This window comes from Phacochoerus africanus, chromosome 11 (assembly GCF_016906955.1).
Source record: "Phacochoerus africanus isolate WHEZ1 chromosome 11, ROS_Pafr_v1, whole genome shotgun sequence".
Lineage (NCBI taxonomy): Eukaryota > Metazoa > Chordata > Mammalia > Artiodactyla > Suidae > Phacochoerus > Phacochoerus africanus.
The window spans coordinates 32717522-32861700 of NC_062554.1; the positions used below are offsets into that span (position 1 = coordinate 32717522).

Below are 144179 nucleotides of genomic sequence, written 5' to 3' on the forward strand. Positions count from 1 at the left end.
TTCATCCACCTCTCTAGAGCCTGTCCATCCTTCAAATCCAGACTCTAATGCCACCTTTTCCGTGAAGTCTTTTGTCAGTTCCCCACTTTTCTAGCTGAATTGAGATAATTTCTCACCTCTAAATTTGTGTAGCATCTCAGTTTTCAAAAATAGCTGTACATTAGAATTGTTTGGGGAATTTTTAGAAGATTCCAGTGCTCCATCTCTAGAGTTTCTAATTAACTAGGTGTAGGACGTAGCATGGAAAGTAGTATCTCAAAAGTATAGCCTGTTACGACACTCTCATTTGATCCTTATCAGGTTCAAACTTTTGTTGGAGTTATAGGTAATTGGTACATATAGCCTAATTTACTTTACCAGGATATAACCAGCAGTAAAGATTGTGTCATAGTCATTATAGTTCTGTGTATTTCTATATTCATGGAATTTACACAAATATGTCTTTTAAAATAGTTGTTCATTTTGGGCCTGGAGAAAATTCTTCAAATGATGTAGTCATGATGAATACACCTGTGGTTAAAGCTGCCTTGGAAATGGGCTTCAGTAGAAGCCTGATAAAGCGGACAATTCAGAGTAAAATCCTAACAACTGGAGAGAATTATAAAACAGTTAATGATATTGTGTCAGCACTTCTTAATGCTGAAGATGAAAAAAGAGAAGAAGAGAATGAAAGACAAACTGAAGAAACAGCCTCAGGTACTTGGGAATGGTGGTCACCTGCATTCTTTCTCAGTGGGGCTCATAGGACTGTCTCAGACGATGCAGGAGAGTGCCATCCCCATCTAGCCACTGACTGCTGTTGGCAGCCACCAGTTGTTTCCAAATTTCACATCCCCTTTTCCACCGTGGGCAGTGTATTACCCTAGTTGAGAACCACTGACTATAATTTTTTTCTGAATGTTTAGTTTCCAAGAAGATCCTTGATTTATGTTCATCAGAAGATTTTAGCATAACTTCTTTCTTTAGTGATATTGCATTTCTTCCTCAAATATAGCAGATATAAACTATTTTGAAAAAGCAAGATTTTAAAGTTGGGTTCATGTGTTAAGTTCCTTCAAATCATATTCTTAAAATGGTATTTGACTGTAATCCTTGCTTGGTGATACTTATACAAAAAAATAGAACCCAGGATGAAATCCCAGGGTTCGATGAGAAGCACCAAACCCAAAGATAGTAGAGAGCTGATTTTGGTGTTCATCCAGATTGTGTTAAGCCTCAGAGTCCCAAACAGGTCTTTTGGAACAGGTCCTTCAACAAATAAGAATTGAGAATGAGCACCTGTGCCAAACACTCGTGGTGCTTACTTTCAAGGAGCTTATAGACTAGCTCTGGATACTAGTATGCCAAAGTTAGGTTAAAAAGCCAGCAGAGGAGTTCCTGCTGTGGTGCAGCAGGTTAAGGATCTGGTGTTGTCTTTGTGGTGACTGGAGTTTGGTCCCCAGCCCAGTGCAGTGGATTAAGGATCTGGCATTGCCACAGGTGTGGCATAGGTCACAGCTGCAACTCGGATTTGATCCCTGGCCCCAGAACTTCCATATGTTGTGGGTGTGTCTGAAAAAAGGAAAAAAAAAAAAAAAGCCACCAGGGGTGAAGGTTGCACATATAATATAAATTGGAGTATTGAGTTGGAAGAGACCTTTTCTGTTTAAGCTTGTAAGTAATGATAAAAATAGTAGGAGAACCTTATTGTGTGGCCATGTAGCAAAATGTTTAAAGTTTGATTTCTGTTTGAGATAGATTTGTGTTTAGATCCTGGCTCTGTCAGCAGGTTGGCAATATATTTAATCAGACCTCAGTTTTCTTATCTGTAAAGTGGGAGTGATAATAGTACAAGTTGCATGGGGTGGCTATAAAATTAAATGAGGTGTTACAAATAAAGCAGTTTAGTCCAGTGCCTAGCACATCAAAAAAATTTTTTAGGTGGATTGATTTAGGAAGTGGGAGGGTCTTTGTGACAGAAAGGGTCTGAAGAGAGTGAAAAGATTTAAGATTTATTAACCAGTAATAAGACACAGGTTAAATGAAATCTCTGTTCATAATCTAGTCACTATAGTTATATGGACTTACTTGTACTTTGTAAGGTTCAGAGAATAGTCTCAAATTACTGATTTGAAATTATTTCTTCGTAAGAGAAAAAGTCAAATAAGGAACAGGGAGGAAGAGTTTAGGGTGCTGATAAGAGAAGATCACTGATATCTAGACTAGAATGGGAAGTTAGCAAAGCCAGGAGGCAGCTCTTGTGTTAGTAGAGTGGGGATAATGTGGAGATACTACCTCAGGTGAAGGATAGATTTGTTAGTAGTGAGGGAGTTAAAAGTAGAAGGATCTAACTTGTGGTCACAGAAGGGAATTTCATAATTCTGAGATGACTAGAGCATTTCACTTCCAGAGAAAAGTAAAAGAGGAAGGAAAACAGTCTTTTTGTTTTAAAACAACTCTTCAATAGACTTTTTTATTTCTCATTAAAATTGTACAGAAAGCAGGCAATAAATATGATTGGGACATCAGAAGGAGGAACTTTTTGAAAACTACGTCAGAAATTCATGCCCATATTCCATAAATGTAGAATATTTAACTATAGATTTTGTGTGACTGGAGGTTAAAGGAGGAAACATTACTTAAAAAAAAGATGAGTGCTTGCTTCTGCCGCACATATACTAAAATTGGAACGATACAGAGAAGATTAGCATGGCTCCTGCGCAAGGATAACATGCAAATTCATGAAGTGTTCCATATTTTTACTTATATCTGGAATCTAATGTATGGCACAAATGAACCTTTCCACAGAAAAGAAAATCATGGACTTGGAGAATAGACTTGTGGTTGCCAAGGGGGAGGGAGTGGGACGGATTGGGAGCTTGGGGTTAATAGATGCAGATGATTGCCTTTGGAATGGATAAGCAATGAGATCGTGCTCTGTGGCACTGGGAACTATGTCTAGTCACTTATGATGGAGCATGATAATGTGAGAAAACAATATATACATGTATGTGTAACTGGGTCACCTTGCTGTACAGTGGAAAATTGACAGAACACTGTAAACCAGCTATAATGGAAAAAAAAATCATTGTATATAAAATAAAAAAAAAAGATTAGGCTTGATTCACATGCAGTTTTTGTTTTTGGGTTTTTTTCGGCTGCGGCATGTGTAAGTTACCAGGCCAGGGATAGAACCTGCGCCGCAGCAGTGACAATGCCAGATCCTTATCTTCTACCAGGGAACTCCTATGCAGGTTTTTTTGCTATAAACCTAGACATTTATATGTCTTAGATATTGTGTTAAATACTTCACATGTGTTAAACTCATTTAGCCCTTGTAACCCAGTTTACAGGTGAGGAATCTGAGGTGGGCGGAGGCACATAGTAAGTGGCTAAGCCAGCTTGGAGATACAGTTCTGTCATCACTCTTTAACACTGCTTACTGCTTCTTAAACATGGAGTTGAAAATACTAATCTAGGAGTCCTGGTTCTACAACTGATTCTTTATGTGACCTTGAACAAGCCACTCATTCTCTCCTGAGTCTTTCTCCCTATCTGAAAATTAGAAGCAGTCATAGCTGTCTTGTTTAATTGGTAAGATCTTTTTATCAAATGAGGTAATTTATATGAAAATGCTTATAAAAAAGTAAAGTGATATAATGCAAGGAGAAGTCAGTATTAATTCCATGGTGGCAAGGTTGGCAAATTTATACTGTTCTCTAAAATATTCTGCTTACTTTCTATAGAGTAAAACAGTGTTCTAAGACAAGAATCTAAAAAGTGACAAAAACAACCCATGCGTGTACTATGTAATATGTATCTTAACTAAATCTTCTGAACGTTTTTCAAGTGACAGACATTAGATTGCAGACAAATAATTTTGTCTTTCTTTTTCGAGCTATTAGTGTCTGAATTGTTCACAGGATTGTTGTTGGTAACTATATGTATGTAATTGGAATGGTTTATAATCTAATGGATTTTTTCTTTTTTTCTTTTTTTTAAACATGAAGATGATTTGTCGTTAATTCGGAGGAATAGAATGGCGCTCTTTCAGCAGTTGACATGCGTGCTTCCTATCCTGGATAGCCTTTTAAAGGCCAGTGTGATTAATAAACAGGAACATGATATTATTAAACAGAAAACACAGATACCTTTACAAGCAAGAGAACTGATTGATACCATTTTAGTTAAAGGAAATAGTGCTGCCAACATCTTCAAAAACTGTCTTAAAGAAATTAACTCTACGTTATATAAGAACTTATTTGGTGAGTTTGTTGGTAAAGTTATTTTAGAAATTCTTGGAATTATGTTCATCTTTGTATTTGGCAAACAAAATTAATCAAGCTAGTTTATACATTTAACTTGTTCTAAAAAGTTTAAGTCTTTTATTGCCCAAGTAGAATGGCTAAATAATTTCTGATGGTATATAGCTGGAATCTATGTTCAGTATATAGTAGGTGGAAAAAAATAGGTTATAGATGAAGCAGTCTTATATTTTGTAGAGTGATGCCTTTAAAACAAATTTTTTTTAATTAAGGTGTAGTTGATTTACAATATTATATTAGTTTCAGATGTACAGTGCAGTGATTCAGAATTTTTACACATTATACTCCACCTCTAGTTATAAAATATTGGCTGTATTCCTGTGCTGTACAATATATCCTTGTAGCTTGTTTATTTTATTCACAGTAGTTTGAATCTCTTAATCTCCTGCCTCCGCACTGGTAACCAGTAATTGGTTCTCTATGTTTGTTTCTTTTTTTTTTGTCTTTTTGCCTTTTCTAGGGCTGCTCCCACGGCATATGGAGATTCCCAGGCTAGGGGTCCAGTCGGAGCCATACCCACCGGCCTGCGCCAGAGCCATGGCAGTGCGGGATCCGAGAGTGTCTGCAACCTACAATACACCACAGCTCATAGCAATGCCGGATCGTTAACCCACTGAGCAAGGGCAGGGATCGAACCCTCAACCTCATGGTCTCTAGTTGGATTCGTCAGCCACTGCGCCAGGATGGGAACTCCTATGTTTGTTTCTTTTTTGTTATATTCACGTAGCTGGTGTTATTTTTTAGATTCCACATGTAAGTGATAACAGTATATGTCCTTCTCTTTCTGACTTATTTCACTAAGCACAATACCCTCCAGGTCCAGCCATGATGTTGCACATGGTAAGATTTCATTTTTTTTTTATGGCTGAGTTGTTAGAGTGATGCTTTTTTTTTGTATTTTTTCTTTCCTCAGTGGAAAAGAATATGAAGTATATTCCAACAGAAGATGTTTCAGGTAAAAACAAAATCAAGACTTAACACCAATATGAAATATTACCCTTTTATTATTTTTTAATAGGAGGTAAAGTACAAACTTCATCTCACTAAAATTTTTGTTGTTGCTAGGTTTGTCACTGGAAGAACAACTGAGAAGGTTGCAGGAAGAAAGAACTTGTAAAGTGTGTATGGACAAAGAAGTTTCTATTGTATTCATTCCTTGTGGTCATCTGGTAGTATGCCAGGAATGTGCCCCTTCTCTAAGAAAATGTCCTATCTGCAGGGGTATAATTAAGGGTACTGTTCGTACATTTCTCTCATAAGAGAAAAACAGGCTGTATATTAGTCTATATATAAAAGTCTTTAAAATGTTATAACATTTGAATCTATCTGAAATAAAAATAATTATTGGTTGTTTAATTAGTAATATTTGTATTCTCTTGTGTTTTTTCTCTGGTACTAGTAATCTTGTTTTCAAAACAGTATCATACATAATATTTAATCTTAATCTCTGTTTATGTGAAAGGAAGATTTATGTTTGAGCTATATTAGTGTACATGTATGGACACAGAAGTTAAAGGAGTAGTCTTAATGCTCTTAGGTACCATTTTAGGAGTGGCTGGATTTGGTATCTTTCTGAAAGCCTTGAGTCCTACTCTTGAGTGTAGTTGACAGGAACTGGAAGCCAGGAACTCTGGAGTTTATCACAGTTAATAGTGCCAAGTTCTCATTGGTGTTTTTTCATTTGTGTTGTAAAATACGGGTTTTTCTCTTATGGTAAAAAAGCTTTTCCCTAATGTGGGAAAGAAACATCTTTATATAGGTCTTTAAAAAAATTTCAATCATCACATTTTTTCTTTTAATTTAAAGAATAATTTCCATAAGCTTCATAGGGTTATAAGGATGATAATGTACATGAGCATAGTACTTGTCACATTGTAATCACAGATGCTAGCTATTAAATAAAAAATTGTATTCATGGAACAAATTACCAAGAAGTATTTTTTAACAGTAATGGGATTTATGAGAATTTCCTTTAGATGACAATATCAGTCTAGTTGCTTTGTATAATATTGGTATTATTTGAATTAAAAATCCATATCAGAAATTCTAAACAAATAAAATTAGATAAATCTGGAGTTCCATTGTGACATAGGGAGTTAAGGATCTGGCATTGTCACTGCTGTGGCTTGGGTTGCTGCCATGGCATAGGTTCAATCCCTGGCCTGAGAATTTCTGCATGTTGGGGGCATGGCCAAAAAGAAAAAATAATATGTAAATCTTCATTGAGATTAAAAAAATAGTGTAATTGTTTTGTTACATAGACAGTGGGATGAGGAGGTAGAATATAGGCAGTGATAAGTATCTTTTTGGGTTCAGTCATATTTGACCTTTCCCAGATCTAGGTCTATGGCAGATTTCTGAGACCAGCCTTGGAAAGGAGGTGTAATATTAAAAGCTCTCAAATTTTCTTCTTATCCCAAACTCCTTTTTTTTTTCTTTTTTTGCCTTTTCTAGGGCCGCTCCCACGGCATATGGAGGCTCCCAGGCTAGGGGTTGAATCGGAGCTGTAGCCACCGGCCTACGCCAGAGCCACAGCAACGCAGGATCCGAGCCGCGTCTGTGACCTACACCACAGCTCACAGCAACGCCGGATCCTCAACCCACTGAGCAAGGGCAGGGATCGAACCCGCAACCTCATGGTTCCTAGTCGGATTCGTTAACCACTGTGCCACGACGGGAACTCCTCCAAGCTCCTTTTAAATAGAGTATATATAGGATGAGGGAAAATTTCTCTATCCTTTTTTTCCCCCAGACTGCATAGGTGTTCTTTAATGATGGTTAAATAGAAATAGGCAGGAGTTTGATAGCAAATAGTGTCTACAGGGCCCTGGCATGCACCCCAAGGGCCACGGGGATAGGTCCTATCCTAGCCTGGCCACAGCATGGACCCCTTTCTTCTGTGCCTCATGGGACACTCACCACTTTTGCCTTGAGCCTGAGTTCCCAGAAAGCCCAAGTCCCCTGCTGGGCTGAGAGCTGCCCTGAAGGCCCAATGAAGCTTTTGTGGGCCCAGGCCTGGTGCTGTAAGTCTGAGGCTTTGCTCTGGGTAAGGAGCTGCAGCAAGTTTTCCATGATGCAGGAGTTCCTGACTGGTGGGAATGCACGTGGCAAAGCCAGGAGCAGGTGTGCCTGTGAGAGGCCCCACCAGCCAGACCATTGCCTTTGTTTACATCCTGATGTACTGATGCATTTATGTAAGTACAAATGCATACATCTAGGTGCAAGACCTTGTGAGAAAGTTTCTCTGTGCCATTATAGAAGGAATGTGAAGAGGGAATTAAATCATTTCCAAAATTTTTCTTTAATAAAACCTCTAAATTGAAGATCCACCCTGTGCCAGGTACAGTGCTACTTGATTCTTCTAACAAAAAAGAGTTTTCTGGTGGCTTAGTAGGTTAAGGATCCAGTGTTGTCACTGCTGTGGTTGGGTTGCTACTGTGACATAGATTCCATCGCTGGCCCAGGAATTTATATGTATTGCAGTCATGTCCCCCCACCCCCAGAAAAAAGCTTCAGAAGAAACGTCTTCCAATGTAGTTGGATTTTAGATTTCTAGCTACCAGAATTTTGAAAAAGATTCTGTTGTTCAAGCCACCCAATCTTGGTGTTTTGTTATGGCAGCCCTAGCAAACTAACACAAGGTGCTAAATAACTTTAAAGCACCCTGTAGGCCTGCAAACCCAGTATTTGCCCCATCTGGAAACCTTGGACACAGACCTAAGAAAAAGCCCAGAGTCAGTGATAGAGACATTAGTGGTTTATTGGATAGGGGGATCTTACATGTCAAAAGCAAGGTCCTAGAGTGACACCACCATATGTGTCAGAAGGTGGGTAGGACGAGGCAGTCTTTGCTATGGGAAGTGGGAGGAGGTTAACAATTACAGGGGGAATTCTTTTTTGGGGGTCTGTGCCCAAAGCATGCAGAAGTTCCTGGCCAGCGATCACACCCATGACACAGCTGCAGTGACAATGCCAGATCCTTAACCCACTGTGCCACAAGGGAACTCCTATAGGGGAACTGAAGTCAGCTTGGCTCTTTGATTACTGGAGATACCAGCAAAGGAGCACTGTTCCTCATAGCCCCTTTTGTAAGCTTAGTGGAGGTGTTCTGATTTAAAGTTATAACAGTCATTACCTGGAGCCTGGGGCAAGAGTGTAAGAAAGTCAGGTGAGTAGGGTGTAGGTGAACCAGGCACTGGTAAAGCAGGGGATGTACAGAGAGCAGAAGAGCAATGGTCTTTTTTTTTTTTTTTTTAATCAAAATCAGTTCATTTACAATTTTGTGTTAATTTTCTGCTTAAAGTGATTCATTTATACATAAATATATATAAATCCATTTTATATTCTTTTCCATTGTGGTTTATCACAGGATACAGAATATAGTTCTCTGTGCTATACAGTAGGACCTTGTTGTTTATCCATTCTATAGATAATAGTTTGTGTCTGCTGACCCCAAATTCCCACAACATCCCTCCCCTCCCCCTTAGCAACCACAAGTCAGTTCTCTGTGAGTCTGTTTCTGTTTTGTAGATAAGTTCATTTGTGTCATATTTTAACTCAATGAATTTTATTATAGTTGTACAACCATCATTATTACAACGCAATTTTACATTTCCATCCTCAACCCCTAGCCCATCCCTCCCCATCAACCTGTCTCCTCTGGTAACCTTAAGTTTTTCAAAGTCTGTGAGTCAGTTACTGTTCGGCAAATAAGTTCTTTGTATCCTTTTTTTAGATTCCACATATGAGTGATAGCCTATGACGTTTATGTATTACTGTCTAACTTCACTTACATGATAATTTCTAGGTACATCTATGTTGCTGCAAATGCCATTATTTCGTTTCTTTTTATGGCTGAGTAGTATTTCATTGTGTATATGTAGCACATCTTCTTTATTCATGCCTCTATCGATGGACATTTAGGTTGCTTCCATGTCTTGGCTATTGTATATAATGATGCAGTGAACATTGGGGTACTTGTATCTTTTCGAGTCATGGTTTTCTCTGGATAGAAGCCCAGGGAGTGGGATTGCTGGATCAAATGGTAATTCTCTTTTTAGTTTTTTAAGGAATCTCCATACTGTATTCCACAGTGATTGCACCAGTTTACATTCCCACCAAGAATGTAAGAGGTTCCCTTTTCTCCACACCCTCTCCAGCTTTTATTGTTTGTAGACTTTTTGATGATGTCCGTTCTGGCTGGTGTAAGGTGGTACCTTATAGTAGTTTTGATTTGTATTTCTCTAATACTGAGTGATGTTGAACATCTTTGCATGTGTTTTATGGCCATCTGTAGGTTTTTGGAGAATTGTCTGTTTAGATCTTCTGCCATTTTTTTTTATGAGGTTTTTTGGTATTGAGCTGCAGGAGATGTTCATATATTTTGTCAGTCCCTTCATTTGCAAATATTTTCTCCCTTTCTGTGGGTTGTCTTTTCATTTTGTTTAGGGTTTCCTTTGCTGTGCAAAAAGTTTTAAGTTTAATTAGGTCACATTTGTTTATTTTTGTTTTTATTTTCATTACTCTAGGAGGTGAATCTGACAGGATATTACTGTTGTTTATGTCAGAGAATGTTCAGCCTACGTTTTCCTCTAAGATTTTTATAGTATATGGTCTTATATTTAGGTCCTTTATCCATTTTAAGTTTATTTTTGTATATTGTGTTATTTTTGTATATTGTGTTATTGTGTTCTAATTTCATTCTTTTACATGCGGCTGTCCAGTTTTTCCAGCACCACTTACTGAAGAGACTGTCTTTTTTCCATTGTGTATTCTTGCCTCCTTTGTCATAGATTAGTTGACCATAGCTACGTGGGTTTAATTCTGGGCTTTCTATCCTGTTTCACTGATCTATATTTCTGTTTTTGTGCCAGTACCATACTGTTTTGATAACTGTAGCTTCGTAGTATAGTCTGAAGCCAGGGAGCCTGGTTCCTCCAGCTCCATTTTTCTTTCTCAGAATGGCTTTGCTATTTTGGGTCTTTTGTGCCTCTAAACTTTAAAATATTTTGTTCTATTTCAGTAAAGAATGTCTTTGGTAATTTGATAGAGATTGCATTGATCTGTAGATTGCCTTGGATAGTATGGTAATTTTGACAATATTGATTCTTCCAATCCAAGAGCATGGTATGCCTTTCCATCTGTTTGTGTCATCTTTGATTTCTTTCTTCAGCATCATAATAGTTTTCAGAGTACAGGTCTTTTGTCTATTTAGGTGGGTTTATTCCTAGGTATTTTATTCTTTTTGATGTGATGGTAAATGGGATTGTTTCCCTAATTTATCTTTATGATCTTTTATTGTTAGTATGTAGGAATGCATTTGAAATTTCAGCATATTAATTTTGTATCCTGCAATTTTACCAAATTCATTGATGAGCTCTAACAGTTTTCTGGTAGCATCTTTAGGATAGTCTAGGTATAGTATCATGTTATCTGCAAATAGTGATAGTTTTACTTCTTCCTTTCCAATTGTATTCCTTTTATTATTTTTTTTTTCTCTGACTGCCATGGCTAGGACTTCCAAAACTATGTTGAATAGTAGTGGCAAGAGAAGATATCCTTGTCTTATTCCTGATCTTAGCAGGACTTCTTTTAGCTTTTCACCATTGAGAATGATGTTAGCTGTGGGTTTGTCATATATGGCCTTAGTTATGTTGAAGTAGGTTCCCTGTATGCCCACTTTCTGGAGAATTTTTATCAGAAGTGCGTGTTGGATTTTGTCAAAAGCTTTTTCTGAATCTGTTGAGAGGATCATATGGTTTTCTTTTCTTTTCTTTTTTCTTCCTAGGCCTGCACCCATGGCATATGGAGGTTCCCAGGATAGGGGTCCAATTGGAGCTGCAGCCACCAGCTTACACCACAGCCACAGCAACGCAGGATCTAAGCTGTGTCTGCGACCTACACCACAGCTCATGACAATGCCAGATCCTTAACCCACTGAGTGAGGCCAGGGATCGAACCTACAACCCCATGGTTCCTAGTTAGATTCGTTTCTGCTGTGCCACAATGGGAACTCTTGATCATATGGTTTTTATTCTTTAGTTTGTTAATGTGGTGTACCACACTGGTTGATATATGGATATTGAAAAATCCTTGCATCCCTGGAATAAATCCCACTTGATCATGGCGTACAACCCTTTGAATGCATTGTTGGATTGGGTTTGCTAGTATTTTGTTGAGGATTTTTGCATATATGTTCACTGGTGATATTGGCCTGTAATTTTCTTTTTCTGTGGTATCTTTGGTTTTGGTATCAGGGTGATGGTGGCCTCATAGAGTGAGTTTGGGAGTGTTCCTTCCTCTGCAATTTTTTGAAGTCATTTCAGAAGGATAATGGTTAATAACTCTTCTCTAAATTTTTGATAGAATTTGTCTGTGAAGCCATCTGGGCCTGGACTTTTATTTATTGGAAATTTTTAAATCACAGCTTCAATTTCAGCACTTGTGATTGGTCCATTCATCTTTTCTACTTCGTCTTGGTTTAGTCTTGTTAGATTGTACTTTTCTAAGAATTTGTCCATTTCTTCTAGGTTGTCCATTTTATTGGCATATAGTTGCATGTAGTAGTCTCTTATGATCTTTTGTATTTCCCTGATGTCTGTTGTAACTTCTTTTTCATGTCTAATTTTATTGATTTGAGTCCTCTTTTTTCTTGATGAGTCTGGCTAAGGGTTATCAATTTTGTTGATCTTTTCAAAGAACCAGCTTTTAGTTTCATTGATCTTTTCTATGGTTTTCGTTTCTATTTCCTTTATCTCTGTTCTGATCTTTATAATTTCTTTCCTTCTACTCACTTTGGGTTTTGTCTGTTCTTTCTCTTGTTGTTGATGTAAATGTAGGTTGTTTGAGATTTTTCTTGTTTCCTGAGATAGGCTTGTATTGCTATAAAATTCTTAGAACAGCTTTTGCTGCATCACATAGGCTTTGGATTGTTGTGTCTTTGTTTTCATTTGCTTCTAGGTGTTAATTTCCTCTTCGATTTCTTCAGTGATCCATTGGTTGTTTAGTAGCATGTTGTTTAGTCTCCAAGTGTTTTTTTTTTGTAGTTTTTTTTCCTTTTTGTTGACTTCTAGTCTTATAGTGTTGTGGTCAGAAAAGATGCTTGATTTGATTTCAGTTTTCTTAAATTTACTGAGGCTTGGTTTGTGGCCCAGAATGTGATCACTCCTAGAGAATGTTCCATGCACACTTCAGAAAAATATGTATTCTGCTCCTTTTGGCTGGAATATTCTATAATATCTGTTAAGTCCATCTAGTCTAATGCAGCATTTAAGGCCTGTGTTTCCTTGTCAATTTTTTGGATGATCTGTCCATTGCTATAAGTATGGTGTTAAAACCCTCTGCTATTACTGTGTCAATTTCCCCTTTTAAGGTTGTTAGCAGTTGCCTTATGTGTTGAGATGATCCTCTGTGGATTGCATATATATTTACAGTTGTTATATTTTCTTCTTGGATTGATCCTTTGATCATTATGTAATGTCCTTCTTTGTCTCTTATAATATTCTTCTTTTTTTTTTTTGGTCTTTTTTGCCATTTCTTGGGCCACTCCTGCGGCATATGGAGGTTCGAGGGCTAGGGGTCGAATCGGAGCTGTAGCTGCCAGCCTACGCCAGAGCCACAGCAATGCAGGATCCGAGCCACGTCTGCGGCCTACACCACAGCTCACGGCAACGCCAGAACCCTGACCCACTGAGCAAGGGCAGGGATTGAACCCACAACCTCATGGTTCCTAGTCGGATTCGTTAACCACTGTGCCATGATGGGAACTCCTCTTATAATATTCTTTATTTGAAGGTCTCTTTTGTTTGCTATGAGTATTGCTACTCCAGCTTTCTTTTGATTACCATTTGCATGGAATATTTTCTTCCATCCTCTCACTTTCAATTTTATGTGTCTCTAGAGGTGAAGTGGGTGTCTTGAAGACAGCATATTTTGGGTCTTGTTTTTGTATCCATTCAGCCATGTCTTTTGTTTGGAGCATTTAGTCCATTTACATTTAAAGTGATTATTGATATGTATGTTCTTATTGATGTTTTATTAATTGTTTTGGATTTGTTTTTCTTGGTCTTTTTTCTTCTTCTCTATTCTTTTATCTTTTGGTTTGATGACTATCTTTAGTGTTGTGTTGTTGCTTTTCTTATTTGTATCTATTGTAGATTTTTGGTTTGTAATTATCATGAAATTTTGATATAGGAGTCTATATATAATCACGCACACACAAGTTTGTTTTAAGTTGTAGGTCTCTTAATTGCAAGTGCATCTCCAGTATCCTGTGTGTAGATGATTTCCTACCTTTACTATATGCATGCCTTTACTGGTGAGCCTTCTCATTTATAATATTTTTGTTACTAGTTGTAGCCTTTTCTTTTCCACCTAGAGAAGTTCCTTCAGTATTTGTTGTAAAGCTTGATTAATGGTGCTGAATTCTCTTAGCTTTTGCTTTTATGTAAAGCTTTTGATTTCTCCTTCAAATCTGAATGACAGCCTTTCTAGGTAGAGTAATCTTGGTTGGAGGTTTTTCCTTTCATCACTTTAAGTATATTGTCCCACTCTCTCTGGCCTGCAGAGTTTCTGCTGAAAAATCAGTTGATAACCTTATCAAGGTTCGCTTGTATGTTATTTGTTTCTTTTCTCTAGCTGCTTTCAGCATTTTCTCTTTGTCTTTAATTTTGGTCAGTTTGATTAATATGTGTCTCAGGGTATTCCTCTTTGGGTTTATTTTATATGGTAACTAGTGCTTCTTGGATCTGAGGGATTCCTTTCCCATGTTAGGGAAGTTTTCGGCTATTATCTCTTCAAATACTTTTTCTGGCTCTTTCTCTCTTCTCCTTCTCGCACCTCTGTGATATGGTGCATTTAACATTGTTCCAGAGTTCTCTTAGGCTGTAATTTCCTTTTAGTCTTTTTTCTCTTTTCTGTTCAGCATCAGCGATTTCCACTAATCTGTCTTCCACCTCACTTGTTCATTCTTCTGCCTCCTGACTTCTGCTGTTGATTCCTTCTAGTGAATTATAATTTCAGTTATTGTATTTTGCATCTCTGCTTGCTTAATCCTTAAATCTTCTATTTCTTTGCTTAGTGTTTCTTGTAATTTATCAATCTTTGCCTCCAGTTTATTTCCAAGATCTTGAATCATCTTTACTATCATTAGTCTAATTTTTTTCATGGAGGTTGTTAATCTCCAGATCACTTAGCTATTTTTTTTTTCTTGTTCTTTCATCTGTGTCATATTTGTCTGCTTTTTCCTTTTGCATAGATTTTTGTTGTGGTCTCCTTTTTGTAGACAATAGTGTTTTAGCCTCTCTTGCTTCTGATGTCAGTCCTTCATTGTGGCTAAAGTTGGTACAGGGGTTCGCTGCAGGCTTCCTGTGGGCGAGACTGGTGCCTGCCAACTGGTAGGTGTTGCTGATTCTTATCCTTCTGGTGGGTGTGGTCTTGTCTCTCATGTGATTAGAGACAGCTGCATGCCTGGGGGTTCTTTAGGCAGCATGATTGCCAATGGGTGGGGCTGTGTTCTCACTTGGTTTGTGATTTGGCCTGGGGTTTCTCAGCCCTTATGGGTGCGGCCAGGTTTTTCCAAAATGGCTACTTTTAGAGGAATTCACTCTGATGACTGTTGCCGAGAACTTTGCCTCCAGTGTCCTCCTCCCACAGTGAGCCACAGTCACCCCATATTTTCACAGGAGATCCTCTAAGAACTGCAAGCATGTCTGACCCAGATTTCTATGGAATCTCTGCTTTGCCCTGGGACCCAGTACACATGAAAGCCAGTGTGTGCCTTTCAAGAGTGGAATATCCATTTCCCCCAGTCCTGTGGAGCTCCTGCACAAAGGCCATGCTGGTGCTCAATACCCAATGCTCCAGGGCCTCCTCCTACCAAAGCCAGATCCCCAGGGGTGGGAACCTGACATGGGGCTCAGAACTTTCTCTCCCATGGGTAAGCCTCTGCAATGTAGTTACTTTCCAATCTGTGAGCCACCCACCCGGTGGGTATACAATGTGTAATTGCCCCTCCTGTCTTGATGTGGCCTCCTTTGTCTTCCAGAGTAGGATATCTTTTTTTTTTTTTTTCCTTTTTAAGGCCGTACCTGCAGCATATGGAAGTTCCCAGGCTAGGGGTCGAATCAGAGCTCTAGCTGCCAGCCTATACCACAGCCACAGCAACACAGGATCCAAAGCATGTTTGCGACCTGCACCACAGCTCATGGCTAAGCAAGGCCAGGCATCAAACCTGAATTCTTATGGGTAGTAGTCAGGTTTGTTACCCCTGAGCTATGACAGGAACTCGAATAGGATATCTTTTTTGGTGGTTTCCAGTCTATTTTGTTGAAGGTTGTTCAGCAGTTGGTTGTAATTTTGTTGCTTTTATGAGAGAAGGTAACCTTCAGTCCTTCTACTGCACCATCTTAATCCCATCTCCTGTGTGTTATATTTTAGATTCCACATATAAGTGATACCATAAGATATTTGACTTCACTTAGCATGATAATCTCTAGCTCCATCCATATTGCTTCAAATGGCATTATTTCATTCTTTTTTATGGCTGAGTAGTATTTCATCGTGTATATGTACCACTTTATCCATCTGTTTTTCGGTGGACTTTTAGGTTGTTTCCATGTCTTGGTTATTGTGATTAGTGCTGCTGTGAACACAGTGTTGCATGTATCTTTCTGAATTACAGTTTTGTCTGAGTACATGCCCAGGAGTGGTATTCCTGGATCATATGACATCTCTACTTTTAGTTTTTCGAGGTACCTCCATACTGTTCTCCATCGTGGCTGCACCAACTTACATTCCCACCAACAGTGTAGGAAGGTTCCCATTTCTCCATACCCTCTCCAGCATTTGTTATGTGTAGAAACTTTGTCTTTTTCTAGGGCCACACCCAAGGCAGATGCAGGTACCTAGGCTAGGGGTCTAATCGGAGCTGTAGTCGCTGGCCTACGCCGGAGCCACATCAACACCAGATCTGAGCCATGTCTGCAATCCACACCACAGCTCACGGCAATGCTGGATCCTCAACCCACTGAACAATTGTGTCCTTTTTTTAGATTCCACATGTAAGTAATAACATATGATGTTGCTGTCAAAATTATCATGCTAAGTGAAGTTAGTGAGACACCAACATCATAACTGTTTCTGCATCTAATCTTTTCTAAGAAGTTGTTTTGATTAAAAGATATGGTGAAAATTCAGCTTCAGAGTATGTATTTGGAAAAGGAATTTTTCAGATAATTATGGATATTCTTTTTGTGTGTTTTTTTTTTTTTTGCTTTTTAGGGCCACTCCTGTGGCATATGGAGGTTCCCAGGCTAGAGGCTGAATCAGCTATAGCTGCTGGCCTACACCACAGCCACAGCAATGCAGGATCCAAGCCACATCTGCAATCTACACCACAGCTTATGGTAACGCTGGATCCTTAACCCACTGAGTGAGGCCAGGGATCAAACCCGCAACCTCATGGTTACTAGTGGGATTTGTTTCCTCTGTGCCACAATGGGAACTCCATGGATATTCTTTTTTGATGCCACACCTAAAACTGGTAGTTTCTTAAAAGTATTTGGCAGTTCCTGTTGTGGTACAGCGGAAACGAATCTGACTAGTATCCATGAGGATGTGGTTTTGATTCCTGGCATCACTCAGTGGGTTGGGGATCTGGCTTTGCTGTGAGTTGTGTGTAGGTCACACATGCAGTTTGGATCCCGTGTTGCTATGGTGCTGGCCGGCAGCTGATGCTCTAATTCGACCCCCTAGCCTGGGAATTTCCATCTGATGTGAGTGCGGCCCTAAAAAAAAAACAAAACAAAACGGTATTTGAAGTGTGGAATCTAAAATCCTATTAATGATGTTAAAAATTTTTCAAATGTTAATTACATTTAATTTAAAATATATTAATTTGTACACTTTACATTTGAGAGCAATTTTAGGTTCACAGCAAAATTAAGCAGAGAGGACACAGGCTTCCCATACTCTCTCGGTCCTTACACATACATGCACAATCTCCCTCACTAATCAACGTCCCTCACCAGAAGAGTGCATTTGTTACAACTAATGAGCCTACACTGACACATCATTCTCTCTCGAATAATGCTAATAGTTTATGTTAGAGTTCGCTCTTAGTGTATATTCCATGGGTCTGGACAGATGTATGACATATCCAGCACTGTAACATGCAGATGTTTCACTTCCTTAAAATCCCCTGTGCTCCATCTATTCATCCCTCCCTCTCAGCTTATCCCTGGCAACAACTAATCTTTTTAATGTTCAGTGATCTTTTTGTTTCTCCTTAGATAAGATCCACTGGTGAATCTTGCACTTTGAATGGATCTTTTACCCTCATGTAATCTTGTACCATCATGCACTGGTCATTTGGAAAATATTTATTGAGTTATGTAGATCTCCTAAATGTTGACCCATTTCATTATGCATTATTCAAATCACATTCGTTTTTCTCACCAATACCACCAGTATCAGGGCAAGGTTAAGTATTGGGAAGTTCTCAAGCTCAGAGTGGTATATACAAATTTTCTAAAATTTTAATTTTTGCTTACAAGCTTTATTTATTTTTGTCTTTTCTAGGGCTGCACTCACGGCATATGGAGGTTAATGGGAGCTAGGAGTCTAATCGGAGCTGTAGTTGCCGGCCTACACCAGAGCCACAGCAATGTGGGATCCAAGCCGTGTCTGCGATCTATCCCATAGCTCACGGCGATGCTGGATCCTTAACCCACTGAGCGAGGCTAGGGATTGAACCCACAACCTCTTGGTTCCTAGTTGGATTCATTTCCACTGCACCACAATGGGAACTCCAAGCTTTATTTTTAACATTTAGCTACAAGCACTATAAATTGTGTTCTCAGCCTCACTTCAGGAAAATGACTGCCAGATACACATCTGTCAGTTTTGTTTTTCAGTCATTTTTTTAAATAACAGTGCTATTCCATGAACTTCAACCACACCAGTGCTTTTCCTTGAGGCATTTATTATACTTTCTATGTAGTATAAGTATTAAAATGCTGTTTACAGAAGAGTCAGATTAACAAAAATGATTTTCCTGCTTCATCATAAGTATTCTTACATGCCCGTGGCATTTTTACTGAGTATGTGGCAGTAATGGACATAGCAGCTGCTACCTCGATCATGCTAAGGTCAACAGTTGTACCCTAATTGTACCATCAGTGGAAATGGCAAATCACATCTTAGTATTATTTTTTAATTTCCAGAGCCCCCAAAGGATCTCAGGAGCCCTAAAGAGATCCATGGGCCTCTAGTGTATGGTAACCATGAAGTCTTACTCTCTACAAACTGAAATCCAAGAAAGAACTTAGGGAGATCACGTAGTCCCCTCTTGAGATTTCCTCTGGTATAGGAGCTCTCTTTGCTCCTGCTCCTTCCTTTGTGGTGCTTTTGGGGGAGAGAGGAACTTGGGTATGTCTAGCAGCCTGTCTCCTCACTGAGGCACTTGAGTATGCCTCAGTCTCCTCTTTCCTCTTTTTTTCTCTTGGGAGCCAGCCAGACTTCCTGCAGAATGTATTTCTGGTCTTCTGTGATTTTGGCATCACAGGGGCCTGGTTTTGCTTTTCAGTATTTTCGGTGACTGAGTAGTAAAGCTTCATTTTAGAATTCAGTATTGGAAACTCTACACCTAAGTGTTGTCCTCAAATCCTTTATCAGTAGTAAGGGTGTCATTTTAATCTCTATGTGATCATTTCTTTCATCCTTTATTGGTTCTGAACTCAGGTAAAAGAGGTGTTGATTATTGGGATCCACAAACCCACAACAGATTGTACTGCCTGGATGGTCTGTTAGGGGATAGATTAACTTAGCAGAAACAGAAAAACCATGATAATAATTGATGATTATGCCAGGTCCTGTTATATTGCTGATATAATGGTTTCCAGACAGGTTTTAACCAGTGAATCCTTAGCGCTTTTAATCCTTAGCAGCTCTGGAGATAAAAGGTAGTGGTTAATTATCTTGTGATTATAAGGGACTGTGTATTGTGGTATTGTGAAAAGGGCTCAGAATTTCAAATCCAAAGGCCTTGCCTCTAAGCTCAGTTCTCCCATTTAATGAAAGGCTTTTGGCAAGCCCTTTGTAACTCTTTGATCCTCGGCTTTTCTTTGAGTCAATTTCTGCCTTCCTTATCCCTCACAAGGTTATAGTGAGGTCTAATGGACTGAACGTAAGAACCTCTGTGGGGTTTTTTTTGTTCACAGTGTCATTGTTCTCATCTCCAAGTAGCAAATATCTTTTCTCATGTGTGACCTGGATAAACTGAGTCACAGCCTTGTGTTCACTGTTTTTAATTTTGTTTTTTCAAGGTAGTGTAAAACTTGTGGAGTTTCTTTGTGGCACAGTGGGTTAAGGATCCAGCATTGTCCTGCAATGGTTGAGTTGCTGCTCTAATGCAGGTTCAGTCCCTGACCTGGGAACTTTTATATGCCTCAGGCGCAGCCTTAAAAAAAATGGGGTGAAGCTTGAGTATATACTTGTAACAGATCCACAGTACATGAAGAAAAATGTTTTAAGTCCTCCTTAATTTCTCCCCACTCTACTTTCAATGTCCCCCAGGGCTAATTACCATTAACTTTGTTATGTTTTTAATGTGTGTGGTTGTGTATACATACATGTGCATACATAATATGAATGTTCTTTAGGTTACTTTTTCACTCATATGCCTTGATGATCTTATCTTTATCATATCAGTAGGTAAATACCTCCTTTTTTTAAAAAGGAAAATAGAAATCATAATCTTGGTTTCAAAGTTACAAGGAAACTAAAGATTCTTCTCTGTCCTAATTGGGTACATGTAGTCTCTACATTATTTCAGATGATTACATGTTTCCGCCTGAATTCACTGTGTCTTGAGGAAATTTATCCATTTTGAAGCTATTGTGATTGCTAAAGGAATTCACTGAACAGCATAATTTGGAATAATTGGGGTATTATTTGACAGATGTCAAAGGTGAAAAAGCATTTGGGCAGGTATGGAAATTGGTGATAGGTTGGGTATGTGCAAAGGCATAGGAGGTGCAAAAGAATAAGATAGAGGAGGATACTGAGGGTCTGAGATAGACTTTCATCAAAAGTAGGGGAGTTCCCTGGTGGCCTAGTGGTTAAGGACTTGGCATTATCATTGTTATGGCTTAGGTTACTGCTGTGGCTTGGGTTCAGTCCATGGCCCAGGAACCTTCTGCATGCCTCAGGCAAAGCTAGAAAAAAAAAAAAGTTGCTGTAAGAGAGGTTCAGATAAAGTGCTATGGGAATTTTTAAAAAGAATTTTAACTAAATTAGTAATCAGTTGGGTATTGATCAAATAGGATTTGAGTATATACAGAGTTGGACAATGTATTGGGAAGTATTTTCTAGGCAGAGGGAAAAATATAAAGAAAAACAGAAATGTATGAAGTACTTGTTGGAAAAAGTGAATGGGTCAATGAAAGTAAATAATGGGAAACAAAGTTGGAAAGGTAAGATGGGAACTAGGTTTAAGAGGACTAGTTAATGGACTTTGCTATTCAGACCTATTTTCTAATTAAAATTTTTTTTTTTCTTTTTAGGGCCGCACCCCTGGCATATGGAAGCTCCTACGCTAGGGGTCAAATCTGTAGCTGCCAGCCTACACCACAGCCACAGCAATGTGGGATCTGAGCCGCATCTGTGAACTACACCACAGCTGACGACAACGCTGGATCCCAGACCCACTGAACAAGGCCAGGGATCAAACCCACATCCTCATGGATACTGGTTGGATTTGTTTCCACTGCACCACAACGGGGAAATCCTAGACCTCATTTTAAAGGTAAAGAAAAGCTACTGGTTTTTTGTTTTTAATTTTTTTAGATTGAAGTATAGTTAATTTACAATGTTGTGTTTCTGCAGTACAGCAAAGTGGTTCAGATACACACATTCCTTTTAAAATCACATTCTTTCCCATTGTGGTTTATCATAGTACACTGAATACAGCTCTCTGTACTGTACAATAGCACCTTATTGATCATCCCCTTCATGTAAGTTAGCTTCCAACTGCTAACCTGAACTTTTCACTCCATCCCTCCCCAACCTCCTCCCCCCGTAACAACCACAAATTCGTTCTCTATGTGAGTCTGAAAAAGCTATTGTTTTTTAAGCAGAGGTATTATGATTGTAGCTATTAAAAGAATAATGTAGTGGTGGAATTGAATTTCTATATAAAAGGAGTTTGGCAAAGCTAGTTGGCTGGGCTTGAAGTTAAATTCATAAAGCACCATCAATAATATTTAAAAAAACATCATTTGTGCCAAAAAAGGAGAAGGGAGTGCAGATTATACAGATGACTAAAGTCAAGAGAGAATCAGAGTTCTCTTGTGGTGCAGTGGGTTAAGGATTGGGCGTTGTCACTGCAGCAGCTTGGGTTACTGCTGTGGCATGGGTTTGAACCCTAGCTCAAGAACTTTGAAGCTGTGGGTGAGGCCCCCACCCCCAAAAAAGCCAAAAGAAGATCTTGTCCTCTTTAAGCAGACAGTCCCCATACCCTCTTCCCTGTTGCCCCTAGAAAATAATTTACTTTTTTGCCTGAGTTTATCTATTTTGAATACTTCGTATAAATGGACTGCAACATTATGTAATTTTTGTGTCTGGCTTCTTTCACCTTGGCATGTTTTTGAGGTTCATCACACTGGAGCATGTATCAGTAGCTTATTCCTTTTTATGGATGAGTAATATTCCATTGAATGTACATGCCATTTTATTTATCCACTTACCCATCTGTGGACTTGGGTAGTTTTCTACATTTTGGTTATTGTGATTAGTGCTGCTATGAACATTCCTCTACATTTGTTTGAGTACCTGGTTTTCAGTTCTTTTGGGTACACACCTAGGCATGGATTTAAAATTTACTTAGGAACTGCCAGACTGTTTTTAGCAGCAGCTGCACCATTCATTTTACATTCTCATCAGCAGTACACAAGGAATCCCATTTCTCCACATTCCCTGCAATACTTAGTACTTTTTCTTTTTTCTTGTTTTTTATAGATGTGCTAGTGGATGTGAAATTGTTTCTCATTATGGTTTTCATTTGCATTTCCCTAACTGCTAATGACACTGAGCATCTTGTGCTTTTTATATCTCTGGAGAAATGTCTGTTCAAACTCTTTGTCCACTTTTCAATTGGGTTTCTTGTCTCGATGAGTTGGGGCAGTTCTTTATATATGCTGTGTATATATGACCCTTTTTAGAAATATGATTGCAGATATTTTCTTGCATTCTACAGGTTATCTTTTCACTTGTATGTCAATTATATCTTTTATATAAGCTATATGGCAGTATTAATAGTGATTCTGGTTATCATGCTGTATATTACATCCCCAGTATATATTTATAATTTGACATTTGTACATTTTAATCAATTTTATCCAATTGACCCCTCTCCCTACACTCCACTTTTGGTAACCACAAGTCTTTCTGAGCTTGGGTTTTTGTTTTTTAGATTCCACATGTAAGTGAGATTTACATTATTTTTCTTTCTCTGTCCTCTTATTTCACTTGGCATAATGCCCTCAAAGTCCATTTATGCTGTTGCAAATGGCAGGATTTCCTTTTACATGGATGAATAATATTCCTGTGTGTTTGTCTACACACCACAACTGCCTTATCTATCCACCCACTGATGGTCACTTAGGCTGTTTCAATGTCTTAGCTACTGTAAATAATGCTAGTGAACATGCGGGTGCAGGTATCTCATCAACATAGTGTTTTCCCCCCTTTGGACAATTCCCAGAAGTGAAACTGCTAGGGCATATGGTAGTTCTACTTTTAATTTTTGGAGGAACATCCATAAGGCTTTCCACAGTGGTTGTACCAGTTTACAATCCCACCAACAGTGCACAATGGTTCTTTTTTCTCCACATCCTCATCTAGCACCTGTTATAGCTTTTTTTTTTTTTTTATGATTGCCATTCTAACAGATGTGAGCTAATATTTCATTGTAGTTTTGACTTGCATTTTCCTAGTAATAAGTCAGGTTGAACAACTTTCCATATGTCTGCCATTTGTATATCTTTGGGAAAATATATTCTTTCCCTCATAAAAAAATTTTTGTCTTTCTCCTGACTTATTTCACTTAGTATGAAAATCTCTAGTTGCATCCATGTTGCTGCAAATGCCATTATTTCATTCTTTTTGTGGCTTTATAATATTCCATTTTATATATGTGCCACATCTTCTGCATCCATTTATCTGTTGATGGACACGGAGGTTGTTTCCATGTCTTGGCTATTGTGAATAGTGCTGCTCTGAACATACGGGTGCATGTATCTTTTTGAACTATAGTTGTGTTTGGACATATACCTAGGAGTAGGACTGCTGGATCATGTGGTATCACTTATATGTGGAATCTAAAATATAGCACAAATGAATCTATCTGCAAAACAACAGACTCATGAACGTAGAGAACAGACTTGTGTGGCTACCAAGGGGGAGGGGGGAGAGAGTGGGATGTACTGGGAGTTTGGGGTTAGTAGATGCAAACTATTAAGAATGGATAAGCAGAAGTTCCCATTGTGGCTCAGTGGCTAACAAAACTGACATCCATGAGGATGTGAGTTTGATCCCTGGCCTTGCTCAGTGGATTAAGGATATGGTGTTGCCGTGAGCTGTGGTATAGGTTGCAGACATGGCTCAGATCCTTCATTGCTGTGGCTATGGGGTAGGCTGATGGCTACAGCTCGTTTGACCCCTAGCTTGTACATGCTGCTGGGGCAGCCCTAAAAGTCTTAAAAAAAAAAAAACAAAAAAAACCCCCCCAAAAAACCCCACGGAGTTCCCGTCATGGCGCAGTGGTTAACAAATCCGACTGGGAACCATGAGGTTGCAGGTTCTATCTCTAGCCTTGCTCAGTGGGTTAACGATCCGGCGTTGCCATGAGCTATGGTGTAGGTCGCAGATGTGGCTTGGATCCCACATTGCTGTGGCTCTGGTGTAGGCTGGTGGCTACAGCTCCGATTCAACCCCTAGCCTGGGAGCCTCCATATGCTGCGGGAGAGGCCCAAGAAATGGCAAAAAAGACAAAACAAAACAAAAAAAAACAAAAAAAAAGAATGGATAAGCAATGAGGCCCTACTGTATAGCACTGGGAACTATGTCCAGTCTCTTGGAAATGACCATGATGGAAAATATAAGAAAGGGAATATATATATATATAAAAATATGGGAAACCTCAATAAAAATATGGGAATATTTATTCCCAATAAAAATATGGGAAAAAAATTTTTTGCTGTTGCATTTCTTTATACATTTTGGATATTAACTCCTTATTAGATATATGGTTTGTAAATATTTTTACCCTTTCCATAGGTTGTCTTTTCATTTTATTGATCATTTTTTTTTTTCTTTTTATGGACAGACACCCACAGCATATGTAAGTTCCCATGCTAGGGGCTGAATCAGAGCTACAGCTGCCAGCCACAGCCACAGCCACACAGGATCTAAGCTGTGTCTGCAACCTACACCACAGCTCATGGCAATGCCAGATCCTTAATCCACAGAGTGGGGCCAGGGATTGAACCCATGTCCTCATGGATTCTAGTTGGGTTCATTACTGCTGCACCACAATGGCAACTCCTTATTGATCATTTCTTTCATTGTTCAGCTTTTTAGTTTGATGAAATCCCACTTGTTTACTTTTTGTTGCTTGTGTTTGAAGTGTCACATCCAAAAAATCATTGCCGAGACCTATGTCAAGGCACTTTTTTCCTTTGTTTTCTCCTAGGTGTTTTATGGTTTCAGGTCTTAGATTTAAGTCTTTAATCCATTTGAGTTAATTTTGTGAGGAGTGTGTTTAATTTCATTCTTTTACATGTGAATATTCAAATTTCCTAGCACCATTTATTGAAGAGACTATCTTTCTCCATTGAGAATTCTTGGCTCCCCTGTCAAGTATTACTTGACCATATTAAATGGGTTTACCTGTAGGCTCTGGCTTCTGCTGCATTAGTCAATGTGTCTGTTTTTATGCCAGTACCATACTGCCCTGACTACTACAGCTTTATAATATAGCTTGAAACCTGCTTTTTCTTAGGATTGTACTGGATCTTTGGGGGGTCTTTGTTGATCCATCTAAATTTTTGGATTTTTTTTTCTATTTCTATAAAAAAATGCCCTTTAGGAATTCCCTGGTGGATGAGGGATCTGGCATTGTCACTACTGTGGCACGGGCTCAATCTCTGGCCTCAGAACTTTCTCATGCCACAGCTGGAGACAAAAAACAAAAGTGCCATTTGCATCTTGGGGGATTGTGTTGTAAGGATTCCATTTAATCCACTGCTAGATGGCTTTTGATAGTATTGATATTTTAACAATACTCTTCCAATCCAGGAACACAGGATACATTTGCATTTATTTGTGTCATCTTTGCTTTCATCAGTGCTCTATAGTTTCTTCATGTAATTCATTATTGTATAGGAATGTTTTTGAATGTTAGTTTTGTATCCTGCAACTTTACTGAATTTGTATAAAAATAGATCTTTAAGTTTTTTGGTAGAACCTTTAGGCTTTTCTAGTACATAAAACCATCTCATCTGCAAATAGGGACAAATTTATTTCTTCCTGTCCAATTCTGATACCTTTTCTTTTTCTTGTTTGATTGCTCCGGCTAGGACTTCCAGTGCTATGTCAAACAGGAGAGTCTTGTTCTTGATCTTAAGAGGATAAGCTTTCAACCTTTCACTAATGAGTATGATGTTAATTGTGGGCTTGTCATACATGGCTTTTATTTATTTGGCTGTGCCTTGAGCCTGAGCAGCTGCTAGATCTTAACCTGCTGTGCAACAAGAGAACTCCCATGTATGGCTTTTATTATACTGAGGTAGGTTCCTTCTATACCTATTATGTTTGAGTTCTTATCATGAATGGATATTGAATTTTCTCAATGTGTTTTCTGTTTCACCGTGTATTTTTTCCAATACATTCTATTAATGTATTACACTGACTTATTTGCATATTTTAAACCATCCTTGCATCCTGGAGATAGAAATCCCAATCGATAATGGTGAATGATCTTTTTGCGTTGTTCAATTTGGTTTGCTAGTATTCTACTGGAATTTTTGCATCTATACTCACCAGGGTCTATAGTTTTCTGGTAGTGTCCTTTTCTGGCTTTGGTATTAGAGCAATGCTAGCCTCAAAAAATGAGTTTGGGAGTGTTCCTTCCTTTTCAATTTTTTAGAAGATTTTGAGGATTAAGTCTTCTTTCCCTGTTGTGTAAAATTCTTCAGTGAAGCCAACCTGGTCTTTTTGATGTAGGAAATTTTTGATTATTGATTCACTCTCCTTAGTAATAATTGGCCTGTGTAGATTTTCTATTTCTTCCAAATTCAGTTTGGCAGGTTCAATGTTTCTAATAATTTTTCCATTTCAGTGGTGGGCCTGGGTATGACTCAGCTTTCCTGGGTGGGGGTGGGGCAGGCTCCAGGGCAGCTAAGTCTTTTTGTTTGAGGACCCAAATCAAATCAGGCAGATATGTACCCCACCAGATTACCTGGTTAGACTATGCTACCAACTTTATTCTGCAGATGAGCAAAGCTGCTGGTTGGGACTACCTCACTTGGGTGCTACAGGCTAAGACTGGGTCTGACACATTCTGAGTGCTGGTTATGGCAAACCCTTCCCCCGTTCTCTGTCACAGTTGGATTCCTGGTGGTTAAGACCAAAGATTTCCCTGCAATTCCCAATGGGTAAGAGTGGGGTGGGGCTTCAAAAAAGTGACCCACAATGCTGGAAGAACTGGATGTTCACTCTGGACTCTCTTTTCTATATGTGGTAACTAGAGGCTCAGAGGAGACCTCCTGTCATGGTGTTGGTTGCACTGGCCTGGGGTCCATGCAGTCACTCCTCTTACCTTTTTAATGTGGTTTCTCTTGATCTGTGTGGAGCAAGGGGGTGTTTCAGGCTCACTCCTGTGTTCTAGGATTCTCTCAGTGGTGTCTTGTGCATGAACAGTTGTTAGCTGTTCTTCTTGTAAGGGGGAGGGAAGTCAGTAATGATCTTGGTGACGACACTCTCTACAAGTCTTGCCTCGACACTGCTGAGGGGTGCCAGCAGCTGCAGCTCCAACTTGACTCCTAGTCTGGGAACTTCCATATGTTGTAGGTGTGGCCCTAAAAAGACCAAAAAAAAAAAAAAAAAGAACAACTTGTATGTTTAACAAGTTTCCAGGTGATGCTCCTGCTGCTGCTGGTCCAGACAAACATTAAATGTCAGCTAAAGCCCCAACAATCTGCCTTTTTACTTTGGGCTTTTTCTATTCTGTTAATTTCTCCTGAGTTTGAGAAAATGAAGCAAAACCACACAAAACTCTAAAAGAACAAATTTATATTCTAAAAATAGATCTCAGTAACAATGAAATTCCCAAAGTTGGTCATTATATTAAAAAGAAAAACAAAGTAACAGGAATTTGCTTTACATTATTTTTTCTGAAAAATACAAAACTATCACTGTAATATACTGCCAACCCTCATTTATCTGTATTTGAATAATCCATTCTATGGATTATCCAAGGATATTCTAAAATCATAGACTGAATTCTGCCTAATACTTAGATGTATATTTGGACTGCATTTATCTTCAAGTAAAACCATTCTCAAAAAAGGCAAATAAAACTGAATATTTGCTGAAATAAACATAATGAGGAAGATAAATTTATGCTTAGGAAATGTGTTCCAAAGTGAAATACTGGTTTGTATCATTTCCCTCAATTTTTTCAGATAACAGAAAAAAAAAAACCCCCCTCCCCAAAACTCAACCGATTGCATTGAAGTACTGATATTAGAAAGTAACAAATTATACAACTTATACACAGAAAAAAGACAACTAACCCTAACTCTAACCCTAACCCTAACTAGATAACTAAATCACTTCAAACCTAAAGCACAGGAAACTTTAAAGGCAAATAATGATATTTAGTACTACAAAAAGTGGTTTTTATATCTTCAAAGTGCTAAAGAAAAAAGTATTCAAGAAAATTTCAGGTCTGTCTACAAAGTTCTGACTTGAAGTACTGGAAAATTAAGAATACAGAAGATAAGTTTAAAAGGCCCCCAATAGTATAAAACCTGTCTTAGAAATGAAGCAATGGTTAAAAGACCAGTTAGTCCTAAGTTAGTAACATACAACTTACCTATCAGCCCACATTTCTTTTTACACTAATGTAATTTAATTTTTATCCATATTCATCACATCATTTGATCATAATGCATAGTGAGTAGAAATGATCCTTTTATATCAGAATTCTCGATTCTTGGCAAACCAAAAGCTGATCACAAAAGTTACATTAAATTCCTATTAAATACAGGTACATATTAAGTAGGACTTCTTAGCTCATTTTTGGACTGTCAGAAATTGGTGTGATTTACTTTGACCATCTAAGATAGAAGAAATAATATTTTAGTACATAGTATAACTAAATACCTCTTTTGTCAAAACTTGACCCTGAGTTCTGAGTGCTGGAATATAAACTGTAAAACTGAAAACACTCCAAAATACACTGGATGGTATTGATGTCCCTACAGTACTGTGCTTTTCCTGTCCATTAACATAATACATCTCATCAGCAAAGGAGGAAGAGGAGTGGTCTAGGAGACTGAAGTAAGGAAGCAGGACGTTTCCTGTCTTAAAAATGCCTCTTAAAACTCTGAAGGAATTTATTCCAACTACAGTGGTATTTTAACATAAAAATGCCATCTCCCCAATCTTTTGAGTAATATCAACCATGCACTTTCAAAAATGCTCATCTTGTAGGTTCAGGAGCCTAAAGTGGGGTGGTCCCACAGTCCCTGGCTTAATAAACACAGCAGTCATCCATCATTCTGACTGAAAAGAGTTCTAATGCTTTGGATGGATATCATCTGAGATTTTTTTTTTTTTAAAGTTAGGTGTGTTTACATTATTTAATTTCTAAATATTGAGAGCAGTCCTACGTCTGTTAAAATATTCACTAAATATAAAATCAATAGCTGAATATGAAATAAAGCAACTTCCAGTGCTGACAATATTCTCACAGTAGCAAATAATCTTTTTAATACTAACAACTAAGTCTTTAAAATATTCTCATGTTAAACATTGCATTTTACTGAAATTATAGAGGGAAAAAAAGGTAATTACATCAATAGCCATTGAAAGCTCAAAAGAAGTTAGTGAAAATACACGCTCGCCAATGGCTAACAAGGATAAACCCAGGTATTGTTTCTAGTTCTATATTTTGGTGGGAGAGGGTATGAATTTTATTTCTAAACCAAATAACTAAGCTTTAAACATATGAATTATCGATGCCTTCTGTAGAGACACTTAAACTAAAATTATACTTACGGCTTGGTTTATTCATATTGGTTTGTTCATATAATTTCTGCTACGTGACATTGGTAATTAGGATACATTCAGCTCTTAATCGCACTGAGGTTCTTTGTGTGAGCAGAAAGGACATCAAAAGCGTTTGGACAAGCTCCTTATTTGTGTGACCAGATGGCATCATGCCCTTCAGTGATAATGTCTTCCAATTACCGGCCCTAGGCAACCAATGCCACAGAAAATGGACAGGACTTGTCTTATTATGTTTTCCAAAAATGAATATTATAGCTATTGAATTAACTGGTATGCTCTATATGTTCATTAAAAAACCCAAACCAAACCCTTTTTACCTTTAGTAATCACAAGGAATCTTTACATACTTATATAATACATTGTACATTATATGCATGGCCTGTTTAGCTATTTTCAAGAAGAGAATGGTGTTTTAAAATTAACTGATAGGGCTGCATCAATCTTTCTTCTTTCTTTTGGTCCTTAGAGTCCCTTAAATGATGGCATCATGTTCGTCACTGTAATAAATGAAAAGTTAAAATTACTTTGTTTTGTATTTGTTTCAAACCACTTATATGTTCACATTTTAAAGTAAGTAATGAGTAATTCAAGCTTCAGAATCAAAACAGTCATTTCTTTGTGTAAAGTTTCCAAAGTAAAAGGTATACTGTAGTGGTTAAGGATTCAAACAGTGTGTTCAGGTTGTGAAATGAACCTGCACTCAAAGCTCTGCAGTGGCGGTGTGACTTTTCACCAATTAGCTATAAACAACCCTCTTCAAAAAAGAAAACAACCATCATTTCTTGATGATCTTCTATGTGCCAGATATCATGCTGCAGAATATGTCCATAACTCATTTAATCATTACTATAGCCCCAAGCAGAGAGGGTTCTTTATATATATATATATATGTATGTATGTATCATTTTATTTATTTAACCACTCCCATTTTTCAGAATATCAGAAGCTAAGCAAGCATGTGAACTCCCATCTTGACCACTATACACTGTGCTGTATCATTTACATAAACATGGGCAGGTACCCTGCCAGTCAATAATAAAGTCAGACTCAAGATTAAGTCTGTCTGCCCCAAACCCCATCTCTTTACCACTTCTCTCCACTGTCTCTCCATGAAGCTCTAAGAAACACAGGAACTAACCTTTAACCAGTTTTGTAATCGGTGTTACTATCTAATATGTGAAAACCAGAAATGCTCAGTATTACTACATACAGAAGGTCTCAAGTTTCCTTAATGGGACAAATATTAACTTCTTTCTTATGGAATGTCATTATTTATAATGTCATAGGACATTAAAATGCACTTTTTAAAAAATGCAGCACCAAGAAAAACATGGCCAATTAAACTACAACACAATGCTTTTTCACCCTATAGACTGTAAGATATACCCATTTCAGAGGTATTAAAATGTGAAAAGATACAAAAACAAAAATGTGCACTTGAGACCCAACGAAATATGGTGTTTTCATATTTACTAGTTTCTATATCAATAAGAGTCATATTAGAGTCACACTGCCTTACATACTGATTAGTTTCCTTACAGTTATGGGGCTTCTGGACTCTGACGTCCTCCACAGGGCATGCTGCATGTGGAGCATGTGCTCATGTGTATGTAAGGAAAACATTATAGTCCATAAAGCTAAAATTACATGCTTTGTAGTCAAGGCACTTTAAAATGAAAATAGCACATTTAAATTTAATTCCTTCAATATTTTATAGCCTCAACTATATCAATAAATACTGATATTATAAAAAAGGAATGGCATTAAATTTACCATAATCAAAATGTGCATTCTGTTTAATTGGTGAAATTTACCAAGAAAACAGATGATAAATATTTCTAGAAACAAATGGTGGTTTTAAAAAAATATCTCAAATTGTAAAGCATTTTTAAAGCTAACTCTAGTCAGTTTCCTTCATGTATTTTTTTCTTTTATGGGCTGATCTAAAAAAAGACAATATTTCTGAATATACTTTTAATCTGGTACCACCTTGATATTTTTTTAAAGTAAGTTTGATATGATGAATACTGTATGTGGAGGGTAACTTTTAAAGTTTGGTTTTCTTAGTTCAATAAAAAAATTTGAGAAATTTTTCACACTATATTCTCCTAGAAATTCACAATGCACATCAATATATATAAGGCTTACAGAATTCTTAGAGTAATGTAACCTGTTCTATTTCACTTTGCTCAATTAGTATTTCCCAAATGTTTCTGACATGGAAACTGTATGGGACACAGTAGGTATATGATAATCTAAACAGAACATATTTTGGAAAATGGTCCTCGATGCTGTGGTATTTTATACATATGCATTAACAATCAAAAGAATAAATTCAGGAGTTCCCGTTGTGGCTTGGTGGTAAAAACCCAACTAGATTCCATGAGGATGCGAGTTCAATCCCTGGCCTTGCTCAGTGGATTAAGGATCCACTGTTGCTGTGAAGTCTACATCACAGATGTGGCTTGGATCTGGAGTGGCAGTGGCTGTGGTGCAGGGCAGCAGTTACAGACAGCTTCAACTGAACCCTTAGCCTGGGAACTTCCATATACCACACTTGAGGCCATAAAAAGAAAAAAAAAAAAAAGAGAATAAATTCACTTTCATACATATAAGCAAAAGGACTTGTTGGAGTAACAGAAATTGGGAGATAATACCTCCAAAAAACATTAGATGTATAGAATTAAAGGAAGGGTGGACATGGTTTGTTGATTGGCACTTGTTGATAAAGCTTATCACAAAAAGACAGTTTTACTACAAATAAACTGTAACATATATTACTTGTACTAACAACTCATTTGATATTGTAAACAAGGGAAAATGAGGCTGTCAGAAGAATGTCTAATTTCTTTGTCACAGAAAGTAAAATTCATGCTTTTATTGAAGATGTTATTTTAGTGTGTCTTGTTTTTGTCAGTATAGACTACTGACAAACTACTGACTACTACTACTGACTACTGACTAGGTCAGTAGCCTCATAAGACCTGATATAGTACTTCTTGCAATCCGAGGTATAAACAAGTAAGAAGGACTGGCTAAACTTAGGTCTCTAGTAAATACAACAACAACAAAAAATGCATGGCACTAATAAAATGCAAATACTTTTATAGGTATATATATCCATGTTCATTTGCAAATAATTATAATCACAAGCTTATACATAAATAATTTTATTTTGGGCATAGAGGATTAATGGGAATATAACTCATAAATCTGAATTATTAATCCCTGAGATGAATGCTGGCTCTACTCTGATGTTTTGTTATGATAGTTAAATAAAGAAATACAGAACTAACAATAATTTTAAAAAGTCCTGGCCAAGGAAAACTTACATGGTTCTATACCGAATGCCTCTTCTTGAATAATACATTTTGCAGCCAATGTAAAGAAAAGATAAAACTCCCAGTGTTAATACAATACCACCAACAAAGCTGCCAGTATCAAATTTTGATCCTTTATTTTCCTTAGAATTAATAGTTGCTGTGACTAGAACAAAAGAAAAAATATGTTTTAGTGGTTTTTAAATACATTGTAATAAGCTAAAACATTGTGAATTTCTGTATAGGAACACTGAATTGGGGGTCAGGAGAATGCAAGCACAGAATGTTGCCTGATTTTGTGTCTAGTGATTGCCTGGCTCTAGTCTTCTTCACTTGATCCAACATAGCCCTTAAAGAAACCCCCAGTGCCTGCAACCCCAAGATCTTAAGGTGAGACTGGACTTGGCAGTCTATTAGAACGTCAGAGACAGCAAGATTTGGGGAATTTTTCTTAGAAATCCTCTAAGTAAAACATGTCTGGATAATAGCTGTAACTTTAAAACTGGATGCAACTTGAGTAGATGTTTCTAGCTGAAATTCCTTCTTTTAAATAAATTATGAGTTTTAACCATTTTAATTTTATCAAGAGCCCGAGACATTAAAGCTGATTTTAATACATAAATTGTAGTAATAAAATAAACTATATGGAGTAGAAATACATAAAAATGCAAAAGAAACCATAAAATCTGCCATTTGTTCTACTAAATGTAATCATAAACTTTTAAACAGAACTTCAACTTTGAATAACTTAAAAGAAAATCTTAAGGTTTCTAAATTCATTAGTTTCACAGGCATTACATTTTAAACAAATGCAAAAAAGGAGTGCTGAGACTAATGCTACATATAGGATTATATATAATACCATTAAAAAGCATCTTTATAACACAAGTGAATTAAAACCAAAGTTCACCATGACTTAGGTTTAGAAATCATGTAGCTTGAGCCTGGCTAATTCCTTTTCAGAATGAAGTACTAAGAGTTAAAGGAAGGTAAGTTTTCAAACCAGGTAAAATAAAATTCCCCATTAGGATAAATTATTTATTCACAGATGGATCTTATGCAATCATTATTTGGCATCATTAAGTTGGAAATAATTTTTTTTTTCTTTTTGCCTTTTCTAGGGCCACACCTGCGGCATATGGAGGTTCCCAGGCTAGGGGTTGAATTGGAGCTATAGCTGCCGACCTACGCCAGAGCCACAGCAACGCGGGATCCAAGCCATGTCTGCAACCTACACCACAGCTCACAGCAACACCGGATCCATAACCCACTGAGCAAGGCCAGGGATCAAACCTGCAACCTCATGGTTCCCAGTCGGATTCGTTAACCACTGAGCCATTGACGGGATCTCCCGGAAATAATTTTTTAAAGGAATAAGTCAGTTACTACATCAACTGACTCTTCCTGATCTCTACATCTAATTTATTTAGGAAATAAGAAACAACTGTCTATATTTTTGCAAAATGGAATATGTAAATGGGGTATTTTACAACTATTTTCAGCACAGGAAAAACAGGTCCATTTTTATACATACTTGTTACTGATGGAGAAACAGATGTCACCGAACTATTGTGGGTTGTGTTCATTGTGGATGTTGACATCTGGGATATATTCTGTGAAACACTTGTTATTTTGGGTGTAGACCTTATGGTGGTGGAAGTCATATTTGTTGAGACCTCTGGTGTCATTTTAGTTGTTGCTATGGGTTTCAAGGTGGCGGCTGTTGCATTCTTGGAGACTGAGGAAACAGGAGTTGTTGATGGTTTTGCTGTGGTTTTCAAAGTGGGAGTTGTTGATTTCTTTGAAGAAACTGGAGTTGTTGACGATTTTGCTATGGGTTGCGAGGTGGTAGTTGTCACCTTTGAGACTGGGGGAACTTGAGTTGCTGATAGTTTCACAGTGAAGTTAGAAGATTCATTTGTACGGCCTAAAGGCACCTGCAGGGCTGCAAGAAAATCAAGAAACATTAAAGCTGGAGCTATGCCTTATAGAATTAAGATCCCACTTTACTGACTTTCATGGTCACACTTCAAAAATATGGTCTAACAGGGAGTTCCCATTGGGGAGCAGGGGAAACAAATCCAACTGGTATCCACAGAGATGTGGGTTCAATCCCTGGTCTTGCTTAGTGGGTCAGGGATCTGGTGTTACGGTTAGCTACAGTGTAGGTCAAAGGTATAGCTCGGATCCTGTGTTGCTGTGGCTCTGGTGTAGGCCGGCGGCTGCAGCTCCAATTCAACCCCTAGCCTGGTAACTTCCATATATTGCAGATGCGGCCCTAAAAAGCAAAAAGCAAAAAAAAAGAAAAAAAAAGGAAAGGTCTAACAAACACAATCAGAATCAAAGATAGTCTATTAACACTTTGTATGAGATAGCAATAAGCCATAAAATGTCTCAAACTAGAAAAGGAACCAACCATGGATTTACATAAAGTTAGAAATTTTTGTGAACATATGGGAAAAACAAAACAACCAACAACACAGAAGACTTGAGCTCCTTCAATACAGGGTTGGTGTCTTAACCATCATCCCACACTTCATCTCACAAATAGTAGCTGAATATATGATTAAACTACTGGATTTTTCTAAAGTCTCTGCCATGTTCTTTCAAAAAGCATTGAGCATGAATGAGACAGTCTTTTTTTAAATGTTCCTTTTTTTCTTTTTTATTAAAGTATAGCTGACTTACAATGTTGTGCCAGAGACATGGTTTTTAAGGGTAAAACCAGCTTCCCGCAGTACATTAAGAAGAGAAAGAATGTTGTCAATGTGGCTAGTTGGAAATCTCATACTGATGATAATAATTTTCTGTCATTGGAGAGATATTTATAAAATTATTTCTGAAAACCTTAAAAACCTAAAATTAGTTTTGTAAGGGAAAATCAGTGGTGTTAATTTAAAATAACTGGAAATAAACATGCCCTAATACCAAAAAACATTATCTATATATAATATCCTGTGACCAAAAGCAAATCTTTCTGTCTTAATAATATTCTTTCATACTCTATCTTCATTGTAACACTGCAACTTACCTGATGTTTATGACTAAAAGACATTTTAGTTATTATAATTTATTTTTATCATTATTTTTGGCCATGCCTGAGGCATGCAGAAGTTTCAGGGCCAAGGATCAAACCCATGCCACAGCAGTGACAACCCTAATCCTTAACCTGCAGAGCCATGTGACAACTCCTGTTATTACAATTTAGTATATACTGTCTAGAGAATGAAAAATGCTTCTTTGTCCTAATTTATGATGTAGTTTATTTTTGAATTTGTTTCTTAGTCTCAAAGTTTATTTGCAGGTTTAGTGGTTTCTTATGTTGCCTATCTACTCCCATTTTATACTCTCTATGGCCAAGTTCTAAAGTGGAGAGAAGGAACCACCGGGCTTGCCTTCTCCTTTCCCCCAGTGCCGGCAGCACAGGGCCTTCTTTGCTGCTGTCACATCCCCAAAGCGATCACTGTGTGTATTATCATCCTGTCTTCCACAAGTAATTTGGACTTACTATTCAAAGAATTCAAACATTTATTTTCAATTTTACAGGCTCGTTTTAATAGTGTTGCTTATCTGCTTTTCCTGCATTCCTATCACATTTTCTGAACTTTGGTTCTCTATTGTGTGATCTTTTCCTGTGAGTATTATCTGATTTTAAAAAGAAGGCGAAAGGAATTAATAGTTTTGTATTACAGAGACTAATAAATTATTCAAGTAGATGATACAAACGCTATGAACTTTAAACTTATCTTTTATTATTCAATTCTGAATGCTCTCTAGAGATATAAGTAATACACTACAACACTGAAATAATCACCTTTTATTTTACACTGGTGAATGAATGCTATTGTAATGAAATTAATACAGCAAAGAACCATCATTTATATCCTTTCTTTAGAACAGAATGATCTTTGCAGACTAAAACAATGAATGAACACAATGCTGCTTTTGGGTTACATACACACACACACAGCCTACTCCCTTCTCTCTGCCATAGTAAGATATTTAGAGGTACTGTACCATGAGTCACACTGCCAAAAAACAGACTTGTAACAGGTTAATTCATCACTAAGAAAACCGAAATGTGTTAAAGAAACCACTAAGCAGCTATATTTTCTCTACAAACTGGCAAAACAGGCAAATAAGATTTAAAGTGTGCTTTGGAGTTCCCATATGGCACAGTGGGTTAAGGATCCAGCATAGTCACTGCAGTGGCTGAGGTCACTGCTGTGGCACAGGTTTTGAGCTCTGACCAGGGAACTTCTCTACATGCTGGGGGCACAACCAAAAAAAATAAATAAATGAAGTGTATTTCAGGATTTTCTTTTTCTTGGTCTTTTAAGGGCTACACCCGTAGCTTATGGAAGTTCCTAGGCTAGGGGTCAAATCAGAGCTGTAGCCACCGACCTACACCACAGCCACAGCAACATGGGATCCTTAACCCACTGATCGAGGCCAGGGATTGAACCCACATCCTCGTGGATACCAGTCGGGTTCATTACTGCTGAGGCATGACAGGAACTCTCTGATTTACAATGTTTAAATGAGTTGACTGCAATGCAAGGAGGCTCCTTCAAGGTTAGAACTCACATCCAGTAACCCAATCCCCGGGTCTGTAATATAAGTAAATGGTTATTTGTGCTCCTCTGCAACTGAGACCATCCCAGCATGGCTGGGTGCCTTCCTTCCGCCTTAACTGTTCAGCTCCTGACCAGTGCCCTCCAGGGCATGGCACAGTGAGCACCTGCAGAGAGGTCAGCAGAAGACCATCCATGCAGGACGTGGCAAGGGTTAGGTCCTATCGGACTTTGCCATGTTAGCCGTTTGGTCTTTCCCAGCCTCTGAGAAGCAGACGCTATAAAGGTGTGGAGGGTGGATGACACAAGTGAAGGGGGTCAAAAGGTACAAATTTTTAGTTATAAAATCACTAAGTCATGAGGATGTAACGCACAGCACTTGGTGACTATAATTAATAATAGTCTACTATATTTTTGAAAGCTGTTAAAAGAATGGACCTGAAAAGTTCTCATCACAAAAAAAGAAATTTTAACTAAATGATAGATAGATGGTATCTATTTAGATACATTATTCTATATTATGATAGACGTTACTTACTGTGGTGATCATTTTGTAATACATACACAAGTATCAAATCATTATGTTATAGACTTGAAACTGATGTTTTATGTCTATTACATCTCAATTTTTAAAAGTACACAAAAAAATAAAATCAAAACGAAGTAAGTTATATAAAGGCCCAAAGAGGGTATGTTACTGGAGAGTGTCAAGCGTGCCATGTGTCCATGCCCACCTCTGCCCCTGGAGGAAAGGGGGAGACCGCTAGCTCTCACCTCAAACCAAGCTGGCAAGGCTTCAGGCGGTCACCTGAAGAGCAGAACCAGTATCTCCTGGACTTGATGGGACAAAGACTGGGATTTGACTCAAGTATGAGGTGACTCTAAGGGCGAGATGCTGCCTGTCAGCAGAGTTTAAAAGGCTGTGCTGGGAGGAGACACTTCTTTCCACTGACAGTAAAGGTACTGGTTTCCCATGAACCACATCAGGCCCCGTGGAATGCAGCCAGCGTGTGGCTGCCTTCAGAGCCTCCCCAAAGAGCTCTGCAGAGAGGGGTGATGATAACCAGCAGAGAGGGGAACGTCAAAAACTAGGGGCTGAGGGTGTGAAGCACGAGGGTCAGCTGGAGGGGAGGCCCCAGTGCATCAAGGGAGCTGCAGGGAGAGGCCCCAGCTGCAGCATCTCCTTGGAATCCACCATAGAAAATCACACCTGCCACCCAGGAGGCACCAGCTGGCTTCTACTCTTGAGCGCCTTTAGGCCTGATCCTTTAGGGTCCAAACCAGCAGAAGTGGGGGAGAGAAAGGCAGAGCAAGAAAGGAAGCCAACAATATCAAGTTTCCCACTGTAGCCCTCCAAGCCTGAAGCAGGCAATATGTTTTCAGATCTACCTCCTAGAGTAATGAAAATAAAAATAAATGGAACCTAATTAAACTTAAAAGCTTTTGCACAGTAAAGGAAACCATAAGTAAAATGGAAAGACAACCTACAGAATGGGAGAAAACATTTAGAAATGAAGTGACTGACAAGGGATTAATCTCCAAAATATACACATGCAGCTCAATAATCAAAAAAATAAACAACCAATCAAAAAATGGGAAGAAGACCTCAACAGACATTTCTCCAAAGAAGACATACAGATGGCCAAAAAATACATGAAAAGTTACTCAACATTAATTACTAGAGAAATGAAAATCAAAACTACAATGAGGTATCACTTCACACAAGTCAGAATGGCCATCATCAAAACATCTAAGAACATCTCCAATGCTGGAGAGGGTGTAGGGAAAAGGTAACCTTCCTACACTGCTTAGGGAATGTAAATTGGTACAACCACTATGGAAAACAGTACAGATTCCTCAAAAAACTACAAACAGTAAATTCCTGTGTGTTGCAGCAAGCTAAGAATTGCTTGTTGCCATAACTGCAGCATGGGTTCAATCCCTGGCCCAGGAACTTTCACATGCTTCCAGTGCAGCCAAACAGAACAAAACACCCCTAAAAATAGAGCTAAAACCTAAAAATAGAGCTACTATATAATACAGCAATCCCACTCCAGGGCATATATCCAGAGAAAACCATAATTCAAAAAAAAAAATGCACCTTTATGTTCATTGTGGCACTATTTAAATAGCTAAGACATGGAAGCAACCTGAATGTATATGAACAGAGAAATGGATAAAGAAGATGTGGTACGGACAATGGAATATTACTCAGCCATGAAAAAGAATGAAACAATGCCATTTGTAGCAAAATGGAGAGACTTTGAGATTATCATACTAAGTGAAGTAAGTCAGAGAAAAACACCATATGATAGCACTTACAGGTGGAATCGAAAAAAAAATGATACAAATGAACTTATTTACAGAACACAAACAGATTCAGACTTCAAAAAAACTTACAGTTACAAAGGGGACAGGTAGGGAGTAGGGACAGACTGGGTGTTAGGGATTGGCATGGGCACACTACTGTATATGGAATGACTGGTCAATGGGGATCTGATGTATAGCATAGGGAATGCTACTCAATATTCTGTGATAACCTATATGGGAGAAGAATCTGGAAAAGAATGGATATGTGTGTGTATGTATATATATATATAACTGAATCACTTTGTTGTACAGCAGAAATTATCACAACACTGTAATCAATTCTACTTCAATGAAACTTTAAAAAATGGGGAAAAAAACCAAACCAAAAAAATGATGCTCCAGGCTTTCTTCTGTTAACACCGGCTGGCCACCTTCTTGTTACCATAAGACCAGGGACACTACTATCAAGCAGCTTGTTTTTTCTACTACCAAGTAAAAGTACTCATGCTCTTCAAAGTCTGGATTTATTCCAACTGTTTTTGTATGACTATACTTTGCTTTGTATGACTATAACCTATGACTATAACAAAGTATAGACTATACTTTGTATGACTATAACCTTGCGTCCAAAAATATCTAAGTGCTATTTTTTCCTTTATAAACCTAAATATATCAAAGTTAAGGGTGACAATTTGTTTTCTTTGAGGTATCAGATACACACTTAAACCAGAGTAGAAAATTCACATTCACTTTAAAAAAAAAAAAATCTCAGTTATTTTAAAATATGATAGTAGTAGCTTTTCATTTTCTATGATAGTTGTCAAAAATACACAGCTGTTTAAGACATAGACCACATATTTCTGGTGCCACAGAGTTATTTTGAGGGTTCTAATGATTCTAATGAGCAAATTACTAGTCTTCTGTGTGTGTCTTGGAATATTTTTAAACACTGAGAATCTTTCCTATAGAGAAACTTAAATAGCAGTGTAATCCCAGAAATATTCAATATTAAGAAAGCAAAGGGGCCTTTCCTCATTATACAAAGTCAGCAGATTCATTACAAAAATTCTCCTGAATCCAGGAAGATGGGATTAAGATGGTGGAATAGAAGGACTGGAGCTCAACTTCTCTCCTAAAAACAAAGTTTCAACCAAATGCTGAACAATCTTCAACCAAATAGACTGGAAACTTTCAAAAAGATATCCTACTCCAGAAGACAAAGAGGAAGCCACATCAAGAGGCAGGAGGGGTGATTATAAGCAACCCCATACCTCCTGGGTGGGAAGCTCCACAGACTGGAAAGTAATTGTATCACAGGGACTCACTTACAGAAGTGAGAGTTCTGAGCCCCACCTCAAGTCCCCATGCCTGGGGATCTGTCACTGGGAGAAAGAGCCTCCGGAGCATCTGGCATTGAAGGCCAGTGGGGCTTGTGCGTAGGAGCTCCACGGGACTGGGGGAAATGGAGACTCCATTCTTAAAAGGTGCACACAGACTTTCATGTGCACTGGGTCCCAGGGCAAAGGAAAGTCTCCATAAGAATCTGGGGCAGACCTGACTGCAGTTCTTGGGGGATCTCCTGGGAAAACAGGGGGTTATTGTGGCTTGTTGTGGGGGAAGGGCATTGGAAGCAAAGCTCTTGGGAATATTCATCAGCATGCATTTCTCTGGAGGTGGCCATTTTGGGGAAAATCTGGCCCCACCCATCAGTAAACAGGCTGCCTAAAGACCGCCCCCCAGGCACACAGCCACTTCTAATCTCACCCAGAGACAAAGCCCTACCCACCAGAGGGATAGGAATCAACTCCACCTACCAGTGGGCAGGCACCAGTCCCTCTCATCAGGAAGCCTACAGCAAGCCCCTGTACCAACTTCAGCCACAAGGTGGGCAGACACCAGAAGTAAGAAGTAAGAAAGGTGATAAAACTATTATCTGTGAAAAGGTCACCACACCAAAAACCTATAAAAATGAAAAGACAGAGAACTATAACTCAGATGAGGGAGAAAGAAAAAAAAACCCAGAAAAACAGCTAAGTAATCAGGAGATTCTCAGCCCCTAGGAAGAAGACTTTAGACTGTTGATGCTGAAGATGATGCAAGGCATTGGAAATAAACTGGAGGCAAAGATGGATAACTTACAGGAAACACTGAGCAAAGAGATACAAGATATAAAACTTAAACAAGAAGAGATGCAAAATACAACAACTGAAATAAGAAATTAATTAGAAGCAGCGAAGAGCAGAACACAGGAGGCAGAAGAACGAATAAGCAAGGTGGAGGACAGATCAGTGGAAATCGAGGATGTGGAACAGAAAAGAGAAAAAAAATATTGATAAGAAATGAAGAGAGTCTAAGAGAACTCTGCGGCAATGTTAAATGCACCAACATCTGTATTGTAGGGGTACCAGAAGGAGAAGAGAGAAAGGGACAGAAAAAATATTTGAAGAGATAATAGCCAAAAACTTCTCTAACATGGGAAAGGAACCACTCACTCAAATCCAGGAAGCACAATGGGTGCCATATAAAATAAAGCCAAGGAAGAACACCCTGAGACATGCATTAATCAAACTAGCTAAGATTAAATTACAAACAGAGAAAATATTGAAAGTAGCTAGGGAAAAGAAACAAACAACATACAAGGGAGCTCCCATAAGGTCATTAGCAGATTTTTCAGCAGAAACTCTGCAGGACAGAAGGGAGTGGCATGATATACTTAATGTGATGAAAGAAAAAAAACCTCCAACCAAGATTACTTTACCCAGCAAGGCTCTCATTCAGATTTGAAGGAGAAATCAAAAGCTTTACAGATAAGCAAAACCTAAGAGAATTCAACAACAATAAACCAACTTTACAACAAATACTAAAGGAACTTCTCTAAGCAGAAAAGAAAAGGCTGCAACCAGAAACAAAAATACCACAAATGACAAGGCTCACCAGTAAAGGGATATATACAGTAAAGATATGAAATCATCCATGCACAATTATGCCACCAAAATCATAAATTGTGAAGAGGGTACAAATGCAGGACACTGAAGATGCACTTGCAATTAAGAGACCAAGAACTTAAAACAATTTTGTAAATATACAGACTCTTACATCAAAACTTCAGAGTAACTGGCAAACCAAAAATCTACAACTGACACACAAATAAGAAAAATCAACTCAAATACAACATTAAAGACAGTCTTCAAACCATAAGAGGAGAGAACAAGAGAAGACAGGAGAAAAAAGAGCAACAAAAACAAATCCAAAGCAATTAATAAAATGGCAATAAGAACATACATATCAATAATTACCTTAAATGTTAATTGACTAAACGCCCCAACCAAAAGACATAGACCGGCTGAATGGCTACAAAAACAAGACCCATAAATATGCTGTCTTCAAGAGACCCACTTCACTTCTAGGGACACATAAAAATTGAAAGTGAGAGGAAGGAAGAAAATATTCCATGCAAATGGTAATCAAAAGAAAGCTGGAGTAGCAATATTCATATCAGACAAAACAGATCTTAAAATGAAGAATATTTTAAGAGACAAGGAAGGTCACTACATAATTTTCAAAGGATCAGTCCGAGAAGAAGATATCACAATTTTAAATATCTACACACCCAACACAGGATCACCACAATATATAAGGCAACTGCTAACAACCTTAGAAGGACAAATCAACAATAACACAATAATAGTGGGGGACTTAAACACCCCACTTACAGCAATGGACAGATCATCCAGACAAAATCAAAAAGGAAACACAGGCCCTGAATGAAGCATTAGACCAAATGGACTTAATAGGTATTTATAGGACAGTCCATCCAAAAGCAACAGGATACACGTTCTTCTCAAGTGCACATGGAACATTCTCTAAGATTGATCACATCCTGGGCTACAAATCCAACCTTGATAACTTTAAGAAAATTGAAATCATATCAAGCATCTTTTCTGGCTACAAAGCTGTATGAACAGAAATCAACAAGAAAAAATCGGCAAAAAACACAAACACGTGGAGACTAAACAACATGCTACTAAACTACCAATGGATCACTGAAGAAATCAGAGGAAATTAAGAAACACCTAGCAGCAAATGACAACAAAACCTATGGGATGCAGTAAAAGCTATTCTAAGAGGAAAGTTTACAGCAATACAAGCCTACCTCAGGAAACAAGAAAAAGCTCAAATAAACAAGCTAACTTTACATCTAAAGCAGCTAGAGAGAGAAGAATAGACAAGACCTAAAATTAGTAGGCGGAGAGAAATCATAAAGATCAGAGCAGAAATCAAGGAAATAGAAACAAAGAAAACCATAGAAAAGATCAATGAAACGAAAAGTTGGTTCTTTGAAAAGATCAACAAAATTGATATATCTTTAGCCAGACTTATCAAGAAAAAAAGTGAGAGGACTCAAATCAATAAAATCAGAAATGAAAAGAGAAGTAACAACAGACATCACAGAAATACAAAGGATCATAAGAGACTACTATATGCAACTATATGCCAATAAAATGGAAAACCTAGAAGAAATGGACAAATTCTTAGAAAAGTACAATCTTCCAAGACTAAACCAAGATGAAATAGAAAAGATGAACAGACCCATCACAAGAACTGAAATTGAAACTGTGATTAAAAAACTTCCAACAAACGAAAGTCCAGGACCAGATGGCTTCACAGACAAATTCTATCAAACATTTAGAGAAGAGCTAACTCCGATGCTTCTGAAACTACTCCAAAAAACTGCAGAGGAAGACTCACTCCCAAACTCATTCTAGGAGGCCACCAGCACCCTGATACCAAAACCAGACAAAGATACCACAAAAAAAGAAAACTACAGGCCAATTTCACTGATGAACATAGATGCAAAAATCCTCAACAAAACACTAGCAAACCCAATCCAATAATGCATTAAAAGGATTGTATATCATGATCAAGTGGGATTTATCCCAGGGATGCAAGGATTCCTTAATACCTGCAAATCATCAGTGTGATACAACACATTAACAAACTGAAGAATAAAAACGATATGATGCTCTCAATAGATGCAGAAAAAGCCTTTGACAAAATCCAACACCCATTTCTGATAAAAACCCTTCAGAAAGTGGGCATAGAGGGAAACTACGTCAACATAATAAAGGCCATATATGACAAACCCACAGCTAACATCATTCTCAATGGTGAAAAGCTGAAAGAATTCCCACTGAGATCAGAAATAAGACAAGGATGTTCACTCTCACCACTACTATTCAACATAGTTTTGGAAATTCTAGCCACAGCAATCAGAGAAGTAAAAGAAATAAAAGGAATCCAAGTGGAAAGGAAGAAGTAAAACTATCACTATTTGCAGATGACATGATGCCATACCTAGAGAACCCTAAAGACTCTACCAGAAAACTGTTAGAGCTCATCCATGAATTTGGCAAAGTCGCAGGATACAAAATTAATACACATAAATCAACTGCATTTCTATATACTAACAATGAAAGATCAGAAAGAGAAATTAGGGAGGCAATCCCATTTACCATCACACCCAAAAGAATAAAATACTTAGGAGTAAACCTACCTAAAGAGACAAAAGACCTGTACTCTGAAAACTATAAGATGCTGATGAAAGAAAACAAAGATGACACAAATGGATGGAAAGACATACCATGCTCTTGGATTGGATGAGTCAGTATTATCAAAATGACTATCATACCCAAGGCAATCTAAAGATTCAATGCTTTCCCTATCAAATCACCAAGGACATTTTCACAGAACTCAAAATGTTTTAAAGTTTGTTTGGAGGCACAAAAGACCCAGAACAGCCAAAGATATCCTGAAGAAAAAAAAAATGGAGCTGGAGGAATCAGGCTCCCTGACTTCAGAATATACTACAAAGCTACAGTCATCAAAACCGTATGGTGCTGGCACGAAGACAGAAATATAGATCAGTGGAACAGGATAGAAAGCCCAGAATTAAACCCACGCACCTACAGTCAACTAATCTATGACAAAGGAGGCAAGAATACACAGTGGAGAAAAGACAGCCTGTTCAATAAGTGGTGCTGGGATAACTGGACAGCCACATGTAAAATAATGAAATTAGAATGCTTCCTGACACCATACACAAAAATAAACTCAAAATGGATTAAACACCTAGACATAAGACCAGACACCATAAAACTCTTAGAGGAAAACATAGACCAAACACTCTCTCACATAAAGCAACATCTTCTCAGATCCACCCCTTAAGAGTAATGACAGAAAATAAATAAATAAACAAATGGGACCTAATTAAACTTAAAAGTTTCTGCACAGCAAAGGAAACCCTAAACTAAACAAAAAGACAACCCACAGAATGGGAGAAAATCTTTGCAAGTGAATCAACTGACAAGGGATTAATCTCCAAAATTTATAAATACCTGCTACCACTCAATACCAAAAAACCAAACAACCCAATCAAAAAATGGTCAGAAGATCTAAACAGACAATTCTCCAAAGAAGACATACAGATGGCCAAAAAACACATGAGAAGATGTTCAACATCACTCATTATCAGAGAAATGCAAATCAAAACCACTTTAGATCTTCTGGTGTAAACAGACAATTCTCCAAAGAAGACATGCAGATGGCCAAAAAACACATGAAAAGATGTTCAACATCACTCATTATCAGAGAAATGCAAATCAAAACCACTTTAGATCTTCTGGTGTAAACAGACAATTCTCCAAAGAAGACATGCAGATGGCCAAAAAACACATGAAAAGATGTTCAACATCACTTATTATCAGAGAAATGCAAATCAAAACCACTTTACAACAGTCAGAATGGCCATCATCAAAAAGTCTACAAATAATAAGTGCTGGAGAGGATGTGGAAAAAAAGGAACTCTACTACACTGTTGATGGGATTGTAAATTGGTGCAACCACTGTGGAAAACAGTACAGAGATTCCTCAGAAAACTGAAAATAGAACTACCATTTGATCTAGCAATCCCACTCCTGGGCATCTACCCAGAGAAAACCATGACTCGCAGACACATGTACTCCAATGTTCACTGCAGCACTATTTGCAATAGCCAAGACATGGAAACAACCTAAATGTCCATTGACAGAGGAGTGGATCAACAAGATGTGGTACATATACACAGTGGAATATTAGCCATTAAAAGGAACAAAATAACGGCATTTTTCGCAACATGGATGGACCTAGAAATAGAGAAGCCAGTCAATGAGACACCAAAATCAAATGCTATCACTTATATGTGGATTCTAAAAAAAAGGACAGAATGAACTTCTTTGCAGAACAGATACAGACTCACAGACTTTGATAAACTTATAGTTTCCAAATGAGATGGACTGGGGGGTGGGGGGATATACTGAGGGTTTGGGATGAACATGCTTTCAAATTTGATTGTGATGATTGCTGTACACCTATAAACATAATAATATTAAGTAATTAGGAAAAAAAATTCTCCTGAATCCAAACTACCTGAGGACCAAAAATCCACAGAACTGAAAAATCTAGATTAAAAAATAGATAAGGGAAAATTGGACTTTTAAAAAATGTTATCAGGAGTTCCTGTCATGGTGCAGTGGAAATGAATCCCACTAGGGACTGTAAGGTTGCAGGTTCAATCCCTGGCCTCACTCAGTGGGTTAAGGATCTGGCGTTGCCATGAGCTGTGGTGTAGGTCGCAGACACGGCTCAGATCTGGTGTTGCTGTGGCTCTTGCGTAGGCTGGCAGCTGTAGCTCTGATTCAACCCCTAGCCTGGGAACCTCCGTATGCCATGAGTACCGCCCTTAAAAAAAAAAAAAAAAAAAAAAGACAAAAGACAAAATAAATAAAATTTCAAAAAGGAAAAATTGTATAATGTAAACAAAGTAAAAATAAAAACGATTTTTTTTTTTTTTTTGCTATGCCACAGCGTGTAGAAGCTCCCAGGCCACAGCAGTGACTTGAAACACAGTGGTGACCACACTGGATCCTTAACTGCTAGGCTACCAGGAAACTCCTGAGGATGTTTGAAGTTATAGTATATCTGTAATAAATTTTGTTTCTGCATTTTGTTATACTATCATCACTCTACCTAAATTTTTTAATATAAACAGGATATTTGTTTACTCTGGCAAGAGGTAATAGAGGCATTTTTAGTCAAAGCAATTAATCTTCCTTAAGGACAGTGAGAACCAACAAATGAGACACAGTCCAGGTTTGTTTAAGGAAACTGGATCTGAAGGGCAATCCTGGGCATTCCCAGGGCTGGATGCAAAGCAGCTGAGCACTGAGTATCAGGAAAGCAGCATGGCTTTTCAAGGTAGTCAGAACCCTCTAGCCAAGGCTGAGTTGACAGGGGCTGTGTAGATAACATCCAGGCTTTTTTAGAGACTACCCTAGGTCTTGCTCACTCTATTCAGGTACCCCAGACCCAGCCCACAGTTTGTAACCCTGACTAATTAAAAAAAGAGGCAAGAATCACCATCACAAGGGCATCAGGCAAAATTATATTTGTCTTCCTCTGTTCCTGCTCAAAACCTTCCTAGCCTCTCATCCTGGCAACCCTCACTCTCCTGGAACAGAATTCACTGTCTGCTATTCTTCCCAGACACCATCTAGTCCCAGCCTGGCTCTTCACTGGCCAAACACCAGCCATGCTCCCTTCTCCCAGCATCACTTAGTATCTACTCAGGGCCAAGAACTAAGGAGGCTCTGAACACAGGAAAGATGCAATCTTTCCCAGGTATCTCCTTTATTTTTTACTTTATTATTTATCACCTTATTTTTTCATTTGATCTGGACTCTTTCTAAAATCTTTTTTATTATAGTTGATTTATAATGTTCTGTCAATTTCTGCTGTATAGCAAAGTGACCCAGTTTTATACAAACACACACACACACACACACACACTCTCTCTCATATAGCTTTCATTATGTTCCATCGCAAGTGATCGGAATTTTATCTGGACTCTTAATTGCATCATCTTATTTTACCTTTTGAATGGAATCAGCTGGTTATTAACTGCAAGAACTACATCTCGTATTTTCACTGTCCTCTACAAAAGAGGCACTGTTTTGGGAGAAAGTGATCCCCTCTAGCAAACTGTGAGGAGGGAGGGCCAATGCATATCTCTTCACCATGGCGACAGGGCTCTGTCTCCTCTGTGGCCTAATCTTCTGTCACTCTCTCTGTCCCATCAGATCTACTCAGCTCCCCATGCAGTTGTTTCTTTGTTTCTGTGGTTTTGTTATATTACTTCCTCTGCCTGGAATGCTTCCCATCCATTTAAATTCTATTACTCTTCATGGCCCAGCCTAGAAATCCCACTGAAGTTATAGTAAATGGACTAAACAGGCTATGTACAAAAACTATTCACTGGATAAAAAAAACCAAAAACCAAAAACTGTGAACTGTTTATATGTGATCTATCTTAAATTTAAGATTCAGAAAAGCTGAAACATACTGAAAGTGAAAGCATAAAAAAAATCATACTACAGAATTACTAATCAAAAAAAGGGTGATGAGTGGTTCTGGTTCACCATGGTGTACGAACATTCTAAACTCACCTTCTCCCATAGACACATTGCATCTACAGACAAGTACAGAACAATTTCCTATGGGGGAAAAAAACACCCCAAACTGGCTGAGCGACTCCTACACATTGGGCAAGCAAGAAAAAAAACCCAACACTGAAGCAGGTAAAAAAGGCTGAAACAATCTTGCCATAAACCCTCCCTCATCACCCCCTCTGCTGTGACCCACAATCAGAAGGGAACTAAAACCCATGGCTTCTCCCTAAGGAGTGAAGGGTTGCAACCCCATATCGGGCACCCCAACTTTTAAGACCTGTATCTGAGAGACGAACCCCCAGGCACCCAGCTTTGATAACCAATGGGGCCATATCCAAAGATCCCCGAGTCTATAGCCAAGTGAGAAATGGCTCTTAAAGGGCTCATCTTCAGATATATCCACCCCAAGGACCAGCTCAGAGACAGTCAACTGAGAGGCATACAGACTTTACGTGAAGTGTTGGTACTTAATATACATCTAAGAGCCTACTGGGGTACCCTCCTGAGAAAAAAAAGGCTGGTGGGCATCATTCCAGCTCACTAATATCCCTTGGTGCCCTGACTTTTGAGGCTGATCCCAAGGGACACCTTTAGGACGCCTGGCTCTGATGGCTAGCAGGGTATATGCTCACAGGTTCCTGAGGACTGTAACCAACAGAGAAAGAGCTCTCAACCAGCTACCACCCCCAGGCAACAGACCCAGGAGCTCAGTCTCTCTGTGAAAGAGGCCTATTAGCTTATCTTCACAGCTAGGCCTGAGAGGCAGGCTTCTAATTAACCACACATCTAAGGGCTGAGTGGAATGCTTTGCACAGACCTAGGGGGTGGGTGCTATCTTCATGCTCTCCCTCTGCCTCACTTCAGAGCACCAGTTGTCCTGGAGTGGACTTGGACATGTGTCTGGTGCCCTGTTTCTTGTGGCTGCTGTACAGGGAATGCCCCTTGATTGCCTGGCTCTGGAGGCCGGGCAGGGGGAGAGAGGGGGCTGTGTTCCTGGGTCCCATGGGACTATAATAAATGCAAAGATGGTTCTTGGCTGGTGGCCACCCCCGGAGAACTGTGCATACAGCAGACAGAAACACACCCCCAGTCTTTCTGAGAGAGAGGCCTATTTGCTTGTCCAGGGGCTCTGGCCTGAGAGGCAGGCTTCAGGTTTGGCACACTTCTAGAGGCCCACAGAGGTGCACTTAGGGAATGGAGGCTGGGAGGTGTCACCTTTGCACTCTCCCTTTGCCTCACTCCAGGGGTCTGGGATCTTATGTAAAGGAACTTGTACATTTTCCTGAAACCCCAATTTTTGTGACTGCTGCCCAGGGGACACCTCAAGATCACCTAGCTCTAGCTGCCAGTGGGACTTATGATTGTGGTCCCAAACACACTTTGAGAGCTGCTACCTAAGAGTTTGGCTTCCAATCAGACTGAGCCTAGGTACTAACTGAGATATCCTCTTCCACACTGACGGTCTTGTCACACCCTCAACTATGAGCATTCATTAAAAATAAAAGACTATTTAACAATCAAAAAGCTTAGAAAGACAACTGAGAGCCAGAGCAGGATTGAACAATAAAGTTCATCTCCTACGTGGGCCCACTCCTTAAGGACTGGGAGAGATGGTTGTTTTATCTAACCCATAGAAATCAACAAAGAGAGTCAAGAAAAATGAAGAAACAGGAGTATGTTCCAAAGGAAAGTTCATGAGCAAAAAAATATTTAAATGTGTAACTAGGTCACTTTGCTGTACAGCAGAAACTGACAGAGCAATGTAAATCAACTATAATAGAAACAATGAAAAAAACCTCAGAAAAACACTTTAATGAAACAAATGTAAGTAATTTACCAGATAAAGAGTTCAAAGTAACAGTCATAAAGAAGCTCACCAAACTTGGGAGAAGAATGAATGAACACAGTGAGAACCTCAACAAAGAGAAAATATAAGAAAATACCAAACAGAAGTTGCAGAGCTAAAAAATACAATAACTGAACTGAAAAATACACTAAAAGGGTTCAACAGCAGACTAGATAAAACAAGCAGGAGAATCAGTGAACTCAAGCACAGTACAGTGCAACTCTTCCCAAAGCAGAAAAAAGAAAAAAAAAAAGAATTAAAGTGAAGATTCCTTAAGGGACATCAAGCAGACCAACACTTGCATTATAGGCATCCCTGAAAAAGAAGAGAGAAAGGGGCAGAAAATTTAGTGCAAGAAATAATGGCTGAAAACTTCCTCAACCTGGCGGAAGGACAGACATCCAGATCCAGGAAACCCAGAGAATTCCAAATAAGCTGAATCCAGAGAGACTCATATAATTAACACATTATAATTAACGTGTCAAAAGATAAAGACAAGGAGAAAATCTTAAAAGCAGCAAGAAAAAACAACCTGTTATATACAAAATAATCTCCGTAAGACTAACAGATTTTTTTTTTTTTAGCAGAAATTTTGAGGGCCAAAAGGGAGTGGTACAATATATTCAAAGTGCTCAGAGGAAAAGCTGCCAACACTCTACTTGGCAAAGTTGTCATTTGGAATTGACAAAGAGATAAAGAATTTTCCAGAAAAGCAAAAGCTAAATGAGTCCATCACTATACTGGCCTTATGAGAAAACACAAAAAGGTGCTAATCAGTAACAAAGAAACACATGAAATAATAAATATCACTGGTAAAGGTAAAATTCAGAATAATGTAAGGTTGGTAGATTAATCACTTGTAGAACTAGAGTGGAAATTAAAACACAAAAGTAATAAAAACAACTATAATTATGATAATTAGTTGAAGAATACACAAGATAAAAGGATATAAATGTGACATCAAAAAACAAAATGTGGGGGTGGGGAGAGAGCAAAACTGTAGAGTTTTAGAACAGGTCAAATTTGTTACCAACTTAACGTAGACTGCTATAAGTTGTTTTAGCAGGCTTCATGGTTACCACAAAGAAAAACACCTTTAGTAAATACATGAAAGATAAAGGAACCTAAGCATACCACTAAAGCATGTCAGCAAATTAAAAATACAGGGAACAGAGGTACTACAAAACAGCCAGAAGTTAACAAAATGGAAATAAGTCCATACCTGTCAACAATTGCTCTAAATGTAAATGGACCAAAAATTCCAATTGAAACACAAACAGTGGATGAATGGGAGAAAAAAAACCCACATCTATATGCTGCTCCCAAGAGACTCACTTCAGGTAAAAGGACACACAGAGACTGAAAGAGAGAGGATAGGGGAAGATATTCCCTGCAACTGGAAATAAAAAGAAAGCTGGGAGAGGTTGTACTTATATCAGACAAAATAAACTTAAAAAAAAAAAAAAGATTGTAATAAGAGACAAAGAAGGCACTACATGATGATAAAGAGCTCAACTATATAAGAAATATATTTATAAGTATTTATGCACCTAATATAGGAGCACCTAAATATATGAAGCAAATATTAACAAACCTAAATGGAGAAACAGCAATACAGTAACATCATCCAGAAAATTAATAAGGAAACGGTGGCCTTAAATGACATGCCAGAACATAGAGAATTAGTAGATATATACAGAACATTCCATCCAAAAAGCAACAGAATGCACATTCTTTTCAAGTGCACATGGAACATTCTCCAGCATAGATCATATGTTAGGCCAGAAAATAAGCCTTAAAGTTAAGAGCACTAAAATCATATCAAGCACCATTTGCCACCACAATGATAGGAAACTAGAAATCAAATACAAGAAGAAAACAGAAAAATACAAAAATATGTAAAGATTAAAAATGCTACTGAACAACCAATGAGTCAAAGAAGAAATCAAAGAGAAAATATAAAAAATACCTTAAGATGAATGAAAATGGAAATACAGCATACCAAAACTTATGGGATGCAGCAAAAGTAGTTCTAACAGGGAAGTGCATGGCTACAAATGCCCACCTCAAGAAACAAGAAAAATCTTATAAACAACTTTACCCCTAAAGAAACTAGAAAAAGAACAAATGAAACTCGAAGTTAGTTGAAAAAATAAAACAAAGATCAGAGTTGAAAAATGAAATAGAGGCTAAAAAGACAAGTGTCCTTTGATGAGTGAATGGATAAAGATGTGATACACACATAGCCATACACACACACACTACAGAATATTGCTCAGTCATTAAAAAACGAAGGAAACCTTGCCATTTGTAACAACAGGGATGGACTCTGAGGGCATTTTATTAAGTGAAGTAAGCCAGAGAAGGATAAATACTCTACGATGTCACTTATATGTGAAATCAAAAGGAAAAACTGAACTCAGAGACACAAATAATAGATTGGTAGTAATAGATGTGGAGACGTGGGGGCAGGGGGTGATGGGTGAAAAGAATGAAGGAGGCAAGAGGTACAAACTTCAAGTTATAAAACAAGTAAGTCAGGGGGATGTAATGCACAACCTGTTGACTACAGCTAGTAATACAATATTTCATAAAGTTACTCAATAAATCTTAAAAGTTCTTATTATAAGAAAGAAAAATTTGTAACTAGGTGTGGGGTTGGATGTTAACTAGGTTTATTGTGATCACTTTGCCAATATACAATTACCGAATCATTATGCTGTATACCTGAAACTAATATAAAGTTTACATCAATTAGATCTCAATAAGTAAAAGGAATGCATTTTGCTTATTTTAAAATTATGTTTTATACAGCATGTTTGTGTAATCAATTAAAACAGATTTCATATTCCTCCTCCCTCCAATTTTGGAGTTTTAAAACATGCTCAAAAGCTCAAGATTATAAGGTAATTCAGTAAAGTTCTTTCTTATTTATTTTTGGAGGTTTCCTATAAGTTTAAATCAGGAAAATGCTACAAATGAGGCCAGAAATTAGTTGTGATAAATTAAAGGAATAAATAATATCTGCCATGAATAAAAAGAAAAAAATCCCAGAGATAGGATACTAATAACACAAGTCAGATCATGACCATAAATCCTGGCACACAGCTATGCTCATTCACTCACATACTGTCTGTACCTGCTGTGGTGCATGGACAGAACTGAGTATAGTTGCAATAGAGACCATATGGCCCCCAAAGCCATAGATACTTACCATCTGGCCCTTCACAGAAAAATTTCACTGATTTCTGATATAGTGGGTTTGTTTAATAAAGTGTTAATAGTTTGTTTGGAGTTCCTGCTGTGGCTCAGTGGTTAACAAATCCAACTAGGAACCATGAGGTTGCAGGTTCGATCCCTGGCCTTGCTCAGTGGGTTAAGGATCTGGCACTGCTGTTAGCTGTGGTGTAGGCTGCAGGCGCAGCTCGGATCCCGTGTTGCTGTGGCTGTGGTGTAGGCCAGCGGCTACAGCTCCGATTGGATCCCTAGCCTGGGAACCTCCATATGCCGTGGGAGCAGCCCAAGAAATGGCAAAAAGACAAAATAAATAAATAAATAAAGTGTTAATAGTTTGTAAAGGCTCCTGTGAGAATCAAATGCCTAGGAATTATCAAATACCTAGGAATTATAGGTCTTCCCTAATCAAGAATGTGTGGTTTCACACCATTATTGAAATAACTATACCCTAGGTAATGACTAACTATATCCTGTCACCTTGGCCATAAGCCTTCTTCTTGAAACATACAGCTTAGAGCACATGTAAGTATATATGGCTTACAGCAGTGTAACTCCTTGGTATTCCTTTCAGGATAAACTAGCTGCAAAATGTATTTCTAGGCCTCTCAATGGGGAGACCACACTGTAGAACGTGGTTCTCAGTCCCAGCTGCAGAGAGTCACCTTGGTCAGGGGCCACCCCCATATTCTTATCTAATTGCTGTGAGGTGGGGTCTAGGTGACTATAATGTGCAGCTAGCATTGAGAACATTACTGAATAGGGCTATTAGTTACAGTAAATCAATTTATAAGTTGGGAGGTATCTACCAGAAGTGATTACTTTGGTTTTAAAACCATTTATGTGTGTGGCTATTTGCTCTGACAGAACCAGTTATACTAGGACTACTCTCAGAAAATGATGACAAAATGATGCCTTCTGTCTAAAAGAGAGCGCTCACCCATTTATTCTAACGGGAAACATGCATTCAATTCCTCCCAGAGATTACAAAATTATGAAGAAATAATTTAAACAGAAGTGGTCAAAATAAGGATGGGACAAGAGACATATATGCCTATTTAACTCAATTGCAAATTACTGTCTAAATCATAAAGAAATCTCAGCCAACTCTGGCTCTTGCATTAGTACTAAGACATAGGTTTGTTTGTTTTTTAAACTGCCTCTCAGGCAGTTTAGCCCATGACATCATTCCTAACCAGAGGTAAAGGATAAATAATCTACTTTAAGGTCAACTGATTAGTAACCTTAAGTACATCTGCAAAATTCCTTTTGCCAGGAAGATAATCATCATAGGAATGATTCTCATATTCACAGGTGAGAAAATTAGACAAATGGTGAGGGTCATTAAGGGGTCATCTTAGAATTCCACCTACCACAGAGTTTTGGGTAAAGTTGACCTTGCCCTCCAAATCTGGGAAAACTAAATTATTAGCTGTCAAATGGGAGAAATTGTCAGCAAACTTTCATTAAATTTAAAGGTTCAAATTCAGGCAAATAGGTTTGATTCCCAACCATAGGCTGGCTAAAATTCTCCAATGTGGTATATCAATCAACTGTACTTCAATTAAAAAAACAAAAAAATAAAGTTTTCCTATGTGAATTTTTTTTGTTTGTTTTTGTTTTTTTTTTTTTTTTAGGGCCACACCTGGGGCATCTGTAAATTCCCAGGCTAGGGGTCAATTCAGAGCTGCAGCTGCCAGCCTATGCCACAGCCACAGCAATGTGGGATACGAGCCCAGTCTGCGACCCATACCACAGCTCAGAGCAATGCCAGATCCTAACCCACTGAGCAAGGCCAGGGATCAAATCCACATCCTCATAGAGTGAGGCCAAGGATGGATTCCTCATCTTCGTGGATACTAGCTGGGTTCGTTACCGCTGAGCCATGGCAGGAACTCCCTTCTCCTATGTGAATTTATTGAACATACTTTTTTTGAGGGGAGTAGTTTCAAAAACTTTCCAGGAGCCTTTCAATTTAATAAGAGCTATGTTTTCTCATGTCCTGAATAAATACTTATTAGCTACCAAGAGCGAACTGTCAAACCAGGGTTAATTATATCCCTTGTGTACCTAACAGAGAATTAACCCAATGCTGTGAGGCAAGTGAGCTTCCTTCTCAAGACTCCAGGAAAGAAATTTTAAATGGTTCCCTAGCGACAAATTACCAAGAGAATTAAATGACTGGTTTAGGCATAAATTTATTAATCTAAAAAGATAATTCAATATTATCTATTTATGAACAGAAATTATTGGTACAGATTAGAAGCATCTGGTAATAAAGACTGAGGGATAGTTTTGCCTGCATTTCTACCTGGGAGGTAGTATTATCAATCCTACCCATTGGCTCTTTAACACTTCCTACTCTGCTTGGAATGGCTTTTCTGGATTAAGTAGAAAATGAACTATGTTCATCCCTGTTTTAAACCAGGGAACAGTAATGCTGGAAATACACTTTAAGTGACTTTAAGACTTCATTTTTCATTCCAGTTACATTTTAAAACTAAATTTCTTTCTGTAGAAACTTATGAAAATATTGGAATAGAAAATTTATATAGAAATATGCACATATATACATATTATATGTGCACTATATACAAATACACATTCTGTCTTAGAAACTGTAATGGATATTTTCTGTTTGTTCCTCTAGATCCCCCCCTACCCTTGTCCCACCAGCTCTCTGTCCTGAGAAGTGACAGAGGCTCCCTTGCTCCCCTAAGGTTCTGGTTTGGGTAAGCCAAAGGGAAAGCATCCTTTGTTGATGCTTTTTATACTCTTGTGATTATGTCAATGCCCCAATATTAACCTTAAACATGTTGCTGGCTAAGGATAAGAAAACAGATTTTAGGGAGAAAAAAATAACAACATAAACATTCTCAGAATTACTCTGAGCATTTAATAAACCTCAGCTGGGAATGTACCAAATACTCTTGATATTCCATGTTCTATAATCCTACATACAGGAAATACTACCAGCCTGTCTCCATTGTAAAACACACAAAAAACAATAATAGCAACTTCTTATACTCTGAAATACCATTTCATTGTCCCAGTAGGGCTATAGTGTATGAGAAAGTATGTCTGAAATATTTTGAAAGAGTATTATTAGAGCTATACTGCAACCTCCAAAGATTATGCAGGTGGTACTGTCGCTCAGTTACAGAAGATTTATGGTCTGAACATGGAGAATAAGCATGTGTAATGTGCAGCTGCCACATAAGAATTTGGTCATTAACAAGCTCAAAGCACCACAACAAAGAGATATTCAGTCAGCAAAAAGCAGTCTGCTCAAATGTCAGCAAAAAGAAATCCCTAGAGATGACAACTGCACAGTTTAGCATCCTCTATTAAATAATTTTAACTCATTGTATGTATGAAAGCATTAGAAAATCTAATATTTAATACTGAACAATATTTTCTTAGAAAAAAACTTTGCAATTACTAAAAACACGTATCTGCTTAAATGCTAGACATGGTATGACTTGTAATACTCCACTTACATCATCTGAAAATCAATAAGGAGAGAGTGGCCTTAAAATAATGAACACCTGCTTTACGTCAAAAACTGGACCTGGTGCTTTCCAAGTTTTTAATTTTTAAAGCTTTTCATGGGATCTGTATAATAACACTGAGAAGTAGGTTTGCTCCCTGAAATTTACAGATAAGAATACTGTGACTTAGAAGGTTAAATAAATGCCCCAAACTGCTATCAGACACAGTGGTCAGCGGTCCATCACACAGGTCTTGGACTGATCTGAGCCTGATGATCTTTTCACTGGTTTGCTCACTGTCTCCTGATGAAAATCCACCTGAATTCTGGAGCCTACTGAGTTTACTTCAGGCATTAATTTTACCATTGACTATCTGCACTGCACTCAAAACACCACCAATAAACAAACAAATATACTTAATAACAATAGTTGAAGGTAAAATAAGAACTGAGAATTTAAAAATCAAGAGCCTCTCATAATTCTCATTAAGTTAATACTGCAGATGTACAAAGATACAAAGGAGTTTCCTGGTGGTACAGCAGATTAAGGATCTGATGTTGTTAGTGCAGCAGCTTGGGTCACTGCTGTGGCACAGAATCAACCCCTGGCCCAGGAACTTCCACATGCTGAGGGCAGCTCCTCCCCGCCCCCCACCCCACCCCCGCAAAGGTACAAAGCGTAACACAAACACCTATGTTCTTATCATTCTGATTAGAAAACTGCCAATTAAGAAACCCCACAGAAGTGTGCCCTCCCCTAACTGAAGTCCCTTCAAAGTAACCATTGTCCTGAATTTATCATAGATTTCTTTATATACTATCTCTAAGCCATACAGTACTATTTTTTTCACTTTTATTTTTATTTTTTTGGCTGTACCTGCAGCATATGGAAATTCCCAGGCCAAGTATTGAATCCCAGCCACAACTGCCACCTAAGCATAGCTGTGGCAATGCTGGATCCTTCACCCACTGCACCAGATCAGGGATTGAACCCACACCACTGCACAGACAACACTGGATCTTTAACCCACTGCACCACAGCGGGAACCCCTCACATTTAAATTTCTTACAACTAGCATCATGCTATAGATATTTGTTCTTTTTTTTTTTTTGTCTTTTTGTCTTTTCTAGGGCTACACCTGCGGCATGTGGAGGTTCCCAGGCTAGGGGTTGAATTGGAGCTGTTGCCACCAGCCTATGCCACAGCCACAGCAACGCCAGATCCGAGCTGAATCTGCGACCTACACCACAGCTCACAGCAACAGTGGATCCTTAGCCTACTGAGTGAGGCCAGGGAACAAACCTGTAACCTCATCGTTCCTAGTTGGATTCGTTAACCACTGAGCCACGATGAGAATTCCTATCCTTGTTTTTTTATACTCAACATTACATAAATAAATTTTACTCATGTTGCTACCCATATCCCTAATTCACACATTTCTCAGTATTAACCTTTTCTTAATTTCTAAGAATATTTTGAAATATTTTCTGTTTCTACAAGTCTGATTACATAAAATGACTAACTCCAATATCTTTCTGAACCATCTACCCAGAACACAGCTGAAAGGCAAATATATCTATATACACTCTGGCTCTTTACTTATAAGGGGTCCATCCCCTTCCACCTGCTCTTAGAACCCAACAACTACCGACTCAACAATTTCACTTTCAGGAACCTAGCTAAAACGCTAGTGTTAAGCTGGTAAAGATATATATATATATATATATTCATTGCAGAATACATATATACACCTTTATATATATTGTAGAAGAGTAACAGTATCTACCAATGGGGGCGTCGTTAAGGAAATTATGGTACATCCATATTGCAGAACACAAAAATGGAGATGAATGAGAAAGCTATATATACTGTGATGGTTAATGTCTACAAATTCTTTAATATGCCTCCCTTCAAAAGGCGAAGCCTAATTTCACTTCCCTTATATGGAGACCTAACTTAGAAACTTGCTTCTAGCAAAGAATATGGCAGAAGTGATGCTGTGTAACTCCTGAGGATAGGTTGTCAATAGGATAGCTTCTACTTGGCTCTCTCTAGGATCTACTGAATCTTTAAGATTGCTCACTCCTGGGGAGCCTTCTACCATGTTGTGAAGATACTCAAGCAACCTCGTGGGGAGAGGAACTGAGACCTCCTGCCAATAGCCTATCTTTTGAGTTAGTTCAACTCTGAAGTGAAGCCTTCAGCCCCACCCAAACCTGCAACCTCAAATCCAACTCCAGCTAAGCACCCAGCAGTACTGAACTCCTAACCCACAGGAACTGAGGTAATAAATACAGTCAGACAAGTTCCCTGGTGGCCTAGTGGTTAAGGATTCAGCATTGTCACTGATTAGGGTTAGGTTCAGGTTCAATCCCTGGCCTAGGAACTTCCATAGGCCTTGGGTGCAGCCAAAAAAACAAAAACAAACCCCCACAAATATATATTTGAGGAATTCCCACTGTGGTACAGTGGGTTAAGAATCTGAATGCAGTGACTTGAGCCACTGCAGAGGTGTGGGTTCAATCTCCAGCCTGGCACAGTAGGTTAAAGACCCAACATTGTCACATGCATAGGTCACAGGTGTGGCTCAGATTCAATCCCCGGCCCAGGAACTTCCATATGCTGTGGGTGCAGCCATAAAATATATGTGTGTTTGTGTATGTGTGTGTGTGTGTGTGTGTGTGTATATATATATATATGTAGTGAAACCACTAAGTTCTAGGGCTCTATTATATAGCAATAACCAATAACATACTAACATAAAAATAAAAAGCTCAATAGTTGGGTCAAAAAAGCAAGCTGCAGAACATTATGTATGAGCCTATTTTGTACAGTCACACCAGTAAACAGTGATTATTTCTAGGAGTAATTGGACAGGCAGGGAGGGACCAGGTCCTTTGTTGATTTTACATGCTTTTGCATTGCTTGAAAGATTAAGTGCATGCATCATTTCTTAAAATGTTTAAGAACCTATAAAGATTCTTAAAATTTAGAAAATAAATTTGAAATTTTAAACCAACTGAGATTAAAAAAAGTTCCTCTCACCCCTTGTTAAGAGAACAAAATTTTAGGCATGCTGCTAACAAGTTCTATTATGTGGTTTCCTAGTTGACTGCTGATTAAAAGCAGCAAATTGAGGGAAGAGTGGGATATCAGAGGGAGGCATAATGTCAAGACAAAGGCATGACAGTTGAGTCTGTTAGAAAAAAAGGAGAAGCTAAAATAAGCCATCTGAAGCCACTCAAGTGTAGGAACAAAGACCCCTCTGTGTCTGAGGATGTAACTGTTTCAAAAGACTATGATTATAAAAACAATATTTATAAAGCAGTGAAGAGTTTATGAAGTATTCCCTATCCTGAATTTTATTTTTTATCCCACAGTAAACCTTGAGCCATAAAGAAGTATTTTTACTGCCATTTTACAGATTTGGAAACAAAGCCAGGGAGTGCATGGAGTCAAGGCACAGCGACCATGAATTCTACACCAAGTTTGAACTTGATTATACAGATAATGGTATTTATCTGATACTGAAGAGGGAGGCCGTCAAGCTGGTAGATGTGAGACCCCAAGTCACTATAGCCAGAATGAGTGCTCTCTCCAGACCCCTCAGCTCTGTGCAGACTGTACACTTAGGCGCAACCTTGTCAGAAACAGTCCTGGGGGAGACGAACACATGTTCTTATCAGGAGTTTCTTGGAAAGGGCTGGAAACTGAAAACCTGTTTGTTGAAAATGTAGAGGCAGAAATGAAGAAAAGTCTAACTTGTATCAATTAGTAGTCTCGACATGGCAGCATATGTGTCTAATGATCTGTCAATCAATAACTTGAGATTTTGAAGAGGCAGCCAGGTATGTGAGAAAGAAACCCAGGTTTTTGCATCAACCACTCCTGTGCTTGAGTGGTTAGGCAGTTCATTTTCTTCTTCTTCTTTTTAGGGCTGCACCTGCGGCATATGGAAGTTCCCAAGGGTTGAATCTGAGCTGCAGCTGCTGGCCTACACCACAGAAACAGCAATGCCAGATCTGAGCCACATCTGCTACCTACGCTGCAGCTGAGGCAATGTTGGATCTTTAACCCACTGAGTGAAGCCAGGGATTGAACCCACATTCTCACGAATACTAGTCAGGTTCTTGACCCGCTGAGCCATAACGGGAACTCCAGAGCAATTACTTTTTAAATCACAACTTTTCCACACTTCTAAAATAACACTTAAAAAAGTTACCGTGTGGAATTCAAAAACAAGGGTGAAATACCTGCACAATGCGTGCTGACAGCATGAGGCTCGACAAGTGGCTAACATCATCGTCCCCACCCCCCTCCGCATGTTACAACAGGGAACATACATACAACTGAAGGCGGCCCGGACCAAATTTCCAGCATAGACTCATCTCCGTCCCCACGTCCTTCTTCACATCCTGTCCCCCAGTGACAAATCTCTTCTTCTTCACCCCATCTCTGACCACTAAGACCTAGTTCAAGTGCTGTTTTCCTCAAGATTTTCCTAACTGAAAAGTAATCTCTCCCTCTTTTGAGTGCACTTTTACTATGTTTTGCATCCTGTTTTGTTTTTTTTTCCCTAAATCATGACTGTTTTGCTCTTATTACCTTTTGAATTAAATTGTAAGTATCACAAGGGCAGTGCTTATATCCAGTTGGTCTCTATAGGTCCCACAGTACCTGGTATATTGCCAAACACATTAGGTTCAAAGTGAATATTTGCTGAGTGGACATAACAAAGGAGTATCAGAGGCTTAAGCAGCAGAATCATCACTCAATTTCGATAAGAAGTTCAGCTAGATTTTGGAGTTCCCATCGTGGCGCAGTGGTTAACGAATCCGACTAGGAACCATGAGGTTGCGGGTTCGATCCCTGCCCTTGCTCAGTGGGTTAACGATCCGGCGTTGCCGTGAGCTGTGCTGTAGGTTGCAGACGCGGCTCGGATCCCGCATTGCTGTGGCTCTGGTGTAGGCCGGTGGCTACAGCTCCGATTGGACCCCTAGCCTAGGAACCTCCATATGCCGTGGGAGCGGCCCAAGAAATGGCAAAAAGACAAAAAAAAAAGTTCAGCTAGATTTTTATAGCTTTGAGTCGAAGTAACTATAGCAACATATTGGAATTCTGACTTCACTCTTGAGCACTGTATTTGCAATTCTCTTAATAATAGTAATAGTTTACAAATACATAGCATTTATTATGTGCCAGGCACTGTTCTAAGTGCTTTATATGTATTAACTCACTTAATTCGCACAACCCTATAAAGAAGCATTAGAAGGAAACTGAGGTACAAAGATTTTAAGGCCATAATCATCAATCTCTTCCCTCTGTCTAAGAAAAACGAAAACTAATGAAAATGCAGATGGGTAAACCTAGGAGTGAACAATCTTAAAAAGCTATAATGGCCAAAGAAAATTTATTACATATTGTAACACTCCTCACATTTACCTCAGTCAGTCTTCATGAAACTCCTGTGGGATGGAATTAATTCTGTTTTATTTTACATTATTTCCCTATACATATTTTAATTATTAATGTTTGTTTTCCTCAAGGTAAAAGAAGTTTGTTATCTATCATCCATAATTAATCTCCACTGATCTACTGAAATACTTTTAGTTACCTCTAAATAAAGTGTAAGTATCAAGCAAATTTGTCTCCCAAATCTCTAGGCACTGGACCTCAGAGGGACTTAACTTTGCCTGAGGTCAACTGCTTTGCAGCTAACAGTAGATGGACAAAACATACATAAGAGATTTTTTAGGGACTGCATTGCCTTTTTGTCATTTTTTAAAAATTCTGATTCTTTTCATTATAGCTGGTTTAAAGTGTTCTGTCAATTTTCTACTGTACAGCAAGGTGACCCAGTTACACATGCATGCATACATTCTTTTTTCTCACATTATCATGCTCCATCATAAGTGACTAGACGTAGTTCACAGTCCTATACAGAAGGATCTTACTGCCTATCCATTTAAAAGGCAACAGTCTGCATCTATTAACCCCAAGCTCCCCATCCATCGCACTCTCTGTCCTCTTTGGCAACCACAAGTTTATTCTCCAAGTCCATGATTTTCTTTTCTGTGGAAAGGTTCATCTGTGCCATATATTAGATTCCAGATATGTTATATCATACAGTATTTGTCTTTCTCTTTCTGACTTACTTCACTCAATATGAGAGTCTCTAGTTCCATCCATGTTGCTGCAAACAGCATTATTTCATTCTTTTTTATGGTTGAGAAGTATTCCACTGTGTATATATACACCACATCTTCCTAATCCAATCATCTGGTCAATGGACATGTGGGTTGTTTCCATGTCTTGCCTATTGTGAATAGTGCTGCAATGAACAGGCATACAGGTGCATGTGTCTTTTTTAAAGACAGAACACAAAATTTATTGACCTAAAACTCTGCTTTGAGTAGAAAATTACCTAGCATCCATTTCTTTACAATAATTTATCCCTATTCAAAGATGTTGCTATGTACATTTTAGGTATCTCAAGGAAGTTACAAAATTTGGCTTTGACTTCATAATAATGAAAGACCCCTGAAAGTTCACAACCTAATAAGGTATGTAAGGATTTTGGCATGCATTTTGCTGCTGTTGTTTAACAGTGAAAGCAAATTTACTTAGTAGAATTCAAAGATAAGGACTGAGCAAGCGGTTTAACATTTAAAAAGCCTGTTTTATTTCCCAGTTATTGATCAAAATCCATGACTGGCTAATACATTTAATCAGAAAACTGAATAGCCAGCTGTGGATAAAAAGTATTGTGTTTGGGCACATACATCAGTTATTTGATATTCTGTAGTACCTGGGATGTCTTCAAGCCAAATCGCAGTTTTCTAATTGTGAATGTATTACTGTCTACTGTGGATCAATTTAAGCTGCAGACTTAGTTGCAGGGGTTTTTATGTGTGTGTTTTTGTGCAGGTTCTCCTTTTACAATCTTTAGTCTGATTAGACCACACTATGTATATCTTATTCATCCGTTTTATCTAATGAGTATGCTGACACACACTATTAATTCACAGTTGGCTTAAAAATAAATGCCTCCCCCCTACTCTGTAAAGGTCTGATTATACACAGAATGGGGAGTAGGCTCAGTCCTGCTTGACAAGCTGCTTTCCTCAAGGCTGCTAAATTTCTCCCTCTTCCTCTAGGAACGGATGTGTGTCCCCACCCTTTTCCTGGTGAACTTGAGGGCCCACTTGTCCTTGGAGACCTTGACAGCCTCATGTGTACACCACTCATACAGAGCAAAGCTGTACACCTCCAGGACTGACCCCACACAAATTGAGTGTGTGTGATCACCTTGGGCCCTTGTTGAGGTTCATGGCCATGGGGCAGCACAGAGCAGTGACCACTGCTCTTCAGTGCCTGCTGCAGCGGAAGGCCAAGAAATGTCTTTCAAATTCAAATGGCACAATGGTACCCCAACACATTTAAATTCTTATCCTTGAGCTTTTAATTATGTTGAGTTTCACAAAAGAAGTCTCAGGTCTCTGTTCAAGTAGTACATGCCCAAGAACCATGAGGGACAAGTGAAAAAGCAGAAATGGTAGAAAGAAAATGGGCAGGGTATAAATTATAAGGAAACAGGATTTACATGTTAATATTCTGACAGTTCATTCAGGAAGACAGAGTATTCTATGTTGAGAGGTAGAAGAGAATACACCTACACCTTTTGAGAATTATCATGATAATTTTCTGGGAAGTCATACTTCTAGGTTAAAAACTTGCTGAGAAAAAAGTGAGAAGAAAATAAGAAAAGTGATTCTAATGAGAAAAATCTCAAACAACTTAACCCATCACCTAGAAGAATTGGAAAAAGAACAAAACCTAAAGTTAGCAAGGAAGGAAATCATAAAGATCAGAGAAGAAATAGAGTTATTTTCAAAAATGGGAAAAAGCAGTTCCTGTTGTGGTACAGCAGAAATGAATCCGCCTAGGAACCATGAGGTTGCAGGTTCGATCCCTGGCCTTGCTCAGTGGGTTAAGGATCTGGCGTTGCCGCGAGCTGTGGTGTGGGTTGCAGATGCAGCTCGGATCCCGCGTTGTGGTGGCATAGGCCTGTGGCTGTAACTCTGATTCAGCCCCTAGCCTGGGAACCATATGCCACAGGTGCAGCCCTAAAAAAAAAAAAGTAGAAAAAAAATCTGTGAGTTCCTTTGTGATGCAGTGGAAATGAATCTGACTAGTATCCATAAGAATGTAGGTTCGATCCCTGGCCTTGCTCAGTGGGTTAAGGATCCAGCCTTGCCATGAGCTGTGGTGTAGGTTGCAGACACAGCTCTGATCCCATGTTGCTATAGCTGTGGCATAGGCCAGCAGCTGTAGCTTTGATTTGACCCATAGCCTGAGAACTTGCATATGCTATGAGTGTGGCCCTAAAAAGCCAAAAAAAAAGGTAAAAATAGGAAAAAAAAAAGCAAATCAATAAAACCAAGAGCTGGTTCTTTGAAAGGGTAAACAAAATTGACAAATCTCTGGCCAGGCTTGCCAAGAAGAAAAGAGAGAGGACCCAGATAAACAGAAAAATGAAATAGGAGAAATTACAACTGAAACCACAGAAACATCAAAAACCATAAGAGAATGCTATGAACAATTATGTCAACAGATCTGACAATCTAGAAGAAATGTACAAATTTCTAGAAACATAGAGTCCACCAGCACTGAATCAGAATAGATAACCTGAACAGACCAATCACTAGAAGTGAAATAGAATCTGTGGATAACCTGACCCCCTTGCTGTACAGTGGGAAAAAAATAAAAAAATAAAAAATAAACAAAATTTAAAAAAAAAGAAAGAATAGTGACAACTCAAACAAACAAACAAACAAACAAAACCTCCTTACAAACAAAAGTCTAAGAGCAGATGGCTTCATGGTGAATTCTACCAAACATAGAAGAGCTTATTGTCAAAATTTATATTGATACTTCTCAAACTCTTCCAAAAGACTGAAAAGAAAGAAATACTCCCAAAGACGTTCTATTAAGACATCATCACCCTGATACCAAAACCAGACAAAGAGACTATCAAAAAAGAAAATTACAGGCCCATATCCTTGATGAATACAGATGCAAAAATTATCAACAAATGTTAGCAAACCAAATCCAACAACACATAAAAAGAATCATACACCATGACCAAGTTGGATTCATCCCAGAATCACAATGATGGTTCAACATACTCAAATCAATCAATGTCATACACCACATTAACAAAATAAAAGTCAAAAACCACATATCAATAGATGTGGAAAATGTATTTGATAAAATGCAACATCCATTCATGATAAAAAGATCTTACCAAAGTGGGTATAGAGGGAACCTATGTTAACATAATAACAATTTACAACAAGCCCATAGCCAATATAATACTGAATCGTGAAAAGCTAAAGCCTTCTTGCTAAAATCTGGAAGAAGACAAGGATGCCCATTCTCACCACTTCTATTCAACACAGCATTAGAAGTTCTAAAAACAGCAATCAGAGAAGAAAAAGAAAAGATTCAAATTGGTAGGGAAGAGGTAAAATTGTCATTATATGCAGATGAAATGTTACTATATATATAAACTCTAAGGACTCCATAAGAAACTACTAGAACTGATAAATGAATTAGGAACAAACTTTATCAAGGAAGTGAAAGACATATGCTGAGAACTACATTGCACTAATATAAGGAAACTGAAGGTGATTCAAAGAAATGGAAAGATAGCCCATGCTTTTATATTGGAAGAATTAATATTTTTTAAATGGCCATACCCAAAGCAATCTACAGATTTATTATCATCCCTGTCAAATTACCCATGACATTTCCCAAAGAACTAGAACAAATAATCTTAAAATGTATATGGAACCATAAAAAGAACCAGAACTGCCAAAGCACTCCTGAGGGGGGGGCAGAGAGCAGGAGGCATAACCCACCCAGACTTTAGACAACATTACGAAGTTACAGTAATCAAAACAGTGTGGTATTGGCACAAAAACAGACATAGGGATCAATGGCACAGAATAGCCCAGAAATAAATCCATACACCTATGGTCAATTAATCTTCGACAAAGGATGCAAGAATATACAATGGAGAAAAAGTCTCTTCATCAAGCAGTGTTGGGAAAGTTGGACAGCTGCATGTAAACAAATGAAGTCACAACACACCCTCACACCATACTAAAAATAAACTTAAATGGCTTAAAGACAAATATAAGACATGACACTATAAAACTCCTAGAAAAGAACGTAGGCAAAACGTTCTCTGACATAAATCATAGCAATGTTTTCTTAGGTCAGTTTCCCAAGGCAATAGAAATAAAAGAAAAATAAACAAATGGAACATAATCAAACTTACAAGCTTTTGCACAGCATAGGAAACCAAAAGCAAAATGAACAGATAATGTACAGACTGGGAGAAAATATTTGCAAATGATGTGACCAATAAAAGCTTAATTTCCAAAATATACAAATAGCTTATATAACTCAGTAACAACAACCAAAAAGCCCCGAACAACCCAATCAGAAAATGGGTAAAAGACCTGAACAGGCGTTTCTCCAACAACATAAAGATGGCCAACAGGCACATCAAAGGATGCTCAATATTTGTAATTATTAAATACAAATCAAAACTACAGTGAGTTACCACCTCGCATCAGTCAGAATGCCCATTATTTAAAAAGTCTACAAATAATAAATGCTGAAGACGGTGTGGGGAAATGGGAACATTCCTATATTGCTGGTGGTAATGTAAGTTGGTACAGCCACCAAGGAAAAAAGAGTATGGCAGTGCCTCAGAAAACTAAAAGTAGAGCTGCCATGTGATCCACAACCCCATTCCTGGGCATACACCCAGACAAAATTATAATTCAAAAAGATACATGTACCTCTATGTTCACAGCAGCACTAATCACAATAGCCAAGACATGAGAACAACCTAAATGTCCATCAAAAGATGAATGGATAATGAAGACGTGGGTAACAGACACAGACACCACACATGCACATGCGTGTGTGAGCACATACACACAGTGGAATATTACTCAGCCATAAAAAAGAATGAAATAATACCATTTGCAGCAACATGGATAGAGCTAGAGGTTATCATACTAAGTGGAGTCAAAAAGAGAAAGATAAATGCCATATGATATCAAATGAGAAAGACAAATACCATATGATATCACTTCTATGTAAAATCTAAAACGTGACATAAATGAACGTATTTATGAAACAAACAAACTCATAGAGAACAGACTTGTGGTTGCCTAGGAGAAGGGGGAACTGGGGATGGAAGGATTGGGAGGTGGGGATTAGCAGAGGCAAACTATTACATACAGGATGGATAAACAACAACCTGTGATAAACTATAATGGAAAGGAATATGAAAAAGTATATATACAACTAAGTCACTTTGCTGTACAGCAAAAATAACACAATATTGTGAATCAACTATACTTCAATAAAATAAAAAAGTAAAAATGATTCTAGATTAATGTTATCCTGCATCAGAAATCCTGGTTATCTGGACAATTTACAAAGGTAAATGAAAAAATACTCTGAAATTTATGGAAAATGATCCTTCTCCAATTCAAAGTGGTGGAACACTTTTGCCACAGCTCACATATAATACAAAGCTGACAAGAGATGTTTCTGAAGAGAAAAGGCCTAACTACTCGCCACTTAGTCTGATCAGACAAAATCATTAGTATTGATGGTGGCTATGTGGCTAATATAGGGAACATCCACTGTTTTTTTTCCCTGTTTAGCTCCTGGTCCTATATATATATTTATACATATAGGAGATAATATTTATTTGTATTTGCTTTTTAGGGCTGCACCTGCAGCACATGGAAGTTCCCGGGCTACAGGTCTAACTGGAGCTGTGGCTACCAACCTACGCCACAGCCACAGGCACACAGGATTCAAACTGTGTCTGTAACCTACATCATGGCTCATGACAATGCCAGATCCTTAATCCACTAAACAAGGCCAGGGACTGAACCCGTGTCTTCATGGATACTTGTCGGGTTCCCTACTGCTGAGCCACAGTGGGAACTCCTTTTTTTTTTTTTTTAACAGCTTTCACTCTTCCTTTAGAGACCCACCCCTCCTTTATTCCATGTGCTTCAAAGGGACAGTCAATGAGTAGGAAAGTGATTCAAATTAGGCCAATTACACTCTCAGGAATTTGAAACTTGAGTAATATACACTAGGGTGGAAAATAGTTGACAGTCATTTTTGATGGCAACTCCCTGAAGATATTTTCTGCTCACTCCTGCCCTTGAAATACCTAGCACTGTCTAGTTGTTCAATGTTTTCTCTTTGACTTTGTGACACCATGTCTTCCAATAATTCCTTGTTTGCCTAAACCAGCAGGTTAGTTTCTGCAACCAAATATTTTTTAACAATATGACAATTAAACCTGCAGTGATGTCTACTTTCTTCTTCCTCTTCTTCATAAACAAGTATATGGTCCTCTTCAGTTTTTTTTTCCCCCTTTCCAACAGAAGGTACTTTTCAATTTGTGCCAAGAGGAAGATTACACAAAGCTATTTGCTAAAAGGCCAAGTTCTGGTGTTTAAATTGGAAACTTCTAAAATTAAGATTTTCCCCTTTGAAACAGTCTTTGACACTCCTCTATGAACCTTTGACTATTTCTTTGAGAAAACATTTTCTAAAACTAAGACATGAATACATGAATGCCTGTATCTGTATGCTGCAATGTCACTATACTTATGCCAAGCCCACTCGACTGTTAAGTTTTGATTCTAAAGTAAACTGTTACCATCATAGCATTCTACCAAGCAGAAGCTTTACATCTTATACATAGCAGCTTTCGCTGGTAAACCAGTATGGATTTCAGACGCAGCTAGACGAACTGACTTTATAGGGACTTAGCATCATCTAAAGCACTCAGTCTAAAAAGTTTATTCTGGGTCTGCGTAATCAAGAGCCTAGTTATAAAAAGAATTATTCTCAGTCCAACCTACCAAAAAGAGATTAACTTCTCTGCAGAGACTGCAACATATAAGTTGTAGATATGGTGTCAAGTCTCGTCAATAAAATTATGCTATAGTAAGCATGTATTTTCCTTGGTGTGTCAGAGTCACTATAGATTGCTGAATCTCAAAGCTACTTTGTGGGAATTCCCATTGTGGCAGAGCAGAAAAGGATCTGAATAGAATCCACAAGGATGCAGGTTCAATCCCTGGCCTCGCTCAGTGGGTCAGGGATCTGGTGTTGCCACGAGCTGTGGTGTAGGTCACAGACACGGCTTGGATACTGCATGGCTGTGGTATAGGCTTGCAGTTACAACTCCAATTTAAGGCCTGGCCTGGGAACTTCCATATGCCACAGGTGTGGCCCTAAAAGACAAAAACAAAACAAAACAAAAAACAAACCAACAACAAAGAAAAAGAAAAAAAAGAAAAAAAAAGCTACTGTGAAACAGAAGCTCTCTGAATAAAAATAATACAATCATGGGAAAATTGAATTACAACGAACTCTTATAAGAAAATTTAGTGACTAGAACTAAATATACGCAATTGAAAAAAAAAACAAACTGAACACTTTCTCTTCTCTAGTAAGTAAGAAGAACGCCTCAGTGGGCATTCACTGAGGAATTGTATAGTATTTCTTAGTTTATAATTTTCACATATAATTAAGCATTATCATTAATTCCCAGCACAAATACATTAAATAAGAAAAAAATTTGAGTTCCCGTCGTGGCGCAGTGGTTAGCTAATCCAACTGGGAACCACGAGGTTGCGGGTTCGATCCCTGGCCTTGCTCAGTGGGTTAAGGATCCAGCGTTGCCATGAGCTGTGGTGTAGGTTGCAGATATGGCTTGGATCCCGCACTGCTGTGGCTCTGGTGTAGGCCGGCGGCTACAGCTCCGATTCGACCCCTAGCCTGGGAACCTCCACATGCCACGGGAAGTGGCCCTAGAAAAGGCAAAAAGACAAAAAAAAGGGGGAAAAAAATCATACAACTAAGGGAAAGACAAATGAACTTCCCTGCTGACATCTTTTTCTAAATCCTGTGGTCTCTCCATAATAAATCCCAGAAGTCCCTTGGATTCACCTTTACGACCTTGGGTGGACGTCACGACCTAGATTAAGTTTACACAATCTATTTAGATAGCAGGGGATGGGTAATTGTGCTTTTGCTTTGGGAGGAGATTCCATAGGGATCTTTATTTTTTTTAACCTCTGCCCTCAGAGCTTCTGTTGCCTTGATTTAGAATGTTCTGTTCTGGCAAACTCCCATGCCTCTGGCACAGCTGGTGACTTGTTCTTGTTTTCTCACTCGGTCTTGAGAATACACATCACATGGTACTGGCCAACTCTTGTTCATGTGTTTCTCATGACCTTGAAAAGGGCAAGGATTCTCTTGTTTCACTGCTGTATCCCAAGTCTAGCAGTGTTCCTGGGACTTGGGAACCATACATTAATCATTTACTAATAAAAAGACAGCTTCTCATCTACAAAAAGATGAGAATCAATTAAATTCACCCCTCCCTTTACTTAAAAGTTTTTGTATTCTTCCTTTTCCTAAAATTTCTTAAGTAGTACATGTTGAAAAACAATTCAAATAAGCACTGACTCCATATTTGCATATACCAAGAAGCTACTGAGAGTGACATCACCTAGACGGGCAACACAGAATGTTCCCGACTTTGCTTTCCTCTTGAGAAGAACTAATGATGACTACTCACTGACTCACTGACAAGACACCACTAAGAATCCCAGATGAGAGTGAGGCTGAAGTACCTCCCCCTCCACCGCAGAGACCAAGACCAACCACATTGGAAGGGTACCTCCCTCTCCCTTGGCTGGCACAGCACCACGCCTGGAGGTTCCCCTGTGCCTAGGTTTCTTCAGGGGTAAGAAAGCCCAGAGTAGACATCACATTTTATTGGTGGTTTCAGTCTCGTCACCTGGGGACTGCAGGACAATCTGTGGGGACCAACCACTAGGCATCTGATTGTGATGAAAAAGGGGCAAGGGCTCGCAAAAAGTAGCAGTAGGATCTTGGGAGACCAACTCCCTGCGGGAGTACCCAAGTGGTAATCCCATTACCAAGTGGTGATATTCATCTGCAGAACCAACTCAGTGCCGCCTCACTAGGGAACTCTGTGGAGTGCAGGTCTGCCTGCCTCAAGTGAAGAGATTTGCCAGCCCTGGAGCCTAGTCTGTCTGCTCCCAGGCAGGGATGCTGAATCCCACCCCAGTCCACAGTTGAGTGTACCTCCTGGCCCCTCCTGACCAGAAAGCCTGATAGGAAAAATCTGCAGGTGCTTGGAACTGGCTGGCCCTCCCATCCTGGTCAGGCAAGGGAGCTGAGTCATAGTCCCACCTGCTGAGGACTGAAGTTCCCACCGTACCCAGGAGCTTCTGGCAAGAACACCTGGAAACTGCATAGCACAGTAATACTGGAGCAGAGAGCCCAGGAGGCAGAGTTGGTCGTCTGCAGAGCAAAGCTACAAAGAATCTTATCAGCCAGGGACCTGGTCCTCCTACTATGCCTGAGCAGGAGAACTAATTTGTAGCCCTGCCTACTGCTGAATACAGCCTTCAGCTCATCCTAGCAAACACCTAATCAGAGCATATGAGAAGCTGCATGGCCCATTCAACAGCCTTGCTTACACTGATACCTGAATAAAGAGCACAGCCAGTGCCCATATCTGGCCAAAGAATTCAGTTTCAAGTCTTGCAAATTAAGGTTTCCCCCAAAAAAGCTGTGCAGGCTCTGATGCCCACTTTGCTACCACACCAAGGGAGAGAAGCTAATTCATAGCCCCATCTACCATTGAGTGGAGTACCCAGTCTTGACTGCCTACTCAGCCTGATCAGAGAATCCAAGCAACTGTAGAGCAGTGAACAGAATCAGCATCCTTATCGACCTGCTCTCACTCAATGGTACTGCCCTCAACTCTCAGCTGCAAAGTTTGGGCAGTGGTCTCACCCAAAAGAGATCCTGACAGCGAGGCCCACCTGCCCAAGGATGTTATCAGTAGACAGGGGCATAAACCCAAACCAAGGCGACTGGTTAAGAACTGTCTCTGCCAAAGTGTACCTATAAGGAACAGAAGAGGAGACCACTACTCAAATGTGCAGATACCAACATGAGGAATGAAGGATCACAAAAAATTTGTTGAATATGACACAACCAAGGGAAACCAATAAAGCTCCAACAACTGAACTTGAAGGAGATCTATGAATTGTTAAAGAATTCAGAATAATCTTCTTGAAGTTCAGTGAACTACAGAAACATACAGACCACTAAATGAAATTAGGAAAACAATGTATGAACAAAGTAAGTTCAATAAAGAAGTAGGGACCATTAAAAAAATTCCACAAATTCCAGAGCAGAAAAATACAATGACTACACTGAAGAATTCAAAAGATAATTTCAAAAGCAGACTTAACCACGTAGAAGAATCAGTGACCTAGAAGACAGAATATATGAAATTATTCAGTCAGAGGACAGCAAACAGAAAAAAGAATGAAAAAGAGTGAAGAAACACTAGAGACCTTATGGGAAATAGTCAAAACAAATAATATCTGGATTATGGGAATTCCAGAAGATGAGAATGGGACAGAAAGTATATTTAAAGCAATAATGGCTGAAAACATTCCAAACTAGGGGAGAGAAATGGACATCCAGATCCATAAGGACCAAGGATCCCAAATAGGTTGAACCCAAATAGGGCTACATTGAGACACACTACAACTAAACTATGTCAAAAGTCAAAGATAGAAGTTCTCCTCATGGCACAGCAGAAACGAATCCAGCTAGGAACCAAGAGGTTGTGAGTTCAATCCCTGGCCTCACTCAGTGGATTAAGGATCTGGCATTGCCATGAACTGTGGTGTAGGTAGCAAACTCGACTCAGATGTTGCCACAGCTGCAGCACAGGTCACAGCTGCAGCTCGGATTCAGTCCCTGGCCTGAGAACTTCCATATGCCACCAGTGTGGCCATTAAAAAAAAAGGGCAAAAGTTAAATCCTTACCCATAAATAATTACTGCAAACATAAATATATTAAATTCTTCATTCAAAAGACACAGACTAGCTGAATGAATTTTTTAAAAAAAGATCCACAGAGTTCCTGCTGTGGCACAGCAGGTTAAAAATCTGACTCCAGTGGCTAGGGTTGCTGCTGTGGTGCAGGTCTGATCCCTGGCCTGGCATAGTGGGTTAAAGGATATGGCATTGCTGCAGCTTTAATGTAGGTTGCAGCTATGGCTTGGATTCAATCCCTGGCCTGGGAACTTCCGTATGTTGCAGGTGTGCCTACTTAAAAAAATTAAAAAATAAAATTAAAAAAAGCAAGGTCCATGATATGCTGCCTAAGAAAGACTCATTTCAATCTTAAAAACAGACATAGACTGAGAGTGAAAGGAAAGGAAAAATTTTAAGCAAATAATATACCAAAGAAACAAAAGACTTTAAAATTAAAAATGGTAAAAAGGTTATTTATTAATGATAAAAAGATAAATCCAGCAAGATGATGTAACATTGTATATATTTACACACCAAACATCACAGCACTCAAATATAGAAAGCAAAAACTACAGAGCCAAAATAAGAAATACACAATAACATAATTGCAGTTGGGACTTTAATACCTCTCTCAAATACTGGATACTTCATCTAGACAGAATCAACAAGGAAACATGTTTGAATAGTACTATATTCCAAAGGACCTAAGAGATATGTACAAAATATTCAATCCAACAATGGCAGAAAGCAAATTCTCTAACACATATGGAACATTTTCTAAGACAGACCATATGTAAGGCCACAAAACAAGTCTTAGCAAATTCAAGAAGACTGAAATTATACCAACTATCTTCTCTGACTACAATGCCATGAAACTAGAAATCAGTAACAGGAGTAAAACTGGAAAATTCACCCAATACATGGAAATTAAACTATACTCTCCTGGATAGCCAATGGATGAAAGAGAAGTTAAAGGGGAAATGAAAAATATTTTGAGACAATGAAAATGGAAACACAATATTCCAAAACTTATGAGATAAAACAAAAAGAGCAACAAATGCCTACATTAAGAAACAAGAACTCCTGTACAGAAGAAAGTAGCACAACATTGAAAGAACTCAAATGAGCAATGTAACACTACACCTTAAGGAATTAGTAAAAGAATAAACCAAACCCAAAGCTAGCAAAAGGAAGGAAATAATAAATATTAGAGTACAAACAAATAGAGAAACAACAGAAACAACAGGAAAACAATAGAAAAGATTTTAAAACCTAAAAGTTGGTTCTTTCAAAAGACAAACAAATTTGACAAAACTTTAGCTAGACTAATGAAGGGAAAAAGAAAACCCAAACCAACAATAGTATACATGAAAAAAGGAGATATTACAACTTATACAGAAATACAAATAATCATATCAGGTTGCTATGAACAATTATATACCAAGAAACTGAACAAACTACAAGAAAAAGAAAAGTTCTTAAAAACATACAGCCTTTCAAGACCAAATCCAAAAGAAACAGTAAATCTGAATGAATCAGTAATTGAAATTCTCTCAACATGGAAAAGACCAGGACCAGGGGGCTTCACTGGTGAATTTTATAAAACATTTAAAGAATTAATGCTAATCCTTTTCAAACTCTTCCAAAAAGCCAAAGAGGAGGGAACGTTCCCAAACTCATTTTATGAGAATAGTATTACCCTAATACCAAAGCAAAAACATTACACTCCCAGAAAAGAAAACTACAGGCCAATATTTCTGAAGAATTTAGATACAAAAATACTTAAAATAAGCAGTTCCTTTGTGGCACAGTGGGCTAAGGATCCTGGACTGTCACTGCAGCACCTAGGGTTGTTGCTGTGATGTGGGTTCAGTCACTGGCCCAGGAACTTCCACATGCCACAGGCTCAGTCAAAAAACCAAAAACCAAAAACCTTAAAATAGTAGAAAACCAAATTCAGCAGCACATTAAAAAGATCACTTGGTATGAACAAGCAGGATTATTTCAGACACACAAGGATGGGTCACTAGCCATAAATCAATGCGATATACCACATGAGTAAAATGAAAGATAAAAATCACATGATCAATAGATGCACTAAAAGCATCTGACAAAATCTGACATCCATTTATGATTAGAAACAAAACAAAAAAAAGCTCATTAAAGTGGGCAGAGTGAATGTACCTCAACATAATAAAGGCCTTACATGGCAAGCCCACAGCTAACATCATACTCAAAGGTGGAAGGCTGAAAGCTTTTTCTGCTAAAGTGAGGAACATAAGAGTGCCTACTCCTATTCAACATAGTACTAGAAGTCATCACCAGAGCAGTCAGGTAAGAAAAAGAAATAAAGGTATCAGAATTAGAAAGGAATTAGTAAAACTGTCTCCATTTGTAGATGACATGATTTTATATATACAAAATCCTAAAGACTCACCCCCCAAAAAAACTGGATACAAAATTAACATACAAAAAGCAGTAGTATTATAATACATTAAAAATTAATTATCTGAAAAAATAAAGAAAATGGTCCCATTTGTAATAGGATCAAAAAGAATAAAATATTTAGGGATAAATTTAACTGAAGAAGTGAAAGATCTCTACACTGAAAACAATAAGACACTGATAAAAGAAATCAGATGACAAATAATTGAAAGGTATCCTGTGTTCACCGCTTAGAAGAATGAATACTGCTAAAATGTCCATACTACCCAAAGTCATCTAGGGATTCAATGCAATTCCTACCAAGGTTCCAGTGACATTTTTTACAAAAGTAGAAAAACAACACTAATATTTATATGGAATCACAAAGAAGAGTCAGAGTAATCCTGAGAAAGAAGAACAAAGCAGAAAGCATGATACTTCCTGATTTCAAGCTATATTAATCAAAGCAGTACAGTTCTAGCATAAAAACAGACATATATACTAATGAAGCAGAACTGAAAGCCCAGAAACAAACCCAGGCACACATGGTCAAGTAATATTTGACACGGGAGCCAAGAATACTCAATGGAGAAAGGACAGTCTCTTCAATAAAAGGTGCTAGGAAAAATGAATATTCACATATAAAAGAATGGAACTAGGAAGTTCCTGGGTGGCCTAGTGAGTGAAGGATCCAACGCTGTCACTGCTGTGGTTTGATCCCTGGCCTGGGAACTTCTCCATGCTGCAGACATGCCCACCTCCCCAAAAAAGAATGGAATTAGACCCCTATCTTACACCATTCACAAAAACTAACTCAAATGGATTAAAAACTTAAATGTTAAAACCTAAAGGCACAAAACCTCTAGAAGAAAACATAGAAGAAAAGCTTTTTGACAGGCTTTGGAAATGATTTGTTTGGATATGACACTTAAAGACAAGCAATGAAATAAAAAATAAACATTTTATTTTTAGTTTGACTACATCAAACTAAAAAGCTTCTGCAAACATAGCTAAGAAATGATCAACAAAATGAAGATAACTCTATAAATGGAAAAAAATATTTGCAAACGATACATCTGATAGGTAGTTAATAAACAAAATATATAAAGAACTCATACAACAGCAAAAATCAAATGATTTCAATTAAAAGATAAGCAAAGGATCTGAATACATATTTTTCCAAAGAAGATATAAAAATGAGAAACAGGTATATGAAAAGATGCTCAACATCACTCATTATCAGGGGAATGCAAATCAAAACCTAATCAGCTATGACCTCATGCCTATTAGAATGGCTGGGATCAAAAAGACAAAAGATAAATGCTGGTGACAACATGGAAAAAAGGGACTTGCGCACTGCTGGTAGAACTGTAAACTGGTAGAGCCACTTTGGAAAACAGTATGGAGGTTCTGCAAAAAATATTAAAAATACAGCTACCATATGATCGAGCCAATTGCACATCTGGGTGTTTATAAAAGAAAAACAAAACACTGCATAGGAAACACTGCATAGAAGAGATACCTACACCCTCATGTTCAAAGCAGCATTTTTTACAACAGCCAAGAAAAGGAAACAATCTGAGTGTACATGGACAGATGAATGGACAAAAAGTTGTGATATATTTTACACACACACACAAAAACATGGAAATATTATTCAACCATAAAAAGGAGGAAATCCTGCCATTTCCAACAACATAGGTGGACCCTGCAGGCATGATGTTAGGTCAAATAAGTCAGACAGAGAAAGAAAAATACTTTATGTATGATCTCACTTACATGGGATCTAAAAAGAACAAAATAAAACCCAACAAACCAAACTCATAGAACAAGAGAGATTTGTAATTACAAGGGGAGAGGAGAGAGAGGAAGAGGAAATGGATGAAGGTGGTCAAAAGACACAAATTTCTACTTAAAAGATAAATTAAGTACTAGGGAGGTAATATACAACATCATGACTATATCTACTGTACAGTACATATGAGAACTTGAGAATAAATCTTAAGAGTTCTGATCACAAGGGGAAAAACACATTTTTTTCTTTTTCTGTTTTTGTATCTATATAAGATGATGGATGTTAATTAAACTTACTGTGGTAATCACTTCACAATACCTTGAGTCAAATCATTATGCTTACACCTTAAATTTATACAGTGCTGTATGTCAATTATACCTCATTAAAACTGTGAAAAAGTGATATTTTAAATGTTGTACTAATATATTTTTTAAAGCATGATTTTTTATATATGAAATACACAATCTCAATATGTACAACTTTATGATGAAAACTACTAAAGGACTCAAGACAAAATTTTACCCCAATTTTCTCTGGAGAAAGGCATAAATGATTCACATTTCATTATTTGTAATGTTACTGCTATTTGCTTTTTTCTTCTTTTTGTCACACTGTGATATAAAAAAAGTTAACAGGGATAAGTTAACTTGGTACGGAAGTATTCTTTAATGTCTTAGAAGATTGTAAGAAAAAAAAAAATTGGAGTTCCTGTTGTGGCTCAGTGGTTAACGAATCCGACTAGGAACCATGAGGTTGCGGATTTGATCCCTGGCCTTGCTCAGTGGGTTAACGATCCGGCGTTGCCGTGAGCTGTGGTATAGGTTGCAGACGCAGCTCAGATCCTGCGTTGCTGTGGCTGTGGTGTAGGCCAGCAGCTACAGCTCTGATTAGACCCCTAGCCTGGGAACCTCCATATGCCACGCCAGCAGCCCAAGAAATGGCAAAAAGACAAAAAAAAAAAAAAGATTGTACGAAATAATCCAAAAACAATTAAGAATACCTGTATTAAGTTGATATAAGTAGAATAAAAAGTCTTATGAATGGCCTTTTCAATTATTCTCTCTAGCTTTTCTTCTTTTTGCTTTTTTAGGGGTGTACCCGCAGCATATGTAGGTTCCCAGGATAGGGGTCGAATCGGGGGGAGGGGTGTGTCACAGCTACCAGCCTACACCACAGCTCACAGTAACGCTGGATCCTTAGCCCACTGAACAAGGCTAGGGATCGAACCCACACATCCTCATGGATACTAGTCAGATTTGTTTCTGCTGAGCCACAAAGGGAACTTCTCTCTAGCTTTTCATGTAAATAAATCCTTCAGTTCTGAAACTTCTCTCAAGGAAACTGTATTTTTGGAAAGTTAGTTCCTATTCTTCCCTGACAGCTAATGGACTTTTACCAAATTTAAACAACGTTAAACACAATAAACAAAAGTTATGGTACTACTAACTTAACAACTACTATTCTCCCCTACCTGGGTTCTATTCCCTGCCCCCTCAACTTAACCCCCACCTAACAACAACAACAAATCAGCTCTTTGGATCACTGCCATGTCCTGTTCAGGAAGTCTTTGTGGGATAAGGGGTCGGGGTATATCCTAAAATGAGAGCACTGTAACTCTGCATAAACTCACCAGTTAAGATTTTATAATTATGAAAAAAATTACTTTTAGAAAGCTCTCATTGTAAAAGCAGGCATGCATTTCAAAGCCAGCAATAGCTATTTAGAGAGAGTGGCCCCCTTCAGCCACTCTCTAAACCAGTAATCCTCAACCTACATTATACATCAGAACCACCTGGGCATGTTTTTTGTTTTTTTTTTTTTTGTTTTTTTGCGGGGAGGGAAGGGCGCTGCACCTGTGGCATGTGGAAATTCTGGGGCCAGGAATCAAACCTGAAACACAGCAGTGACAATGCTGGGTCCTTAACCTGCTGAACCACAAGGGAACTCCAACCTGGTCATGTTTTATACTCTTTTCCTTCCCACTCAGAATTTCACCTGGTTTTAAGTGGGACCCAGACCAGTATGCCTTAATGTTCCAGGTGATTCTAATGTGCTACTAAATTTGAGAAATGTTAAGGTTTCTTCCAGTTCTAAGATTCTCTAATTTTTATTTTATTTTTTTTTTGTCTTTTTGCTATTTCTTTGGGCCTCTCCCGCGGCACATGGAGGTTCCCAGGCTAGGGGTCGAATCGGAGCTGTAGCCACTGGCCTATGCCAGAGCCACAGCGACGCGGGATCCCAGCTGCGTCTGCAACCCACACCACAGCTCACGGCAACGCTGGATCGGTAACCCACTGAGCAAGGGCAGGGACCGAACCTGCAACCTCATGGTTCCTAGTCGGATTCGTTAACCACTGTGCCACAACGGGAACTCCTAATTTTAAAACATAAAATGGAATAATATTTCTAGTTTCTAAGATTTATCCTGCAAGAAACACCTAATAACTGGGTCATGCAGGAAGTTAAAACTGCCTCATTTTCACACTATTACTTCCACTTTCCGTCTCTCTCAAAGACAGGGAAGCATATAAAGTGGGGTTCTCTTCACTCTCCACTTTATGGTAACCCCCACTTCTCTGTCCTTCCTTTTTTTCCTCTGTCTTCTGTCATGAGGCTTTCACTCTTTGGACAGAGCTCTGCCCTCTCTTCCCCTCCAGCCTACTCTGATCTCTCAGCTATTCTCATTCTTCACTTCTTCCCTGTAATCACTGCCCAGATAAGTGGTGGCCAGGTGTCTGAGTTTGACTGGGCCAATAAAACATTTGAGCTCAAAAAACACCTAGCTGCCAAGCCATCAATTCCTCTCACCTGCCACACTCAATCCATCAGCAAAATCTATTTTCATCTCCACCACTAGCATCCTGGCCCATCATCCAGTTGAACTAATTTGTTTAAAATCCTGCAATGGCTTCCCACCTTGTTATTATCCTAAGGCACTTCAACAACCCCCTCTCCTCCTCAACATCAGTAAAGCTTTCTGATGCCTTTCCCCACATCACCTTTATGACCCTTTTATGCTGTGCAGGGCACAGATGTTCCTGTCTTGCCAGAAAGTCACTCAGGCTGAACAACCTGGGCATCTCCTACTCCGCAGGAAGACTGACCACAGAAAGGCCCTGGTGAGTCCAACAAGGTCCTCTCTGTCCTCCTGGAGCTGAATGGCCTGGTCTATCCATTCCCCACACCCCCCACTGCATCAGGGCCTATTTGGAGGGGCTTGATGAGAACAAAAGGAAAGAAAACAGAGTTGCCCAGGGACAGAGTAATAGAATTATGGCAACTATCCCATTAACATTTAAGCCTGTTCTTACTAACTATAAAGTGAAAAGCCCTGGGTCCAGTTAAAGAACTATCAGGCAGAGTGTAGATGGTGATTTATTTTGACCAAGGGGCTCCCAACTAAGCTTGGAGGTAAGCCTGGAGTAGCAAGCTCAAAAACTGGTTTCTTCCCTCTCGGAGCATTCATTTATCCTTTGTTTTAACAAAAATGTGTCAGGTCCTGTGCTGGGCACTGGAGATGGGGTACTGAGGGAAATCAGCTCTGCCTCTGAAGGAGAAGACTTTGTGGTCAGGGCGGCAGTCTGAGCTAAAGCATCAGACAAACAGACATGATCCTCTGAAAGCCTAAAACCACAGGTCAAGGACCATTCTCAAGGAAGCAAAGCTTGGGCAGAGATCTGAGGGCTGAATAGGTGTTACCCAGACAGGGGCAGAGATGGGAGGAGAGAGTTCTTTAGGGAAAGAGAACAGTGTATCCAAAGACTCTGTGGCAAATGAGAGCACAGATGGGAGGGATCAGAAAATGGTCATTCTCGCAGATACAGAGAATAAATGGGTGACATCCAAAGGTGGGGGGAAGAATGGGTGAAATAGTTGAGGGTGACTAAGAAGTACAAACTTCCAGTTATAAAATAAGTAATGATGATATAATGTACAGCATAAGGAATATGATTAATAGTATCATAATAATGTTGCATAGTGGTAATTAGACACTGGTGAATATTTGTTAATGAATAAAGAATACCAAATAACTATGCTGCACAGCTGAAACTAATGTAATATTGTAAGCTGACTGACTATATTTCAGTTTTAAAAAAAAAGGTCATTGTGGCTGGAGAGCAAAGAGGAGCACACTTATTTAGTTTTTAGTTTGTGCCAGGTGCTATTTTCAGGCACATGCTTTACACATGAGACAGTTAAATTATTTTATCAGCTCAGTTTTTTTTAACAAAAGGAACTGAGACAGTGAAGTAACTTGCCCAAGTTCACTTAATAGAAAAACTTATTTTTCTCTCTGTATCTTCCCCAAAATACAACAGGCACATACAATGGCGTGAAAAATCACTAAAACTAGTGAATCCAATTCATTGCAGAGTGAAAAAAAATAGTCAAACCAGTTCTTACTGAACAGTCAGGTAACAGACTAAAATTGTCACTTTTCTTTTTTTTTTGTCATTTCTTGGGCTGCTCCCACGGCATATGGAGGTTCCCAGGCTAGGGGTCTGACCGGAGCTGTAGCCGCTGGCCTACGCCAGAGCCACAGCAACGCGGGATCTGAGCTGCGTCTGCAACCTACACCACAGCTCATGACAACACCGGATCCTTAACCCACTGAGCAAGGCCAGGGATCGAACCCGCAACCTCATGGTTCCTAGTTGGATTTGTTAACCACTGAGCCACGACGGGAACTCCTAAAACTGTCACTTTTCAATTAGTTGTTTTCATGTCATAAATCACAATCATAAAATGTTTTGTATAAGAGGATTAGTTCCCATTTTTAGAAACTGTGCCATTGTATTAAGTTTGAGTTAAAAAGAAACAAAAAATACTTGGTGGGAGTAATTTGTAATAATGATTGAAAAATAATTAACTGTAGTTTCCAAAATTTCTACAATCAGAAAAAAGACACAATTAACCTAATTTTAAAAATGGGCAAAATACTTACATAGGATGACCAATAAACACAAAAAACGCTCAACATCAACAGAGAAATGCAAATCAAAACACAATGAAATACTATTTCATACCCTCTAGGATGGCTAGAATCAAAAAGTTTAAAACTGCTGGAAAGGATGAAAAAAAAAAATCAGAATCCTGATACACTGCCAGTGGGAATGTAAAAAGGTATAATCATTTAGGAAAACAGCCAGGCAGTTCATTAAACAAAGTGTTACCATATGACCCAGAAAAAATATGTGCATGCAAAAAATATGTACACAATTGTTTATAGCATTATTCATAATAGTCAGAAGATGGAAGCAACCTACATGTCTATCAATGGACAAATGTATAAACATTACATGGTATAGCCATACAAAAGAATATTATTCAGCCATCCAAGGGAATGTAGCATGTAGAATAACATGCTACAACCTGGATGAATCTTGAAAACATTAAATGAAAGATGCCAATCACAAAAGACCACATATTACAGTGATTCCATTCATATCAAAGTCCAGAATAAGGAAATCTAGAGACAGAAAGTGGATTAGTGATTGCTTAGGGCTGGGGGTGGGATGGAGGATAAAGGAATGATGACTAAAGGGCACAGAATGTCTTTGTTGAAGTGATGACAATATTCTAAAATTAACTGGTGATGGCTGCACATATCTGAATATACTAAAAACGACTAAACTGTACACTTGAAATGAGTGAATTAGATCTCAGTAAAGCTTTTTTTTTTTAAAGAACCTTCCTCCAAACAATATGCAAATATTCTAAACTCAAAGGACTAAAACTCCTGATGAAACTTTATTAATCAAGTATCAGACTGGCAAATTTTTTTTGGTTTTTTTGGTCTTTTTTTTTTTTTTGCCATTTCTTGGGCCGCTCCTGCGGCATATGGAGGTTCCCCGGCTAGGGGTCTAGTTGGAGCTGTAGCCACCGGCCTACACCAGAGCCACAGCAACACAGGATCCGAGCTGCGTCTGTGACCTACACCACAGCTCACGGCAACGCTGGATTGTTAACCCACTGAGCAAGGGCAGGGATCGAACCCGCAACCTCATGGTTCCTAGTCGGATTCGTTAACCACTGCACCACGACGGGAACTCCCAGATTGGCAAATATTAAAATGTCTGCTGGAGTTCCCATCGTGGCACAGCAGAAACGAATCCGACTAGGAACCATGAGATTGCAGGTTTGATCTGGGCCTCGCTCAGTGGGTTAAGGAACTGGCATTGCTGTGGGCTGTGGTGTACTTTGCAGATGCGGCTCAGATCCTGAGCTGCTGTGGCTGTGGTGTAGGCCGTCAGCTGTAGCTCCGATTTGACCCCTAGCTGGGACCTTCCATATGTCGTGGATGCGGCCCTGAAAAGCAAAAAATAATAATAATAGTAATAATAAATGTTTACTATTACACAGTGCTGTAGAGACTGGAAAACAGGCATCTCTTACTGCCAGTGTGAGTAAACTAGTATAATATTCTTGGAGGAAAGTTTACCAATAGTGATCACCAATTAAAATACATGCACCATTTGACTCAACAATTACACCACTAGAAAAGAGTACCACATGTGCCCTAGCAGAGGTATACCAGCACGAAACAGGAAGGATGCTCACTGCAGCACTGCTTAAACCAGTAGAGACTGCAAATAACCTAAATATCCATGAATGAGTGGAGGAGTTATGCTGTGTCTGTACAATGGAATACTACGCAGCCATGAGGAAGGATGGGGTATAAGTGAGACCAGCTGAGTAAAGAACAGTGGGCTTTAGCAGTATCTGTTTATGTCCCTAAGAAACACACAGGCTTCTGTGGATTATGGATTATGCTTAAATTGTTCTGGGGAGGATACATGTAGAACTGGTAACCATTTCTAGCTTTAGACAGGAATGGTTGGTCCCTCAAGTGAGATAAGAAATGCAGGAACAGATCTTTGGGTGGAATATTGAGTCTGGTTTTTGACTGTTAAGTACATTTGGCAAAAGGACTGAGTGGGACTCCATAGAGAAAGGAAGACTGGTATAACGTATTTCACATTTTTTGAGTACTGTTTGAACTTTTATATACATGAATTACTTGTATTTTATAAAAAGTTGTACACAAAATTAAAATATTAAGGAAAAAAAGATACTGACAAGCAAAAGATGAATGCCTGATACTAACTACTGCTTAACTCTAATCAGTACATCAACATTTCTTCCTCAGACCTTTATGCTTTATGCATCTGGGAAAGTTATTTTTGAGAAAGCTCTATGTATTACTACATAATGGGCTAAGTCGTTAATCTTGGTCAGAAAGAAGTCATGAGCGTTCAGAGCAAGCCTACAGGCTTTCTGTGGAAAAGCACAGTAAAAAAGTGCCACAGTATTCAATTCCAGTTCAGTCCATTCTCTTATTCAAACTAGATCCAGATTCAACAAGGACCTACTGTGCACTCAATGTGTGTCAGACCTTCTCAGGCATATTGCAAGACAGCAGGAACCAAGGGGCAGGCAGCTGGCTCTTCAGCCCTAGATCTCCTTTTTGGGGGACAGGGGACCTCTATTTCCTTTCCACACCATCTTTTTCTGGCTTTTGAAAATGGACAGAAGTATAATAAAATTTCTCAAACATTTATTTTTCTCATTTCTGTCACTGTTTAGCACTTCTCAGCACTTCTGGGATTTGTGCATTGATTTCTCAGTGCATGTTCATCTCTCCTAACCTCTGTTCACAGTGACCTTCTCTTCCATCCTGCCCTCTTAAACCCAAGCTAACATTTACAATTTCCTGGATTTTCCCAGAACTCAGAGAGCAGACTGGTTACTCAGCCCCGCATCTCTAAAGCTTAAAATGATTTAAGTGTTAAATGTTCCCTTTTCTAGTTCACATTGCAATGAAGTACAAGCAGCAGTTCTATATCTGAATTGGAAGCATTTCTTTTGGCTCCTAATGACAACTTCAGGAAAGAGTACCAGAACAGTTTAAATTTATTATTACACTTGCTTCTTGAGAGTGCTGAGTATGAAGGTGCACAGTGGTTTAGAATCACTACAGCATTTTAAAGCTTAAAGAACTAACCTCCACTCCCATCCCAATTAAAAAAAAAAAAAAAAAAAGACCCAGGAAACTTAAGGAAGCTGCCAGAATCCACATTTCTGGCCTCCTCTTCTGGAGCCTGCTCTATGCTGTTTCAAAATACAACTCTTACATCTTACATACTGTTTTTCCACTTCATAACTTTCACATGTAATAACATAATTGCAGTGTACACCCACCACCACATGCCAGCCACAGTGACCCGCCTGTGTTCCTTGGACCAAGAAGCTCACTCCTGTTTCACATCTTCACTAAATATTCCCTTTGCCTACAATGCTCTTCCCTCTGGTATATGCAGGGCTGGCTCTTCCTGTCAGTTAGGCTGACTCCATCTCAAAAAGGTCCTCCTTGACCACCCAGTCTGAAGCAGTCTTTCCTTAGTCATTCTTTGCCACACTACTCTGTTTATGTATGTACCCATTTATATTATCCTAGTTATCTTTATTTTTTTGCCATTTTATTTAATTATTTATTTGATTAATTTACTCAGGCTGCACCTGCAGCATGTGGAAATTCCTGGGCCAAGGACTGAACCTGAGCCACTGCAGTGACGCAAACCACAGCAATGACAATGCCAGATCTGTAAGCTGCTGAGCCACCAGGCAACTCCCTGTTTGTTTTTAAAAATCATGATGTGAAATCATCTTCTTTAGTTTTTGTTTTTTTGGCTGTGCCTATAGCATGTGGAAGTTCCTGGGCTAGGAACTGAAGCCCCTGCAGTGGCAATGCTGGATCCTTAACCCGCTGTGCCAAAGGGAATGCCCTTAGTTGTTTATCTCCTTAGTGTCTGTACCTCCCCACCTGATTATAAACTTCTTGAGAGTAGGGACTAATCTGTCTTATTTATCACTATATGCCTTGTGCCTGAAACAGCAAATAGCAGAGTGGGCAGTCAAACATCTGTGGTGGCCTAGCAGTTAGGGATCTGGCATTGTCACTTCTACGGCTCGGGTTCAATCCCTAGCCTAAGAACCTTCTCATACTTCCAGCATGGCCAAAAAAAAAAAAAAAAAAAATCCTACAAACAAAAACCAAACATCTGTTCACTGTCTAAATGAACATAATATTGCATAATTTCCCACTCTACATTTTTTGAAAAAAAAATCTAATGTTAAAAATTACCGGCAATTTTCAAATACAATCTCAAAAGCATAAATTGAATACAATAAAGTCTTTGAGGAGTGAAGCAGTTTAAGTACAAATTAACTCCTCAGAGTAGTCAGGGAAATTCTTTCATACACCAATTACCTATTTAGAAACAAATATCAATACCTATATCTACATGTCTGTCTGTCTATTTGTACCTGAAGCAACCCTGTTAGGCCAACTGGTTCCTGTCTTACAGCAGCTTACAATCTAGCAGGAAATTTCTACCTTTCATACATAAAATATTTTACCCAAAGTAAATAGAAGGTATCAAGGAATATGGGATTATGTACCTGATGAGTTCTTTCCACTTCAATGAGACTTTTAGTGTTTCCACTGGGGTTAAAAATGAGAATAATTATTTGGATAAGCTGTTCCCAAATTTCCGCCACCCTCTTCTGCAGAAATCTAACCCCCAAATTAGTCCATGTGTTCAAAATTGCCATGGTCCTGCCATGTCTGTGGATAAAGCCAACCCTCCTAGAGTGGCCCAAGTGACTGTAGCAAGGATGGGTTACCAAGCCAAAGGTAATTGTGTACAGATAGAATGTAAAAGGGAGACCAACTGCTTTGAATCTGGCTTTATGTAATTATGCCTAAGAAGAGAGCTTCAGACTGGATGGTGGTACCTGAGCCTCTGAAATTCCCCTTTTGGGGTAAGCATGAATGCTAAATGATCAAGGAGAAGCCTGAATCCTGAGTGATACTGAGCTGTTGTCCTGGGAGGTCATTCTAGATAATGTTACATTTCCTCATATCCTTGCCCAAATTCATGTTATGAAGAATAATCTGGGCATGTGCCTTCCTCGCACCATGAAGAATAAATCCATCCTTCCACAGGCTCTAAAATTTAAGCACTCTGACTATTCATGAAACGGGGAAATGATTTTCTCTGTAAGTTGATAAAGCATCAAACAAGTTCCTACAGAAAAGAATTCAAGGGAGTCCCATTGTGGCTCAGCGGTAATGAAACCAACTGGTATTCATGAGGATGCGGGTTCGATCCCTGGCCTCACTCAGTGGGTTAACAATCTGGTGTTGCTGCAAGCTGCAGTGTAGGTCACAGACATGGCTTAGATCCTGTGTTGCTGTGGCTGTGTCGAAGGCCAGCAGCTATAGCTCTGGTTCAACCCCAGTCTGGGAACTTACATATGCTGCAGGTACAGACTTAAAAGCCACCCCCTGCCCCGCCCCGCCCCCCCGCAAAAAAGAAAGAAAACTCGAAAGTATTGCCTTTCTTTAAATAATGACTACAGCATACTAAAAAACTGAACCATTACATATAATTCACTGGTACAGATAGAAAGTAACCTTAATTCCTGTTTCACCAACCTCAAGTATCTCTCTTACTCTATAAACAAACAAAAAAATCCAGCCGTAATAATGGATAAGATTGGAACATGGACAGCCATGTCTGAAAAACATATACAGTGGTTCTTTGATAAGGTTCCACAATTCAGTTTAACTGACGTGTGCATACCTACTATGTACCAGGCACAGTGTTAGGTGTCAGGATTAATCATAGATACCATTTACAGAACTTAGACGGAAACCAAAAAACAAACAAGAGAGAAAAATTGGATTTGTGGACTCCAATGAGTTGAGTCCTATAAAAGCTACAGGCACTGATGCTATAAGCGGTACTGCTGGCAGTCTCCACTTTTTCCAACAGTACATTCCTGAAATACACACACACAGGAGTTTGCCAAAGATGTTGTTTTCCTTTGGGAATTGGTGCCAAATAATCTGTGCTAAGTTGTACCCAATAAGTTGGTAAACAGTATGTTAAAAAAAAAAAAAACATTTTAACAATTGGAAAGAACCACATTACTATAAAAGATAAAATATTAAGCATCATGTTCTAGAAAATACCCAAATTGAACATGTTACATAATGGCTGTCAAGATTCAAAGAGGATGTAAGAGGTATAAAACAGTTATAGAAATTCTTACACAATGAACAAAACTTTTTTTTTTTTTTTTGGTCTTTTCTAGGGCCGCTCCCTCGGCATATGGAGGTTCCCAGGCTAGGGGTCTAATAGGAGCCAGAGCTGCCAGTCTACGCCAGAGCCTCAGCAACACCAGATCCAAGCCGTGTCTGTGAACTACACCACAGCTCAGGGCAACACCAGATCCTTAACCCACTGAGCAAGGCCAGGGACTGAACCCACAACCTGACGGTTCCTCGTCAGACCCGTTAACCACTGTGCCATGACAAAACATTTTTATAGTAGTTGTATTATCTGGCCTCTTCAGAAAAAAATTTTGAGGCAATGCTTTTTTTTCCCCCCTTCAAAATAAACTTCCTTGTGCTAGAAGGGGCATTTGAAATCATCTCAACTGACTGAAGCTGTTCTCAAAATACTGCATGATCATTCAGCAACAAAACAAAAAACTTGCTATGATTAAAATTTCATAGTTAATCTCTATATAATTAAAAACAAGTACATTAAAAATGGACATAGAATAAAAAATTTTTGAGTAAGTATCCCAATCTTTTGGTAACCTGGAATCTTAAAGTTTTGCTAAGTCTAGTTAAATAATCAATTAAATTCACTGAATATCTGAATCATTTCCAAGTAAGATGAAACACTGAAACACTAAATACTGAACACAGGTTTATCTACTTTTAGCTTTCTTTCACAGAGTTACTAAAGTTACTTGGTTCTCCTGGTAAACATGTTTTGTGCTGTGCTGAAAAACTGTACTCTGAAGAAGCATATGTTTCCAGATATTACAAAATGCCATTTATAAACTGACCAACCTAAAAAATACTGGTGTAAAAGTTCATGACTTTTTTCTTATTTTCACTAGAAATTAAGGTTACTAAGGGTTAGGAATTCTAACTAATTCTCTAACATAATTACAGCTACTGGAAATAATAAGGGAAACACATCAATACGTAAGAAAAGTAGGATGTGTGTTTTTGGTAAAAGAGGGTATGAGAGATGTGTTTTCGTCGAGAGGAAAAAAAGTGATTTGTCCTAAAGTGAAGCTCATTATTTCAGAAAGGGAAAGAGATCCTTAACCCACTGAGCTACCACGGAACTTCTAGAACTTAGTTTTCTTTGATCTACTAAAAGAACACAGTTTGCTTGGACTGTTGGTCTGCTCCTGATAAGAACCTGTGAAAGGTATTTTCTTATCTTTTAAGTAATCTGCCTAGAAAGCAAAGATTTTGTGTTTTATCAAAATTATTTTCTGTGCTTCATGTTGTCTTAAGCAGGTCTTTGATTACTTAGGAAAATAGTCTTCTCAATATTAAAAGAGCTGAGTTTTGCTCAGAACTATGTAACTTTCTTTTTTTTTTTTTTGTCTTTTCTAGGGCCGCACTTGTGGCATGTAGAGGTTCTCAGGCTAGAGGTCTAATCGGAGCTGTAGCTGCTGGCCTACGCCAGAGCCACAGCAATGCTGGATCCAAGCCACGTCTGTGACCTACACCACAGCTCACGGCAATGCTAGGTCCTTAACCCACTGAGTGAGGACAGGGATCAAACCTAAAACCTCCTTGTTCCTACTCGGATTTGTTAACCACTGAGCCACGAAGGAACTCCAGAGCTATGTAACTTAGATAATTAAGCATTGTTTTACAATAATCTGTGATCTTAGTCAAGTGTCTAAAACCTTTTGATATTTTCGACAAACTTTCAAAAAATCAAATTCTAAAAAAAGTATTTAGATTGTTTCTATGTCTTGGCTATTATGAAGAGTGCAACAGATGAATGGATTAAGATGTGGTACATATGTACAATGGAATACTACTCAGCCATAAAAAAAGAACGAAATAATGCCATTTGCAACAACTTAGATGCAACTAGAGAGTCTCATACTAAGTGAAGCCAGAAAGAGAAAGACAAATACCATATGATATCACTTATATGTGGAATCAAAAATGTGGCACAAATGAACTTATCTACTACAGAACAGAAACAGACTCACAGACATAGAGAACAGATTTGTGGTTGCCAAGGGGAGGGGAAGGAGTGGGATGGACTGGAAGTTTGGGATTAGCATATGCAAACTATTACATATAGAATGGATAAGCAATGAAGTCCTGCTGTATAGCACAGGAAACTACATCTAATCACTTGTGATAGAACATGATGGAAAATAATACGAGAAAAAGAATGTGTGTGTGTGCGTGCATACACACACACACACACACACGCATATGTATGACTGACTCACTTTATTGTAGAAACTGACAGAACATTGTAAATCAATTACACTTTAAGAAAAAAAATTTTAATAAAAAATAAAAATAAACAAAGTCTCTCTTTTCTTTTTCAGCTGCCTCCACAGCAGTTCCCAGGCCAGAGATGGAATCTGAGCCACAGCTGCAGCAACACTGGATCCTTGAAACAGCACCTCTACAAAGACAAGCTGGATCATTAACCCACTGTACCACAGCGGGAACTCCCTAAATAAAAGTCTTTTTGACCCAAAAGTAACCCTGGGCATTTCCAGATGTTCCTAAAACATTCCAAAAGATTTGTTCTCTCTCTTTATTAAACTAATGAGGCTTATTTGGTAAGTTAAATTACACAGGAAGCATTGTCATATAAGTGATGATAAACCTTCTCAGGTTATATTACAAGGGTGAATGTTATTGATAACAAATCTTACAAATTGTATCAAATTCTTAAAATTCTGATATGTCCTCGTATGAGGTTATGAGTCAGGATTCTAGTCAGTATCTTAAAATGTGTGTCACAGAAATAAGCATGCTTTAGTAGGGTGATCTTTTCATAGTGCACTCCTGGGAGATGAAGACCTCAAACACCACACTCCGCAGCCTGGGGATTTCATCTACTGGAAAAACATCTCTAGAAAGACCCCTTTCAACCCCGCGGGAAAGGCCCCTATTAAGTACTGTTAACAAACCCTTGTACCACCAAACTAAAAACCAAAAACAGAAAAACTCTAGGCTCTTGGAATAACATATCATATCTAAAGGAAGCATCAAAGCCTGTCTGGACCTGTGTCCTAACTGGTGACCTGAAAATAAAGATTTCCAAGAACTGAAGCAGACAACACCTGAAGGAGACAGCTTTTCCAAGATGACTGCATCAGGTCTGCGTAGCTTTTTCTCCCTTTCTTGGAAAGACAATGCTCTTGTCTGCCTTCCCCAATCTACTGCAAAAGGGGAAACCTCTCTGACTGCTGGATCTGCCACTAGCAACTCCCTTCTGTTCATGATGTTGGAGATCCCTCGCTTTTACCTGTAACCAACTTCTCCTTAGTCCCAAATATCATTGTCAATTATATTCACAAGCCTACAGGTGTTACCTACTGAGTTAGGCTATTAATAGCCAGGTGTCCCCATGCCTTGTTTCAACCTTTCTTTAGCCATGACAATACTAGTTCAACGAAACAACTCCAACAGTTGTATGACCTTTACCACCACCCCCCCCAAACCTTTTATTAAAAAACCATGTTGACCTATACCCAATGGAAACACAAGTAGGCCAGCTCCTCTTTGCAAGGCTTTTAGAAAAGACCTCTTAGGCTGGGATGGTACCTTATAAAGAATATCATCCCAATTCTTCTGACTCTTGGCTTGAAAAAGTCAATCAGGAAATTCTAGCTAATGAAGCTGTCAATAGCTAGACCTGAGCTGAAGTTCTCTGTGCTCCACCTGATTTTGACTTTGTAGTGAGTGACATTTCTCCTGGGGATATGAATGTTTAAACAGCTAGTGAATTGCAGGTCAATGCTTATTAGGACATTTAAATGTCAACATGTATAACAAACCAGAAGACTCCCATTGGGTCTTCCCTGTTAAACTTCCATGGCTGCCTTAGACAGGAACTTCCAGGAAGCACACGTGACTCTAGGTTTGCCTCCACAGGGAAAGCCCTTCTCTCATGAACGGGTGTTAAGTGCCAATGAATGCAAGATCAAAAATTTCTCCCTACATTAGGAGAGCTAACCAACTCCACTGTCAAGATAGCAGCACCCCTACAATGATCATATGACACATTGGCTTCAAGCAGTTTTGGACAATCAATCACATAGCCCTTGTTTATCTACTTCCTGAATAAGGAGGCATTTGTGCAATAGCAAACACCATCTGTTGCATATGGATTAATGCCTCTGGGAAGATAGAAACTCAACTGCACAAGATTAGGGTGCAGGTGTACTGATTACAACGAATTTCACCTGACTCTCCATGGCTCTGATCTGTTGAGTTGGTTACCTTCAGGTCTAGCATTATAGTTAAGAACCATCAAGCCACTTGATTTTTTTGTGTCACTTTTAACTGTTTTGCATAATTATTTTTCAACTCTGTACCTGTTGTCAAATCTCTGCAGAGGTGATACACCAAAGAGAGTAACATAATGGAATGCTTTGAGATGATCTCCAGTGCTATGACCTTGATAAGATTATAGACTTTAGATGAGAGGTATCTGAGAGTTCTCCCTCAAATGTGGTTTCGACAGTTTTCAATTTGTGTACCTTCCTCTGACGTGGACTATGACAAGGAAAGGTCCTTCCCTGCAAAGAGGAACAGAAGCACCAAAACCTGACTCTTGATCAATTAAGTTTTTGAGGAAAGATCCTGATCAAAAGATCTTTATTACTGAAAATAAATAAAGGAACCCTCATTCAAAAACGAGGTTAATGGAGTTCCCGTCGTGGCGCAGTGGTTAACGAATCCGACTAGGAACCATGGGGTTGCGGGTTTGGTCCCTGCCCTTGCTCAGTGGGTTAACGATCCGGCGTTGCCGTGAGCTGTGGTGTAGGCCGGTGGCTACAGCTCCAATTCGACCCCTAGCCTGGGAATCTCCATATGCCGCGGGAGCAGCCAAAGAAATAGCAAAAAGACAAAAAAAAAAAAAAAAAGAGGTTAAGATGTTCCAAAGGGAGAGCTCTGATATACTACCTCTCAGTGCCCCTTGCAGACCCAGCAGGAAGAAGCTTATTCTACACACCCTAGCAGAGAAAGCTTTTCTCTTTGCCCAGCAACAGCCCAGCCCAGCCCAGCCCATAAGAAACAACCATATTTAACCAATGAGCAGCTGCTGTCAACCATCCACTCCTGCTCTCTTCCAGTGAACTTCTATTTGAAGCAGACCCTTCCAACTTCCTCCCTTCCTCTATAAAAACACACTCCGTGGAGTTCCCATCATGGCTCAGTGTAAACAAATCTGACTAGCATCTATGAGGACACAGGTTTGATTCCTGGCCTGGCTCAGTGGGTTAAGGATCCAGCATTGCTGTAAGCTGTGGTGTAAGTTGCAGACACGGCTTGGATCTGGCATTGCTGTTGCTGTGGTGTAGGCTGGTGGCTATAGCTCTGACTGGACCCCAAGCCTGGGAACCTCCATATGCCAGGGGTGTGGCCCTTAAGACAAAAAAAACCCCAAAACAAAACAACCCACACACTCCTCTCCTTTGTTCTCCAGACCTGCCTATGATTTGCCACATTTTGCTTGTCCTGAATTACAATCCCTCTGCTGTTCCCACATAAACTCATTTTGCTGGTAAAATAACTGGCTATTTAATTTTTAAGGGTGACACACCATACAGAAAAATTAATTCACGGATATGAATGGATTAGACTTGAACATGACACCTCAAACCATAAAACTTCTAGAACAAAACATAGGTGGTAAACTCCCTGATAGTGTTGGCAACAACTTTTTTGAATCTGACATCAAAAGCAACAAAAGCAAACATAAGTAGGACTGCATCAAACTAAAAAGCTTCTGCACAGCAAAGGAAACCATCAACAAAATGAAAAAGCCACCCACTGAACAGGAGAAAATATTTGCAAATCACAATTACACTTAGGATAATCTATGTAGTCTTTTTTTTCCCCATTGAAAATTTACTGTAGAATTACTAGAACCAGAATAAAAGTATGTACGCCAGAAACCAGTAGGCAGAGATAATGAAAAGCAAGCCCAGAGGCAAACTGAAAAATGAACTACATGGAGCATAGGACACCCACAAGAATAAAAACTCTGTAACACTGCACAACAATGTGAATGTATTTAATGCCATTGAGCTGTATACTTAAAAATGGCTAACATTATGAATTTTATGTTATGCGTATTTTCCTACAATGAAGTAAAACAATGCCCCCCCAACAATAACTCCAGTAAGTCAGAGCTTGGTCCATTTTGCAATGTGTCCACACCTTAGAGACATTGGATAAATATCTGTTGAATAAAACTAGAGAAAATGGGTCCAGTGATAGGATATGTACACCTTTTTCTGGTTTCTACCTCTGTCAACTCTTAAGGATAAGGATCGTGAGAAGATAAATACTGCTTACAAAAAACAGGCCTTGATGGTTTACTATTTATAACATCTATTTATATTTATAAGATCAGTCTGGTTTCTGTATCTTTCCATGCTAATGAACTCAGAAAATCAAGGGACAAAGCCATTTGTCCCAAACTAAAAGCACAAGAAAAGGGCCTCCTCTATTACAGAAGCAAGATGGTGGGTTGAAATCTAACTGATGGGTGAGGTATAAGTAGAGTGTCCTTAGAGTTCACCAAGGCAAATTAAGGCTGTCACAGTGGATCAGCTTAGAGTGACCTATTCCACCAGCAAGAATGGCAGACTTGCATATTCAGAGTTCAAATCTATAGGCAGAGAGCAAAACGTCATACCTAAATATGTGCTTCAAAACTCAGTATTAAATTCCAGCATGCTTTTAGTTTTAGAATTTATACTTTAGAAAAATTTTAAATTCTAAATATATGAATTCTAAATTTAGAATTTAGAAAATTTATAAATTTACTAAATTCTAAATTTAGAGTTTATATGTTAAAATTTATGGAAATAACTTAAAAAATAATAAAGAAAAAATTATAATTTAGAATTTATTCACATCTTTGCTAGACTGAGAAAAACTATCATTTATTGATGCCCACTAAGGGCAGCCTTTGACAGGAGGCTTTGGGGAATTATGAATGAACAACTCATGGTTAAGAGGTCAGTGTACCAGCTGACATGTACTTCACTAGGTGGTATTACTCTATGTATGCTAGACAGATAAAAATCCGTTTCCTGACCTTTTTAAACTTACCTGTTGGGTCAGCACCGGAGCCTTTTAGAGACATAGAATTCTTCTTGTCTGCAGATTCTATAAAAACAAAGAAATATCCTGTTAAGAAAGGACACTTAATATTTAACTAAGAACACTGGTAATGTGTTTCTTTCCAGCCTTGGGGTAGTGGTGGTTGCTATGAAACACACCTTGAAACTGTCAGTAAATCTGGGACTGTATTACTACTGGATTTTGCAAGACAGAGAACATATAAGTACTTGCAAAGTATGTACCATGTGCCAGCCACTGATACAATAGTTCTGCCAAAGTTCATTCACCCATAAGAGGACACAGTGATTGGTGAGGAATTTCTTTCCTTTTTTTTTTTTGCCTCATCCATGGCATGTGAAAGTTCCCAGGCCAAGGAACAAACCCAGGCCATAGCTGCGACCTGAGCTGCTGCAGCGACAATGCCGAATTCTTAACCTGGTGCGCCACAAAGAAACGCGTGGTGAGCAATTTCTGTTACTAACACCTGTGCTCTTCTGAGTAGAGTGGACCATCCTGGGAGGAGCCCTTACTATTGATGTGTGCCTCTAGGTCTTATACCACCAACACCCTTAATTTCACACAATGGAGAGAAGCTGAAGTGGGTTAGGATTTTCATTTAAAACTGCAACCTTCTCAGTATAACCCTTTTAATTTTTAACCAATACCTTAAAATTTGGAAGAATTCTATGTCCTAGTTAAGCAATTTTTCAGAGTGGGTTATTCACCTTGAGTCTTTGTAAAACAGAAGATTAAATACATATACTACATGGGAGGTGAGCAAGTGTATTGGGTACTTTTTACAAAGATAGGCCTCCCCCAACAAAAAAAAACCTTCAAAATACAAAGGCCATAAGCAATAACAACTTGGAAGGAGCTAGCTTTACTGCATGTCCAAATTTCTTCCTCTTGCTGGAGCCATAATCCATTCATCACAAAAGGATACGGTGTGAAGACTAAGCTTGAAAAAGATCAAGGTCAGTAGACTATACAGATGTCTTTAGAAGCAGGCATCAAAGAACTGCCAGCATTATGAAGGGCTTCCTACATGCCAGGTCTTGTCGGGGGCATAGGACCTGCCTTAGCTCATCTAACCCTCCCAATGATTCTGTGACAGGAACACTGTAATGCAGTGACAGGAACTGATGCCCAGAGGAGGCCACCCAGCTAGTTAAGTGGCAGAATCTGGATTTGGACCAGGCTGTTTGATTCCAAAGACTGTACATCCGAGTGCCAAAACAGAACTGTTGATTTTCTATAATAAACCTACTTCTGCCCCAGTGTTCCCGGTTGTTGTTTATCCCTAAAACGAAGAGGTCATTTTTTGATTCTTCCTTCTTCCACACTCTACCATCCAATCCATTAGCAAGTGATTTCAGTTCTACCCCCTAAAAAGATCTAGACTATCCACCTACTTCCATTACCATGTGCCATCATCCTTTGTCTAGGCTACTACAAGAGCCTCCTGTTCTTGTCTCCCTGCTGCTGTCACTCTTATGACGGATGATTTCTGGCAACCTTTTTTTTTTTTTTGGTCTTTCTGGGGCCACATCTGCGGCACATGGAGGTTCCCAGGCTAGGGGTCTAATTGGACTGAATGAAGCCAGGGATCAAACCCAAAACCTCATGGTTCCTAGTCAGATTGTTTCCGCTGCGCCACGACGGGACCTCCCGAGGGCAGAAGCACTTCTAAGCTCTTTTCTAAACTCTAGCTCTAGGACTTTTTTTTTTTTTCTTTTCTCAATAAATACTTATGAAGCACCTACTATGGGCAGGCACTATTTTTATGTCCTGGACCATCTAAGTGCAAGGAGGGGATGCTTTACTTGACAAAAAGACCAAGTATTAAAATAGAATACTGCACTAAATGGAAGAAAAGAAACTCAGGTTCATGAAGTGGCAAAGACTCACTAAAAATTAACTTCATCTCCTAACTGGCCACCTATTATGGTGGTTTCTGAAGCCTGGGAATCACTTTAGAAGGTCCCAGTTATGTGGATTCCCCCTGCGGGTTAAGAACACTTTAACTAGGGCTTGCCTAAGATTTGACAGATGTAATCAAGAGAGTCAGAAGTAGCCAACCCTTAGCAAGCTATTTGAACTCTAGAAAGCAGCATTTCTGAAGTTATCTTAGTCCTTGGACTTTTCAGTTAAAGGGTCAAAAGGAAAACCCTTTCTCCTCAGGTTATTTAAGGTGGGTTTCTGTCACTTGCCACCAACAGTCCTGATTAATAACCTCCTCTTCCCATTACCTTATATCTTTCATTGCACTACCACAATCTATCCTGTTTGCTGGCTTGCTAACTTGTTCATAGTATCCCCACCCTCCTTCATCTGAATTGTGAAACAATGCAGCTAGACTGTCAAGGATATGTATGTATTAATGGCTGCACCTGTGGCGTATGGCAGTTCCTGGGCCAGGGATTGAATCCCAGCTGCAACTATGACCTATGCCACAGCTGAAGCAATGCCAGATCCTTTAACCCACTGCACTGAGTGGGGATTGAACCCAAGCTTCCACAGTGACCCACACCAGCTGGAGTCAGATTCTTAACCCACTGTGTTACCACAGAACTCCTGTGAAGGATATTTTAAAAGAAGAATTTCAATAATGTTTTTATGTTTTCCCACAATGTTCCAGCAGTATTGTGGATATAAGTATTATCTACTTGAAGAGCCAACATCACCTAATGTAGCTTAGTGACAAAATGGTTAATTAGTTGAGAGTTTGGATTCTGGTCTCTGAAATCAAATATGTATTAGCTGTTTTACTCTGAACAAGCTAGGTTAACTTCTAAGCCTTCATTTCCTCATCCAGTGGGATGATGTATGGACCTCAATCAGCACAGTACGAGGAGCAAAGGCAAAGTGTCTAGTAAAAATGAGCCATATAAGTTCTAGTATGATAAAAATCACTACACTTCATAATGACACTTTATACAGATTACACACTGCATATAAAGGTTGGGACAGCATTTATTGCTCTTTTGAGATATCCTCTGTAAGAACCTTCTTTTACGCTAGTTTTAAGGTGACATTACCGTTTGGAGAAATGGATTCCAGCTCACCTTGGTTATACTAGTACATGAAATCAAGGCTCTCATATAGTAGAGCTTATACCATTAACTCTAGTGAGACATATAAACAGAACAAAGAGTGAGTATTAAAACAGGGCAAGAAAGTTCTCTTGTGGTGCACTGGGTTAAGAATCCAGCACTGTCCCTGCTGTGGCGGCAGGTTCTATCCCTGGCCTGGGACTTTACATGTGCAGTCGGTGTGGCCAAAAAATAACTAAATAAAAATAAAATAGGGCAAAAAAAAAATCTGTGTTATGAGGGCAAAAGAAAAACAAAGGCACTCAGTTTCTTTAGAGAAACACACAAAAAATGTTTACTTTCACAAAGCAACAAAGAAAAAAATGGAGACCTACCCACATAAATACTGGTATAAAGTTAGCATCAAGATATACTGTTTAATTTCAGATAGTTCACCTTTACAATAAAACATTTCACAATATTTAAAGTATGATAGACATGATTTTACTGACCACTTTAATAATCTCAAAATGAAATCTACGAAGCATTTGTCACATGTGCAATTCCAGAAAACAAAAAGAAAAAAAACCAGCAGAACAAAAATTGTTATTCATCCAGATTATTCTAGCAAAAGCAGGTGCTGTGCCTGAACTGTCTGGTTTGCAAACTGCTGTCTTCATCTCTCGCTGGATAAAGCGAATATAAAGCTAAATATACAGCGAGTAGATTTTAAAACCAGGAAAACTTGGGTCACTTAAAGTAACTTATTCTAGTTTACTGACCGTTACCCAGCGACCTGATTTCTAAAATAGTTGACAAAGAAAAAACAATTTACACTGCAAATTCCGGCTTTCTTAGCTTTATAAAAAGGATTTTTTAAAGTCCCCAAAGGGCAAAGGGCTTAAAGGGTCACCTCCCCTCGCCCCAGAAGGGAAATGTCAAAATCGTTTTTGTTATGTCTTTACTCATAACGGTGTGGACTCCTAACAATCGTGATCTTAACGCTTCACAGCTGATAGGCGACACGGCCGGTGTTTACGGTACAGGAAGGGCTGGTAGCGCCCATCTATGTGGGCATAAGCATCACCTGCGCCCTGGAGAGCAGGGCGCACTTCCCAAAGGCTCCCAACCAGCTACATTAGCCCCAAAGTCTTAAATTTAAGCGTCTGGGGTCCTTAAGACTATGAATCATGTTTGATACTACACAGATAGATGATGAAACGCCAGAAAACGGCTGAAAGGTTCCGCAATAAACTGGTAGACATGTTTGCTAGGGAATCAGCAGACATATTTTTCAATCCACCAAATCGTTTACCAAAGGAAGCTTTAGATAAACTCTAACCTCTTAGGAAACATTAACTTCAGGGAAAGACTATAACAACTAACTTGAACCCTTCGCTGAAGGCCCGTCCGTCGGGAACTCAACAGGTTATCCTCACTCCTCCAGGCCTGCGACCGCGGCTTGCAGAGAAGGGGCGGCCCTGGGGCAGGTGGGAGACCGGCCCGAGACTCAGTTTCCCCCAGCCTCATCAGTGCACCTCCAGGTCGGTCCCGTGCATTCGGCCTAAGACTTGCAAGAACTTTCTGCACAACCAGGTTCCAACTTGGAAACTCCCCATGGGCAGCGTGCCTCCTCCCGGGACCTGGGCTGGCGACCCTGGCAGCCACTACTTACCCTCCAAGTCTGTGCTGTCGGCGACAATCTTCAGCAGCGCTATCGCCAGCACGGCCCCTAGGGCCAGCACCGCCAAGAAACCTCGCGAGCCGAGTCCCATTGTTCCGAGGGCAAGACGCGGAGGCCTCGTGGGCTCCCAACCGAGGTAGCGGCTGCGCGAGTGAGAGAGGAGCCTTCGCGCACCCGAGTCCGCTCCGCGTCCCCTTCCGCCGCGCACGCCTCCCCTCCTGCTGCCTAACCCGCAGAGACCAAATAGGGCGCGGGAGCCGGGCCTAGAGGGGGCGTCGCGTGCCGGCCACAGCTGCGGGACGGGACGGGGCGGGGCGGGGCGGGACGGAGGGGCGGGGCCGGAGCTCGGGGGCGGTGTCTGCTATTTGGAGCACCCGGGCTTTTCTCTCAGCTGCCCCTTCTGATGATGCGCGCCTGCGAGCCCCAGAACGCTCGAGCAGTTTCTTTTCTTTTCGGAAATGGCAGTTTTGTTTTCTTGGATAAAAGCGCGCACTGCTGCCTCTCCGGATACCGAGCACGCCGGGCTTCGCTGGGCCCGGAAGGAAGTCTTTGAAGAGTAGATTTCAGGTGGGGCACCGGGTGGCGGGGGCTGGGGGGCGGGGAGTGCGGCTCAGAGTTAAGAGGTTGAATTCGCAAGTGCAAACGAGGGCGGCCGAAAGGGAGGTCCAGGAAAGAAACTGGAGTGAATGGGATTCCCTTTGAGGGGGTCCTGGGCCGTCAGAGTTTTGGGGTTTTTTTCCCCCCGGAGTGACCCAGCCTAAGATGGGGTGACAGGGTGTGGGAACGGGTGTTCAACAAATTCACCAAGCTCATACGTGAAGCACGCATGATCTCTATACCCCAAATTGTACCTCATCCTCCCTTCTCAGGCTCCCTGTTTCTCTGGATGAGGATAGAAAGTACTGGAGTGGACACGGAGTGGGGGAGTGGGGAACATAGAAGAGTTGGAAGCTATTCCGAGTCAAGTATAGTCAACAAGGCCAAGGTTGCACATCCCTGTTAGGATGGAATAACCAGTTTTGAATAGTTTTTGGCTAAGGCCCTCTTCAGCCTTGGAACCAATTCTGTGCACCTGTCTTGACTTGCAGTGCACCTAAAGCCTACATTTTATGTCTACTAAGAACTCTGAAGTGACCTGTAGCAACCCATTGCTGATGCAAGAAAACGGTATAGATTGAATCCTGATTTGGGTAGGAAACCCTCAGTTGAAAAGAATCCAGGGCGCTTAAAATCCTTGAACCCACCTCCCCCACCCCAACATTCTAAATGTTGCAGATCTATGGTACCTTACTCAGATTTCATGACATAAAGGTCACGATATCTCAGCTAAAGTCCCAAAAATATGTTGTGAGAGAATATTTTCTGATCTCAGGTAAATCTATCAATGTAGACATGACTAATCATAGAGATTAACTGGGGCAATTTCTCCTAAATATGCAAGACATCCATCTGTTGATTCAACCAAAGTTGCAAATACTCACTGGCATCCACCATGGGCAAAAAGTGAGCACTGCACATTTAGCTTTTGGTTACACCATTGAATTGGGGGATCTGATTAGGAATAAATTGTTCTGGTGACCGCTTACCCCATTGCCCAAGCATTTTACAATCCATACTCAACTTGTTTTTCCAGCCTTGGTTCAACTACCCATGAACGAGGGTGCTCTCTAGTTCTTTGGTATTTGATAGGAGTAGCAGCAGAGGTGGCTGACTTGGTTGGCAGCACTGGCAGGAAAAGCAGTTTCTCCTTGGTTGCAAGATTGAGTTTCTGATGCAGCAGTGGCGTTGCTGGGGAACTGCAATGGAGACAGTTTCCTCACTGGACTAGTTCTACAGTGGTTTTGTGCATTATTCCTGGATGCCTAGCCTCCATCATGATTCTTTTCGCCCTCCAATAATTCTGAAAGCTACCCAGTAACTTCAGTATACTCCTTTTCTGTTATATCAGCAGTAGTCAGCTTTTCACAACCAAGAATCCTAACTTTAGACAATTAGTTATGTTTTTTTTTTTTCCCCTACTAGGCTATAACCTTCTTTAGATGCTTTACCAGCTATTTACTGAGTGCTTATTCTGTGGTAGATAGCACAGCAGGGGCAAGACATACATTGACAATTACAGCTTGTGACTGAGACAGAATGGGATAGAGGCTCTGATGTGATAATGGAAAAGCACACATTGGAGCCATGGTCTGTGTCTTTATATTCATACCTGAGGGTATAACACGCTTCCTGTCCTATAGAAGGCATTCAGTTTATATTTGCGGAATGAATATTAGGTGGAGATAAACAGAGCAGCAAAACTCTGGTACTCTTCAACCTCAATTGTGTTCTTTTTAGATACATCCTATATTTCCCATATGTCTGTATTTTTGAACTTGATCACCTAAGGGTACACCAGAGATTGGAAGCATTGATTCATTCACCCATCCAATCAGTCAAATCCAAAAAACTTATTTTTATGTGTAAAAAGGAAGAGGTGATAGAGGAAGGCTCATCTGGTTTGATGTCCACAGATGATTACCTTCTGGCTACATATAAATCAGTCTGCTGATAAATCTGTATTTGCATGAGGAACAAATCCGAATCTGCCTGCCTCTGAAACTGTGAGGTAGCTGCAAATAAGGCAAGGCAGTGGAAAGATTTAGCACAAGAGTATAAGTTGGCCTGTGGCCATTTACTTGTTTCTGCCAGTTTCTTGTCAACTTTCGTTTTAGCAGATTGACAACACTTTATAAGCTGTGATTAAGTCTTCACAATGAAAGTTGATTTATTGGGTCTTTTCTCTCTTCTGTACCCCTGCTTCCTTTCCCTGTAAATTAAAGCCCCTATTTTTCCCCACACCTTCTTCTTCCCTCTCCTTTCAGTTTTTCTTTCCTGATCCCCCCCCCACCTCAGAGTACAACCTGCAGCCAGAGTTAAATCTGTTTAGTTAAAAAACAAAACCCCAGAACCCTTACTGTGCATGTTGAGTTCAGTGTTGTACAGGATTTTAGAATTAAGACAATCAAAAGTAAAAATACAACAAGCAAAAAAAACAAGTAACAGTAAAAAATAAAAAGGGAGTTCCCATTGTGGCTCAGTGGTTAACGAATCCGACTAGGAACCATGAGGTTGCGGGTTCGATCCCTGGCCTTGCTCAGTGGGTTAAGGATCTGGTGTTGCCGTGAGCTGTGGTGTAGGTTGCAGATATGGCTCGGATCCTGCGTTGCTGTGGCTCTGGTGTAGGCCGGCGGCTACAGCTCTGATTCAACCCCTAGCCTGGAAACCTCCATATGCCGCGGGAGCTGCCCAAGAAAAGGCAAAAAGACAAAAATAAATAAATAAACAAACAAAAAAAGAACAATTGGTTTTTCCTCTTGAAACAAGGAGGTCATAGATGAAAGTTCTGAGTGGACTGAAGTTTTTCAGGAATGACTCTCAAAAGGGATTGGAGAGCTGTGTCTGAATCTGAAGGATTTGGTTGGGAGAGAGGTGAGTTTTCATTATGGATCTGGGCAAGATTATGTTGTGCCATGAGGGCAATAGGAAGGTGAAATCTGAGTTCAGAGTTCAGGTGGTGGGCACTGGGAAGTCCCATGGGCCTTTCCGTTGTTGGTCCTGGCTTATTTATCAGCTGCTGCTTTGTTTCTTCTCTAGAGATTCAGCTTGCTTTCCTTTCCTGTTTTAAGTCACTGCCAGAAGTTCCTGCTGTGGTGCGATAGCGCCATGGGTTAGGAATCTGACTGCAGAGGCTCAGGTTGCTGCAGAGGTATGGGTTCCATCCCTAGCCAGGTGCAGTGGGTTAAAGAATCTGGTGTTGCAGCAGCTGCAGTGACGTTTGCAGCTGCAGCTTGGATTCATTGTCTGACCTGGGAACTTCCATATCCTGCAGGTGTGGCCATTAAAAAAAAAAAAAAAAAAGTCTCTGCCAACTGCTCCATTCTTCAGTGTTTTTATTTCTTCCAGCCTTCAAATGGAATTAGTTACAAGTCCCCAGGCCATTCTATAGTAAGAGCTAATCACGATTAGAGAAATTGACAATAGGTAAAAGAGCTATTGTGAGGAAATTAAAGAAAAACTGAAATAAAGTTCTTAGAGTCTTGATCCCTGCTCTGTTTCCTATCACCCTATCTAGGAAATGCAAGAATAGGGCTTACTGTTCATTCAGCAAAAGTTGGAGTAATTGAAAACACACACATACACATAAGCAACAACTAGAAGGGTGTCACGCTAACAAAATACAGCAATGTGATGGAGAAAAACTGGGTGGTTACTTTAGAACAAATAGTCATGGAAGTCCTAAGAAGATAACTGAGTCCTTAAAGGGAGCCCTGTGAAAACCAGGGGGAAGTACATTTTAACTAAGTTTGGTGTGTTGGGGAACAGAAAGAAAGCAAGTGTGGCTGAAGCAGAGAAGTATAAGATGAGGTTTGGGGCTTTTCAGGTGAGGAGTTGGGTATTAATTTATTTAATTTTTTTTTTATTAAAGTATAGTTGATTTAGTGTTCCTTCTGTTTCCTTTGTACGGTAAAGTGACCCAGCCACCCATACACATCCATTTTTTTCCCCCACTTTCTGTAAGAACCTGATGGAAAATTTAAATATGATGAAAAGCCATTCAAGAGTTGACAGTGACGTGATTTATGTTTTTATAAAAGACTACACCAGCTGCCATAGAGAGGAAAAAGTAGAAAGAGGAAGTTCATTTAGGAGGTTATTGCATGATGGCTTGAACTAGGGTAGAAGTAGTAAAAATGGAAGAAGTGAGTGGATTTGGGATGTGGATTGACTGGAGTCAATTGGATGTGGTGTTTGAGAGAAAGAGAAATTAGGGCAGAATCCTGGATTTGTGGCTTGAGAACTGGATGAGTGGTAGCTCCACGTCCCTTATCCTGGAATATTCATTCACACTTCCTGAACTTGCTCCCACTGTCCTTCTGGCGCTTGTGAATCTCTTACAGCAGCCTCCATCAAGAACGCATGCAGAGGGAGTTCCCAATGTGGCTCAGCGGGTTAAGAACCCGACTGGTGTCCATGAGCATTCAGGTTCAATCCCTGGCCTTGCTCAGTGGGTTAAGGATCCAGCGTTGCTGCAAGCTGCTATGTAGGTCACAGATGTGGCCCAGATCCGGTGTGGCTGTGGCTGTGGTGTAGGCCGGCAGATGCAGCTCTGATTCAGCCCCCAGCCCAGGAACTTCCATAAGCTACAAGTGTGGCTGTTAAACAAAATAAAGATGTGTTCCCATGTGGCTCAGAGGTTAAGTTTTTGGTGGTGTTACTCCAGTGGCTTGGGTCAATCCTGTGGTTCCATGCCTGGGAACTTCTGCATGCCACAGACGTGACCAAAAAAAAAAAGGCACGCAGAGGAGTTCCCTGATGACTCAGTGGGTTAAGGCTCCAATGTTGTCACTGTGCGGCTCAGGTTGGTGCTGTGGTGCATGTTTGATCCTTTTTATCCCTGGCCTGGGTACTTCTGAATGCCATGGGCATGGCCAAAAACAAACAAACAAACAAACAAAACAAAACAAATAAAAATAATGCATGCAGAGGGAGCAACGGGAGAACAAAAATTTTCAGCGATCATCTGTTGGTACCTGCTTGACATGTGTCAAGAAGTACTGGGTGACTCTGTAGTGACCTATATGGTAAAAGCATCAGAAAAGAAATGAATATATGTATATGTGTAACTAATTCACCTTGCTCTGCTCCTGAAACAAACACAACATTGTAAGTCAACTATACCACAGTGAAATTTAAAGAAATAATTTTTTGTTTTTTTAAAGAGTATCGGGTGTCACCCAAATCTGCTCTCACCCAGGAAGAGTGCACTTTGGGTGTTACTAGACTGAGGGAAGAGAGGAAAATAAGAAATGTGGTGAAATAGATGTAACTGTTGTTGGGAGGATCATCACAGTGTTGGGGGAAAGAAAACAAAGACTCCAGCAAGACCCCTCTGTTGCAATATAGATGAGAGCAAGCGAACATAATGTTACTATTGAGCAAGCATTATCAGAGAGAACATGCACATAAGATAACACAAAAAAGTTGGAGACATTTTCGCACAAATTATACAGAACAGTAGAAGAGAGAGAAAAATGAAAACTTACCTCTGTGAGAGAAAAGATGATGTACCTTATAATTATCTCTTACCTGTGAGAGACCTCTGAGCTCATTCCAGAGTAAATGTTTACAGTTTCAAGGATCAGGAGGCCATGACTCTGCTTTGAAAGATCAAAAGGTCAAACTTTTTTTGTCAGGGGGTGGGGGGAGGAAGAGAAAGTTACTGGGATACTACTGGGATAGTTTTGTTTGTTTGTTTTTTTTTTTTTGAGGGGTTACTATTTTGGTTTTGGTTTATCACTTTTATTTGTTTACGTGTAGTTGCTTTGCACTCTTGTGTTCATTTCAGGTGTACAGCATAATCCTCATACATACATATATATTTGTATTCTTCTCAAGATTCTTTTCCCTTGTAGCTTATTACAAAATATTGAGTATCATTCTCTGTGCTGTATAGTAGGTCCTTGTTGCTTATCTGTTTTATGCATAGTAGTGTGTATATGTTAATTCCAACCTCCTAATTTATCCCTCACCCTTCCCTTTCCCCTTTGGTAACCGTAAGTTTGTTTTCAATGTCTATAAGTTCACTTGTATCTTTTTTTTTTTTTTTTAAGATGTAAGTGATATATTTGTCTTTGGCTTAGCATGATAATTTCTAGGGACACCCATGTTGCTGCAAATGGCATTATTTCATGCTTTTTTTTATGGCTGAGTAATATTCATTGTACATATACTACATCTTCTTTATCCATTAATCTCTCAGTGGACATTTAGGTGGTTTTCATGTCTTGGCTGTTGTAAATAGTGCTGCAAAAACCATTGAAGTGCATGTATCTTTTCAAATTACAGTATTCTCTGGATATATGCCTGGAAATGGGATTGCTGGATCCTTTGAAAACTCTATTTTTGGTTTTTTGAGGAACTTTTATACTGTTCTTTATAGTAGCTACGCCAGTTCACATTCCCACCATCACTGGAGGTGGGGTCCCTTTGTGCCACGCTATCTCCAGCATTTTGTATTTGTAGACATTTTGATGATAGCCATTCTGACCAAAGTGAAGTATATACCCGATTATAGTTTTGATTTGCATTTCTCTAATAATTAGTGATGCTGGACATTTTTTCATGTGCCTGCTGTATATCTTTGGAGAAATGAAGGTCAGATCATTTCTATGAGGCCATTTTATGCCCTCAAGATGACACCCTAGAGAGGAAAGGGTGGAGAGGCAGTGACCACCTTCCTCAAAGAAAATTTCATCATTTTACCTTTACAACTTACCTATTTTTCCCCAAAGAACTTTCATGTAGCCCACTCTGAATAAATAATATATGAAAATTTCTTTGTGTGATGATAATTAAAAAAGGACACCACATTGTAAGCATGTGTCATTTTTCTCCCCTCTCCTCTCCCCCACCTCCCCGAAGTCCTAACTCCTGGGTCTCCTTTCAGGAGAGTGAGGGTGCCAACTTCTTTCCTGAGCTCCCCTTGCGCAGAGACCGAGGAGAGGGGGGCTGAGTTGAAGAAACAGGAATGAATGGCAAGATGATACAAACAATTGTAATTTATTGGCTGAAAGGAAGAAGAAATAGAAGTTAAAGGAAAGGGGAAGAAAAGAACTGAGAACCACGGGAGCTGAAGTTTAGAGAGAATTTTTGGTGAAGATTTTGCGATTGGGACCTGAATCAGCCATGGACTTGACATGTACTGAAGTGAAAAAAAATGGGGACAAGGAGATTTTAAGAAGTGCTATTATGGGTCACGAGCTGAATTTCCTTATAATATTCAAGTAATGGAAGTAAAGATTCAAATGACTTATCATCATCATCATCATTTGCTTTTTAGGGCTGCACCTGCGGCATATGGAAATTCCTGGGCTAGGAGTCTAATCTGAGCTGCAGCTTCCGACCTACACCACAGCCACAGCAACACAGGATCTGAGCTGTGTCTGCAGTCTACACCACAGCTCCCGGCAGTGCCAGAGCGAGGCCAGGGGTAGAACTTGAATCCTCATGGATACTAGTCAGGTTCATTTCCACTGAGCCACAACAGGAACTCCTCAAGTGACTTTCAAATTACTTTTGATAACTGAACCAAATTTCTTGGAATGTGAAATCCTGCCAAGACTGGGTGTCACAGACCCCTTATGGAAATTCTGAGCAGTATTAACCTTGAAGATGGTATAAAATCAGTAATGTCATTCTGAAGTTCTTCGCTGAGTACCTACTGTATTTGTAGCACTCTGTGTGGTATTCTGGAGGAAACAAACTAGTATAACATGTGGCCATGTCCTTGGAGCTTTTTTATTTAGGTAAATGACACATTTCCACATGGACAGGTAAGTTAAGGGCTGCAGCAACGTTGGAGCCAATCTACATCTTCGACCTACGCCACAGCTCACGGCAATGCCAGATCCTTAACCCACTGAGCAAGGCCAGAGATTGAACCCACAATCTCATGGTTCCTAATTGGATTTGTTTCTGCTGTGCCACGACGGGAACTCCAGGGACAAACTTATCTTACGAAAGGGGTGTCCTAAGCCTGTGAGGGCTGTGAATTGGTAGGAAGGAGTGCTGACTCTATTTTGCATGCATTCCTAGGCCCTAAACTCAATTTTTCCTTATTCTGTTTTTTTTTTTTTTTCTTTTTTCTTTCTGCACCCATGGCATATAAAGTTCTTAGGCCAGGAATCAAACCCATGCCACAGCAGCTACCCGAGCTTCTGCAGTGACAACGCTGGATCCTTAACCTGCTGTGCCACAAGGGAATTCCATCCTTATTTTGTTTTTTAAGCTTGCACCCCAAATTATAATAATTTTCTTAAGCTTTAAGATTCTAGGAGTTCTTGCTGTGGCACAGTAGGTTAAGGATAAGGCATTGTCTCTTCGGTGATATAGGTTTGATCCCCTACCTGGCCCATATGCCACATGTGTGACCAAAAAAAAAAAAAAAAAGATTCTATAATTTCAACCATACATAGCAAGCGAAAACACTTATGTATTGGAGGGAGGGGGAAGCCTGGGAAAAAAGTACTGAAAAGTTAACAGTTATTTTTCTGGTTGACAGCTAAGTGACCTTTTCTTTTTCCTTTCCACCTTTCCAAATTTCTAACTTCTCTAAAATAAGTATTTATTGCATCTCAAGGATTTCTTTAAAAAAAAAAACAAACCTTAATTTAGAATGGTAAGACTAATAATGATACAAAAATGTTTCTATGATTATTCTACAGTTTGGTTCTAGGCTAAAGGTAAGTATGACTAAATCTTCTCCTAGAGTTTAAACGTAAAGAATAAAAGAATAAAACAAAATTCTCTCCATTATGGAGAGCAAAATTCAGAACTTAATTCAAATTGTTTCCTCCAATATATTGATTTGTCTATTTCCAATGGCCCAGTCTTTGGGTAGACTTCGCTTCCATTTGCCTGATCATCTGAGTTAAATGATGAGTTAAATGAGTTAACTAGTGGAGCTAAACTTTGAAAGAGGACTGGATTGGGAGTGTAGATACTTGGTTTCTGATGTCAGCTCTGCAGTTGACTTTGTGTATATGGTCTAACCATCTAACTATCTTGATTTCTTCACCTTAAATATTAGGGATTTAAGGAGTTCCCTGGTGGCCCAGTGGTTAAGATTTGGAACTTTCACCACTGTGGCCTGGGTTCAGTCCTTGGTCTTGGAGTTGAGACCCCCACATCAAGCTGCTGCCTGCCATGACCAAAAAAGAAAAAAAAAAATAGGAGAGAGAGAGATTCACATGCATTGTTGGTGGAAATGCACAGTGGTGTGGCTGGTGTAGAAAAGAGTTTGTCAGTTCCTCAAAGAGTTAAATGTAGAATGACTATATCACCCAGCAATTCAACTCCAACATGCATACCCAAAAGAATAAAAAAATGGACTCAGATTTTTTTTTTGTCTTTTTGCTATTTTTTGGGCCGCTCCCGTGGCATATGGAGGTTCCCAGGCTAGGGGTCGAATCGGAGCTGTAGCCACCGGCCTACACCAGAGCCACAGCAACGCAGGATCCGAGCCGCATCTGCAACCTACACCACAGCTCACGGCAACGCCGGATCCTTAACCCACTGAGCAAGGGCAGGGACCGAACCCGCAACCTCATGGTTCCTAGTCGGATTCGTTAACCACTGCGTCATGACGGGAACTCAGACTCAGATATTTTTACACCAACATTCAGAATAGCATTATTCACGATATCCAAAAGGTTAAAACAACTCAAGTGTCCATTAAGAAGAATTGGTTGACGAAATGTGGTGTATACATACAAAGTGTTCTGAAGCCAGTTCCACCATGGCAAGAAAGCAGGGAGGGGGGGCCGGGGGGGGGGCTTCCTCAACAAACAGTGCTCTGATGCCACTTAGGTGGCCTACGATTTAACTCCATTTTGATACTCCCTACCCTGGTCAGGGGCTCAGACCTACAAGACTACCCTATGCTCCAGATGCCAATCACAAGTCCATGTGCTCCTGACCCACAGACTGTGAATCACAGGTTCCTGTGGTCCCCTCTTTGGGTTCAATTAATTTGCTGGAGTGGTTCACAGAACTTGGGAAACCCTTTTATGTACTAGATTATGGGTTTATTGTAAAAGGATATAACCTGCGAAAAAACAGACAGAAGAGGTGCATAGGACAGGTATGGGGACAGGGTGCTGAGCTTCTGCGCCCTCTCCAGGTGCACCACCCTCCTTCACATCTCCACATGAACACAAACCAGCCTGGAAGCTCTCCAAACCCTGTCCTTTTGGGGTTTTATGGAGACTTCATTAAATAGAATTAATTAAATCAACATACACTGGTTATGATTCTATCCTCTCCCCTCCCAGAGGATAGGGGATGGGACAGGAATTTCCAACCTCCCATCAGTTAGTTCCCCCAGCAACCAGCCCCCATTCTTAGGTGACCTAGGGGCATTCCAAAAGTCACCTCATTCACAGCACTAAAGAAGCCTTTATTTCTCTCATTACTTAGAATTCCAAGTGTTTTCAAAGCTCTTGTGCTATAAATGGGAACAAAAACCAAATATATACTTCCTGATATAAATCGCCGTATCACAACATATAGTGGTATATTACTCAGTTGTAAAAAGGAATGAAGTTCTGGACACATGCTGTGATATGGATGAACCTTAAGGACGTTATGCTGAGTTAAATAAGGCAGACACAGAAAGGCAAATATCTGATTCCATTTATGTGAGGTATCTAGAATAGGCAATTTCATAGAGACAGAAAATAGATTTAAAGGTTACCAGGGTCTGGGGGAGGGAGCAGTAGGGAGTTATTGCTTGATGGGTGCACAGTTACTGTTTGGAGTGATGAAAAAATTTTGGAAAGAGCTAGTGGTGATGGCTGTACAACATTGTGAGTGTACTTAATTCCACTGAATTGTACACGTAAAAATGGTTAAATGGCAAATTTTATGTATGTTGACTTAAAAAAAATTTCACAACATGGTTGTGGTGCAACAAAAATGAATCCAACTAGGAACCATGAGGTTGACGGTTCGATCCCTGGCCTCACTTAGTGGGTTAAGGATCTGGCGTTGCTGTGAGCTGTGGTGTAGGCTGGCAGCTGTAGCTCCCATTCGACTGCTAGCCTGGGAACCTCCATGTGCCACGGGTGTGGCCCTAAAAAGCAAAAGCAAAAAAAAATTGCACAACATGGAGTTCCCATTGTGGCTGAGTAGGTTAAGGACACAACATAGTCTCCATGACATTGTAGGTTCAATCCCTGGCCTTGCTCTGTGGGCTAAGTATTGCTGCAAGCTGCAGCATAGGTCAGAGATGCAGCTTGGATCTGGTTTTGCTGTGGCTGTGGTATAGGCCGGCTGTTGAAGCTCTGATTCAGCCCCTAACCCAGGAATTTCCATATGCTGTAGATGCACACGTAAAAGAAAAAAAAATTGCACAATGTGAAAGTTGTGAGTTAAGTTTTATTGGGGGCAAAATGAAGACTATAGCCTAGGAGGTGGCACTTCAGATAACTCTGAGAAACCACTCTGAGGTGGTGAGCCGGGCGCTGGGATATATAGGAGTTTTGCAAGAAAGAGCAAATAGGAACAAAAGATTACTGTTAATAAAAGAGAAATAGATATCTCAACGAATTTAGCACTTTTCTGTTATGGGAAGATGCATGGTCTGGGCTCACTGAAATCATTCCTTTGATGTGCACCTCTGCTCTCTGGAGCCAGTATCCTGTTTTTTTTCACATCCTGAGGGCTCACCGTCAGGAGTGGCTGCAGTCTGATGGCTGCTAGATGGCAGGTATTCTTTGCTTCCTTCCTTCCTTCCCTCAGGGCTCACCAGGGGACCTTAGGAGGTGGCTGCAATTGCTGATGACTCTGACTTCCTTTGTTTACTGATACGGCAGGCTGTATTTTATTTCTCACATATATATTTTGCTACTATAAAAAATTGACAGATTTTAATGAGATACTAAGAAGATAGGAACCATGAAGTTGTGGGTTCGATCCCTGGCCTTGATCAGTGGGTTAATGATCCGGCGTTGCCATGAGCTGTGGTAGTTTGCAGATGTGGCTTGGATCCTGCGTTGTCTGTGGTTATGGTGTAGGCCGGTGGCTAGAGCGCCAATTAGACCCCTAGCCTGGGAACCTCCATGTGCTGTGGGTGCAGCTGTAAAAAAAGAGAAAGAAAGAAAAGAAAAGAAAATATCTTTGTACTCAATGTTCTATAATACCATGGCCAAAATACTAATGGAAGAAGAGGGAACTGATCTGGAGCATGACGGACGTGTTAGAATTCGTCCACTAGAACTCTGAGGACAGTAAAACCCCAGAGTAGCAAATGGGAGGCTGCAGGCCAGATCCTGGTGGGAGATGGGTGTTGTTCAGATATGCAGTGTTTACCAACATAGCCTTTAAGAGGCTAAGAAATCTGTTGCTACTTGGTTGGGTGTGTTGCTATGAAAAATTCTGATTTATGATTTCCCTTGAAATATTAAAAGATCTGGTACCACTAGATCCATCTTCTCAACTACCTGGAGTTTTGACATAGCTGCTCCCTTTAAGCAGTATACACTCTCCAAATCGTCCCTCTGGTCCATATTGTCTTATTCCCAGCTGTCCTCATTAATCTCTGTTACTTGCCTGTCTCCTGTGGCATTTGAATTTGTGGCCCCTAGCATAAATCAATGATCAGGTGAATTGTTTCTGAGAGCCCTCTGTTTGTTTTGTCAGGTTCTTCAAAGAAAAATGTTGTTGACTGAAAAAAAAAATGCATACCCTAAAAATTGAAAATGATGGCTTATTTGGAGGGTTTACTGAGGACTTGAGCCCGGGAGACAGGCTCTCAGAGAGTTCTGAGGAACTGTTCCAAAGAGGTAAGGGAGTAGCCAGGGTATATAGGAGTTTTTGCAAAAACCAGGTAGTTGGAAGATCAAAAGATTATTGTTAGTTAAAGAGAACCAGACTTCTCAAGTTAATGAATTTAGTACTTCTCTGTGTATGGGAAAGTTCAAGAGGCTGGACTCATGGAAATCACTCTTAACTATGGAGGGGCAGTGTCCTGTTCTTTTCCATTCTGTATCCCCTCAGGATGCACTGTTGGAGGTGTCTGCAGCCCTGGTGGCTTGGTGGCTTCAACATTCTTTGTTAACTCATATGGCAGTGACATTCTTTATCCACAGTGTTAAAGAAATTTCTTCTTCTTTTAGTTCCTCTTTTAGTTACCTCTCTACAATATGGAAATGACTATTTTATGCCACCACATAAGGTTTCAGGCTTCTGTAACTTTCACAAACGTGTGAATAATTTTGTGAGTGAAGAGCTCTAAAGAATACTTAAAGAGATTATTCACGCAAACAGTTCCTGTAAGTTTGATCACTGCTTTCTTGAATAGTCAAACATTTTACAACTGCTTTAATTGGTTTTATTTTTTATTTCAAAAAGTCATTAGTATTACATTAGGGTTGAGAATTTAAATAATACACAGAATACGTAAAAGGAAAATCACTTCCTGTTTTACCTCCTCTGGGATAACCACAGGTAGCAGTTGGGTGTTTTTCTTTCCAGATCTTTGTTTTTGTTTGTATGTTTGTTTTTATTTTTGTTTTTGCAACACAGTTATGTAGAAATTTGTATGTGTATTTATATGAACACAAAAATAGAACATATGCCTTTTTTTTTTTTCCCACAAAAAAGAAATTATACTACATTTACTGGTTTGCAACTTGCTTTTTAAATTTGACAGTATACTGTGATCACTTTTCCATATCTGCACATATAGGTAAGGCTTCATTCTTTGTGATGGCTATGTAGCATCAGAATATGAATATAATTTATGTAAATGTCTCATGTTTGGCATATTTAGGTTATCTCTGATTTCTACTAACATAATTTTTTTTTTTTGTCTTTGCTATTTCTTTGGGCCGCTCCCTCAGCATATGGAGGTTCCCAGGCTAGGGGTCGAATCGGAGCTGTAGCCACTGGCCTACGCCAGAGCCACAGTAACGCAGGATCTGAGCCGCGTCTGCAACCTACAGCACAGCTCATGGCAACGCCGGATCGTTAACCCACTGAGCAAGGGCAGGGACCGAACCCGCCACCTCATGGTTCCTAGTCGGATTTGTTAACCACTGCGCCATGACGGGAACTCCTCTACGAACATAGATTTAATGGCACTGTGAACATACTTCAGCCAATATCCTTGCAATATGGAAGAAGTTATTTTGAAGAGTAGATTCTTAGATTTATTTAGCAAGGAATGTGTGTTTTAAAGTTTTCGATCAGTCTTATAAAGTGCCCTTTAAAATTTACATTCTCACTGTTGATGACACTGAATATTATTTATCTCTTTGGCTTTTGCCAGTGTTGTAGGCAAATGACCATGTCTCATCTTGTTCCATTTGCATTTCCCTTTTTATTAACTAAGATGGCATGTCTTTTGTCTGTTTCATTAGCCATTTGTATTTCCTTTTCTGGGAATTATCTGTTTATATCCTTAATTGGTTAACTCTTGTTTGAGCTATGCGCTGGAAAATATGTAATCAGAAAATAGATCTCATGTTTGTATACTAAGAGATGTTTCAAAGCCTGGCCCGGACTATATGTATGCTCCTGTTCCTTGCTAGTGTGTTAGCTTCCTCTTGTTGTTGCTTGTAGCTATATCTGAGTCAACCATCAGATAAGCAACATTTGTTCTTTTGCCCGGAACAGCTAGCTAGGCACAGTGTGTAATTTAGGAATAAAATAAAATAAATGGCAAAGATCCCTTACTGACCTCTGAGTCTAAATAGATATGAAATGTACATGGAAGCAAGTACAACAAAAATAATAAAAATCGTTTGCCTTTGATCACTGCTGTGCAGTTTACATTCTTTTGATAAAGAAGATAAGAACATAAATAGTGAAAATATTGGATTAAAAAAGACGAGTATCATAACATTGTCATACAGGTTTGAGGATATAGAATTAAGTTGGGAGCAAGGGTCTTGGGATTGTGGAACAGCAGAGAATTCCAAGAAGGGCGATAGAGAAATGAAGGATGAGATGGAAAGGATTTGTATGGGTGGAAGAAAACCATGTGAAGAAACAGGAAAAAAGGGTGAGTCTGATTGGGAAGACAGCAGCAAGTGATGGCTTAAAGTGAGATCTTAATTCCCTGCTCAGGAATTGAATCTGGGTGGCCTGGGTGAAAACTAGGAACCCTCACCACTAGACCACCAGGGTCTAAAGGCTAGAAGTGGAGCTGTCCTGCCTCTTGTCTCAATATGAAAATAAGAATTTTTCAAGGAGCGAGGCCGTAAAACAGGTACAAAATTTATTATTAAAAGCACAGAACATGTTCGAGAGCATACAGAGAAGCAGTTTAGAAGCAAAACAGCATATTCAGGAGTTCCCATCGTTGCTCAGTGGTTAACAAATCCGACTAGGAACCATGAGGTTTCGGGTTCGATCCCTGGCCTTGCTCAGTAGGTTAAGGATCTGGCACTGCCATGAGCTGTGGTGTAGGTGAAGACGTGGCTCGGATCTGGCATTGCAGTGGCTGTGGTGTAGGCCGGCAGCTACAGTTCTGATTAGACCCATATCCTGGGAAACTCCATATGCCGTGGATGTGGCCCTAGAAAAGACAAAATCAAACAAACAAACAAAAGCAGCATATTCAGAGAGGAGTGTGGATACCCCTGCTAGTGCAGAGCAGGTCAAAGGGGTGATTTAAATCACTTATATAGATACATTTCTTCCAGCTCTTTATTTTCACCTGGCCAATCATCTTGCTTTGTTTCTACTCCTGATTGGACCTGGGACCCTCCCAGTATTCATGTACATCTTTTAGTCAGGATGGTTAGGGGTGTGTGTGGGGGTCTATGGGAGATCAACAATCACATATTATGGGACAGTGACCCCCTCCCTTTTGGACCCTCAAGGAGCCTTTCTGTGCATGTGCATTCAGGGAGGTCTCCTTGACTTCAAGTGTGATTGAGGTGGTCCTCCAATCTTTTTACTCCAGCAAAGCTCACCTCCTGCCATTAACTTTCTCCTTGAAGTGTCAGAGAAAATGAGCTTCAATTTACTCAGCCTGACAAACCCCAGAGGTTCATCTACTTCCTACCTCAAGTCTGTCTTGCAAAGAAAGATCAATTTCCTTTGGGATGAGCATGGCATTAGGAGTGCTTGGAAGTGAACATAGTGAAAAATCCCGTATTAGCTTCTTTTTTTCTATGTTTCATACTCTTAATTCATATATATATATATATATGAATTAAGAGTATGAAACATAGAAGAAATATTTTCTTGATATATATTAGTATATTTATCAGCCACATCTCACCACTGGCTTATACTGAGTTTTAGAGGAAATTAAATCTTTTATGTTTTCACATAGACCTTGCCTGTGACCTCAGAAGGAAGATGCCACATCTGAACTATCCTGTCCCTGACCTTTAGTCACAGTAACATCCATTAATTAATTGATGCCTTTATTCATTTAACCTTTACAACGTTCCAAAGACAGGTATGGCTCACCAGCTATGCATTAGGACCATGCTAGATGCTGGGGAGACAAAGATGAACTTGTCAAATTCACTTCCTTGTGGAAGTTGACCTAGGCTGGGATAAGTGAAGCACTTAGATGGTTAGCTAGCTAGAACACACGAGTGTCCTAGTGTTAGAGAGAGCACGTCCAAACTTGAATCAGGTTGAGGACCTCTCCTTCTTCATTCTTGTTAATGAGGGCTAATCTTTCTGGGAGGGCTGCCAAGTCTGCTGATAGTACCTGAGACTCAAGGGACTAGTGAGATGGGCAGAGAATGGGAGGTGGTGATTCACATTCTCATTCAGGGCAGCCTTCATTTTAATTTCTGTTGTACTTTGCTGTATCTGTTCCTGGAAGATAAGTACGCTTCAGCAGGAGGAGGAAGTTTTACCGAGGCTTAAAACATGTTTTCCTTGTTAACCAGTTGGCTCATGTAACCCTCTAACATATTGGAAAATGGTGTGGCTCTAATGATGATGACATTATAGTCTAGTGTAATTAAACACCTGTTTCTTTTTTTGAAGGTACTTTTGTTCAAATTGCTTGGTTTTGTATTATTTTGCTTTATTATTAATGTAGAAATCCAGCAAGTTGAAAATGTTTTCACCTAAATAAGTTTATTGTTGTTACATTTCTCATTTACATATCAAATAATTCAGATGGCATGTTTATAAAACATCAATTTAAAAGGTTCGATTTCAAGATTAAGGAAGGTAGAGTAAATGAACTCTGTTAAGTGTAGAACATGGGGCTTCTGGCCTTAATTCTGCCACTTCTAATTGTGGAGCCCAAGTTATTTATAGCCCTGATTTCCTCTTAGGTGAAATGGGGAGGAATCATTTGACAAAAAGGCTTTAATGTTCCATCCAGCTGCCAAAATAACAATAGCAACATGGAACCAAATCCATGAATTCAAGAAATGAAAGCTTGAGGAGTTCCCGTTGTGGCGCAATGGTTAGCGAATCCGACTAGGAACCATGAGGTTGCAGGTTCGGTCCCTGCCCTTGCTCAGTGGGTTAACGATCCGGCGTTGCCGTGAGCTGTGGTGTAGGTTGCAGACGCGGCTCGGATCCTGCGTTGCTGTGGCTCTGGTGTAGGCCGGTGGCTACAGCTCCGATTCGACCCCTAGCCTGGGAACCTCCATATGCTGTGGGAGCGGCCCAAAGAAATAGCAAAAAGACAAAAAAAAAAAAGAAAGAAAAGAAATGAAAGCTTGAGCTGACCCAAGAGTTGTGCCAGCTGTCTTCTTGGTTTAACATACTCATTGTTTGGCCCAATAGCCTGTCTTTGAATCTGTTCCTTCCTCCATCTATAAGCCTAAATAAGTCCCTTTAGAGAGTTCCCTGGTGGCTCAAGGGGTTAAAGATCTGGCATTGTCACTGCTATGGCTCAGGTTTTTTTTTTTTTCAATCTTCTGTTTTTATTCAAGTATGGTTGATATACAATGTTATGTTAATTTCTGCAGTACAGCAAAGTTATTCAGTTATATAACTGAAAAAGTATATATATACTTTTAAAAATATTCTTTTTCGTTATGTATATCATAGGACATTAAAAATAGTTCTCTGTGCTGTACAGTAGGATCTTCTTGTTTATCCCCTCCTTGTATAATAGCTGATAACCCCAACTTCCCATTCCATCCCTTCCTCACCCCTCTTTTTTGGCAACCACAAGTCAGTTCTCCTTGTCCATGAAACTGTTTCTGTTTCGTAGATAGTTTCATTTGTTTCATATTTTAGATTACACATATGTGATATCATATGGTATTTATCTTTCTCTTTCTGACTACTTTGCTTAGTAAGATTATCTCTAGTTGTATCTGGGTTGCTGCTAATGGCATTATTTCTTTCTTTTTAATGGCTGAGTGATATTCCATTGTGTATATGTACCACATCTTCTTTATCCATTCATCTGTCGATGGTCCAGTCCTTACTCTTTAAGTTGACCCTGTAACAACAGTAGATGAGGGAGCAATGGTTGTCTGAAGGTTAAATGGATTTTTCTGGAGTCTATGATGGATCTGGTGCACAATTTTTTGAGAAGATAAATAAGCACTTTTAAGAGACAGAAGTAGTGTGTGCGCTTGTGAACGTGTTAGGGATTGAGATGAATATGTGAATGTGGTGAACTCAGAGTGGTAAAATGCCTTTTTTAGTAAATAACTTCATTTTTTTTTCTTTCTTTTTTTCCCATTATGACTCTGGCTAAATTTCCATATAAAATATGCTGTAAATTATTTCATTCTTTTCAACTAAACAGAGAAAATTAAAAAAATTACTGTGGCTCAGGTTAGATCCCTGGCCCATGAACTTCCACATGCCATAGGCACAGCCTAAATAAATAAATAAATAAATAGTCCCTTATGTTGGACTGGACCCTGCAGGCCTGCAAGCACTGTACTTGCCCAGCCTTAAGACCAAAGAAAGAGCCTGGAATCAGCACAGAGACACCATTATTTTAATGGATAGTGGGATCTTATTATCTGAAGCAAAGTCCTGGACTGACACCCCAAGGTGGACAGGACATGGCAGCAATCTTGGCTCTGGGATAGAGAAGTTTTCCAGTTAGATGTGGAATTGACATCAGGTTGGCTTCCTGGTTAGCAGGAGCATCCCAACTAGAAAATAGGCACTCTGAGGGATTGTGCTAAATGGAAGATTTTTATAGGAGGAAGGGTGGGGTAAGGAAGTTATTAGCAAAAGAAAAGGAAGAATTGGAGTTCTCCTTGTGGCGCAGCAGAAACAATCCAATTAGTAGTAACCATGAGATTGTCTTTTCAATCCCTGGCCTTGCTCAGAGGGTTAAGGATCCTGCATTGACCTGAGCTGTGGTGTAGGTTGCAGATGCGGCTCAGTTCCTGCATTGCTGTGGCTGTGGCATAGGCCAGCAGCTGGAGCTCTGAGTAGACCCCTTGCCTGGGAACCTGCATATGCCATAAGTGTGGTCTAAAAAAGCAAAAAAAAAAAAAAAAAGAAAGAATTATCTTTTGGGGGGAGGGAGGAGGAGAGAAAGGCAAGGATTTTATCATGTAGATTGCCTCTTCCTCTGGGGGTTGGGAGAGGATGGAGAGGGCCCACCTTGATACCGACCAGAAAATTACTGAGTGGATGAGTAAATGATATTTCTGGGGAAGGTTGAACCTGCAGTTGGGTTAAGTATTAAATGTAGGTATCATGGTCTTTTTTTGGTCTTTTTAGGGCCACACTTTTGGCATTTGGAGGTTCCCAGGCTATTGGTCCAATCAGAGTTGCAGCCGCTGGCCTACGCCAGGGCCACAGCAGTGCTGGCTGGATCCAAGCCGCGTCTGTGACCTACACCACAGCTCACGGCGATGGCCGGATCCTCAACCCACTGAGAGAGACCAGGGAACGAACCCACATCCCCATGGATGTTGTCAGGTTCATTAACCGCTGAGCCACAGAGGGAATTCCATAGGTATCATGGTCTGTAGCACAAGTGATGCGTTTTGGACCTGTGGTTTTTCTCTTTAATACAAACAAGAAAGGCACTATTCTTATCACCTCCATTTTACACATGAGGAAGTTCAAGGTACAGGGCTCACAGCTAAGTGGCAATGAGTGTTTGAACACAGGAAGTCTGGGTCCAGAACTCATGCTCTTAACTACTTTACTAATTTTATTAAAATTGTTTGTATACCTGACCACTTACTTGCTTTAATCAAAGGGTAGAAAATGTTAAGACATCTGGGAAACCTTAGACAAATTAATCATGAAATATGAGAAGGAAAGTCATGCAGACTAAAGCATTAAAATATTCTACAATAATAAAGATAGAAAACACTAAATAAAGGAAACTTTTTTAAAATGAGACTGAGGCAGGAGACAGATACATGGGTCCCAGGCTGAGCAACTGGCATCTATCCCCTGGGGACAAATGATTTCAAGATAAAGATTACGGCAGGAGCAAGAAGGAGCTGCGTCCTGCTTGGATAAAAGAGACCACATATTTCTCATTCTTGAGCTCAAAGAGACCTCAGGAACTACACACTTGCAGAAAGTTTCCTTAGGGGCCAGAGAAGGGAGGGGCATCAGACCATTGCACATCCTGTCAACTTTCTGCAAACCCTGGTGCTAGAATCCATCCTGGCTAAAAGATGCCCATGCACACAGGGGAGGGCCCTGAGTCAGGCTGAGGTTGGAGGTAGATGGGCCCCTGGGCTGAGGACAGCTGGGACTTGTTAGGCTGAGGAAATTGGGCCTTGCTTCTCTCTGACACCTCAAGGAGAAAGTTAATTGCAGGAGCTGAGCTCTACTAGAGTAAAATGACAAGATGACCACATTGATCACTCCTGGGGTCAAGGTGACCTCCCCAATTACACACGCACAGCAAGACTCCTAGGGGTCAGAAGGGGCGGGGGTGCCAGGCCATAATAAGTCGTGATACTGTCCCAGAACCCCTAGCTCTGGAATGCATCTTTGCCAAAAGATGCATATGCATATCGGGGAGGGTCCTGTGTCCAGTTAGATATGAGAAATAAGATAATTGGCCAAAGGTAAAGAAAGACCCATTTTTAGGTCTTTAATACCTCTCTGGTGTGCTCCTCACTCAGGGAGATGCCTGCACTTGCCCTCCTCTTTGGGGTGTGTATTACTTTGCTTCTGACTTAAATAAACAGACTACTTCTGTGTGCTCTCCCACATGTTGTACTGTGACTCTATCCATAAACTTTGTACCTGTCTTTATAGTCGTTACCTCCTTGAAACATTCTTGCTTTCAACAGGGGGCAAGAATCAGAGCAATCCTGCTTCTAGCCTCTAGTTGGTCTAGTGGATAGGATTCCTTGTTTTCACCCAGGCTGCCCAGGTTCAATTCCTGAGCAGAGAATTAAGATCCTACTTCAAGCCACGACTCACTGCTGTCTCTCTGAGATCAAGGTCACAGGTGGGCTCAAGGCCAGATGAAGCAAGATGATTGGCCAGAGGGAGCCTGGAAAGACTGCCCCCATACAAGTGATTTAAACCACCGCCAGAGCATGTATCACTCTCTTTCTCTCTCGCTCTTTCTCTCTGTCTCTTTGCCCCCCCCCTGCCCCCCCCCCCCCCCCCCGGGTCTGCCTGTGCTTTCTATACACCTGTCTTCTCAATAGACGCTTATTTGCCTCACCACTCTCAGTCTCTTTGCCAAATTCTTTCTCCAAAGGGACAAGTACTGCAGACCTACATCAAGTGATTAGGATTCAGCGTTTTCACCCCGCAGACACCTGAAGATAAAAACAATGAAACTCCCTAAGAGTACTAAATAGAACTATGAGTCAGAGATTGGTGTTTTTGGCGATAAGCAGCCTAGACATCTTGGTTGACTCTCACAATAAAAATTCTGGATAAAGGATAAAAGGACATTTAGAAATTAATAAATGGATGAAGAATTTAAGAATTTTAGAGGCTAAAAAGTAAGTGAAAGCAGAAACATAGAAAGGTCAACGAGTTGATTTTAACTGTGGGGATCTTGCCAAACCAAGCTCTAGTTTTCAAGTGATAGTGTTTAGGATGTGCTACCATAAAATATTACATCTTGGTATAGTGCATATTTTAAGCTGAAGGAGTTTGAGAAAATGGCAAATCAGGACTATCTCTCTGGTCTTCCCTTGGCTCTTCCCTCACTAAGCAGTTCATGAGACTCTCATGTGAGAGAGACAAAGCAAGAAAAGTAGATATATTTCCTGCTCTTCCAAAGCTTACAGTCTAACTGTAGGAGTGATCTATTTTTATTCCCAGATTGCAAACAAGGCAGATGAAGCTCAGAGAGGCTAAATAATGGTCACATATTTATTAAGTAGAAAAAAACTATATTTGTCTCAATCTTTAGCCCTTCCTCTTTCTACCATGCGACTGTTTTTTTTGTTTTGTTTTGTTTTTGGCTGCACCCATATCATATGGAAATTTCTAGGCTAGGGCTCAAACCCATGCCACAGCAGTGATCCAAGCCTCTTTAGTGAAAACACTAGATCTTTAACCTCTTGAGCCACAAGGGAACTCCCCAGGCTACTTACTAATTTGTGTTAGCAAAGGGCTTTTGGGTTGCAAGTGACAGAAAAGGAACTTGACCTTAAACCAAAAAGGAACTTGTTTCTTTATAAAACTAAGCCTGAGAAGGAAGAGAAGGTGCTGGCTTCAGGGACGAGTCAGCCCCAGGGAATCCCACAGTGTTGAGAGTCTGTCCCTTGCCCTCTGGTTTTCATTTTTATTCTAGCTCTTTGTCTTTGCATCTTTTTTTTTTTTAACTGTCCTTTTAATTTTTTTCATTTTTAAAAAGTTTTATTGAAGTATAGTTAATTTACAAGGCTGTGATGATTTCTGATGTACAACAAAGTGACTCAGTCATATGTATACCTTGTCAGATAAATTTTTCTCCATGTACTGGGGAATACACTACTGGGAATTTGTGCTGTGTCCCAGTGACTCACAACAAAGGAAAAAAGGCAACTTCCCTGATATCTATAGTTAGAAAACTAATTTATGGGTAATGAGCACACCTTTGGATCCATCACTGAGGCCAGAGGGGTGAGGTATTTTAGTTGGTTTTGTTATGTCACTCACCTACTCCTATAGCCAAGGATGACAAAGCCTATTAAAAAGAAGGGGAGGTGGCATAAAGGTGGCTGCTGAAGGGAACATGAATGGGGCCAGCATTTAATAAGAACCTTAAAAATGTTAGGTGAAGAACAAATTCTAACTAGTGTCTGGTATAGCACCTCTGCATCATTATTTACTAATGACATTGCACTGTAATTTCCAAATGCTATATTGATCAGATTTGTTCTATGATGGCTTGTAAAAAAGTTACTTAGCAGCTCTCTCCTGTTTTCTTATTGTCTAAATAACATTCAATATATATGTTCCTTGATGATTAAAAAAAAATTCACCCATAAAAGCACTGGGGCCTTGTACTTTTTGTGGGGTAGGCTTTGAAGTGGGATGCTAATATTTATTTAGAATTCTTTCTTGAGCATTGGGTGTACTTAAATTTGCACAATTAATAACATACAGTAGACAGTCAAAATACGGTAGCTTCTTTATCTTCAACTGAAAACAGAGAAGATTGCAATGAAGATACTTTAGAAAGAGCCCAATATTTTGAAAGCAAAAATTTCAGAATATTAATGTAATAGCAACGTTGAAAAAGAGAAGTATTAGAGAAGTCCTGTAGGAAAATGCTTCTCAATTGGTCATGGAGAATCAGTTTATTTTTTTAATTTTTAAAATCTATTGCAGATCATTTGTTAAGAAAAAGAAAATTTAAACAACTGGTATACAAAATACAAGCCCGATATTCTAGTTTTAGATTTAACAGACATAAAATCACTCTCTCAAATTGTTGTCAGTGTTTCTAAACAACAACTCGCAATTTCTGTGCTTACCTTGTGTTGGACTGGGAACAAACCTTTCATGGAAGGTCCCTGGTCCCCACTGACCAGGAGATTGTGAATAATTCCTCTGTCAATGCTGGCCAAAGCCCACAGGAACCCATCTGTTTCTGAGAAAGCTCGTTGTTACTCCTTGTAGCAAGATGAGTTACATCGCCTGCAACATCTTGGTAAAAACAGTTGTTGTTCCTCCTTACCTGCAGGGGATATGTTCCAAGCTCTCCTGTGGATGCCTGAACCTGCAGATAGTACTGAACCCTATATTTACTGTTTCTTCTTATACATACATACCTATCATAAAGTTTGATTTATAGGAGTTGCCATTGTGGCTCAGCAGATTAAGAACCTGACATAGTATCCTTGAGGATGTGGGTTCAATCCCTGACCTTACTTAGTGGGTCAAAGATCCAGTGTTGCTGCAAGTTGTGGCATAGGTCACAGAGGCAGCTTGGATCCGGCATTTCTGTGGGTGTGGTGTAGACCTCAGCTGCAGCTCCAATTCAACCTCTAGCCCAGGAACTTCATATGCTTGCGGGTGTGACTGTAAAAAGAAAAAAAAATTAATTTGTAAATTAGGCACAATAAGAGATTGACAGTAACAATAATAAAATAGAATAATTACAAAAATATTCTGCAATAAAAGTTATGTGAATATGGTGTCTCTCAAAATATGTTATTGTATCAATGTAATGTCTTTTCCATCTTAACTAAGCCCTTACCATGCACCGTGGTTATAACTTCGGCAGTTTGAGATGCAACAGCAAAATTGGCATAAATCTCTTTTTCCTTCTTCACAATTTCATGGAGAGAAGACTTGTTCTTTCCATAAATCTTGACAGCTTCAGCGTAGTATTTTTTTTTTCTTTATTAAGTCTCAAACTTTCACTTTTTCACTTAAAGGAAGCCCTTCGTGGCTCCTCTGGCAGATCTGAATTGCCAGCATTACTACTCTTGCACTGTGGGGCTCTTGTTAAGTAAGGGTGACTTGAATAGAGGCACTGTCATACTAGGCCAGTTGATCTGATAACCAGATTGGGCACTAAGTGACTAAGGGGAAGGATAGCTGGACGATGGGAAGATTCACGTCGTGGTGGGGGGACGGAGCAGTTGGTGTGGGATTTTGTCACCCTACTCAGAACCAAACACAATTTAAAATTATGAGTTATTTCTTTTTGAAATTTTCCATTTAATATTTTTAGACTAAGGTTGACCACAGGTAACTGAAACCGCTGAAGTGAAACTGCAGTTAAGTAGGGGCTACTACAATTAGGACATTATTTTAGGATTTGGCTTAGGTAATGCTGAGAGGTGGGGCTTTGTCTAAGACTGGATGCTGTCAGGAAGTGAGGGCAATTCTTTGATTGGTTATCTTAATCAATCTTACTGGAAAGGGGCAGGAATAAGAAGAACCTAAAACTTAAACTGGCAAAAAGGCGATGGTTGCTCACATTACCTAGGATGGAAAATATTTTGGTTATTTTTGTGGTTTGGACATGTTCCTGTTTTTGTCTGTTCAGATGTGATTACGGAGTGGTCTTGTTTTTGCTCTGATGACGGAGTGACCTGGGTCTGATGATGTTCTGTAAAACTGTTTAGGTTCTATGCCAAGATCTAAGCCTGAGTGCCAGACCAGCTCCCAGATATCAGGGACTACTCTTCTCTTTCTCATCTTTATAAGGGGACAAGGGTCTGTCTAAGGGTAAGATCATTTTATTTGAAAGATAAAGGAACAGGATGTGGTGAGCTGCTAAGGCAATACAGAGTCAGTCCTCAAACTTTAACAAGCATCAGAATCACCTGGCAGATTAGTGAAGCCACCACTTGCTGGGCCTAACCCCCTTGTTCTGGTTCAGTAGGTCTGGGTTGGGACTTGGGAATTTGCATTTCTAACCGGTTCCCAGGTGTTGCTGATGCAGTCAGACCACACTTTGAAAACCACTGCAGGAGATGGAGTTATCAAAGGTGAGGATGATTACAGGGAACAAAAGAAGACCTATTGTAGTTAGCTGCAGCTCCCAAGATAAAAATCTAGAGCATTTTCCTAGTCATACTGTGATGCAATTCTAACCCTGGACTACACAGTGCATTTTACTATTTTAAATTACAAGTCTTTGAGGGGGACCTATACCCGGGAACATTCTTTCCAACATAGTCTATGCAAATTGTTGCCTACTGAAGTTTGGACTTAACATGAAAGTGAAATTTATATATTTGTTATCCATTTTCCAGGAAGTCCTCAATTTAAATAGGCAGATCCATTTTAGGAAAATGGGCTAGAAAACCAGTTTTTCAAATGGATTTTCTGAAAATTGGCTGATTTGCAAATAGTGTATCTACTGAGTGCAAAGTAACCCTTACCATCCCCCTGTTAACTCTTCCACTCCACCATAAGACAGAGTTCCTTATAAGGTATGTAACTGCCTATGCTTTTTTTAAATGATGATTTTTATTTTTTCTATTATATTTGGTTTACTGTATCTTGTCATTTTTCTACTGTACAGCAAAGTGACCCAGTCTCTCTCTCTGTCTCTTTCACACACACATATATATTCTTTTTCTTACAGTATCCTCCGTCATGCTCCATCACAAGTGACTAGATTTAGTTCCCAGTGCTCTACAGCAGGATCTCATTGCTTATCCATTCCAAATACAGTAGTTTGCATCTGTTAACCCCAGATTCCCAGTCCACCCCACTCCCTCCCCCTCCTCCTTGCAACCACAATGCTTTTGAAATATTTCAATGTCTTTACTAAAATTTTGACGTTGCTTACTTATCTTTTTTCTTTTCTGAGATATTTGGTGAAAAAGAAAGTGGTAAATTGAGGTGGAATGAGTGATCCCTTCTTGTTCTGAAAAATTGATATTAATTTAATTTCCTCTATGTTTGCCTGATATGGGATAAAAGAAGAGCAGTGTACATGGATCTCTTGTGATTCAGCTGGCTTACCTCTGTATCAAATAAAGAGTCTGTATGAGAACTTATTAATGTGATTTTTATAGCTCTTTTAACAAGTTACAAACTATTAACTCTAAAAGGATATCAACAATCTGGTAATTCATAAAAAATAGCTCAAACAAGTATAAATTATTCCTATAGAATTAGGAAGCTTGGCCTTCTTTCTGAAATAATTTCATCACATCTCTAGAGAGACAGTGTTTGACAAGGAGCTAGATTTTGCAAATCTGGTAAGTTTTTTTCAGTTTAGCATTCAAATAAGAATTCAGATAGAATGAGATGATTAATTTTGGGGTTGTGGTGGGTCTACCCTTGATTAGCTACTGGACAAGGATTAGGTCTTGCTTGATAAGTAATGTAACTTCTGTTTCTTCATTTGTGAAATGAGGAACTTAGACTAATTAAACTCTAAGGAGTCTCTGAATGCTTTAATGTTCAAGTTATTATACTAGCCCTAGAGCTGTAGGTTTTAATTATATTACGCTCATCTCTTTCACAGCTCTTCTTAATTATCATTATTATTATTATTGTCATTTTAGGGCCACACCTGTAGCATATGGAGATTCCCAGGATAGGGGTTGAACTGGAGCTGTAGCCGCTGGCCTAAGCCACAGCCACAGCACTGCCAGATCCGAGCTGCGTCTGCAACCTATACCACAGCTCATGGCAACGCCAGATCCTTAACCCACTGAATGAGGCCAGGGACTGAACCTATATCCTCATAGACACTAGTCAGATTTGTTTCCACTGGGCCACAACGGGAACTCCTTCTTAATTATTTTTTTAATATTAGAAGGATGTTGATGATAAAGGCATATGTGGAGATGGCGAACATCTGGGAACAGATGAGGAAGAGCTGAAGGACTTGAGATTGTTGAGCTTGGAGAGAGGAGGTTCACCGTGGGGGAGCTATGAGATTTCTTGGAAAAATATGTGGATCTTGTCCTGTGAGGAAGAAAAACATATATTCTAAGATCAAAGTGTAGAAATTACTGGGAGACAAAATTTGGTTCAGTGTCATAAAAAAACATTTCAACTATTCATTCAAATATTTCTCAGTATTTGTTGAGCACTTACTATGTGCCAGGCACTGATCTAAATTCTGGGATTTGCCAGTGAACAAAAGACAAAACCTCTTATCCCAATGAGGTGTGTGTTCTGTTAGGGTAGTCTTATGTGGCAGTCACCGGCTCTTTTTAAACAAAGATGGGCTGATCATAGAGAATGTGGTGGCTGGGATTTCTCCTTGGGCCTGGATAATTGCCACAGTCTCTAAAGTCTCCAATAGTAGGAACAGTGATCATAACATTTATTAAACAACTTCTAAGTGTCAGGTATAGACCTGGTCACTGGAAATGCAAAAATGCATAGACAGATCTTGCCTTCAAGGAGCTCTCAGTCTTGTTGGAGAGAAAGACACAAATGATGTGGAAGTTTGATAATAGGAATATACAGTGAAACAAGAGCACACCAAGAAGGAAGGATAAACTCAACTTGAAGGTGTTCTGAAAGAAGGGACACCTTAGTTTAGATTTAAGTGTTGAGGACTTCACCAGGCAGAGGAGACTTCATGAATAAGGTCACAGAGGCCATAAACAAATGGTACATTTAGAAAACTACAGATAATTGTAGGAGTCTAGTTTTTATTTTAATTCCCCATTGGCCAAAATGAAATGGTGCCCATGGTCACTTGGGTTTGTATAAGCATTCATGCCCTTTGAGGGTGGGCCCCCGGATTCGGTAAGGTAGTCTGATCGTATATATTTATTTATTCATTCATGCATTATTTCTACATTTATGTACTAGATACTCCATTGCACTGCTTGGGTTACAGAAAATAATTAGACTGTGTTTGTGAGTCTGTTTCTGTTTTGTAGATAGGTTCATTTGTGTCATATTTTAGGTTCCACATGTAAGTGATTGGCTTTCTCTTTCTTACTTAGTGTGATAATCTCTAGTTGCATTCATGTTGCTGCAAATGGCATTATTTCATTCTTTTTTATGGCTGAATAGTATTCCATTGTGTATATGTACCACATCTTCTTAATCCATTCCTCTGTCGATGGTCGTTTAGGTTGCTTCCTAAAGCAAGTAAACTCTTAACTTCTAAAATAAAAACTGATTCATTCCAGTGACTCTGGCAAAGTAGGTTAAAGGATCTGGTGTTGCTGTAGCTGTGGCGTAGGTCACAACTGCGTGGCTCAGATCTGATTCCTGGCCCTGGAACTCCATATTCTGTGGGATGGCCAATAAATAAATAAGTAAATAGATAAATACTTTAAAAAAATCAAGGAGGAGAAACTCCTCCATCTCCAAGTGTATCTTGAGATAAAACCACATTAAGACAAAGCAGAAGAGATGATACCAGACCATTGGCAGGGCTGAGGATGGATACTGAGCCTGGTGAGCAGAGGCAGAGGCAGAGGCATGGTGGGAGTGTGGCAAAAAGGAATCTGGAAAATTGATCAAAGAAACGTTAACAGAGAACTTTCCTCCTGGGGGTAGTGCCTCAGCTACTGGATTTACACCCTGAGTAGGAATTTGCAATATTGTAACTGGTCTGAAGCTAAGATAAGACACTTAGATAGGCAAGAAACAGCACATTTCTTTGTGATCCATGAATCAACCTAGTATTGATTCCAAGCTGTCATTCCATTGGGCTGGTAGGAAGGTGTACGTAAGATATTCTAGCAGTCTTGCTTTGCCAGCTCAACCATACTCCCTCACTGTACCAAGGTTCTGGAGGCCTTTCCTCCCCATGGGTCATTTCTCCCACCCCACATACTGATGATCTACCCATTGTCTGTGTCTCCACAATCCTATCAAGTCTGGCAGGTTCTGACAGTTTCTCTGACACATTTAAGACACTAGAATATTTGGCAAAGCTCTGAAACCCGGTGCCTAAGCCTCTGCTTCTCTAGATGACCCACATACCTCCTGTCTGGACTCTTGCTGCTTCCTGCGGTAATGACTTGGAGCAGAGCCTGGCTCCCTCCTGCTTCTAGACCTATGCTCCCCTTCTTCCCACCATTGCCAGGTAATCTCTAGTCTGGCTGGAATTTCCTCCCTCTTGCTCTTTCACCATGTACTTTAAGGTCATTAAATCCATAACTTGAAAAACATGTTCCTCTTTTCTCCAGGGAAGGGAGGACTTACTTCACCAAAGATGAGGAAAAAGATTTGCATTGCCTTTTCTAGTCCATCAGAGGAAAAGTGAACAGACTTGAGGGGGGAGGACGAGGGATGGGCTGGGAGTTTGGGGTTGGTAGATGCAAACTATTACATTTAGAATGGATACACAGTGAGGCCCTATTGTTCAGCACAGAGAACTATATCCAGTCTCTTGAGATAGACCATGATGGAAGATAATGTAAGAAAAGGAATGTATATATGTATGATTGGGTCACTTTGCTGTGCAGCAGAAATTGGCACAACTCTGTAAATCAACTACATTTAATACCAATAAAATTTTTTAAAAGTTTAGCTAATAAGTCACAAAATAAAACAAAGTCAATTTCTAGCCAATACTTTCCCAGGACACAAATTTATACATTTTTTTTTTCTTTTTAGGGCTGCACCCACTGCATATGGAAGTTCCCAGGCTAGGGGTTGAATCAGAGCTACAGCTGCTGGCCTACGCCACAGCCACAACACCACCAGATCCCAGCCCCATCTGCGACCTACACCACAGCTTGCGGCAATGCTGGATCCTTAGCCCACGGAGCAAGGCCAGGGATTGAACTCGCATCCTCATGGATACTAGTTGTTGGGAAATCTGTCCCAAGTAAGTTATAATTAGCATCTTCTAAGCATTAATTCTTAATATGCTGAATAGAAACCATTTAGCTATTTCAAATTTAAATTAGCCTCCATTAGACCTATCATTCTTGATTTATACCATTGTCTTCTAGAAGATGCCCCAAATGAAAATTTTGAGTACGTTAATTCAAACACTGCATTCATTCATTCATTCATTCAACCATTCAACAAATTCATTTTTTTTAGGTAATTTTGTTCCAGTGAGAGTGCTAATACTTAGGTTTCTAATTCAAAGCAATTTAAATATAGACTCTACTTTTTCTGCCAAGAACTACACTTTTCATATCAATGTCATGGGGGAGGAGAAGCTTTTAAAAAGTATAAATTAAATGTGTTTTCTTTGCCAGAATGATTCCTTAGATGAAGAGGATGTAATCTACTTACTTTAGGGTAGATTCTTTCCAGAAGATGATCTAGTTATAGATAATGAGAAGGTATAATTAGGTGTTAAATTTGAATAGAATTATACTCTTATTTAAGGTTCCCAAACTTTTCTGAATAATAGCTTGTTTTTATTCAGGGCTAAAAGTACGTGCTAATTTGAGAGGAAAAAGAAAGAAACTTGTCAAATGTGCTTGCTATGATGCTGAGGTAGTTCCCAGGGCCTCTTCCAAGTTTATGTTTAGCCCATACACATGCACATAAAACAAATGACAATCCTTATTATTAAAGACTAGGAAAGCAAGTCCACCCTTACTTGGTTACTTTATGAGCAAGGAGAATCATAGGTTCTTGGTCCTAAAGTCTATAATTCGAAGGAAAATGCCTTCACAAAAGAAATTGGGAATGAAAGACTGTTGTTCCTTAAAGTTTAACTCATTATTCTTTGGTAATCATAATGCCACTTTTCTTTCTCACCAATTAAAGTTGCAACAGTAGCTCACAGATGTCACTTAGCTGGAGTCAAGCCAAAGTGCAATTTGTCATCCTCTTTATGCTTCCTAGTAATGGGACTAACCCTTTCACACCTAAAATGATCAGTGAATAAGTGGGCAGGGGTCATGTTGCATGACAACCTTCTGTACTTGCAGAAAGTAAAAAATTTACCTCCAAAGAAATAGTTGTGGTCCCCAGGGTCTCCAGGTCTATGCCTGAACAGTAAAGCACTAACTCTGAATTCTCTTTTTGTTCTTTGAGGTATGGACATCTGGGCTGTGATGGCAAATGAGGGTGCAAACTAGAATTTATTTTTGCTGATCCATTCAGTCTTTTAATTGCAGCAAGTATACTTTCAGTTAGAACTGATTTCCTCTGGTTTAAATGACAGATGGTTTCTTAAGAGGAAGGGTGACACCATGTGGCAGTTTAAAAACATGACTACAAATTCTTTGGCACTTCCTATATCCCAAAGTGGGTCCCCCCCTTTGTATTTACTCTCGTTGGCTGGTGATTGCTTTGACCTATAGAATGTCAAAGTGATGCTGTGTGACTTCTGAGGCTACATAGAAAAGGCTATACTACTTCACTTTGTTTGTGGGAAGACTTGCTCTTGGAGCCTTGAACCATATGTGTGAAGTCTGACCTCTCTCCATGCTGGAGAGACCACGTGTGTGGTTGACAGCCCAGCTGAGCCCAGATTTCTAGCCATCTATACCAAAGTGGCAGATGTGTGAGTGAACCCATCTTGGACCCTCCAAGCCAACCCATCTGCCCCATGGAACAAAATAATTAACCTGTGGAACTTTGCCCTCATTCCTGACCCATGAAATCATGAGATTTAATAAAATAACTATTGTTTTAAGTGACTATTTAGGGTTATTTTTAATTCAGTGATAAAAACTTGTGTTAGTTTGGGTCTTCCAAAGAACAGATGCTAAGACAGGATTAGATATGCAAGGGATTTTTAAAAATTAAAAAAATTTTTAAGGCTATACTCTAAGCATGTGGCAGTTCCCAGGCTAGGGTTTGAATCAGAGCTATAGCTGCTGACCTATGCCACAGCCACAGCAATGCTGGATCCTTAACCCACGGAGGGAGGCCAGGAATCGAACCTGCTTTATCACAAACACTATGTCGGGTTCTTAGCCCACTGAGCCACAATGGGAACAACAAGAGATTTTTTTTTTTCCTTTCAGTTTTATTGATGTGTGATTGACATACAACAGTGTATAAACTTAAGTCATATAGTGTACTGGCTTGACATACATATATATTGTGAAATGATTACCACGTTAAGTTTCGTTAACGTCCTCATATAGTTACAATTTTTTTTCCTTTATGATGAGAACTTTTAGGATTTACTCTGGTAGCATCTTTTAAATATACCATACAACATTGCTAACTATAGTCATTATATTTATATAATGGCACTTATTTATCTTCTCAGTGGAAGTTTGTACCTTTTGACCACCTTCACCCAATCCCCACATTCCCCACTTGCTCCCTCTGGCAACCACAAATCTGATCTAGTTTTTAGCAATGGCATTTTTAGCAACATGGATGGACCTAAAAATTATCATGATAAGTGAAGTCAGTCAGACAATGGGACGCCAACATCAAATGTTATCACTGACATGTAGAATCTGAAAAAAGGACACAGTGAACTTCTTTGCAGAACAGATACTGACCCACAGACTTTGAAAAACTTGTGGTTTCCAAAGGAGACAATTTGGGGAGTGGGGGGATGTGCTGGGGGTGTGGGATGGAAATAGTATAAAATTGGATTGTGATGATCATTGTACAACTATAAATGTAATAAATTCATTGAGTAATAAAAAGAAACCAAACCAAACCAAACCAAAATTTAGGTTTTTTTTTGTTTTTTTTTTTAGGGCTGCACTCACGGCATATGGAGGTGCCCAGGTTAGGGGTCCTATCAAAACTGTAGCTACTGGCCACAGCCACAGCTGCGTCTGTGACATACACCACAGCTCAAGGCAATGGCTGGATCCTCAACCCACTGAGCGAGGCCAGGGATTGAACCCGAGTCCTCATGGATGCTAGTCGGGTTCATTAACTGCTGAGCCATGATGGGAACTCCTAAAGTTTTTAATTTTTAAAAATTATTTAAAATAATTTCTATGGCCACACCCACAGTGTATGGACGTTTCTGGGTCAGGGATTGAATCCAAGCTGTAGTTTTGATTTATGCTGTGGCTGTGGCAATGCCAGGTCCTTTAATCCATTGCACCAGGCTGGGGATTGAACCTGCACCTCCACAGTGACCTGAGATGCTGCTGTCGAATTCTTAACCCACTGTGCCATAGTGGGAACTCTTTTTTTTTTTTTTTTTTAAATTAGACACGCAAGAGATTTATTCCAAGGTATCCTTCCTGGAAAGAGTAGAGGGGGAGAGCCTTCAGACCATGATAAAGGTCTGGTGTCTGTGAAGTCTTAGGATATGCCACAGTTCAGAAAAAGTTTTGATTAGGCTGGTGGGAAGTCCCAAGCCTATTAGAGAGGTCCTACTTATCCAGAATACTTTATGATCAAACTGAAGTTTGGGACTTTCTCGTGTCATCTGTGGTATGTTAGAATTTGTAGAATTCACAGACTCATTAAAATAACTCCTAGAATCTCAATATTAGGACTTTCTCCCTCTCACACTGTAAAATCCTTTATTATAACACTTAAAATGTTGTATTATAAGTATTTATTGTGCATTAGGGGTGCACAACAGACTTCATTAGACTTTGAGATTTTTGAAGGCAAATCGTATGTATTTGTCACCTTTGCATACTTCTTCACCCTCCAAGTTCCTGACTCAGTGAGTGTTTGTTGAATGGCTAACTGAGAATAATGGTAAAATTATGTTTTTTGTGTAATCCTTAGAATAAATTGTAATTATCTGGTGTATTTAGAAGGATTCATTGTTGAAGTATTTGAATGTCAATTATGTCTGTTAAAATGTGTTGTAAATAGACTTCTAAATAATCATGATGAAGAAAATCACATATGACCTAGGAATTTTTTTAAATGGCATTTTGGTATTCCTTCCATGGTAAATTTTTTTTTACAGTTTTGTCATCTAGTACTAGTCTCTTGCCCTTTTTTTGACAGGGTTATGGATAGGAGAGTCCGTAAATCATAAGGCTGACATTTTAGTTGATTTCCTGGAAAACAAATGTCATTTTGTGAGTTCCTTACCTAAAACCTTCCCTGTCTTTGTTGCTTGCTGTAGTGATTTCCATATTTTTGGATTTCAAAGACTAGGATCATTTAAAAAAATTAGGGGCACTGACATTTATATTTAAAGTAGGAGCATTAAAAATAACCGATCACCTACTAGTGCTATCATTTTACAAAGGAATGAATATGTCTTTAACAAAAAGTAGGAAATCATCTTAGAATTTAAAAACTGAATGAGATAAATTACCAATTTACTATATTATCCTTACTATTTTTCATTCCTTTGCAGAGTAGTACCACCCTCTGTATCTTAGTTTGGAAACCACTGGTTTCCAGTTAAAATTCTGACTTCTTATTTATTTAAGTCCTTCCCAGTTAGTTATTGGTCTAGGTCTCCAGCTTCTTTTCAAACCACCCCCCATACCCATCAATTATAATTTTGCAGGCAAAATTATAAGGGGAGGGAGGGATGAGAAAGTCTAGGAAAACATGCTTCATTTTTAAGGAGACAGGCAACCCAGAAGTTGTACATATCGTGTCTGCTCATATTCCATTGACCTGAACTTGGACACATGAACGCACCAGGGAGCCTAGGAATCCTGGTGTGTAGCTATTGATTGTGGGCTAAGCTAAAACTTGGTGGTTCTATTATTAAGATGAAGGGGAGAATGAAGACTGGAGAAAAGAGTGATTCTTCACAGTTCACTCCTCTGGCCATCCAGATAGCTAGCTATGCTCTTACTTTTCTTCCCACCAATAGAGCATAATCATTGCGTCCTAATAATCCCAAGTTCTGGTCAGGGGCTGCAGCCATCTCAAACCCCAAATCTCTGGGTGATGTGCTATCTTCTCCATCAGGTACGAGGTGCCTCCCAGACCTGTACCCAATGCAGTGGAATGGGATAACTGCAATAAAAATCTCCTTTTTAGGAAACGGAGGAATGGGAAAATCACTGGACTCAATGGTTTACAATAATGGTTAAATCCAGTGGGGCAGGGAAAAGATACTCTTTGCCTGGCAATTCAGTAAATTTTTGGATAGACCTTATTCTGTTTTCCTTGAGGAACTTTTTGCCTATTGTCCTTTAAACATTATTTGCTATATTATCTGGGGTATGTGGGAATTAGTGATAGGTATTCTTAGAGGCTGTTCATACTTCACAGCCCGCTTCCAACTGGTACAAGATTGGGGTGTCTGATCTAGCTGTTGTCTGTATAAGTTAGGGTGGACTAGAAGCTCTAAAAATGCAATGGCTTACAGAAGAGGTAATTCATTTCTTTCTTACTAAACAGCATAGGGCTGGGGCTCCATGTCAGCAGTTGTTCTGCTCCATGCAGTCATTTGGGGATGTTTCTGTATCAGTAGGGCATCAGTGAAGCTTCTTTTAAAAGAGACTTAGAGTTTCCACTGTGGCTCAGTGGGTTAGGAATCTGACATAGTGTCTGTGAGGATGCAGGTTTGATCCCTGGCTTTCCACAGTGGGTTAAGGATTTAGCATTGCCACCAGCTGCAGTGTAGCACACAGATGCAGCTCAAATCCCATGTTGCCGTGGCTGTGGTATAAGTCAGCAGGTGCAGCTCCAATTCGACCCCTAGCCCGAAAACTTCCATTTGCTGCAGGCATGGCTGTAAGGGAAAAAAAGAGAGAGAGAGAGACTTGGAAATACAGAGTCTTGAACAAGGTAGAATTTTCATTTCTCTCTTTATGTCTCTGACAGCTGGCTGGAAAAGAGAGACAAATGGGCAACCTTGGGAGCTTCATATTGAGCAGAGCTGCCCCAGTAGTCTGGGGCTCCTCACAATGGACTGTTAAATGGAACAGAAATAAAATTCTACCTCATTTGAGCTATTCTTCAGGCAGCACTGCAGGCTAGAGGAGTAAAAGTAGAAAGTCAGAAGACCTACAGAATCAACTTTAAAAAGCTTTTCTAGAAATCCCACATAACATTTTTGCATACATGTTATTAGCCTCTACTTACCTGCTGATGACAAGGGAGACTGAGAAATGTCACCTTTGATTCAAGACGGCAGTGTGTTCAGCTAACTATCAAGGTTTCTAAAAAGAAAGGGGAGAATGCATGCTGGAGTAAGGACCTAGCCGTCTACGCCGTTCTATCTAAATACTTGGGGAAACTTACGTGGCCTTTTTAGTGCTATAGTTCATTTATATGTGCTCACATAAAATGGGTGGCTGTCTGTGGTTGAATGTAGTATGGTCATTGTTAAGGAAATTCTGGAAAGACATAGATCTAGAGACAGGGAATTCTGTGGGTGTGATTTGTTACTAAAAATGATTTCTTGCAGCCTGTGAAAAGTAAAACTGAAATAGCTATGATTTCTTCACTGAATTAAATGATTACCTATGCAACGGTAAATAGCTGATTCCTTTCTGATACAAGCAGAATTTTAAAGAGGCACTTTTATCCCACGATAGCTTACATTAATGTTTATTCTTGAGAAACAGTTTACATTTTCTTTTTCTTTTTTTTTTAATTGAAGTATAATTGATTTACAATATTGAGTTGGTTTCAGGTGTACAGCAAAGTGATTTGGTTATACATGTATATATGTTACACTTTATTTTTTATGTGAGACCATACCTGTTTTTACCTTCCTTTTCTGTATGAAAAAATCTTTTAGCCTGAAGAAACTTAGTGATGATTCTTCTCTTCCTTCTCTTTTGAAAGACACTGGATTGTGTTATTATTACAAAAGCAATTCATGTTCATAATAGAAAATACACATAAGGAAAACCTGGAGGTGAACACTAATCATATTTTGCTCTTTTTCATTTCATCTCTGAACATATGCCTCTATTTACATATATTTAAAAATCCATTTAAAATGTAACAGGCAATTCAGTGCATAGTGTTTTGTAAATTGAATTTTACCTTAATAACATATTATCACCATTTTTCTTGGTCATAAAAATATTTTTTCCATTTTTTTTATTGTGGTAAAATATACAGAAGATACAAGTTACCATTTTAAAGTGTATAGTTCAGTGGCATTAAGTTTACCTGACAATTGAACAATGTGAGGGTTAGGGGCACCAATCACTGCATAGTTAAAAATCCATGTATGACTTATAATTGGTCATCTGTAGCCATGATTCTGCATCCTCAGAGTCAACTAACCACAGATCAGATAGTACTGTAGTATGTATTTTTTGAAAAAAATCTGAATATAAGTAGATCCATGCAGTTTGAAACTGAGTTGTTCTAGGGTCAACTGTACCTTTATATTTGCTGTACAGCTGTCACCATTGTCCATCTCCAGGACTATTTCATCTTGCAAAACTGAAGCTCTATACTCCTTAAATAATAACTTTCCATTTTCTCCTCCTGCCAGCCCCTGGCAACCACTGTCCAAGATGTGATTTTTGGCTACTGTAAGAACCCCATATAAGTGGACTCCTACCGTATTTATCTTTTTTTGTGATTGCCTTATTTTACTTGGCATAATGTTCTCCATCCTGTAGCATTTGTCAGAACTTCATTTTTAGGCTGACTAATATTCCGTTGTGTTTGTAGACCACATTTTGCTTATCCATTCATCCATCTTGGGCTCTTGGGTTGTTCCCACATTTTAGTTATTGTGAATAATGCTGCTATGAGCAGGTGTGTAAAACTATATCTTCAAGACTCTGCTTTCAGTTCTTTTGAATATATACCCAGAAGTGGAATTGTTGGATCGTATGGTAATTCTATTTTTATTTTTTTGAGGAACCACTCTACTGCTTTACCCAATAGCTGTGCCATTTTACATTCCCATCAACAGTGTACCAAGGGTTCAAATTTCTCCACATCCTTGCCAACATTTGCCCTTCTCTGTTTTTTTGATAGTAGTAATCCTAAGGGGTGTGATGTGATATCTTGTAGTTTTGATTTGAATTTCTCTGTGATTAGTGATGTTAAGCATCTTTTCATGTACTTACTGGCCATTTGTATATCTTCTTTGGAAAATAGTCTATTCAAGTCCTTTGCCTATTTTTGAATCAAGTTGTTTGTTTTAGTACTGTGTTTTAGGAGTTCTCTGTGTATTTTGGATATTATGCCTTTATTAGATACATGATTTGCCAATATTTTCTCCCATTTTGCTAATTGCCTTTTTAGTCTGTTGGTAGCGTCTTTTGATGTACAACATTTAAAATTTTTCATGAAACTTAATTTGTCTATTTTTTGTTTTTGTTGTCTATGTCTTTCATGTCACATTCAAAAAAGTCATTTCTAAATCTACTGTTGTGAAGCTTTGTCCGTATGTTTTCTTCTAAAAGTTTTATAGTTTAAGTCTTACATTTAAACCATGGATCCGTTTTGAATTGATCTTTGTATATGGTGTTAGGTAAGGGTCCTAATGCATTCTTTTGCATTTGGATATTCAGTTTTCCCAACATATTTTGTTGAGGACAGCATTTTCTCCATTGAATCATTTTGGCATTCTTGTTGAAAATCATTTGACCATGTTTTTGGACTCTGTTTTATCCCATTGATCTCGGTGGTGGCTGTCTTTATGCTAGTACTACAGTTTTGATGACTGTAGGTTTGTGGTAAGTGTTGAAATCAGGAAGTGTGAGTTCTTTAGATTTGCTCTTATTTTTCAGGTTGTTTTAACTATTCAGGGTGCCTTGAAATTACATTTGATCTTAGGATGAGTTTTTCTATTCCTATAAAAAATGTTATTGGAATTTTGATGGAGATTGTATTAAATATGTAGATCACTTTGGGTAGTATTGACATCTTAATAATATTAAGTCCTAAAATTCATAAACATGGGATCTTCACATTTATTTCTTTAATTTCTTTCAGAAATTTTTTATAGTTCTTACTATATATCTTTTACTTCCTTATTAATTCCTAACTATTTTACCCTTTTCGATACTATTGTTAATGGGATTATTTTCTTTATTTCCTTTTGGAATTGTTCATTGTTAGTGTACAGTCATGAAACTGATTTTTGTGTGTTGTCTTTGTATCCTGCTACTTTGCTGAATTTGTTTTTTAATTCTAACAAGTTTGTGTGTGTGTGTATTTGTGTTTGTGTGTAATCTCTAGGGTTTTTTAAGTATAAGATTACATTATCAGAGTTCCCATTGCGACGCAGTGGAAATGAATTTGACTAGTATCCATGAGGATGTAGGTTTGATCCCTGGACCCGTTCATTGGGTTAAGTATCTGATGTTGCCCTGAGCTGTGGTGTAGGTTGCAGATACAGCTTGAATCCTGCGTTACTATGGCTATGGCTTAGGCTGGCAGCTGTAGCTCTGATTTGAACCCTAACCTGAGAACTTTCATATATGCTGCAAATGTGTCCCTAAAAAGCAAAAACAAAACAAAACAAAACAAAAAAACAACAAAAAAACCCCAAACATTATATTGTCTTTGAACAGAGATAATTTTGCTTATTTCCTTCCAGTTTAGATGCCTTTTATTTCTTATTCTTGTCTAATTGCTCTGCTCAGGACTTCTAGTACTATTTGGATAGAAGTGGCAACAGCAGGCATTCCTGCCCTGTTCTTGATCTTAGAGGAAAGGATTTAAGTATTTCACCATTGAGTATGAGGTTCACTGTGGGATTTATATATATGGTTTTTATTATGTTGATGTGGTTTCCTTATTCTTAGTGTGCTCAGTGTTTTTATCATTAAAAATGTGTTAAATTTTGTCAAATGCTTTTCTGCATTAATTGAGATGATTGTGTCATTTTCCTTTTTTTTAATATCAATGTGGTGTATTATACTGATTTTCATGTTGTTGCACCATCTTCGCATTCCAGAAATAAATCACACTTGTCCATGGTATATAATCTTTTTAATACACTGCTGAATTTGGTTTGCTAATATGTTGCTAATTTTTGCATCAATATTATAAGGAATATTGGTCTGTAGCTTTTTTTTTTTTTCCTTGTAGTGTTTTTGTCTTGTTTGGTAAAAGGGTAATGCTGGCCTTATATAATGAGTTGAGGAGTGTTTCTTTTTCTTCAGTTCTTTGGAAAGGTTTGAGAAGGATTGATGTTAGTTCTTTAAATGTTTGGTAGAATTCATTGGTGAAGTCTTCAAGTCCAAAGCTTATTAGTGATTTTTCTTATTAGATTAGTGATTTAATCTCCTTACTAGTTATAGGCCTATCCAGATTTTCTATTTCTTCATGGTTTAATCTTGGTACATTTTGTATTTCTAGAAATGTATCCATTTAGTCTAAATTACACAATTTGTTGGCATCGAATTTATTATATCTTTCCTTCTACTAGCTTTGATTTAGTTTGTTCTTTTTCTAGTTCCTTACTTGTAAAGTTAAGCTTTTAACTTGAGATATTTCTTGTTTTTTAATGTAAGCATCTATAGTTATAAATTTCCCCTTTAACACTCCATTGGCTGGATCCTATAAGTTTTGGTATGCCGTGTTTTCGCTTTCATTCATATTTAAATATTTTCTAATTTTTCTTGTGATTTCTTCTTTGATCCATTAAAAAAAAATAAGTGTGTTTTGTTTCCACGAATTTGAAATTTTCCAGTTTTATTTCTGGTATTGATTTCTAACTGCATCCTTTTTTGGTCTGAGAAGATATTTTATATGATATCTATCTTTTAAAAAATCTATTGATACTTATTATAACCTAGCATATGGTCTATCCTAGAAAATGTCATATGTGCACTTGAGAAGAATGTGTCTTCTGTTATATTGAATGTTCTGTAGATTTCCCTTAGTTCTAGTTTGTTTATTATGTTGTTCAAGCCCTCTATCTGCTTACTTATCTTCTGTCTGGTTGTTTTATCCATTATTG

At 39.2% G+C, this 144179-nt stretch overlaps 2 protein-coding genes and 1 non-coding gene across 4 annotated transcripts in view; 2 read left to right on the forward strand and 1 right to left on the reverse strand.

Annotated features, from left to right (window-relative positions):
* The window catches only part of LOC125110561 (baculoviral IAP repeat-containing protein 2), a 20569-nt gene extending 14906 nt beyond the window's left edge, over positions 1-5663 (forward strand). Inside the window, exons 6-9 of one of the 2 annotated variants that reach the window (XM_047751890.1) lie at positions 454-696; positions 3990-4244; positions 5218-5259; positions 5370-5663. In XM_047751890.1, the coding sequence (XP_047607846.1) occupies positions 454-696; positions 3990-4244; positions 5218-5259; positions 5370-5563 (734 nt within the window). In that variant the 3' untranslated portion in view covers positions 5564-5663. The remainder of the gene's footprint in view (positions 1-453; positions 697-3989; positions 4245-5217; positions 5260-5369) is intronic. The other variant, XM_047751891.1, reaches the window with a different exon arrangement.
* On the forward strand, positions 2634-2740 carry LOC125112308 (U6 spliceosomal RNA). Its single transcript, XR_007131102.1, has one exon. It is a non-coding gene; the product is annotated as a U6 spliceosomal RNA (small nuclear RNA).
* Positions 5664-27636: 21973 nt separating the features above from the next.
* TMEM123 (transmembrane protein 123) lies at positions 27637-102958 on the reverse strand. Its single transcript, XM_047754348.1, has 7 exons — positions 102946-102958; positions 102545-102807; positions 102122-102491; positions 97403-97459; positions 34512-34922; positions 32990-33143; positions 27637-30154 (listed from the first exon to the last, which is right to left on the reverse strand). The coding sequence occupies exons 1-7, from the start codon at positions 102956-102958 to the stop codon at positions 30130-30132; spliced, it is 1293 nt and encodes a 430-aa protein (XP_047610304.1). The 3' UTR covers positions 27637-30129.
* Positions 102959-144179: the final 41221 nt, after the last annotated feature.

What these genes read in the sequence shown, in the direction of transcription:
- TMEM123 (XM_047754348.1), bottom strand. An exon ending in GAGCGTTCTGGGGCTCGCAG is followed by an intron (nt 102,492 to 102,544) that starts GCGCGCATCATC and finishes TGCTCCAAATAG; the next exon opens with CAGACACCGCCCCCGAGCTC. An exon ending in CTCCGGTGCTGACCCAACAG is followed by an intron (nt 34,923 to 97,402) that starts GTAAGTTTAAAA and finishes ATTTTCTTGCAG; the next exon opens with CCCTGCAGGTGCCTTTAGGC.